Raw genomic sequence first — 144,179 nt, 5'->3', positions numbered from 1 at the left:
AATGGATGGAAAGGTTAGAGCTTCCCTAGTGGAGTCACCATTTTGTTGTCTAGGTAAATCCTCTCTGTAGATAGAGACGATCCCTCTAGCGCAAAGAGTGGGTCTAGCAACAAACGAACAATCTACAAGATACTTTCCTAAATTACAATCAATATGAGAAAAGAGGAAGGAGACCTACCTAGTTCTAATGCTATAATGCACTCCTTTGTTGAATATCTTGATCACTTGCTCTTTAGACCCAGTCCTTGTTGCTCACAACGTTTGAATACCCACACAAGAGGCTGAAGACACAACAAAGCATACAAGTGCAAGAAGCATAATCAAATGTAATCCACTTAACAGATCAAGGAGCATTAAGATAAATGAAGCATTGACACAAGAATTTATGGAAAGTGAACCAATAGTTGTATATATTAATGAATAAAAGAGGAAGCATACAACCTAGGCCTTGATGTTAGTAAGCCCTCCTTGAGTGAATTTCCAAGTCCAAGCTCAAGCTCTCTAAGCACTCCTTCTCCAAGCCAAAGTGAATAGCATGTAGGCACTATCTCAGCATAAGGGTGCAAATAATCAAAGACCAACCATTTGGGAATGGGAGAGGATGAATATATAGGTAGGGAGAGAGAGTTAGGATCTCACCAAAGATAGGGGAAGGTCCTCATCTCAAGGAGGAAGCTCATAGGGATAAGATCAAAGGGAAATATTAGGAGAATTCAACCACATCCACAACGAACAACCTCTAGCTCATCATTCTGGAAGCCTCTAGATCATGAAGCTTCTTGTCCTCTTTGGGAAAACTTGCCTTTTAGGGATTAGCGCGAGTATCCAGGTAAAAAACAATGCTGCCAATGCAAAGCTGGTATAGTGAAACCCAGCATCAACATGAGTAGGCAGTGTCACAATCACGCTGACCCTGAAATTAGGGTTTTGAGCTCATCTCCTCAAGGAAGGCTTAAGGTATGTTTTCATCAGTTCTTCCGGGAGGACCTGTACTGCATATCAGGATGGGTACACTACATAATTATCAAGTTTTGGGCACTTCGAGGTATGACACAGGGAAGTGCAGGAGGTGTGACAAAATACTGTGTAAAAAACCCAATTTAAATCATTTTGAAAAACATTAATCCCATAAGTCACAATCATTTTCCAAACCACATGAGAGGAACCCAATTGTAGATCATAAGCCTATGTCTAAGAAAATCATGAGATGAATTTTATACACCACAACAATGCATAACCGCTTTTTTATGATTGACTTTTAATCAAATGATGTGTTAAAAAAACAAATGTCAAAAGTAAATAGGTGGCTAAAGAGCATGAACCTATGTTAATAGTTGTAATTGTAAATTATGATGCAACTCCATCGACTGGATGCAAATAGGAAAACCTAAACATACAGGGGGATATGATTCCAAGTAAGGGAGAAAAAGAGTTTCTAAAAGAAAACTTGTGATACTTTGATTAAGTTAATGCAACAAATTTATTCAAGAAATAATTCCATTTTCACTCACATATAGATTGACATTCATTACAAGAGAGAGAATTTGGTGAGTGAGCTTATATGAAATCATTTGTTGGTACACAACCCGACTTATGGGTGATGGAGGTATCTACTTAGCCACAAGAGTTAGGATAGACACATCAATCTCATGGGAAAGTTATAAATGTAATGATAAAAAATTCATAAAGAACAACCTGCTACTAAACATTAATTTCAAGTATTTTCAATCGCTAATCACCAAAATCACACATATTGAAAACTTGTAAGGATCATAAAAAGAGGAAGTAAAGATACAAACAAAAAATCCAATTACATTGATGGATGAGTCATGCTCCATAAGGTGCTCCCTCTGCCATTTTGGAAATCAACTAAGCAATGTTGAGAAAGGAGCCATGACCAATCTATTTGAGTTCATGGTTAATAATCTGCTCCAAGTGACTTTAGGGGAAACACACCATGTGAATTCCCTTTAGAGGCATGGATATGAGAAGAATAGCAGACATGTGAGAATTGAGAGAATATAAAGTTGCATCTTCCCACTAGAATTCTTTTATTATCATTGTGAATGGAGGCATCGATAAATGAATGGTTTTGCACTCGTGTTTTTTAAGAAGGGACTCCATAGCAAGAAACCCAGACAACCCAATTTAAATCATTGTGAAAAACATTAATCAAATAAGTCACAATCATTTTCCAAACCACATGAGAGGAAACCTAATTGTAGAGCATAATCCTATGTCTAAGCAAATCATGAGATGAATTTTATACACCACGACAGTGCAGAGCCACTTTTATTGATGATTAGTTATTAATCAAATAATGCGTTAAAAAAACAAATGTAAAAAGTAAATAGGTGGCTAAAGAGCATGGACCTATGTTAATAGTTATAATTATAAATTATGATGCAACTTCATCAACTAACTGCAAAATAGGAAAACCTAAATATATAGGGGGATATGATTCCAAGTAAGGGAGATAAGAGGTCCTTTGGGTTATTTTCCCTTTATATAAGATAGTCAGAATTCATGTTCTTGCAATTCTAGCGGCAAGTATTTGACAGGGTTGGGTCCTTCGCCAAGGCAATAACTGGTTGCTGGTCATTAAGGTCTCACCAAAGCTTTATGACCAAAAGGGAAGGAGACAAAGACTTTCAATGATCGATCGTTGGTATGACTAGTTAGCACAAGCATATAATTAAATGGCTCATAAATTATTAAACAACCCATAAAGGTTGATAGCTATCAAAAAACTTATTTGTTATTTAATTTATGTGATTCTGGGAATTTATAATGCCATGGCAGGGTGAGGTAGCAAAGACATATCAACTCAAGATTCAATAGAAACATAAATTGAATATTACCTGGCTAAACAAAAAGATTGAAACACAATTTTTGAACCTTTGCAGCAACAAAAATAAGTGAAACATCGTTGAAGCCAAAGAAATATTCATAACCAAAATTGCAAAACTGAAAGGTGGTTCCATCGGAAGACAAAACAATGACAACCAACATTGCATAATTAGGGGATAAAGTATAGACCACTTCGAAGTTAAGGACCATTCAAAAATTAATGCACTAAAAAATATAGTTTCTACTTCAACTGAAAAGTTTTCTGATACTTCCTTGCGTAGCAATTGGTTCTGGTTTTTCACGTGTTAACTAGATGTCAGACCTTTCTCACAGTAGTGTCATTCCTGCAAACAACGTAGAATTGAAAGCATATATTGTATGACATGATTGTCTTCCAAACACATTAATAGAGGGAAAATAAATACATATCACAAAGACCAAAGGTGAGAGTGCCAGGGTGTGAAAGTGACATCGAACATAAAACCTTAAGGATCCAAACCTTACATAAAAGTGTGGTGTTCAATAATCTCCTCCTAAATATTTGGTGGGTTCATAAGCATATTGATAAGAAGTTTATGAAGATAGGTTCCTCCTTCTTCCCTATATTCAACTAAGGGTGGATTTCCCAAGAAGAAGAAGAAACAAGATAGGGTCCCCTTAATGTAATCCTAAAACTGAGGCCCTGTTAGAACCCATATGAAGGCACCGGATTGGGGGCAGGCACTAGGTTGGTTTGTTCCAGTCGATCCAAAAACCTTTGGAAAACATGCATTTTCATAAGAAAATATTTGTCAGGAAAGAACACACTAGACTGGATTGACAAAGAAGGAAATTGAAGAGAGTTGGTTGAACACAAAGGCTGGTCAAGAACCTATTGCCTGAGAATGGCTGAGACGATGGCTAGATAGATGTGGGTATGTGGCTAGAGAAGAGTTTCCTATCATGTTACGACAAGGAAAAGGAAATGGATGGAAATGGAGATAAGAAACAAAAAACAATCATTCTTAACAAAGCACTTCGAACAATCCACCGTCGAGGGCAATAGAACAATGGCAAATGCATCACTAAGCCTTTGCAACAACACAAATAAGTGAAACATCATTAAAGGTAAAGAAATTTTCACAACCAAAATTGCAAAAGTGAAAGGTGGATCCATCAAAGGAGAAAACAATGACAACACAAATTACATAACCAAGGGTTAAAGTTTATTTGCAAAAGATTCAACCATACACCACTTTAAAATTAAGGATCATTAAAAAACAAATGCACTCAAAAACCTAGTTTCTACTTCAACCGATAAATTTTCCTATAAAAAACAAGATTGCATGTGAGATAATCCATGCACCGAGCATCAATATCAGGGAGTGTGCATATTTTAATTGCAAGTTCAAAAACAAGCCGAGGTCCTGGGTAGTTGCTCTGATGTGGCGTGTACCCAACCTATTATGCAAAGACGTGAAGACGCGGAAACCCCTGGAGCTCAATAAGTGCAACTTCTGAGACTCATGAAATTTGATAAAATATCAACCACAAGCAAAAAGTTGGTATGAAACCTATATTACAATTAAAATAGAGATTCCCAGTAGCATACATTTGCAGATATTTGCTCAACTGGAATTAGGATTCCAGGACAATGACCATCGACAGGATTATTCACGCGCGGAGGTTAAATGATCGTGGAGACTTCCTTAATTGGCATATGTTCAAGGTTTTTGCTGATAGTTAGCATTACAAAGGGTGAGTAACATGTAATAACATGGGCCACTATTTGCATATTCAAAGATCGAAAGAAGAGAGAATTCATGTAAAAAAGAAGCGTGAACAGATGGAAATTTGTGTAATAGATTCTTTGTTGAGCACCACGCAATAGCTGGTTAACAAATTCTTTGTTGAGGACCATCCAACAGCTGGTTAACAAATTCTTTTCTAAGCACCACGTAATAGTTGGGTAACGAATTTTTTTGCTGAGCACCACGCAATAGCTGGGTAACAGATTTTTTTGCTGAGCACCACGCATCAACTGGTTGGCATGGCAGACAATCTAGAGAAGTTTCTCAATGGTAAGAGTCGAGGACAAAAGGGGAGGTGAAATAGAGTTGAGGAAAAAATAAATGGTATGATTCCGAGAAGAATGCATGGAACTTGGATCGACTGCATCAACTCTATGCCGATCAATGGATTAAAGTCGCTGGGGACATACCTACACTGGCTCATTACTCCCAGGGTGAAAGTGCAAGAAAGAAAACAATCAATTCTTCAAATTGGCGACTGCCTCCTCAGCATGGGGGTATGGAAACTAGGGACTAATAAACTATTGGGGATGGTGTATAAAGATCAATTCACGTCGAACTGGGCATGGTGGGTCACAACTTGTAACACCTCCTGGGGCAGGGTCATGGGTAGAGAGTTGCAGGGCATTGAGAGGGGTAACATCTATTTACATTGCTTGACATCGCAAAGAGGAATGGGAGGTTAAAACTGTTGAGATTGCAACAAGATGATGGAGCTTAGTGAAAAGAGTCGCCTTCACTAAGTGGGCCCACAGGCTATTTTTGGCGCAAGTCTATTTTTAGACTATGTCTATTTTTAGACATATGGATCATGTCTATGGATTGCAGGTTGCTGTTTATGGATGATTGGTCAAGTTGGGAAAAATAGATGGACTTCTATTTTTAGATCACAGCAGAGTGACTGCTCAGTCTAAATATAGAACAGTCAAATATTATTGTCTCATAATAATATTTGGACTATAAACTTAATCTTATTCTCTTGGAGCACTTAAGGATGAGCTACGGATGTGGTACATACAGATCCCAGAAGCAAATACGTGGTTACCTATGGGATGATTGATCTTTACATGTAGGACTTCAGTTAGAACTCAAGTGAGTTGAGTTTAGTGGACTGGAGGTGGAGTTGATGGAGTTGTGTTCAATTTAGCTTTGTTAAACTGGTTGTATTTAGTCTAACTGGCAAATAGACTAGAGATGAGTTGGGTGAATTAGTTATTAATTAATTCACAAGTTATTAACTCATAATGTAACTATAGAATACATCAGTTAACTCAGTTGCATGTCAGTGCATGTTCAGTTCAGCAGGGACAGGTGTTAGAGGATCAGATTGCTATCAGTTGTGACTATAGTTGTGCATGATGATTTGCACAATCAAAGGGATTGAGTATGCCAATGAATTGGCCAATACCAAGTAATTGTAGCCTGTGCTCACGTCTTACATAGTGTGAGTGATTCTTTGCAGGTAAAATACGAGTTTGGTAAACCATTCTCATCAATTCTTGAGCAGGTATTGAGCTGTGGAGGCAGGCAAGCAGTGGAATAGATTTGGAGATCAGATCTGAGCTATATTGTGTGTAATAGGTGGAGATGGTACTGGATTGTTTGTGATAAGCATTGTACTTTGTAATGTTACATGTTCTCAATCATAAATATATAGATAGTGTGGGGTTTTTAGCAAGATGCTTTCCCCGGGTTACATACTGTGTTAATGTGTGAATGCTCTTGATGTTTTATTGTTATTGATGTTGTTATATTGATGATCAACGTAGAGGAGCTTATGTATTGTGTATGTATTCCGCAATAGTACATGATCAGGATAATCTCTGTTGAATATGTGTTTATTATTCAAAATTTCTACATGGTATCAGAGCTGTTGATCATCTGATCTACTATTTAGGAAGTGTTTACATTCTATTTCTTCAGGCAGAGTCTGTAATCGGGCCAGGTAGCCTCTGGATTTATCCTTCTTTTGGAAGGTGAAATATCTGGTGAATGCCCATACAGTCGATCTCTATATGAGAAATACTTTGTTCTCACGAATTCTAGATCAGAAGTGGTTGAGTTGGTGCTGGTGGAATTCGAATTTGCAGTAGTGTTGTTGAAATGTCTTTCAATGAATTGCGAATGTTATTCCAAAGCAAGAGCGACCTGGTGCTCAAGGATAAACTCAGAAACAATAAGGATGAGAATGGATCTTCATCAAAAGTATCTGATGAAGAGAATTGCGCTTTGGCTGCCAAAGCAAAGAAGGGGAAGAACGAGAAAGCTTCTCATTCTGGTGCGAAATGCAAGAAGCAGGACATGTCTAAGGTGAAGTGTTTTCATTGTCACCAGCACGGACACTATGCCACTAATTGTCCGCAGAATAAGAAGAACAAGCAGACTGCTGGATCTTCAGCAGGAGAGGCTCTAGCCTTGCAGCTTGAGCTTGATTTTTCATTGATCGCATGCTTGGTTTCAAGTGTGATGGGATCGGTGTGGTTCTTGGATAGTGGTGCGTCTTTTCACATGACGGGAGACAGAGATTTGTTTTCTGATCTGGAGGACAAAGATCTTGGAGTGCACATCGAGATTGGCGATGATGGTAGATACAGTGCGACCAGTATCGATACCATTTCCTTTGAGAGGGAGTCTGGTAAACCCTACGTATTGAAGGAAGTCATGCATGTTCCAGGATTGAAGAAGAATCTCATCTCTGCGGTGATGTTAGAAGACAAGGGGTATGATGTTGTTTTCAGCGAGGGAAAATCTTTCCTGCGCAACAAGACAACTGGTGAGACCCGGAAGATAGGGGTTCGAGTAAGGAACCTTTATCAGTTGCATGTAGATGGATGCGTAGCAATGGCAGGCAAGGCAGAATGATTGGTGAGCCGGGATGGTGGCGAGTTGTGGCACAGGAGATTGGGTCACCTTCACCATGGAGCCTTGAATATACTGCAGCAGATCACTACAGGGCTTCCTAAAGGCACTCTTGCGCAGTCAGATCAATGCAAGGGGTGTACTTTGGGGAAGTTTGTGAAAGTCACCTTTCACGAGAAGGATAATCGCGCCACGACGATCCTTGAGAGAATTCACACAGATGTGTGTGGACCTTTCTCAGTTGCTTCGACAACAAAACACAGGTATTATGTGATTTTTGTTGATAATTTCTCTCGTAAGTGTTGGATCTTCTTCATGCAGAAGAAGAGCGAAACATATTCAAAGTTCTGTGAATTCAAAGCACTGGTCGAGAAGGAGTCGGGGAAGAAGGTGAAGGCTCTTAGGAGCGATAACGATGGTGAATACATCTCAGACGAGTTCAAGGATTTCTGCAAGGCAGAAGGGATTCGTAGAGAGCTCATAGCTCCCCATAACCCACAGCAGAACGGGGTAGCTGAGCGGAAGAACAGAACGATCGTGGGTGCTGCACGGGCGATGTTGCATGATCAGGGCCTACCCCTTCACTTGTGGGTGGAAGCATGCAATACAGCAGTTTATGTGCAGAACCGTTGTCCTCATAGGATACTTGGCATGAGTACACCCGAGGAGGCTTATTCTGGTAAGAAGCCTGATCTTTCTCATTTGAGGATTTTTGGTGCTAATGTTTACATGCATGTGACGAAGGATGCCAGGAAGAAGTTGGAGCCGACCGCAGAGGTTGGGATATTTGTGGGGTACACTGATACACCCCACAACTATCGTGTGTATTTGCCAGATAGTGGTAAAACAATTGTGCGACGGGATATAAAATTTCAGGAGGAGAAAGCCATGAAGTGTTCGCTTGAGAGGGAGCTACACTTGCATGCAGATGAGGAGCTATTAGTTCCTAAGGATGAGCTTCAGGACGTGGATCAGCCACAGGATGAGGTTCATGGAGTGGAAGAGACCACTCATGCAGCGCCAACCATCGGAGGGCGAAAGCGCTTGACAGAAGTTGAGCGTCTGGCTCAAGATGCAGAGAAAGTTGTAGGACCACCTACAGCGCAATGCAGGCAGAGACAGTCACCTGATCAGTACACTGGATACATGGCTCTTACGAGCAAGTGTGTTGTGACTGAGCCATCCTCTTTCGAGGAAGCTGTGGAGGATCCCGCATGGCTAGACGCCATGGTGGAAGAGTATGATTCTATTGTCAGAAATAGTACATGGGAGATTGTTCCTAGACCGGAATGGAAATCAGTGGTGGATTCGAGATGGATCTACAAAGTTAAGCAGGCAGCTGACGGGAGTGTGGAGAAGTACAAGGCAAGATTTGTTGCCCGAGGCTTTTCACAGATAGAGGGAATCGATTATGAGGAGACCTTTGCACCTGTCGCAAGGTATTCTTCCATACGGACGATTCTTGCTCTCTCAGCGCAGATGGGATGGCACATTCATCAGATGGATGTGAAGACTGCGTTCCTCAACAGAGTCATTGAGGAGGAGGTGTACATTGAGTAGCCCAAAGGCTTTGAGGTCTTCAGCAACGAGTTGCATGTGTGCAGGCTCAAGAGAGTGTTGTATGGGTTGAAGCAAGCACCACGTGCTTGGTACACACGGATAGACAGCTATTTCACAGGACTTGGATTCTCCAAGAGCGAGGCGGATCCTAACCTATACCAGATTGTGGTGGAGGGTAAGTTGCTTATCATTGTACTGTATGTTGATGATTTGATTCTAACGGGTGATGAGTTGTTGATACTGTCATGCAAGAAGGATCTTGCTACAGAGTTTGAGATGAAGGACTTGGGCCTCCTTCACTATTTCCTAGGATTGGAAATATGGCAGCGCAGTGGTGGACTGTTTGTTTCTCAGGGCAAGTATGCTCGAGAGATACTAGAGAAGTTCAACATGCATGGCTGCAAGCCTGTTGATACTCCTCTTCCTGGAGGTTGGAGGAAGGAGGATGCCACTTCGGGAGAAGAAGTGGATGCCACTGTTTATCGACAATTGGTGGGGTTACTGATGTATTTGGTCAATACACGACCCTATATATGCTATGCAGTTAACCAGCTTTCACAAGCTATGGTTAAGCCTACCAAGCTCTTCTGGAAGGCGGGCAAGCATGTATTGCGCTACTTGAGAGGCACATCGGGATATGGATCTTGGTACAGACTGGAGGATGCAGATTGGGCAAGGAGCTTAAGAGGCCAAGTATATGGCAGCAAGGACTTCAGGTACCATCATATCAGAGATTATGTGCAGCGGAGGATCATGTTACTTTCATACATTCCAACGGAGGATCAGGATGTTGATATTCTGACGAAGGCTCTCACCAGGAGCAAATTCGAATACCACCGAGGCAGGCTAGGGGTTGCTGATAATCCATATCTTGTCGAGAGGGAGTGTTGAGATTGCAACAAGATGATGGAGCTTAGTGCAAAGAGTCGCCTTCACTAAGTGGGCCCGCAGGCTATTTTGGCACAAGTCTATTTTTAGACATATGGATCATGTCTATGGATTGCAGGTTGCTGTTTATGGATGATTGGTCAAGTTGGGAAAGATAGATGGACTTCTATTTTTAGATCACAGCGGAGTGACTGCTCAGTCTAAATATAGAAGAGTCAAATATTATTGTCTCATAATAATATTTGGACTATAAACTTAATCTTATTCTCTTGGAGCACTTCAGGATGAGCTATGAAGGTGGTACATGTAGATCCCAGAAGGAAATACGTGGTTACCTATGGGATGACTGATCTTTACATGCAAGACTTCAGTTAGAACTCAAGTGAGTTGAGTTTAGTGGACTGGAGGTGGAGTTGATGGAGTTGTGTTCAGTTTAGCTTTGTTAAACTGGTTGTATTTAGTCTAACTGGCAAATAGACTAGAGATGAGTTGGGTGAATTAGTTATTAATTAATTCACAAGTTATTAACTCATAATGTAACTATAGAATACATCAGTTAACTCAGTTGCATGTTAGTGCATGTTCAGTTCAGCAGGGGCAGGTGTTAGAGGATCAGATTGCTATCAGTTGTGACTATGGTTGTGCATGATGATTTGCACAATCAAAGGGATTGAGTATGCCAATGAATTGGCCAATACCAAGTAATTTTAGCCTGTGCTCACGTCCTACATAGTGTGAGTGATTCTTTGTAGGTAAAATACGAGTTTGGTAAACCATTCTCATCAATTCTTGAGCAGGTATTGAGCTGTGGAGGCAGGCAAGCAGTGGAATAGATTTGGAGATCAGATCTGAGCTGTATTGTGTGTAACAGGTGGAGCTGGTACTAGATTGCTTGTGATAGGCATTGTACTTTGTAATGTTACATGTTCTCAATCATTAATATATAGATAGTGTGGGGTTTTTAGCGAGATGCTTTCCCCGGGTTACATATTGTGTTAATGTGTGAATGCTCTTGATGTTTTATTGTTATTGATGCTGCTATATTGATGATCAATGTAGAGGAGCTTATGTATTGTGTATGTATTCCGCAATAGTACATGATCAGGATAATCTCTGTTGAATATGTGTTTATTATTCAAAATTTCTACAAAAACGAGCCAAGTTCCAAAAAAATGTGTTTCAGTTGAAAGGAAATGCGCCTTGTGATAGGAGATTTACTTTCAAGGTGTTACAAATGTAGGTAATTTTTATGGGACTGAGGGCTCCTATGTGGGATATATGTGGTCAGCTTCTATTGTAAAATTGGAAAGTTTTGGAATTTTTTTACATAGATGTATCTAAAGATAAAATTGAAAACACATTTTGGTAGAGGCATAGAGAAAGACAAGATTGAAAATGGATTTTGGCACATGCATAGACAAGTTACCTATTGATTTCGAAAGCAAATCCTTCAGGTCTTTTAGGGTCGATGCAGTTGGATGTTCTTAAGCTTCGATGATTTTCCTGAAACAACAACAGATAATAATGCACCCCACTCCTATTTAGTATATACTCGCACCCGCAAACCACACTGCAGGGAAAATTGAATGACGAAACTGAACAAAGGCCATGATTCCATGCCTATTCAATGCAATTTAATACAGGAATAGACATGCTGGGAGCCTAGAAATAAATGAACTGAGGTGATGAGCATGATGAGCATGGGCAAAATACTGCGTAGGAATGGGTGGTCATTTCAGATACAGGGAACGACCATAAGAAAAATGGATGACTTAGTTCAATCACATAAGTTAACAACACTATAAATGGGCATGGATTAAGTACCAGGACCGGAGCAAGGGCCATAGGCTATAAATGGGCATGGAGAAAGTATATAGTGCAAGTACCAAGATCTGAAAGCAATAGTCCATCCTGAACCTCATCTTCAGCCGAGTGGGTAGCCTCCAATATTTAGTCTCTTCATAAAAATGGGATGCCACGGTCTATTTAACGCAAGTAAGCAAGGCACGCTGTCACGAAGTCCTAGATGCGAACTATGCAAAGGATAAGGGGTAAGCATAAAATTTTGAAAGATAAACTCCTTCGCCCTTACCACGCACAACTGTCCAACCTTAACAGAGAGCTTCCCCAACTCATTAGGGCTGACCATGCACCTTCAGTTCATCTGAACATCATCTACATTGCTGCAATGATGAAGGAGGTCAATGATAACTCATGACAAGGTGTTGATAGTCCATGGAAGTCGACAACGTACGCGACAGTTCCATATGGAAAATTATTGTTGGGCCGAGGACGATGAAAACAAATGTCTCTAATTGGCTCGGGTGAACAGGGTTTGCCCACCCCAAGCCCACAGTGGAAGACGTCTATCAACATAATTATAAAGACAATTTTAAAATACCGGGTATCCAAATGTTATCTAACATACACTTGATATGACATGTTTCACAGAGAAGGAAAAGTCAAGTAAACAAAAAAGCCAACATTTAACCTCACAAAAGGCCAACTATTTAAACCCAAAAAAAAACTTAATTTTTCTAGGCATTAGAACCCTTCAAATTTATTATGAGTTTAACATCAAAATATGTCAAGACTCTAAGAGTATACAATTGTCAACGGAGAAGTCTAAACATTTTAAGGTTCATACTTTTAAGATATTCATCACTAAATTTTATTAATAAAGAAAAGTTAGAATTATAAATTTTCGTTATTATTTTTGCATTTTTATTATAGAATTAGATTTAATGCTTCCAATAACCCTTATCTTATTATGAAGGTGTAATGTCAAAAAATTAATATTCATGATATTACATATTTTTTTCATTATGTTTACAGACATGTTTATTTTAGAATAAGACTTCTAGAATTTTAATTAATTATCAATAATTATTAGTTAGATGGTAAAGATTTAACCTTTACAAAATATTCTAGTATATTTTAAATAATATTCACATTTATCTCCAAAGTAGTTATGCATTTTTTTATCCTATTAACAAGCACAACCATATAAATTAAATCATTGGTAAATGTTGATAGCATGATACGTATTAAAACACTTCATGATATGTAATTAAAAAAATCATAAAAACTAACTAAATTATAACTTTATTTTAAATTATTATTATTATTATTATTATTATTAAAAAAAATTAATATGTAAGTTTAACATATATACATTTAAAAAAACATGGAACAAGATTGTTAACCAAGGAAATTTATCCCCACTTTAGCATGGAGATTCTTAATTTGTAAACACAATTTGTTACAATACTATGTGCTAATAGCATGGCTTATCAATACCCCATGCCCAAAATACCATAATTCACTTGATGTGACACTTGTTCATATGATATTCTTTTTGCACCAAGAGGCATTCTACAACACAATATATGGGAGATGTGTAGATGTAGTCTAAGAAAATATGTAAACATTTTTGCATGTCAGCTTAATATGTTGAATTTATATTAATATTTCAATTTATAAGACGTAAAAGATTTGTAAACATTTACATGTCAACTCAATTAAAATAACAATAAAAGGTTTAAAGTAATATAGAGCCCAGTATAAGGAAATATTGTAGGGTCTATAAAAGTTTACAAGTAATCAAATAATAAAATTCAATTTGTTATATTGTAATTTTGTTTTTATTAATAAAACTATGAATAACTAATATACATATCACATTAAAATATATAACATATAAGTAGCTAAGTTAAGAACCATTTTACAATATTGTTCAGTGTAAGGGAGATGTGTGTAATGTAAGTAAGTTTGTTAACATTTATTAGATGTGGGGAAAAATATATATAGGAAAAAAAATTAAGTGTTGCTTCATATTAAAACATATATAAATGTAAATTGTATGTAAAAGGTAAAAAGCAAAATGTAAAATATAATGCAAAATGTAAAACATAAAATCTATATAAATTAAAATAATGATTTCATAACCATATTTAAATTTAATTAATAAGCACATAAAAACTTAGTACTTATAATAAATTTACAAGATAGCAAGATTTTTAACCATGAAAATTCACGTCCACTTTACCATCGATATTATTAACTTGTAAATAGACTTTGTTACAATACCATGGGCCAATACTATGGCTTATCAATATTAGATGCCCAAAACCATAATTAAATTAAATTAACAAGCACATAAAAACTTAATACTTACAATAAACTTACAATATAACAAGATTTTTAACCATAGATATTCATCCCCACTTTACCAAGGATATTATTAACTTGTAAATAGGCTTGGTTACAATACCATGGGCCAATACCATGGCGTATTAATACCAGATGCCCAGAAATCATAACTCATTTCACAATCAAAATAATTTAATTTTATAACATTTTTTTAATTAAATCTAGAATAAAAAAGTTTATAATTACTTTTGAGATATGTTTAAACCTCTATCCTCACCACTACTAAAAATATTTCCTAGATATTCAAGAGAGGAGAGAGGAAGGGAGAGAGAGATGCAGTGGAAGGGGGAAAGAGGGGGAAGGAGAGAGAGACTCACCACTACTAAAAAATTTCCTAGATATTCCAGAGGGAAGGAGAGAGGGAGGGGGAGAGAGATTCACTTGAAGGGGGAGTAAGAGGGAAGGAAAAACAAAGATATAAAGGTGGAGAGAGGAGTGACAAGAGGGGGGATGAAGAGAGAGAGAGATCGGGGTGTGGTGGGGAGAGAGAGAGGGAGGTGGGAGAGAAAGAGAGAGATAGGACTTGAGAGAGAGAAGGAAAGAGAGTGAGGGAGAGAGGGAAAAGAGGGGAGAAAAATACATAGATAGATAGAATTGGGGAGAGAAAGGGATTGTCAAGGGAGAGATGGAGAGAGAGTGAGGGAGAGAGGACATAGGATAAGAGAGGGAGAGAGGACAGAGGATAAGAGAGGGAGAGAAGGAGAAGGGAGGGAGAGAGAGAGAAGTGGAAGATAAAGAGAGATGGGTTGGGCAGAGACACAAGGAGGTAGCAGAGAAAGGGAGAGAGGACTTGAAAGAGAGGAGAGAGAAAAATAGTAGAGAGAGTAAGGGGGAGAGGAGAGCCATAGGGAAGAGAGAGATGTTACTTTTAGATGTAAAAGATATAATTTTTTTGAACCTTAATCTAAGCCTCAAGTGAAGTGACATGATTACCACTAGCAAGAGCTGTACAAAGACTACATGGACACATTATAATGTTCACTCACATGTATAGAGGATATACACGTGGAAAATTAGGTTTATGATGCTACGTAATCATGCAATGAGTGCACAATAGTATATATGATGAATGACTTAGTGGTAAATTATAAGTGACTTCAAAGTTGGAATATGATGAATGGTTTAGTACTAAATTATAAGCAACTTCAAAGTTGGAATAAATAACATTTAACTTGGTTATATTTTTTTAATGTGTTTGTTTATTTATGATAAAACTAAAAATTTTATTTGTTTATATAAACCAACCTAGATCCTTCTTAACTCCCATCTACCAAGGGTACAGAGCGATCAAATCTCTTGAAGTGCAAACCCCTTTTAGAGTGCAAAAATACCACATCAATACCACATGCACAAAAAATAATCTCTTATTATTAATAATTAAACAAACCTAGATCCATCTCCATCTTAACTCTGGATCTATTAGCGTAATTAAATTGTTGTTTAAACAGTAATGAGTACATAAATGTCAAAGAGACAACATGGGGTCTAGAGGGATCAAATCTCTTGAGGTGCAAACATCTTTTAGAGTGAAAAAAACACCACATCAATACCACATGACCAAAAATAATCTCTTATTATTAATAATTAAACCAACCTAGATCCATCTCCATCTTAACTCTAGATCTATTTAAATTATTTTTTTAACAGTAATGAGTACATAAATGAATGTCAAAGAGAATGGTTGCCACTATATTCCAAATGAGTACATAAATTCATTTCAAAGAGAACATTTGCCACTATATTCCACTTGGTAGAACTAATATTTCATAAATGTAAAAAAGACAACATGTTTTCTAAGACTTGAACCTGAGACACAAATCATGAACCATACTACTTTATTTAGATTCTTTTGGCCTAAAAGTAATTGAGTATGGTACTGTAAAGTACCACATATCCTCTATCATTTTCTCTCTACAACTATTCGAAGTCATGACATCTTTTTAAATGGTCAGATACAAAACCACCTATATGGTAAAAAACAACTTCATATATTAATTATTTTTATCATAAATGAAATGAAATGATATTTTAAGGTCCACGAGACTAAAAATAGTCTATGAGACCATTAGTTCCCTATTTTTTTCTTTTTGCAATTCAATCATTTTCTGATTCAAATTGATGATGAACTGGTCCATCCTTCCAACAATCCCCTTGCTAAAAAGACAATGCCAAGAAACTGATGCTAACATGTTCTCATAACTTTCTCTGATATCTTTGAATGCATCACATTCCAAAATGAAATGTTTTTCTGATTCCACAACCCCAGACGTGCAAAATGTACACACCTGTTCTTCCCAAGATTATTTAGTCCTTTTCCACTGTCCTATTTCACACCAAAGTTGATGTGAGTTGGTCCTTAATTGAGCAATAAGAACCTTTGCCCTCCACGAAATGCTAGCTCCAATGAAGTTTTTTTTGTTGTAGATCACACGTAGGGTTGAATTCCTCAATGTAATATTTCTTCTTTCTATCCAACTCTTTTCCCCATGCCTTTTTACGAAACTTCTTCATAACAAAATCCTTTAGCTCCTTGCTATTCATGGGACAGACATTGAGGTAGATATTCCATTTTTGCATCCATGTGTAGTTTTGTTTCATCCATGTTTTATTTCTTTCACTCATGCCTTCATTAAAGATACCATTAGGCCATCTACCTACTCTCATTTGCTCAATTCTTTTTAGATATCTTATGAGCCCCACCATAGCAATTGCTTCAATGGGAGTTGCTCTTGTTTCACTCAACATTATCTCATAAGGTACTGAACTTTTTATTTTGAACTTGCTCATGATCAGGGGTTTTTGGATTTTCTAAATTTGTTTCCATTTTGAGATGGCAGTGCTACTAGCCCACAATTCACACCCATATAGCATCACTGGACAAAATAGGAGTCCAAAAAGCACTTTAATCGTTTTCCAATCCCATAACTCTACCTCTCTACATATGTTTTGAAGAGCATATAATGCTTTCCACCCTCCTAAAATTCTCTTCTTTCTGTAGTCCTCCCAATTGAGTTTGTTGTTGAAATCAATCCCAAGGTAATTGTACTCATTTACTTCTTCAAGAATGTTGTCTTCAAGGAAGAAAGTATGTTGGCTCTGCTTCCTTTTATTAGAAAAAGTCATTATTTTGGTCTTTCTAGTATTGACTTGCATCCCCACTGCTCTACAAAAATGCTTAAGGGCATATAAGTGCATTTGCAATCCATGGGATGATTTAGAAATCGATACAATATCATCAGTATATAAAAGAAGCTTTATCACAAACTCCCCCAACCGAACACCATCTCCACTTTGCAAATTTAGCCACTCTTCCAATTTATCAATATATAGACCAAAAAGAGTAGGGGATAGAGGGCAACCTTGCTTGACTCCAATGTCACTTCTAAAGCTTTCTAAAATACCCGTTGAGGTTCTAAATTTGACTTTTGCTGGGCATGGAATCCCCCCAAGGCATGTTTTGGGGCTCATAGCCCAAGTTTTGACCGAATCTTGTTGTAAAGCTCCGCGAATTGCGGGCGCAGAGCGCGAAGTCATAATAGAGTCACAGAGTTGTCCACCCTAGTTTTGTAATGTAATGTCGGCTGGATAGACCTACCCATGGTCCGCAGACCATGGGATTATATAAATAGAGTGAGGCTCTAAGTGTATAAGATAACCAAGAGAGAATAGAAGATAAGAAGTGGGAGTGATTGAGTCAAGTGTAGAGTGTGTCTGTGGGTAGTAGAGTAGGAGAAGGCTCTGCAGCTAAGTGCGCAGAGGCCTAGTAGTCCACAACTGAGTGCGCAGACCCTTGCAATTGAGTGCACAGGGCGAGTCGAGTCTGTAACCATGGAAAGAATCAATAAAGAGAAGATTGGTTATAATTGTGCGCATATGTTCTTGGGTTAATGCATGATTGATATAGCTTGCAAATATACTGTTTATTTACTGCGCGCACCTGTATGAATGTTTTATGTTATTAATTATAACTCAAAGCACTCAAGTAGGCAAAGATAATTAAATAGCATTGGAATATAAGCAAGGTCTTGGGTAATAGTGCAAAACACGACACAACCCCTGGATAGGGTTGCGCGAAGGAAGTGTATCAGGTCGCGAGGAACGGGAAGGTGCATGAAGCAACTTGCGCACAAGGAGAAACCGTGGATGACTCGAACTCATCAGACATCTCCAGGGGGCGGAAACATGGTTCTAACACCCTCCCATACTACTTCGGGTGAGATCTCAGTCCGCGCTCCACGGACTATTGCCGAAAGGGTCAATAGTACTGGAATTTGTTTGGCTAACTAACTTTGAACCTGGGTCAGGCCCCAACAAGCCAACAAATGGTTCCATTGTCAGGACTGAGATATGCATAAAGATGTCTGATGTCATACCACTGGAATTCGACAAAGAAAGGAATTGAGGAGTGGTTGGACAGAAAGATTCACAAGTTCGCGGCGCAGGAAAACACGAATCCGCAATTATCAAAGGAAGAGTGGTTATATTGCTACTTGCATATGGAGATCCACGAAATTTTCTTTGCATCCTTCCCCACTGAGTTGTACGAGTGGATCTCGAAGCTAGCATATAGCCAAGGAAGGTGTAAACTTGACAAACCTATTGTGTGGACTCCAGAATTGGTGGGCAGACTGGAAGCATCGGAAGATAGGATCGTGTGCGTTGTCGATCACTGGCTAGATCGAATCATTGGAGGATTCATCACTGAATTCGCGGTAGATACTTTGGTCAGTTATAACGAGGTAGAATGATGCTTCCTCAAGGGACAGTGAGGTAAGTGCGTTAAATCTTTGAACACCTGGATTAAAATGCTACTGTGTGAAAAGTGGGTTATGCGAATAAATTGATGTTTGGGGCTACGCAAAGTGGGAGGATCTACAGAAATGAAGGTAGCACAAAAATAGAAACTAGCCCCTTGATTTCAACTCTGCGCAGAGGCGAAGAAGAACTCGCGAAGGTTTCACCAAGAAGTATGATCAATCTGATAAAGCAGAGAATTTTGCGCATACCACCCCCACCCACACCACCACCAATTTCACCATCTTCACCCCTGACTTCGCCCATACCACCTCCGCCACCACCGCGAAGCAGTATGGCCAACGCGATAAAGCTACCAGTGTTCAAGGGAGTAGGGAATGAAGATCCGGACCAATTTTGGTTCATGGTAAAAGCGGTATGGGAAGCAGAAGGTGTCACGAATGACAATATAAAGAAGGCAACGTTGGTCAGTGCTTTGTAGGATCGCGCGCTGACTTGGTACATTAAGCATTCCAATGACAATTCGAATGCAGGGATAACAGATATCCAGGCTACGCTAAATAAGGAATTTAGCAGACCAAAATCAAAGGCACGTCGATCATTGGATTCAAGGAAATCACAACGCTACCAGGCAAAACCACGTGGGAGCTAGATCAAAGACTGAAGTGCACAAATCGCGAAGCGAACATGACCTTAACAGATGGGCAACACCACGAATGGTTTGTAGCCTCATTAACACCACATCTATGGAATGCGTTGTCGCAACAAAGGCTAACAATTCAGGCTGAAGCTTTGGAGGTCACGATGAGATTACACGAGACTCTGATACAATATCCAAACCTGGGAGTCCAACAGATTCACGCGCAATTGAAAAACTTGTGCCTTGAGATGTAGAGTTTGAAACAAGATAGGACGGTTCGTCCATAAGTGTGCAACGAGGTATGGTGCGTAAAGTGGAAGGGCCAGGGGCACGACAAGGACCACTGCCCGGTGTTTGCAAATTACCTCGCGGGAGGAGGACCAATTCCATTAAGACAAGAGGCACAATTAGGGACCAGCATGGCGCCTGCATTATGGTGCGCGATTTGTCAGATATGAGGGAAGCATGCCACATATAACTGCCATCTATTACAAAAGTATACGCAGAATTCCCAACAGTTTTCTGTAATTTCTGCAGGTCAGTAGGCCATGATGAGTGCACTTGTAGAAGTTATGAACTGATGATGGATCAAACTCTTACCTATAGGGTTCAAGCCGAAACATGGTCCCTCGATCAAAACACAGGGATGGTGCGCACAGGATTTTAGGGGTGCAGACAAGGCCGAGGAGGAATGGGACCAGGAAGAGGTCGTGACCAACTGATATGTTACAATTGCGGAGGGCCAGGACATTATGCCCGCACCTGTATGAATCCAACGCGACCATCATGCTTATATTGTACATTGTTCGATCATGAGACAAATGACTGTCCCACGCTGATAGCGAGGCTGCGCGATAGAGGAGCACTCCAACCTCCCCCGACTCAGAGCCTGCAAATGATGCGATCTGAGTCACGCGAGGAAGACCGGAATGTAAATATTGTGCTTCGGAGTGGTATTATGACAGGGAATGACAAAGACAAGCAACACGAAGAAATTACCTAGGTTCGCAAAGCACCAGCAAAGGAACCAGAATTTGATTTGGAGCACGCTAAGGAGACATTCATGGAAGCTAAGAAGAGCTTCATAGATGCCTCCACTTTAGGAAGTAAGGACAGACTGGAGCCAGAAATGGACCCATCGATGCTCACTACATTCTTGGAGACAAGCATGAAGCTTTTGGGCGACAGCAAGGCTGCGAAGGGACTGCAAGAACTCATAACTAGATGTGCTGGGACCACGCCAGGAGAACCGCGCGTAGTTCGGAAGCTCGGGAAGCATGCGATGTGAACAGGAAGAGAGATGAGATTGATCGCGCAGATTGGGGAATATTAAATGGATAAAGTGATTTTGGATCTAGGATCGGACGCGAACGTCCTACCAAAGCAGACATGGGAGCGCATGGGCAAGCCTACGCTACAATGGTCTCCTATCCAACTGTGAATGGCGAACTAGCAAAAGATCCTACCTATGGGAAGATTGAAGGGAATAATAGTAGATATCGAAGGTGCGAGCACACTAGCAGATTTTGAAGTGATAGAGATTGTTGATGACAACAATCCCTATCTCGCGCTTCTGGGAATAGATTGGGCCACTAACATGAATGGAGTGATAAATCTAAAGAAGTGCAAGATGTTTTTTGAGAAAAAAGTCACCCCACATAGTGGTACCTTTAGACCCTGTGGAAGGATTGCACTACACAGAGCCAGTGCGCGATTACGATAACAACGACAATCTAGACTGCATTTACAAGATAACCGCGTGGGAGCAAGATTGGGTAAATCCAACAGCAGTTGGCCGAATATCTTGGGGGCATGAAAGCTCCTCCACATCAGATTCTGACGAAGAAATAGAACGATGGCAGAACCAGTGACACGAGGTAACCACGCTCAACTGTAACATGATGACAAGGTCACTACGCTGCATAGCAACAGAGGTAAGGCATCTGCCTACGTATGATGGATTAGGTGAAGTCAAGGAGTTCGTGAACAAATTTGAAAAAGAAGTGCCGGAACAATAGCGTTTTGACGCTCTAAAATGGGTACTGCGTGCTGCGCCCTCAAGGTGGTGGGGTACGCACCAACAGAGTTTTGAGGATTGGCGCGAATGCAGAAGGATCATGTGCCTACGATTTGAGAAGCCTCAGATGCGGATAAAATCCTAGTATTATGGATGAAATGGCCCGTGTGCCCACCTTTTCCGATGGATACAGCCATATGCTGCGCAACCTACCCAAAGGCACACCGTCGTCGAGGTAGGAATCACGATCGGTAAGTAAGAGCAGGCAAGACAATAGCGCGAACAACCCCTCTGTTTGGGACCAGGGGGTATGGTAAGACTAAGTGCGTAGAAGGTTAACCATGTGGAAGCCTTTGACAGAGTGTGCGAAATACTGAACAGGGTCCACAATGTGAAACAAACTGACTGGGACCTGCACGTACCAACGGTTCTATGGGCGTATAGGACCATGTGCAAGAACTTGACCATGCAGGCACCGCCAAGGCTGGGATATGAGACGAATGCTGTAAGCCAGCTAGTTTGAAAAGCCTAATCCAGCACTGGTAGGGACAACGGTTCATGAAACCTTGGAAGCAGAAATACAACATGGAAACCTTAGACTCCAAGAACTTGAAGAAGAAAGGGTACGGTTAAGGAAGAAAAGCACTATGGTGAACGCGGAAGTCAAGAAGCTGGAGGACGAGATTAAGGAAGATTTTCTCGCCAGAAAAACTAGGATGGTAAGACAAGGCGCTTACGACCAGGGTAGCGCGTTGCAAATGGTGAAGTGCACGATGCCGACCATAACAATAAAAGGTGGGGATTCTTCGGGAACCATGATGGAGGATAGGATGGAACTTTACACGAGTGGTGCAGCCACCTAACTAGCCAAAGGAAATGCAGTCTTAGTGCTCCAAGCAGTTGAAAGGAAGCATAGGACTATAAACTACTCAGCCCGAAAGCTGCGCGAGGTTGGATCTGCGCGTAGAAACCAAAAGTCACAGGGTCCGCGACTGCGCATGGGGGGCTGCCGTGCCACGCGGGTTGGCTAGAAAGTGACTGTTGAAGTCACTATTCATGATGGGATGCTCGACTTGAGGCCAAATGGAGTCGGTGGCAGGCATTTAAGACGTGATTTATGGGCAAGATTTGGGAAAATCTGCCGCTAAGAAAGCATTAATGAATCGAAATTGGGGGGAACGGTCGAATTTGAATTCAAAAAGCACTATAGAACACAAAGGGTTTCCCAGCAAACAACACTTGGTCACTTGTGAATTGAGTGATTGAGCAGAACCCTGAGTGTTGTGAGCCAAGCGTTGATTAAGCCCCTGAGTTCGCGAGTGCTAAATTTCTGGATGAGTACGATGGCAACTGCTTAGGATGTCATGGAAATAACAGAAATGACCGCTGAGGAGGCCACACATGCCCTGACTATGGGGGATGTTCCAGAAGGTGCTAAGATTGTGGCAGAAATCCCGAAATCACTGCGCACGCCAAGACCCAAGAAGGACAAACAAGCAATGGTCCTCATACGTGTGTCCCCATGGAACCCGTTGTGCAACAAACTGTCAATGGAGTATAAGGGGAAAGTCATCGCCATAGAGACGGATGAGGAAGATTTGGAGGATCTTATCATCGCATAGGAGGAGGATGAAGGCATGGAGGAGGACACTCAGCCTGCATGCTCTGCAAAAAAATTGCCTGCCTATGTCTCCCCATGAAAAGGGAAGGAGAAAGTGCCCAAGGACTTGGACGAGACCAAGAGCTTGCTCTAGACCTCGCTCCTCCCAGATAACATTATGTTTGAGGGCACGCACCTAGGATGCGTGCCGAGCCTGAAATTTGAAGATTGGGACCTCCCTAACCATGAGAAGTTCCCTCACCTTAAGACCAGGAACCTTATGAAGCCCAAGCAAAACACTACGGTGGGGTTTACAGAACTTGAGCCGCGAAAGTGGTTGTGCGGAGTAGAAAAGGCTAGATTACTGAATCTGCTCTGGGTGCCGCACTACCATTACACCCAAATAAGCATTTTCGTCATCAAGCAGCTACTCTGCCTGGTGCATGATGGGTGTTTGTGGCTAGAGGAGCCCATCCCCGTCAGGTAGAACTGATTCACCGCATTTCCCAACTTCCATGCAAAGGAGAGGACCCTGCGGGCATATCAGAAGGGAAGGGCAGTGACTTGGCCATTGCGGTGGCCATGAAGAAAAAGTACAAGTTGGAAAAGAAAAAAAGGGGCTACGCCATCTCCAACATCAAGGAGAAAGTCGTGCGCGTAGCAACCCAAATCCTGGCAGGAAAGGTCATGCGCAAGTGCCGCGTGGACGAAGTCCCCACGCCAGTGGTAGCACTAGTTGAGCAGTGCGCGGAGGGGGTCCAATTTAACTGGTCCGAGTTCCTCTGCAAGGAATTTTTAGAAAATTGCCGCGAAGCCCAGGAACAAGGAAAAACGTTCCACTATGCATGGTTGTTGCTGTCCATAGTGCTCGTGGTTGGGGAGTTGCCGGAGGATAGTCAATTCCCCATAATTGACAAGGACCTGCAAGAGGCCACGAAGTATGCTTCACTTTGGGCCACGAAGGATGCTAAGCGATACGTAATAGCAAAATCTTCTGGGTGTTCATGGAAATGAACCTCAGAATGGGGATCAACCATAAGCCATGGTTGTCACCCACTATTTACAACAGTCTGCAGGGTTTTGCAGAATTTAAAGCGAACATGCATAACATCTATATTAGGGCACGCAAGGACTCGACTAAACAGTGGACCAAGCTACCCTTCGTAACCATTGACGACGTTACTTTCAATGTGCTGGAGGCATGGGCGCCGGAGTGGCATGCCCCGGACATCGCAGAAATCGAGAAGTCAGCGGCACAACAAAAGAAGGACGAAGCCAAGCTACGCATCGCATAAGTGTGGGCACCGCAGGACGCGGCACAGAAAACAACTGAGCAAGAAAAGGTCGCAGTAGCAGCAGCAGCACAGGAGGCAGCCACAACGGCGGGCGAGGGCCAAAAAATGCCTTCGCAGGGGCAGGAAGTAGAGGAAGCAGAAACAGAAGAAGGAGGCGCAGACCCATAAACCGCATCAACACAGCTGAAACACTAGCACCCAGCCGAGTGGGTAGGGTCACGGAAGAAGGTAAAGGCCTTGAAATTGTCCATTAACGCGATCACCCTAACCAAGGGTCATCTGCACGACATCAGCGAAGCGGTGCGCGATGTCACCAATGAGGCTCTCCAAGATTTCATGCAGGAGAACCAGATTATGTTGGGGACCCTCAAAGCACAGTTGCAGGAATTACAGGTACGCCCCCCTCAAGTTGGTACAGTCGGATCCTTGGCAACAGAGCAGATGTTGCATGTGTGGATAACGAACACCATAGTGCTATGGGAAGGAGCACTAGTGGCATCAAATGAGGTTGACCGGCCTTCGGCTAGCGCGTTGAAAGGTCTCGGTATCAATCTAGCTGCACTCCCGCGTGAGACCTTATATGTCTTGCAAGATGGGATAACTGCAGAGCTATGAGCTAGGAAGAGCCATGCGCTCCAAGTCCTCAGTGAGAAGAAAATAAATATGCAACAACTAAGCTTGTAGCATGACGAATTGGTGTCGTAGAATCAACAGCTGGTACAGGTGATAGACGACGCTTGCCAAAGCGTCCCAAAGCTGGCCATCTCAGCAGAGGTGCGAATCCACAGATTAACAGCAGGGGTCTGCAAGGCGAGGGAAGAAACGACAAAGTTTCAACTGGAGCTGAACCTTCAGATTGCCGAGCTGCGGTTAAAGGCATAGCAATCCACTCCCCTGGAAGTTAGAGAACAGCGCGCTAGCGCTATCACAGTGGGATTGGAGGAAATTGGTAGTGCAGTGCAAAACTGCACCAGCATGTTGGAAGAATCATTTGAGGTCCTCACAAATCTGCTGGAGGACCCCAACATCGAGCTCTTGGAGACAGAGGCACGTGAACTCCAACAGCAGTAAGATAACATTAAAGGAACTGCGTAGACGGTGGCCCTCACTCAGAGGCTCACACGGATGCAGCAGGCTAAATTGCTGAAGGAGCAGGTGGACACGACACGACATAAGGAAGCAGTCCTAAAGGCACGTGTCCAACCTTGGATCGACGAGGCCTTCATCATCATGGAAGAAATTGAAGGCAAGCTCGCACACATGTAGGGGATACACACATTGATGCAGAGAAGCACTCCCGATACAGAAGTTTCAGAGCAACGTATGCAACAAATCTAGCAAGCAATAGCTCAGTGTGCTGCTGATCTCTGAGAGTTCGAGAACAGTTGGAGGGACTCCGCACCAAGATCGTTGCACCGATAGAGTGACTCAAGGGCGAGTCACGATGTTTGTGTTGGGGGCCTGTTGAGAATGGAATCCCCCCAAGGCATGTTTTGGGGCTCAAAGCCCAAGTTTTAACCGAATCTTGTCGTAAAGCTTCGGGAATTGCAGGCGCGGAGCAGGAAGTCATAATAGAGTCACAGGGTTGTCCGCCCTAGTTTTGTAATGTAATGTCGGTTGGATAGACCTACCCATGGTCTGTAGACCATGGGATTGTATAAATAGAGCAAGGCTCTAAGTGTATAAGATAACCAAGAGAGAATAGAAGATAAGAAGTGGGAATGATTGAGTCAAGTGTAGAGTGTGTCTGTGGGTCGTAGAGTAGGAGAAGGCTCTGCAGCTGAGTGCGATGTAAGGACCTGCAGTCCTTGACACGCGCTCCTGGCTTGAAGTGCGACTTGAGCGACGAGTTATGGAAGCTCTACGACCAGCGCGTGAGGAGACATAAGATAAAATGCGTAGATGGGTTGAGCGACCATGTTTATATGATGAACAACGTGGGGTGTTCATGCTATGAAGCCGACAGTTGGAAGTAATGGTTGAGGGCGTTGGTCGACGAGCCGACCAAGCGCAAGCATGAACAGAAACGTTGGTTGGTGAATTGAATAGGTCGGCCAAGGGAATGGCATAACCGTTGGACAACGTATATATTGTGCGTGAGTTGGAGTCATTTGCATCATTAGATCTTCACTCATCCAACAAGGAGAAGTGCGTAGACAAGGAATAGCCGCAGCAATAAAGGGAAGATGCAGCACGGTGATGCGCCCAACCTTGGGTGAGGCTACACGAGGGAAACACATTGTCTTGGTTTGGGTGAGGGCGCGGGTAGAGGAGCGCCCGTTGGTCGAAGAGTAGGGCATGCACGGGTGTGGGCGCCCGGTTGTTCAAAGGAGCGCCCGACGGTTGAACAAAGGCGTGGGCGCCCGGTTTGTGTGACGACTTGGCACGGGTTCTTGGGTAGCTCAGGGTGAGCACCCACTCGTCGTGAAAGGGTGCACGGTGAGACATTCGGTGAAGCCGGTTGTGTGAAGAGGGTGCCTTGGTGACTTGGTGGAGTCACCCGCCCATCGTGCACGAAGACAAGGTTCGGTTGTGAAGTGCGGAAGGCAGCTCATGTAAGGGTGCGCCCACCCGCCTTGGGCAAGGAAATCTTGGTTGTAAAACGGAGGTGTGACAAGATTGTAAATTTGGCTAAGTATGAAACTTGGTGTTTCCCAAGTATACTTGTAAAGCTTTGTAACATTGAAGATTGTATAATATATTATTTGGGCAGACTCATTGTTTAGGGAGTTGCCCCTCCCTTTATGATGTGCAATTGTGTTCTCGTTTATAATTGCTGATGTTAATGAATGTGTATGGGTGTTCATTGGTATAAAGGAAACATTAATAATACTTGGTTGCGAAACACAAACTAAGTAGGATAAGTGGTTAAGCGTAGTCCACGAACATAAGTATTGGTGAAAAGAAAGTGTTCGGTGGTGCCGCACCTCGCCAAGCGCGGTTGAAAGACTACCGCCGGCTTGGGGGCGTGACAGTTGGTATCAGAGCTAGTCTGAAGACTTGGAGGAGTCTTGCAGGAAGCTGGGTGAAGCAGGTGTGTAAACACTTGACAGTTGGTGACAGGTGAACAAGCACTTGCAGGTGAAGGAAGCTAATTTCACATACAAGTGGAACAAGAGCTGGTTCATGTCTTGCAGGGAACTTGGAGAAGACTGAAAGGCAAAGATAGTGGATGAACCTCTGACAGGTGAATCTAGCCATAATGCAGGTGAAGTCTTCCGGTACAAAGTGTTGGAACAGATGGGTCGTTGGAGTTTTAACTGGGTTTCGATGAAGGCCGAGAACATGAGGATTCGGGAAAGCTATTCGGAACTAAGGAGGGAACTCGAAGAACTCAAAAGCCAATGCGGAAGTACGACAAATGTTGAAATCAAGGAACTTGATTAGGAGATCCGACAAAGTGGTCTTGGTCTTCAAGAGCTCTTGGATGAAAGAGCACGGTTAAGGAAGAAAAGTGCCATGGTGGAAGCCGAAATCAAGCAAATTGAGGAAGAGATAAAGAAGAAGCTTCTTGGTAAGAAGATCGTTGTAATTGAGCAGGAAGAGCTCGACTACATTGACAGGCTAGGAACTCACTACCGAGACAATCTAGAGGATGTTCAGAAACTTAGTTCTATGGAAGTAGTCAATGGACACTTGGTTGGTGCACTTGAGCAGAATGCGATGGAGGACAAGCTTGAAGGGAATCAAGCTAGACCCAGATCGAGTTGCTTGAAAGAGCCAAGCAAGGAAGTGAAGTACCTTAGGAGGAATGTCAAGTTGGAGCACAAGCCAATTGACACTTCTGAGGCTGAATTCTTGAAGAAGGTTGCTGATGTGAGACACAAGATAAAGTCGACAGAAGGAGGTGATGCCTTGAAGCTGAGTTTTGTGCAGGTGACCGTGAAAGGCAAGAGATTTGCAGCTTTGGTGGATTCGAGGGCTACTCATAGCTTCTTAAGCAGGAAAGCAGCAAAGTCTTTTGGGAAGAAAGCGAAGATGGAGAGGGAATGGAGTGCTTTCAAAGTAGTCAACTCTACCATGAAAGCTATTATTGGTGTGATGGAAAACACTTAGGTGAGAGTGGGATCGTGGTTTGGAAAGTTGGACTTGAGGATCGTGGACCTGAATGATCATTCTATGGTGTTGGGCAAGATTTCATGAGACTTGCACAAGCCATACCAATGGCGGACCGAGACATTCTCTTGATCACAGCTGAGGGAAGAACCATGATGGTTCTGATGAATAGAAGGAGTTGCTTGGGGTATAGACCGAGGATGAATTCTATGACTTTGTATCCCAAAGATCCTAATGTGAAGCATGAGGATGTGGAGCAAAGAGGACTTGGGAGTATGACTCAAACAACGAAGGAAGGGAAGTTGATTGACTTTGTTGCAAGAGCGAGGAAGAATGAAGTAAGTGAGAGGGCAATCTCACAAACCTTGGAGCACTTGACAGAGACATCTTCTACTAATGATCTTCACAATGGAGTTGTGAAAGAAGGGAGTCTGAGTACTACTTCAGAAGTAGTGGTTGATGAGGATTATGAAGGTAGAGATCCGGCTAGTATAGTGGATTTTTGTAGGTATGCTATGGGCATATATGACTTTCAGTTGACGAAGGACAATCTTGGAGAGCTTGGGTATACATGTGAGGAGATTGAGGCTGTGCACAGATACTTGAGGACACAACATCAATCAGATACATGGGTGGATGAGAGTTAGGGAGGAAACTTCCTGGCCCTCCTTTCTCTATAGACAACCTTGGAGATGGGTTGGTGCACGGACCTTGTTTGGAAGGGGTTGCATCAACTTAGCAAGGGGCCTTGGGAGGAGGCTTCTTTATGACAGATTGCAGACTTGGATGCAGATGACTAGATGTTGGGATGGAGTCTACATGGGTTGGACATCATGGACAACTAGAGTCATGGACATCAGGTTGGAGACATGGAGCATGACAGTTATGCAGGGACATTATGTAGAAGCATGTGTAGAGGTGTCATTCATGGAAATTCTATGGGGAATGTCGAAGCAAAGGATGTTGTGCAGATGTTGTTGTGACATGGAGATGTATGAGCCAATGGAGAGGTTGTACACTCTTATGCAACAAGGCCATGGGTTGAACATGTTGCAGATGGGATGGAGCTTCCATGGACCTGAACATGGGGATTGGATAGATTCTTGATGAGTCCGAGATGTAGCAGAAGTCAGGGAAAGACTGATGGGGACATAAGGATGTGCATTCTTATGATTTGAGCATGACAGTTGGACTGATCACCCGACTAGTTCGAGTCATGAGGGGTACCAATGTGCAGAGGTGTGTTCATATCAGACTGGGCTGAGGTGATGGTTGGCAGAGGGATGTGACTATCAGGCCTACACTTGACGAGGGACATGCAAAGATGTGTTGTGATGAAAGACTACAGGATGAGGACGAGACATGATGGAGACAGTGGTTCTACATATGTTGCAGGAATGTTTGCAGTATGTGGAGGAGTTGATATCATGGATAAGACTATTTAGATATGGAAATTTTGATCTTGGTGGAGGGCTACCAGGATGGTATTTTGTCGAGGACAACAACGAATTTAGGTGGAGGAGGATGTAAGGACCTGCAGTCCTTGACACGCGCTCCCGGCTTGAAGTGCGACTTGAGCGACGAGTTATGGAAGCTCTACGACCAGCACACGAGGAGACATAAGATAAAATGTGTAGATGGGTTGAGTGACCATGTTTATATGATGAACAACGTGGGGCGTTCATGCTATGAAGCCGACGGTTGGAAGTAATGGTTGAGGGCGTTGGTCGACGGGCCAACCAAGCCGCAAGCTTGAACAGAAACGTTGGTTGGTGAATTGAACGGGTTGACCAAGGGAATGGCATAACTGTTGGACAACGTATATATTGTGCGCGAGTTGGAGTCATTTGCATCATTGGATCTTCACTCATCCAACAAGGAGAAGTGCGTAGACAAGGAATAGTCGCAGCAATAAAGGGAAGACGTAGCATGGTGATGCGCCAAACCTTGGGCGAGGCTACATGAGGGAAACTCATTGTCTTGGTTTGGGTGAGGGCGCGGGTAGAGGAGCACCCGTTGGTCGAAGAGTAGGGCATGCACGGGTGTGGGCGCCCGGTTGTGCAAAGGAGCGCCCGACAGTTGAACAAAGGCGTGGGTGCCCAGTTTGTGTGACGAATTGGCACGGGTTCTTGGGTAGCTCAGGGTGAGCGCCCACCCGTCGTGCAAGGGTGCATGGTGAGACATTTGGTGAATCCGGTTATGCGAAGAGGGTGTTTTGGTGACTTGGTGGAGTCACCAGCCCGTTGTGCACGAAGACAAGGTTCGGTTGTGAAGTGCGGAAGGCAACTCGTGTAAGGGCGCACCCGCCCGCCTTGGGCAAGGAAATCTTGGTTATCGCATGGACGTGGGACAAGATTGTAAATTTGGCTAAGCATGAAACTTGGTGTTTCCCAAGTATACTTGTAAAGCTTTGTAACATTGAAGGTTGTATAATATATTATTCAGGCAGACTCATTGTTCAGGGAGTTGCCTCTCCCTTTATGCTGTGCAATTGTGTTCTCGTTTGTAATTGCTGATGTTAATGAATGTGTATGGGTGTTCATTGGTATAAAGGAAACATTAATAATACTTGGTTGCGAAACACAAACTAAGTAGGATAAGTGGTTAGGCGTAGTCCACGAACATAAGTATTGGTGAAAAGAAAGTGTTCGGTGGTGCTGCACCTCGCCAAGTGTGGTTGAAAGACTACCGCTGGCCTGGGGTGTGACAGCAGAGGCCTAGTAGTCTGCAGCTGAGTGTGCAGACCCCTGCAGCTGAGTGCGCAGGGCGAGTCGAGTCTGTAATCGTGGAAAGAATCAATAAAGAGAAGTTTGGTTATAATTATGTGCATATGTTCTTGGGTTAATGCATGATTGATATAACTTGCAAATATACTGTTTATTTATTGCGCGCACTTGTATGAATGTTTTATGTTGTTAAGTATAACTAAAAGCACTCAAGTAGGCAAAGATAATTAACTAACATTGGAATATAAGCAAGGTCTTGGGTAATAGTGCAAAATGCGGCACAACCCCTGGATAGGGCTGCGCAAAGGCAGTGTATCAGGTCGCGAGGAACGAGAAGGTGCGCGAAGCAACCTGCATGCAAGGAGAAACCACAGACCAGTCGAACTCATCAGACATCTCCAGGGTGCGGAAACCTGGTTCTAGCACCCTCCCATACTACTTCGGGTGAGACCTTAGTCCTCGCTCTGCGGATTGTTGCCGAAAGGGCCAGTAGTACCGAGATTTGTTTAGCTAACTAACTCTGAACTTGGGTCAGGCCCCAACAAGCCAACAACTTTCACTTCTTCATAAAGTCTATGGACAACGACTTTATAATGCACATGAATTTCAATTTCTTCCATTCTACGCCACAACTTGTCCCTAGGGATTATGTCAAATGCTTTTTTGATGTCAATAAAGCAGCAAAATACTTCTTCTTTGTCCTCCCAAACCTTTTCAACAATGTGTCTCAATGTGATACCATGATCCACTGTAGAATGTTTTGACCTAAAACTTGCTTGTCCTCTTACCCTCTTTTTTTTACTTAATTCTATCTTCTACCATGATGCTGAAAAGCTTTGCAAACAAAGGATTGATCATAATTGTTCTATAGTTGGATGGATTATTAATGTCTCCACTTTTAAAAGGGGTATTTCTAGGCTAGTTGTCCAGTCTCTTGGGAATCCTTGCTGAATGATGTTGTTGAATATTTCCATGATGTGCAGTGCAAGAGCATTCATTCCCCATTTTAGATACTCTCCTTGAAGTTCAACCAAGTCCTTTTCCTTTCCTGTTTTCAACTTCTTAATTCCATTCTCCACCTCCTGTAATGTGAAGAGATTTGAATTTGTGTTGATCCTAGGGGGGACTTCGCCTCAAATTCTTGCTCATAGATTTGCCTTGCATATTCAAACCATTGATTGGCTGTAATATTATTTTCAATTTGCTTCTTCCTTGGTTAGTTCCTACCAGAAAAGCTTTGGATTATTTTTGCTTAAATACATTAACTCTTCTCTCGTTGTTTGCATGAACTCATCTTTTTTCCTTTTTAGTATCTGCTTATATAACTTTACATTCATCTTCTCCTTTCCTGCCCTTTTCAAGGTTCTCCTTGCCATTTTGCATTCGTCATCAAACCAAGCATTTACAGGAAAACAATTTGATTTTGATTTCATATTTTTTGCTTTTTTGCACTTCCCAAGTGCACTTTGAATTATATTTGTTAACTCATGATTGTTGAAGATTTTGAAACTAGTTTTCTCCTTCCGAATTAATCTCTCTAACATTGTCTTGAAGACAATACAATTTTCTTGTGTTAGAAGAATTTTGCCCCTTGATAGTGATTGTCGAGAGCATTGGATTTTCCTCCTATGTTGTCTTTCTTATAACCATGATAACCATATATAAATTGGGTTATGGTCTGATTTTAAGTCCCAAATATGCTCTCCAATACTAACTTCATCTATCTTTTCTATCAAGCTTTGTGAACACATCACATAGTCAACGACACTTGCCCCATTGTATGTGTTGCAAGTGAAGTTCCCAGACCTTTTCCATCTATCTAGACCATTGCAAATAATTAAGTTGAAAGCCCCACACAGTGTAAGCAACTCCTCTCCAAAATGATTGCTAACTTTGTCATCTTCTGAACACCTCACCCATTGGGGATTCACCTCTTCAGCGAGCCAAATAGTATTGTTATCCTATTTGCAACAGAGAATGCTAGCTTGATTATTTGATGTTCTAGCATTGAAATCTCCCACTAAAAGAACTTCTCCCTGCTGAGAGTACACGACAATATCTTGTTTTAAAGTTGCATATGGATCCTTGCTGTCAAGCCCCTTATTTTTGTAAGTTTTTGAGACTTGAGGGGCAAAATAGCATGTTGCAATTCTTATGTGATTATCATTCTCTGATATTTTCAACCATAAATATTGTTTATTTGCATCTTCTTTAATTAACTGAATGTGACGACCTTCTTTTTCTTTCACTAAAACTAGTATTCCCCCATATCCTTTGCCATTTTCTGCTACCTTGTTCCAAACTACCAACTTCAAATAACTGTCAAACACAGGAGTTTTGCAACCATCATGCTCATGAGTTTCTGTGAGACAAATTATGTCTCTACCTTCCACAATAGGCCCTAACCCAGGTCCCCTCCTCTAAGGGTAACCTCTACAATTCCAACAAACTAAACTTAGGTAGACCTGGGTAGGATTTGACTGCTACGCAATTTGGCACATAAGACTCAAATTTGAGTCGTCACCCCTTTTTGTCCATGCCACTTATTGTTTTTGTCCCTATAATTGAATTCTTTGTTTTTTCTTTACTGCCAGCTTGCTGCCTTGTTTTTCCCGAAGTCCCAAACACTGCAATAACGACTTTACCCTTGTACAACCATGCCCTTTTCCCTTCATTTCTTGCTGTTCTAATTTTCTCCACTTCATCCCTTCTCTCCTCTTGTTGTTTTTTGGTTAAATCTTCAACAAGGAAGAAGTGTGAGCCTTTCAAGAGTTTATTTTTGCCCAAAAGCTGGTGTTTGTCTTGTACGCTTGCCATGGTGAATTTTATGGGTCGAGGTCTCTCTTCACATATCCTCCCAACCCTTCTTGCTTGACAAATTTTCCATTTCCAATGTAGTTTCTCTTTCAGAAAATCTCTTGTCAAATTAAGAGTACTTTCATTCTTCCCATAATCACTTATTCCCCTAATAATAAAGTTTGTTTTCCTGTCCTGTCTTTCTTTGTGTTCTTTTTCTTGTGCTCTACGAGCACTTGTATCTTCTTCTTCCTCTATCCTTATGTAACCATTAGCGTCTTAAGCTCTAGCTTTGATTTCTTTTGGACTATCTTTCCCAATGTTCCTTTTTGCCTTCTTTTTGGAAATATCTATTTAGTGAGATACTTGTACCTCTTCCTGAATTTGTTTGGAAATTATCACATCCTTATTTAATAATAATAATAATAATAACAAATTTTCAATAGGGAAGTTTCTAAAAGTTTTAATTAAAAGATTTGATTAGGAGAGTACAATTTCAAACCAAACTATTTAATTGCAACGTCCCTCATCTTCATCGTTCTCATCCTCTGGTTACGGTTTGATAATAGATTTGGGGTTTAGGGTTTTAGTCATGGCGAAGAATGCGTTGCGCCCCTCCTTACCAGTATCCCCTGTTTCTGCTTCTGATTCAGCTCCTGCTTCTACTTCCACTACTAAAAAAAGCAAGAAGCCCGACCCAGCGGAGCTGTTAGCTCTGTACGAGGCTAAGGGTTTGAACCCCACCGAGGCATCCCACCAGGCCATCAAGGACTTGCAGAACGTCATCTCAAATCTTTTGTATAGCCGCGCACGCTCCTCGGAACGAGACCAATCCTCTCAGCAGGGCATCTCTTCAAAGATCGACTATATCAGCACCCGTCTCTCCTTGCTGGAAATGAAGGTCGATACTAAGCCCGGCATAGCCCAGACCTTGGTTCTCAGAGTTTCAGCCAGTGCGCTTGTACAGGCCACGCCTCACTTTTTTAGGGCTGCCTGCAACATATGGTCCGGCTTTCGAAACTCCATGAAGGGAAATCCATAGCGCCGTGATTCTTGATTGAGGGTTAGTTCGCTACTCTAACCTGATGATTTTTTAATCAATTTTTTGCATAGCTTATTTTTAGGGTCATGTCTTGTTTCATTACTTCTCAGTGTTTTAGGTTTGTTAAATATAGTTATATGGAATGCATATTCCATTTACATTTGGATTACCATGCCACAAAATTAATTTGTTTCGAAGGAATGACAGACAGAGTAGCTTTGTGTGTTTTGAAAAGAGCTTTCCATGGGCTCACATCACTTGTAAAACATTAATCACTTCCACACATATGCTACCCAACTTTTAAGGACATTGCTGGATTTAACTGGTTTGAGGAATTTGGATTTCCTTAATCGTGGCTTTGAGTAATGAAAAAATCTATTTACCTCAAAAATAAATAAATAATAATAATATATATATTACATTAATTAATTTGCATCTTAATACTAATTTTTATATTATTGAAGTTTTGATATTAATGATGTTTTATATGTTGTTTTCATTTTATAATTATTATAAATATAAAAATATTCACAATATATTAATCACAAGACCTTGAACAATATGAAAACTATGATTTAAATTTTCAGATAAATATTTAACTCACGTTTAAATAAAATCCCTTTATAAATATTGTATAAATTATTTATTTTAAATTATAATGATCTTGTAATAAAAAATAAATTAAACAAGAAGTTTCGATGTTATTTATATATAATATATAACAGTTACCATTTCAAATTAAATGGGCAACGATAAACTAATTACCACTTAAAGGGGTGAGAATAAAAGCATTCATGTGACCTTCAAGCTTTGTACTATCTAGTGTTTGGTTATATGTTTTACGTGTACATGTGGCATCACCTTATGAATACTATGTTTCATAATTTTGAATATTATATCTGGGTTTGGGTTGTGAAACTCGATTGCATTATATAGGATTGTTGTGTTATTAGGAGAGTACAATTTCAAACCAAACTATTTAATTGCAACTTCCCTCATCTTCATCGTTCTCATCGTGTGGATGCGGTTTGATAATAGATTTGGGGTTTAGGGTTTTAGTCATGGCAAGAATGCGTTGCGCCCCTCCTTACCAAACTATTTAATTGCAACGTCCCTCATCTTCATCGTTCTCATCCTCTGGTTGCGGTTTGATAATAGATTTGGGGTTTAGGGTTTTAGTCATGGCGAAGAATGCGTTGCGCCCCTCCTTACCAGTATCCCCTTTTTCTGCTTCTGATTCAGCTCTTGCTTCTACTTCCACTACTAAAAAAAGCAAGAAGCCCGACCCAGCGGAGCTGTTAGCTCTGTACGAGGCTAAGGGTTTGAACCCCACCGAGGCATCCCACCAGGCCATCAAGGACTTGCAGAACGTCATCTCAAATCTTTTGTATAGCCGCGCACGCTCCTCGGAACGAGACCAATCCTCTCAGCAGGGCATCTCTTCAAAGATCGACTATATCAGCACCCGTCTCTCCTTGCTGGAAATGAAGGTCGATACTAAGCCCGGCATAGCCCAAACCTTGGTTCTCGGAGTTTCAGCCAGTGCGCTTGTACAGGCCACGCCTCACTTTTTTAGGGCTGCCTGCAACATATGGTCCGGCTTTCGAAACTCCATGAAGGGAAATCCATAGCGCCGTGATTCTTGATTGAGGGTTAGTTCGCTACTATAACCTGATGATTTTTTAATCAATTTTTTGCAGAGATTATTTTCAGGGTCATGTCTTGTTTCATTACTTCTCAGTGTTTTAGGTCTATTAAATATATTTATATGGAATGCATATTCCATTTACATTTGGATTACCATGCCACAAAATTAATTTGTTTCGAAGGAATGACAGGCAGAGTAGCTTTGTGTGTTTTGAAAAGAGCTTTCCATGGGCTCACATCACTTGTAAAACATTAATCACTCCCACACATATGCTACCCAACTTTTAACGACATTGCTGGATTTAGCTGGTTTGAGGAATTTGGACTTCCTTAATCGTGGCTTCAGAAGGCTATTATGATGTCAAACATGAGCTATTTATTTCAATTTCTAATTTGAAGGTATCTATGTTGGAAACTGGAGGAGTAGAAAAAAAATGTGCCACTTCCTCAGCTCAGGGAGCAGAACTGTTTATGTGGGAATGAAAGAAAAGCCCTAATTTTGGTTAATTCGGGGAAGGGGTGAGTTCTTGTTGACTTCCTTGTGCTTTACTCTGCCTTGGCATATTCAGAAAACTCTACTGATATTATTTGCAATGTAAATAAATCCTATAAAGAAAATAATAATTGCTCGAAAGTGTGAGGAGTATCGACCACCCAACTGTCTATTAATGGGAATTGCTGAGCATTAAGTTCAGTACTCACCCAGGGTCATGCTGGGGAGTCATGCCAGTTATACTCACTACCATTTAATCTCGGATTTGATATGTCATATTTTGGATGGGTTGGCTATCTCTGCGGATGACGGAATCTTGAGTTTCACAACGTTCAATGCACTCGACTTATTACATAGCTTGATGGTACTGGGTTACGCCCAACATAAATTAGGGCATAGATCATCCCACCTTATCCAGATAGTAGAATGTACTTAAACTTTTTCATTCCAAACAGATGGATATATATTTCTTAATAAATTATTTTTTCTGTTACTGGCTTTTGCAAGTATATCTATATAACTGGCTATGTGTTATGAGCAATTTTGAGCTTTGGGATAGAGAAACATTATCTCATACTTTCTTAACAGATTTGAGTTTTGGGATAGAGAAACATTATCCCATATTTTCTTAACAGCTGAGAGTTAGAGTAATTATCTAAAAGTTTGAGAGGTCAAGATTTGGGGGGAGGAAACCAAATCTTTATGGGAATTAGAGGTATTGGATTCTGTAAATTTTCCTTTTTGGATGGGTTTTATTTTCAGCAACCATCATCAGGATGAGTTTTATTTTCAGCAACCATCATCAAGGAGGAAAGTTTGTTTGATATTTATGTTTTTGTGGATTTATTTTTATTTAATACCTTTTCAACATTTTTGGATAACAATATTCTTTCTTTTTCTTTGGATGGCTGATTGGCATATTTTTAATCCACGCATTTAGATTCTTTGGATGGCTGATTGGCATATTTTTAATCCACGCATTTAGATTCTTTGGATGGCTGATTGGCATATTTTTAATCCACTTATTTAGATAAAGTTACTTGTATACTTTTTAGCTTTTTAGTTAAGGTTAATGAGCTTTGTTTGTTTGGGGTAGTTCAATTGGCAGTGGCAGTGGAAATGAAGTCTTACCGTCTAACCACCGTCTAACCCAATTGGAACTCTTAGTTTCAAAAATCTTGTCCTATCCTCCATCGGGGTGAGAAGTTGAGAAGTTGAACATGATAAAGATGTAGTCTTACCAAACTTACAAATAATGAACTTTGTTTGTTTGTATGTATTTTTCTGTGTAGTCATATGTATAAGAACGAATATCCTATACATGCCCTAGTCATTGGTGGAATCAATATAATAAAAAATGGAATTTTCAGATTTGGAATCCATTTTTTTTCATGAAAAATCATTTTTTTTTCTGATAAATTTTGATTTATATTAATTTTAACAGATATTTTGATAATATTAAAAGAATTAGTTTAATTTATCTGAAATCGGTCATGCACGGACTAATTTAATTTCAACACATATTTTGATAATATTAAAAAAATTATTTTAATCTATCTGAAATATATTATACAGGGATTATTTGAATACTAAAATCTATAGAAATGTATATATATTCTATATTTTTTTGGATTCAAATTAATGATCTTTTGGGAAAAATACATATTTTTAATTATTAAATCTATTTAATTAAAAGTCAGTATGTAAATCTTAACAAACAAATTAAAAGAATTTGTCTCGAAAAAATTGAAAAAAATACCTAGTTGTTGTATAACCTGTAAAGTTGCTGGTCCAAAATGCAAATTGACTCTGTCCTTACTATTCCCTTGTTCATGACATGCGAATAACCCAAGTTAATAACATGCAAATGAGAGACTTGTTCACTTTATTGCGCTGAGAGGCACATTTCTACAATGTAGTATGAGGGTGATGTGTGATTTTGTCCATGTTCAACGTGGAGTTGACATGCATCCCTTCATCCCTTTTCTCCACTTCATCCCTTCTCTCCTCTTGTTGTTTTTTGGTTAAATCTTCAACGAGGAAGAAGTGTGAGCCTTTCAAGAGTTTATTTTTGCCCAAACGCTGGTGTTTGTCTTGTACGCTTGCCATGGTGAATTTTATGGGTCGAGGTCTCTCTTCACATATCCTCCCAACCCTTCTTGCTTGACAAATTTGCCATTTCCAATGTAGTTTCTCTTTCAAAAAATCTCTTGTCAAATTAAGAGTACTTTCATTCTTCCCATAATCACTTATTCCCTTGATAATAAAGTTTGTTTTCTTGTCCTGTCTTTCTTTGTGTTCTTTTTCCTGTGCTCTACGAGCACTTGTATCTTCTTCTTCCTCTATCCTTATGTAACCATTAGCGTCTTAAGCTCTAGCTTTGATTTCTTTTGGACTATCTTTCCCAATGTTCCTTTTTGCCTTCTTTTTGGAAATATCTATTTAGTGAGATACTTGTACCTCTTCCTGAATTCGTTTGGAAATTATCACATCCTTATTTAATAATAATAATAATAACTTTTCGATAGGGAAGTTTCTAAAGGTTTTAATTAAAAGATTTGATTAGGAGAGTACAATTTCAAACCAAACTATTTAATTGCAACGTCCCTCATCTTCATCGTTCTCATCCTCTGGATGCGGTTTGATAATAGATTTGGGGTTTAGGGTTTTAGTCATGGCGAAGAATGCGTTGCGCCCCTCCTTACCAAACTATTTAATTGCAACGTCCCTCATCTTCATTGTTCTTATCCTTTGGATGCGGTTTGATAATAGATTTGGGGTTTAGGGTTTTAGTCATGGCGAAGAATGTGTTGCGCCCCTCCTTACCAGTATCCCCTGTTTCTGCTTCTGATTTAGCTCCTGCTTCTACTTCCACTACTAAAAAAAGCAAGAAGCCCGACCCAGCGGAGCTGTTAGCTCTGTACGAGGCTAAGGGTTTGAACCCCACCGAGGCATCCCACCAGGCCATCAAATCATTTTGTATAGCCGCGCACGCTCCTCGAAACGAGACCAATCCTCTCAACAGGGCATCTCTTCAAAGATCGACTATATCAGCACCCGTCTCTCCTTGCTGGAAATGAAGGTCGATACTAAGCCTGACATAGCCCAGACCTTGGTTTTCGGAGTTTCAGCCAGTGCGCTTGTACAGGCCACGCCTCACTTTTTTAGGGCTGCCTGCAACATATGGTCCGGCTTTCGAAACTCAATGAAGGGAAATCCATAGTGCCGTGATTCTCGATTGAGGGTTAGTTCGCTACTCTAACCTGATGATTTTTTAATCAATTTTTTGCAGAGCTTATTTTCAGGGTCATGTCTTGTTTCATTACTTCTCAGTGTTTTAGGTCTGTTAAATATAGTTATATGGAATGCATATTCCATTTACATTTGGATTACCATGCCACAAAATTAATTTGTTCCGAAGGAATGACAGGCAGAGTAGCTTTGTGTGTTTTGAAAAGGGCTTTCTGTGGGCTCACATCACTTGTAAAACATTAATCACTTCCACACATATGCTACCCAACTTCTAACGACATTGCTGGATTTAGCTGGTTTGAGGAATTTGGACTTCCTTAATCGTGGCTTCGGAAGACTATTATGATGTCAAACATGAGCTATTTATTTCAATTTCTAATTTGAAGGTAACTATGTTGGAAACTGGAGGAGTAGAAAAAAAATGTGCCACTTGCTTAGCTCAGGGAGGAGAAGTGTTTATGTGGGAATGAAAGAAAAGCCCTAATTTTGGTTAACCCGGGGAAGGGGTGAGTTCTTGTTGACTTCCTTGTGCTTTACTCTGCCTTGGCATATTCAGAAAACTCTACTGATATTATTTGCAATGTAAATAAATCCTATAAAGGAAATAATAATTGCTCGAAAGTGTGAGGAGTATCGACCACCCAACTGTCTATTAATGGGAATTGCTGAGCATTAAGTTCAGTACTCACCCAGGGTCATGCTGGGGAGTCATGCCAGTTATACTCACTACCATTTAATCTCGGATTTGATGTCATATTTTGGATGGGTTGGCTATCTTTGCGGATGACGGAATCTTGAGTTTCACAACGTTCAATGCACTCGACTTATTACATAGCTTGATGGTACTGGGTTAGACACAACATAAATTAGGTCATAGATCATCCCACCTTATCCAGATAGTAGAATGTACTTAAACTTTTTCATTCCAAACAGATGGATATATATTTCTTAATAAATTAGTTTTTCTGTTACTGGCTTTTGCAAGTATATCTATATAACTGGCTATGTGTTATGAGCAATTTTGAGCTTTGGGATAGAGAAACATTATCCCATATTTTCTTAACAGATTTGAGTTTTGGGATAGAGAAACATTATCCCATATTTTCTTAACAGCTGAGAGTTAGAGTAATTATCTAAAAGTTTGAGAGGTCAAGATTTGGGGGAGGAAACCAAATCTTTATGGCAGTTAGAGGTATTGGATTCTGTAAATTTTCCTTTTTGGATGGGTTTTATTTTCAGCAACCATCATCAGGATGAGTTTTATTTTCAGCAACCATCATCAAGGAGGAAAGTTTGTTTGATATTTATGTTTTTTGGATTTATTTTTATTTAATACCTTTTCAACATTTTTGGATCAACAATATTCTTTCTTTTTCTTTGGATGGCTGATTGGCATATTTTTAATCCACACATTTAGATGCTTTGAAAGGCTGATTGGCATATTTTTAATCCACTTATTTAGATAAAGTTACTTGTATACTTTTTAGCTTTTTAGTTAAGGTTAATGAGCTTTGTTTGTTTGGGGTAGTTCAATTGGCAATGGCAGTGGAAATGAAGTCTTACCGTCTAACCCAATCGGAAGTCTTAGTTTCAAAAATCTTGTCCTATCCTCGATCGGGGTGAGAAGTTGAACATGATAAAGATGTAGTCTTACCAAACTTACAAATAATGAACTTTGTTTTTTTATATGCATTTTTCTATGTATTCATATGTATAAGAACGAATATCCTATACATGCCCTAGTCATTGGTGGAATCAATATAATAAAAAATGGAATTTTCAGATTTGGAATCCATTTTTTTTCATGAAAATCCATTTTTTTCTGATAAATTTTGATTTATATTAATTTTAACAGATATTTTGATAATATTAAAAGAATTAGTTTAATTTATCTGAAATCGGTCATGCACGGACTAATTTAATTTCAACACATATTTTGATAATATTAAAAAAATTATTTTAATCTATTTGAAATATATTATACATGGATTATTTGAATGCTAAAATCTATAGAAATGTATATATTCTATATTTTTTTGGATTCAAATTAATGATCTTTTTGGGAAAAATACATATTTTTAATCATTAAATCTATTTAATTAAAAAGTATATATAACAAACAAATTAAAAACAAAAAATTGAAAAAAATACCTACTCTTCTTAAAAAAAATGTTATATATAAATAATTTTAATCAATAAATGCAAATTTATTGAAATAAATAAATCCACTATTGTTATTTTTTGCAAAGCTATAATTCTATATCCATAATAATGAAAGTGTTAGTGACTCGATCATCTTTTTGGGAGAATGAGCAAAATGACATTAATACTTCCAAGTCTATTAAGTTGATGGTTACTATTACAAAAGTTTCCAAATCGTCATAAAAATGTTCGACAAAGCATAATGTTTACATTTATGATCACAAAATATGATTGAGGTTGTATTTGTGTTTACGTCTATGTAGTATAATATTAAATGTGGCAAAGCAAAAAACATAAAGCAAGTAGTATTAAATGTGGGAAAGCAAAAAACATAAAGCAAGTAGTAGATATTATTTATATAAGTAAATAATTCTTTTTAAATTAAAAATAATTATATATATAATTAAGATTTCAAAAAAAAATTCATGAATACGATTTTTATGACACTGTCATGTTGTTTATTATATATATATATATATATTGGTAAATATTTTTTTTATTAATTAAAAATAATTATATATGGTTAGGATTTTTGAAAAAATAAATAAATACCGGTAGTTTTTTTTTGATATTTAGGCAGATAGGCCTTCCTTTGAAAGAGACTTTCGTCGTCCTTTTGTTTCTAACGCTGACACTTGTTGTCCACATTCAGCGAGCATAAAGCCCCTAGGATTCGATCGCCTCTTCTCGCTCCATTGTTTCAATTCCCTCTGCAACGCCTTCGTTCGCATAAGCAGCATGAATTCCCGTAATTTTTCCGATGTTTTCGTTGTGGCTAAGGGGAGTGGGCGGCGGTGGACAGTGGAAAGGGATATGGCACAGCTAGAACAATGCAATACCCCTGAAAGCGATCGACATACCGTTATTAAATTGGAGGGTAAACACCCTTTTCTTTGGCACGACCATTGGCCTGTTCTTGATTATGCCAGAGTCTTTGAATGCCTGGTTCTTGTTGATAATTTGTCCGCTGAAGTCTCCAGAGTCGTATCCAAGCTAAAGAGCTTAAGCTCTCGAACTGGAATTGATCAGGATAAAATTAGAATGAGCCCATTCATATTTCAACCCAAATATGTGGCGGTTCATATGAGAATTGAGAAAGACTAGATGATCCATTGCAAGAAGCTTGAGATGAGGTCCAGAGCTAGAAATGGAAAGGACTTGAAAATTTGCAGTAGTAAGGAGGAAATAATGAAGAGGGTTGCTCACATTCCTGGACTGGAGAAGCCCTCTGTTGTTTATCTCGCTGTTGCCGACGATCTTTTAGAGGACAGGGTGCTGTTAGAGGGATGGAGTGACTTCTTAGCCCCTTACGAAAAGAAGAAACTGGGTGTGTTGGATATCTACTCAAAGTGTCCCTATCTCATTCAATGTGCAATTGATTATGAAGTATGCCTGCAGGCTGATACATTTGAGGGGAATAACTTTTCTACATTTTCGAGTCTCATAGTGTTGCAGAGGACCATGAGAATGGATAGCGCAGAGGATTGTGAAGGTTCAACTGTGGCTTCTTATGCTTACAACATTGAAGGCCCTGCAGGAGGACTTGAAAGATGGGCAACCAACATGTCGGATTTGAGCCTTGCTGCTATTAGCTATGGATCTAATGAGGTCTCTTGCCAGTGAAAGACTAGAACCAGATTGTTCAATTTTAAGCAGATTCAGGTTTGAATCTCAACAAGGTGATTTTCTGTAACATTATTTTGTAAGCTGTATGCTACAAAGAAATTTCCTGGTCAATACCTCTTGCAGAAGCTACAGTTTATGTGCATTTTGTATGATTCTTCCTCACGATCATGCTCTTCAAATATGATCTAATAGCTTTTTAACAGAGAATGGGAGATTAATGGTGACTAAATACCAATTGGTGTTGTTCAAAACAAATTGTTATATACTATTGTTAAATTGGGTCTATATTTATTTCAGAATTAATGAAGTTTGTTCTTGAAGATGTTTATTCTAAGCGACTATTTTGGATATTTGGCAATTGCATATACAAAATTAGATGGTTTGACTCTAAAACTATAACGAACGAGGACCCTAGCCTGTCTTTGCAATGCATCTGGCTATTTCTGGTTGTAGTAGAAAGGGATTGATTTTCCTGTCATCAAAATAGTTGAGCAGAGACTATAAGTGAATCTTTTTTCCCTGTAAAAGCGGCCGAAGACAAGTTCCTGGAGAAAAGTTTAAACAGCGCTGTCATTAACTGTGTTGTAGAGCAGATAAGACTGTATTTTTTATTATAAATGCCGAACAACTTCAAGGTTCTCAGCTTCAGAGTGGACAAGTCCTGAATTTGCCATTTGCCAGTATTGTTGGTGCTCCTGGTTCAGGGCAATTAAACCGTATGCCAATGCCAGCATATGGCCTGGGTGCAACTGAATCTAATGTACCAGAAGGAATTGGACGGATGTCAACTGTAGACTATAAGAGCCAGAATGTGCACATTCTCCAAGGAAATGATTATTCCATTTCCAGTACTGTTTGTTTATCTTCCCCTTTAACAACATCTGATTTTGAAGGTGGAATGAACATTTCAAGAATTAAAGCAAGCACTATTTAGTATTGAGTAGTTAGGTATACTCTGTAGTTGGGCCCCAAAATTTTTTAGGAGATGGAAATGCATCACAATGTGATGTTGAATTCTTGTCTGTGAAAAGAATATGTATACATAGTTTTTAGAATAAACTTACTCGAGAACTATACCCTAATTTTATGATGAACCATTTTAGTTTATATTTGTATTAATCATAATACCTCTGTCGTAGCTTGTGTCAAACCGTTATACTTGTTTCCAATGATCCATAACAAAATACAAATTACAGATCCTAAAAAAAGATATTCAATTGGTACAAATGATGTGCAGGCATTGCAAAGTTCCATCTTCAAAATGGCTGTTTGATTATTTTTCCACACAAAAATATCTTATGCACTGCAGTGTCCACCTTCTTAAGAGCAGATAAATAATTCCAATTTGCAATCACAAAGGATGATCCAGTTTTATGTTGCCTTCCCATGTCATGATTGGTTGCTTCATCATCCCCAAGAATTTTTAGCAGATGGCAATGCATCTCAATGTGTTCTGGAAATCTTGTCTGTGGAACGAATATGCATGCAGTTTTTAGACTAGATCAAGAACCTACTACAGAACAATACCCTACTTTTACGTTGAATCATTTTAGTTTACACATGCATTAATCATAATAACTATGGTGTAGCTTGTGTCAAACTCTTATACTTGTTTCCATCTTCCAAATGCCTATTTGATTATTTAATTCCAAACAAAAGTATCTTATCAACTGCAATGTCCATCTTCACAAAAGCACATACAGTAAATCATAGCTGTAGGTTATGATATCTTTACTGTGTGCATATGGATGCCTAAGTATTTTCAGTTGAAAAGCAAAGCTACATACTAATTCTCCATGGCTTAACAAAGATGTTTCTTCAAATGTATCTAGCTTAGAGAAACCTAGTATTTGAAAACTACTTAACTAAAATCTTTCCCTCGCCTCTGGTGAAACTGTCGTTGAAATTCGCTGTTCAATACTGGAAAACTAAGAGGCATTTCTTGGTTATTTAAACCACAAGGGGAACTGACACATATGGTGGAAATGCGGATCAAAGTGGAAGAATGATACACTGCCTTGCAAATGCTTTCAGCATTAACTACTTGTGTGCTGATTAATTCTTTAAAGTTTCTTCAGTTTTTCAGCTCAGAGTTCATGTTTGCTCAGTTTTACCAATTTTTTTAGCTTTGGGCTTTTGAAAAGTTGCACCTCAGGATCTATGTTTGCTCATTACCAATCCGTTAGCTTTGTTACTAATTTCTGTAAGGAGATGCTAACTTTTGTCACCTGTTACAACTGAGATCTACCTCTAAGCTACAGGCCAAGTGGCCCATCATTTTTTTTTCTACGTTAATATAAACTGGGTTTTTGATGATTGTAATAACTTTTGTTTCTCTTCTGTGGGAAATTTTGTGCAGGAGTTCAAACGGTGTATATAAATAGAAAGATGCAGAAAGTGACAATCACGGGATATGTGAAGCTGAACAAGGTACTGAAGAAAGTGAAAGGCACTGGGAAGCGTGCAAAACTGTGGCCATACATGCCATACAGCTCGGTTACCCAGCCTTTCTCTACTCAGAATTATGACAAGAAAGCCCCTGTTGGGTTTGTGAGGAAAGAGAGCTTCAACACCAGTTCTGTCTCCAACCGCCAAGATGATCAGTACACTACTAACATGTTTAGTGAAGAATTTCTGCTATTCTCTTGTAATCTATAGGCCCCCAAAGCTCCTCATAGATGAGAATATTTGCAGGATGTTAATATTGTTGTAAGTTTGTAGTAGATGTGGAATGACTAACTTTTGTGCTGCTTCTCATCTTCAACAACAAGAGTTTCTGTGGTGAATGAAGGGCTTACATCCTGAAAGCAGAATCCATGTCCCGCCTTGTGAAGCAGCTTTCCACTGTGATAGCGATCTTTATAATGTCTCTGGTAAATCCTTTAGACTGCTATTTCATTTTGTAATATGATGGGATTCACTCTACGAGATTAGGGGATTCACTCTACAGAGTCCATGTCATGGCTTGTGAATCAGCGCTCCACTTATGTTTATTTTCTCTGTAATGACCCTAATAAATCCTATAGAATGAGATTTCATTTTGTAATATGATGGGATTTCACTCTACAAGATTGGTTTCAGTTTTACTTGTATTGTGGTATATGAAATTTCTCAGTTTTACTTGTAATAGGATGGGATTTCATTCTGTAATATGATGGGATTTCCCTTTGCAATATTAGCTACTAAATTTTACTTGTATGGAAAGATTACTACTTTCTTTGTTCAATATTTTATTTTAATTGTATTCATTTCTGTCTATTATATTATATTTTATTATAATTTTGTTCATTTCAGTCTATGATATTTTATTCAATTCTATCACATTGTTTTTCGAAATTATAAAATTAAAGGCAGCTTCCTGTTTTTTGAAATTAGAAATTATAAAAGCAAGGCAGCTTCTGTTTTCTGTCATTAAAGCTATCTTTTGATGCAGATTAAATATACCATTTTTAAATATTTAAAATTCAAAAATATTATTTAAATGCTCGATTATCACCAAGCTTCTTGACTTTAAACTTTTATATCGCCACTAGTGTCATCCAGCTCATGGATCCACATTAATAAAGTGGATATAGTTAAGACAGGTATATGGTATATGATTTCATATTGATAAAGTATTTCCAATGAATAGAGGAGTATAATTTGAATTTAAAGTGGGTGTTTTTCCATTTTCAAATAGGTATGTAGATACAGAACAATAGGCATTGAGATACAACGTTCTTTTATAATAAAGTAAATTTAATTGGAACAACTTTTACTTTGGGATTTTATATTTTTTAATCTTTTATCACATAATATCATAATTATAAAAATTCAACAATTCCAATTTAATAATCCTATCGGCCTTGCTTTGTACCTTTGGGACAATCGCTAGTTCTATGTTGCTTATACATTATATATATATATATATATATATATTGCTAAATAAGTTTTTTTATTAATTAAAAATAATTATATATAGTTAGGATTTTTGAAAAAATAAATAAATATTAGGAGTGTTTTTTAGGCTCACATATTGTTTTTGAAAAAAATATTTGGTGTTTTTTGAGACTAGTAAGTGGTTTGCCAATTAAAAAACTAGCTACAATCATGATTATATAGAAAACTTTTTAAAGATTCAAGATTTCAAGGAGGGAAATGCCTTTTACATTGACATGATTTTCTTTGAGTTGATATATTGTTCACTGGATTCTTGGATCAATGCCTTATTGCTTGTGGCCTCACTTTTTGGATTCTGTCTTGTGTGAAGACCACTTTGAAATCATTCATGTGAACCTTAAAACTAGATTGTGAAGAACTCAAGCTTAGTTGGTTTTTTTCCTTGCTTCAAAGATAAACATTGTACAAAATATTAGCTTGATGAGTTGGTATATTTTTCATATATTTTCCATGCCATTCTTCTGCAAGAAAAGTTGGTCATGGATAATCCAGATCATGTTTCTTTTGGTAGGGCTTTTGCTTCAACTTCTTTTGATAGGGAGCTAGCCATTTTCTGTGGTAATGGATTTATTGGTGCTATTTAAGAGACTTTTGCATGGGTTTTGTAGGATTTAGTGGGGGTTTATGGGATTTTCCTTCTGTTGATTGCATGCTTGATTCACTGTTGTCTTACTCTGGAGACACCTTTGGAGAGGAGAGAGGCTTGAACCTATTCCTAAATGTATGGATTTGGTAAGGATTGTGAGGTACCTTGATTACTCAAATTTCTTTTTCTTTATGAAACTTTCCCAAATCATTTTCGCTATTTTTGGGAAGGGTGTTCTTTAGACAATTCCTTGGTATTCATTGGACAATCCCTAATAAGACACTCTTATCCATGATAATGTGTGCATCTAAAACGAACATGCTCATAATCTAGGGATTGCTTACAAGCATTATCTTAATAATAAATGTCTATGGAGGTTGGAAGAGGATGAAAGATATTCATATAAATGTAGGTCCAAGTATACGATGTGTACCTCCTCTCTTAGTAGCCTTTGATACTTTGACAAAGTTATCGATAACCTCAAGGGTTTTCTCCTCCCAATATTCCTTAGTAAGAGAAGAATTGTACCCAAACTAGGGTAGAAAGTAAATCTTCTTTCTCTGGATTATATTGCTCATTCCAAAATTGCATGAGGACTTTACATTGTTAAAAAAATACAACCCTCCAAAACACCTTGATTTGTCTTCCAAATTAGAGAAAATCACTCTGAAGAATCTTTCTGCCCCTGTATTCAATTCTGTTTGATCATGCAGAGTCCATTTGTTTTAGATCCACCTAATTAAAGACTTTTTAGAAAGCCATACTTCAATGAATTTGCAGATCAAAGTGTGATCTTGTGTATATTGGATATATTCTTCAATCTTGCTAGATTTAACTTCATATTTTGGATTTTGCATTGCTTTTGTTAGACAATGCCCTGGATTTCTGGCTTGCCAATGGAGGTTTTGTTGTGGAACTAAAAACCCCATTTTGCCCACTTGCTCTATGAAAAGGATGTTAAAGATGAGATTGAATAAAAATACCAATATATCCAAAAACATTATGAATTTTTGAAACAATCCAGCTAAAGGAGGGGATCAGAGCTTCCTCTTACAGAATCAAGATTGGACGACAATGTACAAGAAACCTTGACATTGCAAAGTGTAAAATGAGCCATCCATGCTTAGCTCTGAGATAAGGGGCTGTGCCGCTTCCTTTAGCCACATTATTTCAAGAGTTCACAACAATTTTGGATCTATTGGTATTCCCCTTCAATCTCCTAATCTTCAACATTCTTTTCATAGTAGAGCAGCTGGGCGAAGTGGGGTTTATGGTTTCATAGCAAAAAGTCCAATGGGTGCACTCGACAAACTAGAATTCCAGGGTGTTGTCTGCTAAAAGTAGCGTAAGATCTAAAATATGAGGTTAAATCTAGAAGGATTGGAAAAATTATCTAGTATATGCAGCATCACACTCTAATCTACAAATTCATTGGATTATGGCCCTTTGGAAAGTCTCTGATTGGGTGGATCTGAAATACATGGAACTTCCATAGTCAAATAGAATTGGAGCTAGGGGCAAAATGATTATTTAGTCATTTTCTCCTGCTTGTAAGATAGATTAAAGATTTTTGAAGGAGGGCTGTATTTTTTTAGAAATGTAAGGCTTTTCATGAGATTTTGGAAGGAGCAGTTTAATTTGGAGAAGGAAGACTTCTTTGCTTCTTCGGTGTGGGTACAACTCTTTTCTCTTCCCAAGGAACATTGGGAGGAGGAAACTCTTGAAGGCATTAGCAATACTATCGACAACTTTGTCAAAGTATCAGAGGCTACTAAGAGAGGGAAGTATACATCATATGCTCAGATCTGTGTTTTTATGAATATCTCTTAGTCTCTTCCACCCTCCATAGATATTTATTATCAAGTTAGTGTTTGGAAGAAGTCTATAGATTATGAACATGTCCCCTTTAGATGTAGACAATGTCATGAATACAAGCATCTTATTAGGGATTGTTTGATGAATACCAAGGAATTGCCTGAAAAACACCCTTCTTAAATAGAGTAAGATGATTTGGGAGAAATGCTTCAAAGTAGAAGAAATTTGAGTCCTCAAGGTACCTCAAATCTTGACTAGATCTATAGATTTGGAAATAAGTCTGAGCCTCTCTCTTTTTTGAAGGAGTCTCGAAAGCAAGATAACATTCAATAAGTGTGCAATTAACAGAAGGAAATCTCATAAACCCTTATTGAATATTATAGAGCCCATGCAAAAGTCTCTTGAAGAGCGCCAGGAAAATCCATTACCACAGGGAATGGTCAGCTTCATATCGGAAGCTGAAGCAAACACCTTACCATAAGATATGGATTTAGATGATCTACGATTGATTGACTTTGGAGAAGAACGACATGGAAAAGATTTGAAGGACATACCAACTCATCAAGTTAGGATTTTGTACAATGCTTATCTTTGAAGCAAGGAAAAAGACCAACTATGTTTGAGTTCTTCACAGTTGAGCCTTTGGGTTCACACGAAGGATTTGAAGGTGGTCTCCAGGTAGGTCAAAGAAGCCAAAAAACGAAGTTGCAAGAGCAATACGACATTGATCTAAGAAGACAGTGAACAATTAGTCAATTAAGGGAAAATCATGTCAATGCTAGAGGTGTTTCCCCATTTGAAATCTTGAAACTTCCATGGAATTTTTTTTATGTAGTCATGATTGTCATAGTTAGTTTATGATTGCCTATTACTGGTAGGTAACTTGCTAGTCTTAAGAATCTCCTAGATTTTAGTTCTCTTTTGGAAATCCAAACTATATGTAACTCTTTTTGAGTCAGGAAAAGATCTATTTACCTCAAAAATAAATAAATAATAATAATATATATATTACATTAATTAATTTGCATCTTAATACCAATTTTTATATTATTGAAGTCTTTGATATTAATGATGTTTTATATGTTGTTTTCATTTTATAATTATTATACATATAAAAATATTCACAATATATTAATCACAAGACCTTGAACAATATGAAAACTATGATTTAAATTTTCAGATAAATATTTAACTCACGTTTAAAATAAAATCCCTTTATAAATATTGTATAAATTATTATTAATTATTTATTTTAAATTATAATGTAATAATAACGATCTTGTAATAAAAAATAAATTAGACAACAAGTTTCGATGTTATTAGTCCCTGCCATCTGGCAATGGCCAGGGACTATAGTAATCCAAAAGCGTTGCTATAGCATTAGTTTCAATCCGTTCAACTCTGTTATACGGTGATTAGACCAAAGTTTTCAAATGCGCTGTGTTTGCTATTGCCGGGATAACCAAAGTTTTCGAAGTTAATCTGGTTTGCTATCTTATTTGGCCTCTTCCCGAGGCGGAAGAGGCTGGAGCATAGCCTATTTTGCTTTACCCTGTTTATTATTACTGACCGTCAACGGTTTCATATTAATGTTGACATTAGTTTGAATTATTAGCACAATGGTTTGCAGGTTGGCTATTTGAGCATGTTAGCAGGTCTGAGCATATTGGCAGGTGTTGTGCAGCAGGTGCTGCAGGTGTCCATGCATGGCGGAGGTGTCATGTTTTGCTGGCCTCCCTTTCTTGTTTCCCCTTTCGGCTGGCGTGCCTTTGTTTCGTCCCCATTTCACAGCTTTGGGTAGGCAGGTAGGCTGGATCGAGGGTAATACTCTGGCGGGAGTGTTTAATTCGGCTAGTTTCTGGGCTTTCTGGAGTCCCATGCGGGGAGCACTCTGCGCTTTCGTCCCGAAACTCCCCTGTCTCTTAAACACCTTCTGACAGGCATACCCTCAATTCTTGCCTTACTTGTTGCAGATCAGCATAGTCGTGGATCTCCATCATGTGGATCTTCTGGTCGAGGCCATCTCCCCTAAAAAACAGCTCTCTGATACCCGATTCTTCTGTGGCTGCAAAGAGGTCCCGGCTGCTCTGACATGATTGGAAATTTCTACGAATTAGGGCCCTGGAGAGTCAGTGACAGCCCAGATCTCGGCTTGAATCAGAATCCTGCGCCTTGGAATCGTGTGTTTGGGCTACTGTTCTTGGACAATCCTATTGGAAGCGGCTTCAGCATTGCCCCTTCCAAAGAAGACATTCCTACGAACCAGGACGAGGTTGCCAAGGACTTGTATGCTGCCCTACAGGCGTTCTTCGACCTGAATCCCCCGTTTCGCAAACGCCCATTTTATGTAACGGGCGAGAGCTATGGAGGAAAGTATGTTCCTTCCCTGAGCTTGTACATGCTCAACCAGCTGGACAATAATGGGGTATTGCCATTGCGGCTGGATGGACTGACCATCGGCAATGGATTGGTCCACCCCGTCGTGCAGGTGCAATCTCACGCCTCTGTTGCATACGCCGTGGGGCTCATCAATGCTCAAGAAAAGCTCCACCTCGTAACTGTAATCAATGAGGCCACCTGGGGTCACATCTGAAAGTAACTGCATCGTAGGGCCTATTTCGGAAGTAGATGGCCACAAGAACGCCGGTGTCACGACTGGTGCAGCCAAATACGCAGAACTCTCCTTTGGGTGTGGGACATGGTAGTCGACTTTATATGAAGGATCTTGTAGCTCCTGCTGAGATATCTTCTTCCTTCTGGGTTTAAGCTTCTGTCTACCGAAGGATATCATATTGATCTCTGGTAAGTCATCCCCTTCCTTCAACTGCACACGAACCTTAGTCCCTGGAGGGGTGATAAGCTGAGACGGATCAAAGCTTGTGCCCATGACGGCTAGAAAGGAGAAAGAAAGGACCTTGATCAATCATAGTGGACCGTTGACACAGCGAGTACTGATGCTGCGGGTTTAGGGACTTAATCCTACAGGGGATGTAACTTAGCGGGCTGACAGTCAGGGAGGTTAGACTGTTAAACAACCAACAGGGGATGTAGCTTTGCCGGTTAAACAACAGGGCATGGAGCTTAGACGGCCAAACAGCTTATAGGGTTAAACAGCCAAGAGTTTGAACATTTAAGCCAGCAGCTAAGGTAGCAAAAGTAGCAATGGCCTCGACATCGGTTTGGAGAGCGCTGCCATCTGTTTGGGAAGCTAAGACATTTGTGCTAGTTAACCTGCGACGCTGATTTGGTCATTTGTACGTGTTAGCTGCTAATTATTCATTGTGTACACATTTCATTCTATTCAGCATTTTGCATGCAGCGTCCGCTACGTGTAACTTACTTTTGTTGCTATATAATAAAGTTAGGAATGATTTTGTGGTTACCTCGCATCGACTTCAACTGTCCTCGAAACTTTACATCACATCGCTGTTGCAAATTCTTGGTAAGATGCCTGCATCTTCGATGTCATATCTTTTTTCTTTTCTGGCTGGAAAATGTAAGTGGTGGCAAATGTTGTGATCAGTATCTAGGTTTCTTAGGGTTGAATGCAAGTCATTTTTTACATGACTTTATGAGCCTTGTCCATGTAATGTCCACAAGCAATGTGACCCTGTGGGTCGACATTCTTCCTGGTTGCTCCTCTTGTCTTGGATGATGTAGTATGGGCGCATGTTTACAGACTTCAAATATGGATACTCATAGTTCTCTTTCCCTTTTTGGTTGCTTAATTTCAGGAACTCAGTATGTCATATTCAGCTCCTCATTATTATTACAGAGGTCCTTATATGACATTTAGGTCCTTGCAGGAATGAGTGCCCAGGTCCTTGCAGGAATGAGTGCCCGTTTTTCCACTGTGTGCAGGATGGTAGCAATGACTTGATTGCTGCATTGTTGAGATAGATATCATGGTGTGAGGATTCCAGGTGTCTAGGTTTGTTCTCGAGGGAGGTATTAGATCCTAGGGGCAATAGATGGCAAAGTCTTAAAATAATAAAAACAGAGTTTCCTTGCTTTGAATCATACCATTGGTGTATTTCTCTCCTTTTTTACACTGAAATTTGTGAATAGTTGCCTCAACATAAGACCTGTTAGCTTTTATGCTCTAGCTTCTGGATCATAACATTGATGAGAAATATAGAAGGCTGGCCATGACTGTGCACAGGAATTTAGTAGCATTAGGATAGACCATTCAATGATTACGTGATTAGGCAAAGAAAAATAAAAGGTGCCCCATGCTCAACTTCAGAAAATATGTGTTCCCTCAAATTCCAACCAGTGTGAATTTTAAGGGATGCAAATGAAGATTGAACTTTGCAGACATTTCTGTAATCAGTTAGACAATCAGTTTGTAAGAGTCTACCCCTTGTAGGCAAGAGTTTAGAAAAAAGTGTAGAGATGTAAACGAAAGCACTGGAAATTTCTCTCCCTACACTTTGATGGGAGGCTGAAAGTCTTCCAAGTGCCAATCAGTTCTTGGAATTTTGTACTAATATGCTGTCTGGTTCAGCTGTAGCCTATTTTAATTTAACATCTAACAATCCACTGTCCCTAGTAATTTTATGAAGACTTCCTTTACACAGGGACACTAAATCTACATTGAACAGAGAAAGGAGACTGATTTTGGAGGAAAATCTCATGCTATATAAAGCCTGCATACTTCTAATCCATTTGCATTCATCATCTTCAAGATTCCAGTAGCTTTTAAGTTTAGTTTCGAAAGAAGATCTGGGGATCATCATCTTGTACAATTCCCCTGTTTTGTATATTGAAAAAGGGACACCATATCTCCAACTCCAGTCACTGCCATTCTGAGAAAGTGGAACAACTAGTCCGATCTTAGATTTAATTTCTTTTCAAGTTCAAAATAGGCTTCACAAATATTTAAAAGGCGACTTTGTCACTCTCTGGTAGCACCGTAGCTGTTTGCATTTGAGTCACAGTCCTTTGAAGCTATGATCAACATATTCATATGTTTCAAATATCGTATAATGCTTTATCTTTTCAAATCTGTTGACATATATATTTGAAAATTTCTACCAATCACTGATTCCAATATTCAGTAAAACCAAAGCACCCAGTCCACAACTGAACTCTCATTTTTGGTAATATGCAAATAGCATGAAGAACACGAGAACATTTCTATAATTTTACACAACTACTTTCTGTTATTCTAAAGAAACTGGGACATGGATCAACAAGCCAAACATAGTATAATGCTTTACCTCTCATTTTTGTGTATATATGATATATAGCTAATGTAATAAAATCTGCCAAACAATCTTGCTTTTTAAATTGAAAATCATTGAAATTTGTGAATTGCCATGGCCTTCCTGCAATAATTTAGAAGGTTTAAACCCTTAACTTACCATTTGTGTTTTCAGTCTAGTCTACTGTACTCGGTTCTTTACCTTTTTCCTATGTCTGCATAATTTCTATTATGTAACATGACTTTTATATGTCTTCACAAGTCACTGTGATATTATTTTCCACAAGGTTGGGGTCATAAGCTTCCCTTTCTATTCATTCATCATTGCTTGTGCTCCCTCTTTAATCGATACTAATTGACTCTATGATGTTTGCCTCTAAAGTATCCTGAGGAAATTTTAAATTGTTATTCCATTTCTTCTAGGCTATTGTATATAGAGGGATATGAACATTTGTGAATGAATTTTGTGCTTGTAAGTTGTTATTCCATTTCCTCTAGGTTATCTTAAGTAGATGAATAGGAACATTTTAAAATAAATTTTAGATGAGAAGACAGGATGGCTTAATCTCGATTGCACATTTATAAATATTTGGTTCATGACACAGCAAAGATTTCAAGTTTTCAGAAAGTTTTCATTAGTCTTTTGAAGTTGTAGTGATTTAAATCAGGTCAATTTTTACATGACTTTATGAGCCTTGTCCATGTAATATCCACAAGCAATGTGACCCTGTGGTAAGTACTAAGTAGTTCATCGACATAATCCTTAAGGCTTAGATACCATTAGCTCCACAACCTATTTAGTATTTTTTGAACACATGGGCATAAAGTAGAGCACAAAATATGCAAAATGGAGATGTCATTCTGTCTACACGGGTGGGTCACATGACCGATTGCACGTTTATAAATATTTGGTTCATGACACAACAAAGATTTCAAGTTTTCAGAAAGTTTTCATTGGTCTTTTGAAGTTGTAGTGATTTAAATCAAGTCATTTTTTACATGACTTTATGAGCCTTGTCCATGTAATGTCCACAAGCAATGTGACCCTGTGGTAAGTACTAAGTAGTTCATCGACATAATCCTTAAGGCTTAGATACCATTAGCTCCACAACTTATTTAGTATTTTCTGAACACATGGGCATAAAGTAGAGCACAAAATATGCAAAATGGAGATGTCATTCATATCCACTCAAGGAAACATGAGACATTCGACCGCTCACATCAGAATGAATCAAATCAAGTATCCCAGTCGTTCTGCTGTCACTGCTGGGAAAAGGGGATTTGGCAAACTTGCCCATCGCACAACCTCTGCAAGTATCAAAGTGATCAGTACTGAAATCTGGCACACCTGTAGTGATTTCCCGCAATGTCCTCAAGGCTCCATGATACATATGTCCCATGCTGCGGTGCCAAATCTCACACAGCTCAGAACTGCTAGCTTTGCTGTCGGTACTACTGCTCAATGCCAAAAGGGGCTGGAATGCAAACTTGTACACCTTTGCATGGCATACACCTATCACTCTAGCTGAATCAGCTGGAGTGCCCCTGGGATACATCAACACCTGTCCTCCCCTTAACAGTACCTCATATCCTCTGTCCTCCAAAGCTGAGACGGATATGGGGTTCTTCCTCATCCCTGGCACATAAAGAACATCTGACACTTTCAAGGGAGATTTGGACTCCCTCTGAAATGTCAGTGTCCCCACCCCGACTGGTCTAACAACTCTGTCATCACCGAGTACTACCTCTATATCAGTGCCACTCTCTGAAAGCTCTGAGAAGTACTCACGGACTCCTGTCATGTGACGTGAAGCCCCACTGTCCACATACCAGATACCTGAAGATGCTCCGCTAATCGAGGGAAAAGCATGCTCCCTCTGAACTTGTGTGGCAGGTGATCCTGCACTAGAGGACTCACACGTAGTGAACGCAAACTCCCGGTCAAAACGACCTGCAAAGTCCTCAATCTCTACTGAAGCTGCCACGTCCTGGTTCTTCCCCTTCTTCTTCTTCTTCTCCGGACAAACAACTGCATAGTGTCCCATCTTTTGACAATTCCAACACTTCACCTTGGAATAGTCCTTCTGTGTGTTCCCCTGTTTACCTTTACCTTTGCCTTTGCCCCCACCACTACTTGTGGAAGCCTGCTTCTTCCCTTTGCCTTTCTTGCCTCCTGCCATCAGTGCTACATCCTCATCCTGCTCAACTCGCTTGGCTGCCCCAAGCTGACCTTTCCTGATCTCTGTCTGAATGCAATCATCCCAAAACCTTTCCCATGTGGGAAGGGTCTCACGTGCACAAACCCCATCAGCAAAGTTCAATCATGAACGGGGGAAGCCATTCACTGCAATCCACACCAACTCAGTGGGTGGAATGGCCTCTCCAATCGCTGCCAACTCATCTCTCACATTAGTAATCTTTGTGAGATATCCAGCCGCACTATCATTACCCATCTTAATGTTCTTCAGCTTCTCCTTCAGGACCATCTTCTGGTTCTCATTGGTACTCTGGTAGAGATTGGACAATGCTGTCCACATCTCATGGGCATTGCTCTTTCCTCTCACATGAGGAATGCAAAGGTCTTTGATTCCGACTAGAATCAGAGTCTTACCCTTGTTGTTCTTTTTATTATAAGCTGTCAATTGAGTAGCATCAAAGGCACAACAACAGGGTTTTGTGTGGTATGCACCATGATATCCCACACTTCTGCCTCCTCAAAGATACTCTGCATTCTCTCATTCCAAACGCTGTAATTTGTATGCCCATCCAACCTATCCTCCACCCTCAAACCCAATGACATCCTGCTGTCCTAAAACTGAAAAATAGCACTGCTGTAGTAAAGATAAAACTGTTGTTTATGAAAAATCAGCTTGCTGGAATTTTTTGAGTGAAAAATCAGCAGCTGTAATTTTTCCTTTTGCTGTCCCAAACTGTCCTTCAACACTCAATCTATGATATCATGTAGAAATTTCTTATTTCCCACTCCGGTTTTCAGTTTCTCCTTATTTCTCCCATATTGTTAAATGCCCTTTCCCATAACCATACATTTAACAAGCTGGAAAAAATAAATTTGCTCAAAACACAAATTCTGGAAATTTTACAGAATGTTGGAAATTGCAGAAATGAAAATCAGCAGCAACAAACAGCCATTAAAACACATTTAAACACTGAGATTTTTGGTCAATGTGACCCTGGAAAAACCCCCTACAACTCTTGGGGAAAACCAGTTCGAGAGCTCTTCTTTATTTCTGAAAAATTGCCTTTTTATAGTGAGAAATATTCAGCAAAAAATCAGCAAACAAATTTACAACTTATCTCTTTTCCCGTGCCTCACAGCAATCTGGAAATTACAGCAAACAGGACAGCAATAAATGCTGTACATTGTGTACACATTTCATTCTATTCAGCATTTTGCATGCAGCGTCCGCTACGTGTAACTTACTTTTGTTGCTATATAATAAAGTTAGGAATGATTTCGTGGTTACCTCGCCTCGACTTCAACTGTCCTCGAAACTTTACATCACATCGCTGTTGCAAATTCTCGGTAAGATGCCTGCATCTTCGATGTCATATCTTTTTTCTTTTCTGGCTGGAAAATGTAAGTGGTGGAAAATGCTGTGATCAGTATCTAGGTTTCTTACGGTTGAATGCAAGTCATTTTTTACATGACTTTATGAGCCTTGTCCATGTAATGTCCACAAGCAATGTGACCCTGTGGGTCGACATTCTTCCTGGTTGCTCCTCTTGTCTTGGATGACGTAGTATGGGCGCATGTTTACAGACTTCAAATATGGATACTCATAGTTCTCTTTCCCTTTTTGGTTGCTTAATTTCAGGAACTCAGTATGTCATATTCAGCTCCTCATTATTATTACAGAGGTCGTTATATGACATTTAGGTCCTTGCAGGAATGAGTGCCCAGGGCCTTGCAGGAATGGGTGCCCGTTTTTCCACTGTGTGCAGGATGGTAGCAATGACTTGATTGCTGCATTGTTGAGATAGATACCACGGTGTGAGGATTCCAGGTGTCTAGGTTTGTTCTCGAGGGAGGTATTAGATCCTAGGGGCAATAGATGGCAAACTCTTAAGATAATAAAAACAGAGTTTCCTTGCTCTGAATCATACCATTGGTGTATTTCTCTCCTTTTTTACACTGAAATTTGTGAATAGTTGCCTCAACATAAGACCTGTTAGCTTTTATGCTCTAGCTTCTGTATCATAACATTGATGAGAAATATAGAAGGCTGGCCATGACTGTGCACAGGAATTTAGTAGCATTAGGATAGACCATTCAATGATTGCGTGATTAGGCAAAGAAAAATAAAAGGTGCCCCATGCTCAACCTCAGAAAATATGTGTTCCCTCAAATTCCAACCAGTGTGAATTTTAAGAGATGCAAATGAAAATTGAACTTTGCAGACATTTTTGTAATCAGTTAGACAATCAGTTTGTAAGAGTCTACCCCTTGTAGGCAAGAGTTTAGAAAAAAGTGTAGAGATGTAAACGAAAGCACTGGAAATTTCTCTCCCTGCACCTTTATGGGAGGCTGAAAGTCTTCCAAGTGCCAATCAGTTCTTGGAATTTTGTACTAATATGCTGTCTGGTTCAGCTGTAGCCTATTTTAATTTAACATCTAACAATCCACTGTCCCTAGTAATTTTATGAAGACTTCCTTTACATAGGGACACTAAATCTACGTTGAACAGAGAAAGGAGACTGATTTTGGAGGAAAATCTCATGCTATATAAAGCCTGCATACTTCTAATCCATTTGCATTCATCATCTTCAAGATTCCAGTAGCTTTTAAGTTTAGTTTCGAAAGAAGATCTGGGGATCATCGTCTTGTACAATTCTCCTGTTTTGTATATTGAAAAAGGGACACCATATCTCCAACTCCAGTCACTGCCATTCTGAGAAAGGGGAACAACTAGTCCGATATTAGATTTAATTTCTTTTCAAGTTCAAAATAGGCTTCATAAATATTCAAAAGGCGACTTTGTCACTCTCTGGTAGCACCGTAGCTGTTTGCATTTGAGTCACAGTCCTTTGAAGCTATGATCAACATATTCATATGTTTCAAATATCGTATAATGCTTTATCTTTTCAAATTTGTTGACATATATATTTGAAAATTTCTACCAATCACTGATTCCTGGTTGCTCCTCTTGTCTTGGATGACGTAGTATGGGCGCATGTTTACAGACTTCAAATATGGATACTCATAGTTCTCTTTCCCTTTTTGGTTGCTTAATTTCAGGAACTCAGTATGTCATATTCAGCTCCTCATTATTATTACAGAGGTCCTTATATGACATTTAGGTCCTTGCAGGAATGAGTGCCCAGGTCCTTGCAGGAATGAGTGCCCGTTTTTCCACTGTGTGCAGGATGGTAGCAATGACTTGATTGCTGCATTGTTGAGATAGATATCATGGTGTGAGGATTCCAGGTGTCTAGGTTTGTTCTCGAGGGAGGTATTAGATCCTAGGGGCAATAGATGGCAAACTCTTAAAATAATAAAAACAGAGTTTCCTTGCTCTGAATCATACCATTGGTGTATTTCTCTCCTTTTTTACACTGAAATTTGTGAATAGTTGCCTCAACATAAGACCTGTTAGCTTTTATGCTCTAGCTTCTGTATCATAACATTGATGAGAAATATAGAAGGCTGGCCATGACTGTGCACAGGAATTTAGCAGCATTAGGATAGACCATTCAATGATTGCGTGATTAGGCAAAGAAAAATAAAAGGTGCCCCATGCTCAATCTCAGAAAATATGTGTTCCCTCAAATTCCAACCAGTGTGAATTTCAAGGGATGGAAATGAAGATTGAACTTTGCAGACATTTCTGTAATCAGTTAGACAATCAGTTTGTAAGAGTCTACCCCTTGTAGGCAAGAGTTTAGAAAAAAGTGTAGAGATGTAAACGAAAGCACTGGAAATTTCTCTCCCTGCACTTTGATGGGAGGCTGAAAGTCTTCCAAGTGCCAATCAGTTCTTGGAATTTTGTACTAATATGCTGTCTGGTTCAGCTGTAGCCTATTTTAATTTAACATCTAAGAATCCACTGTCCCTAGTAATTTTATGAAGACTTCCTTTACATAGGGACACTAAATCTACGTTGAACAGAGAAAGGAGACTGATTTTGCAGGAAAATCTCATGCTATATAAAGCCTGCATACTTCTAATCCATTTGCATTCATCATCTTCAAGATTCCAGTAGCTTTTAAGTTTAGTTTCGAAAGAAGATCTGGGGATCATCATCTTGTACAATGCTCCTGTTTTGTATATTGAAAAAGGGACACCATATCTCCAACTCCAGTCACTGCCATTCTGAGAAAGGGGAACAGCTAGTCCAATCTTAGATTTAATTTCTTTTCAAGTTCAAAATAGGGTTCACAAATATTCAAAAGGCGACTTTGTCACTCTCTGGTAGCACCATAGCTGTTTGCATTTGAGTCACAGTCCTTTGAAGCTATGATCAACATATTCATAACTCAATGCCTAAGGGAGGGAACGTACTCCAACCTCGTTGAAAATATTGTTCTGTTTCTGTAATCAGTTAGACAATCAGTTTGTAAGAGTCTACCCGTTGTAGGCAAGAGTTTAGAAAAAAGTGTAGAGATGTAAACGAAAGCACTGGAAATTTCTCTCCCTGCACTTAGATGGGAGGCTGAAAGTCTTCCAGGTGCCAATCAGTTCTTGGAATTTTGTACTAATATGCTGTCTGGTTCAGCTGTAGCCTATTTTAATTTAACATCTAACAATCCACTGTCCCTAGTAATTTTATGAAGACTTCCTTTACACAGGGACACTAAATCTACGTTGAACAGAGAAAGGAGACTGATTTTGGAGGAAAATCTCATGCTATATAAGCCTGCATACTTCTAATCTATTTGCATTCATCATCTTCAAGATTCCAGTAGCTTTTAAGTTTAGTTTCGAAAGAAGATCTGGGGATCATCATCTTGTACAATTCTCCTGTCTTGTATATTGAAAAAGGGACGCCATATCTCCAACTCCAGTCACTGCCATTCTGAGAAAGGGGAACAGCTAGTCCGATCTTAGATTTAATTTCTTTTCAAGTTCAAAATAGGCTTCACAAATATTCAAAAGGCAACTTTGTCACTCTCTGGTAGCACCGTAGCTGTTTGCATTTGAGTCACAGTCCTTTGAAGCTATGATCAACATATTCATATGTTTCAAATATCGTATAATGCTTTATCTTTCAAATTTGTTGACATATATATTTGAAAATTTCTACCAATCACTGATTCCAATATTCAGTAAAACCAAAGCACCCAATCCACAACTGAACTCTCATTTTTGGTATTATGCAAATAGCATGAAGAACACGAGAACATTTCTATAATTTTACACAACTACTTTCTGTTATTCTAAAGAAACTGATACATGGATCAACAAGCCAAACATAGTATAATGCTTTACCTCTCATTTTTGTGTATATATGATATATAGCTAATGTAATAAAATCTGCCAAACAATCCTGCTTTTTAAATTGAAAATCACTGAAATTTGTGAATTGCCATGGCCTTCCTGCAATAATTTAGAAGGTTTAAACCCTTAACTTACCATTTGTGTTTTCAGTCTAGTCTACTGTACTCTGTTCTTTACCTTTTTCCTATGTCTGCATAATTTCTATTATGTAACTTGACTTTTATATGTCTTCACAAGTCACTGTGATATTATTTTCCACAAGGTTGGGGTCATAAGCTTCCCTTTCTATTCATTCATCATTGCTTGTGCTCCCTCTTTAATCGATACTAATTGACTCTATGATGTTTGCCTCTAAAGTATCCTGAGGAAATTTTAAATTGTTATTCAGAAAACTCTACTGAGATATCTTCTTCCTTCTGGGTTTAAGCTTTTGTCTACTGAAGGATATCATATTGATCTCTGGTAAGTCATCCCCTTCCTTCAACTGCACACGAACCTTAGTCCCTGGAGGGGTGATAAGCTGAGACGGATCAAAGCTTGTGCCCATGACGGCTAGAAAGGAGAAAGAAAGGAACTTGATCAATCATAGTGGGCCGTTGACACATCGAGTACTGATGCTGCGGGTTTAGGGACTTAATCCTACAGGGGATGTAACTTAGCGGGCTGACAGTCAGGGAGGTTAGACTGTTAAACAGCCAACAGGGGATGTAGCTTTGCCGGTTAAACAGCAGGGCATGGAGCTTAGATGGTCAAACAACTTATAGGGTTAAACAGCCAAGAGTTTGAACATTTAAGCCAGCAGCTAAGGTAGCAAAAGTAGCAATGGCCCCGACATCGGTTTGGAGAGCGCTGCCATCTGTTTGGGAAGCTAAGACATTTGTGCTAGTTAACCTGCGACGCTGATTTGGTCATTTGTACGTGTTAGCTGCTAATTATTCATTGTGTACACATTTCATTCTATTCAGCATTTTGCATGCAGCGTCCGCTACGTGTAACTTACTTTTGTTGCTATATAATAAAGTTAGGAATGATTTCGTGGTTACCTCGCATCGACTTCAACTGTCCTCGAAACTTTACATCACATCGCTATTGCAAATTCTCGGTAAGATGCCTGCATCTTCGATGTCATATCTTTTTTCTTTTCTGGCTGGAAAATGTAAGTGGTGGCAAACGCTGTGATCAGTATCTAGGTTTCTTACGGTTGAATGCAAGTCATTTTTTACATGACTTTATGAGCCTTGTCCATGTAATGTCCACAAGCAATGTGACCCTGTGGGTCGACATTCTTCCTGGTTGCTCCTCTTGTCTTGGATGACGTAGTATGGGCGCATGTTTACAGACTTCAAATATGGATACTCATAGTTCTCTTTCCCTTTTTGGTTGCTTAATTTCAGGAACTCAGTATGTCATATTCAGCTCCTCATTATTATTACAGAGGTCCTTATATGACATTTAGGTCCTTGCAGGAATGAGTGCCCAGGTCCTTGCAGCAATGAGTGCCCGTTTTTCCACTGTGTGCAGGATGGTAGCAATGACTTGATTGCTGCATTGTTGAGATAGATACCACGGTGTGAGGATTCCAGGTGTCTAGGTTTGTTCTCGAGGGAGGTATTAGATCCTAGGGGCAATAGATGGCAAACTCTTAAAATAATAAAAACAGAGTTTCCTTGCTCTGAATCATACCATTGGTGTATTTCTCTCCTTTTTTACACTGAAATTTGTGAATAGTTGCCTCAACATAAGACCTGTTAGCTTTTATGCCCTAGCTTCTGTATCATAACATTGATGAGAAATATAGAAGGCTGGCCATGACTGTGCACAGGAATTTAGCAGCATTAGGATAGACCATTCAATGATTGCGTGATTAGGCAAAGAAAAATAAAAGGTGCCCCATGCTCAACCTCAGAAAATATGTGTTCCCCCAAATTCCAACCAGTGTGAATTTTAAGAGATGCAAATGAAGATTGAACTTTGCAGACATTTCTGTAATCAGTTAGACAATCAGTTTGTAAGAGTCTACCCCTTGTAGGCAAGAGTTTAGAAAAAAGTGTAGAGATGTAAACGAAAGCACTGGAAATTTCTCTCCCTGCACCTTGATGGGAGGTTGAAAGTCTTCCAAGTGCCAATCAGTTCTTGGAATTTTGTACTAATATGCTGTCAGGTTCAGCTGTAGCCTATTTTAATTTAACATCTAACAATCCACTGTCCCTAGTAATTTTATGAAGACTTCCTTTACATAGGGACACTAAATCTACGTTGAACAGAGAAAGGAGACTGATTTTGGAGGAAAATCTCATGCTATATAAAGCCTGCAAACTTCTAATCCATTTGCATTCATCATCTTCAAGATTCCAGTAGCTTTTAAGTTTAGTTTCGAAAGAAGATCTGGGGATCATCGTCTTGTACAATTCTCCTGTTTTGTATATTGAAAAAGGGACACCATATCTCCAACTCCAGTCACTGCCATTCTGAGAAAGGGGAACAGCTAGTCCGATCTTAGATTTAATTTCTTTTCAAGTTCAAAATAGGCTTCACAAATATTCAAAAGGCGACTTTGTCACTCTCTGGTAGCACCGTAGCTGTTTGCATTTGAGTCACAGTCCTTTGAAGCTATGATCAACATATTCATATGTTTCAAATATCGTATAATGCTTTATCTTTTGAAATTTGTTGACATATATATTTGAAAATTTATACCAATCATTGATTCCTGGTTGCTCCTCTTATCTTGGATGACGTAGTATGGGCGCATGTTTACAGACTTCAAATATGGATACTCATAGTTCTCTTTCCCTTTTTGGTTGCTTAATTTCAGGAACTCAGTATGTCATATTCAGCTCCTCATTATTATTACAGAGGTCCTTATATGACATTTAGGTCCTTGCAGGAATGAGTGCCCAGGTCCTTGCAGGAATGAGTGCCCGTTTTTCCACTGTGTGCAGGATGGTAGCAATGACTTGATTGCTGCATTGTTGAGATAGATATCATGGTGTGAGGATTCCAGGTGTCTAGGTTTGTTCTCGTGGGAGGTATTAGATCCTAGGGGCAATAGATGGCAAACTCTTAAAATAATAAAAACAGAGTTTCCTTGCTCTGAATCATACCATTGGTGTATTTCTCTCCTTTTTTACACTGAAATTTGTGAATAGTTGCCTCAACATAAGACCTGTTAGCTTTTATGCTCTAGCTTCTGTATCATAACATTGATGAGAAATATAGAAGGCTGGCCATGAATGTGCACAGGAATTTAGCAGCATTAGGATAGACCATTCAATGATTGCGTGATTAGGCAAAGAAAAATAAAAGGTGCCCCATGCTCAATCTCAGAAAATATGTGTTCCCTCAAATTCCAACTAGTGTGAATTTTAAGGGATGCAAATGAAGATTGAACTTTGCAGACATTTCTGTAATCAGTTAGACAATCAGTTTGTAAGAGTCTACCCCTTGTAGGCAAGAGTTTAGAAAAAAGTGTAGAGATGTAAATGAAAGCACTGGAAATCTCTCCCTGCACTTTGATGGGAGGCTGAAAGTCTTCCAAGTGCCAATCAGTTCTTGGAATTTTGTACTAATATGCTGTCTGGTTCAGCTGTAGCCTATTTTAATTTAACATCTAAGAATCCACTGTCCCTAGTAATTTTATGAAGACTTCCTTTACATAGGGACACTAAATCTACGTTGAACAGAGAAAGGAGACTGATTTTGGAGGAAAATCTCATGCTATATAAAGCCTGCATACTTCTAATCCATTTGCATTCATCATCTTCAAGATTCCAGTAGCTTTTAAGTTTAGTTTCGAAAGAAGATCTGGGTATCATCATCTTGTACAATTCTCCTGTTTTGTATATTGAAAAAGGGACACCATATCTCCAACTCCAGTCACTGCCATTCTGAGAAAGGGGAACAGCTAGTCCAATCTTAGATTTAATTTCTTTTCAAGTTCAAAATAGGCTTCACAAATATTCAAAAGGCGACTTTGTCACTCTCTGGTAGCACCGTAGCTTTTTGCATTTGAGTCACAGTCCTTTGAAGCTATGATCAACATATTCATAACTCAATGCCTAAGGGAGGGAACATACTCCAACCTCGTTGAAAATATTGTTCTGTTTCTGTAATCAGTTAGACAATCAGTTTGTAAGAGTCTACCCCTTGTAGGCAAGAGTTTAGAAAAAAGTGTAGAGATGTAAACGAAAGCGCTGGAAATTTCTCTCCCTGCACTTTGATGGGAGGCTGAAAGTCTTCCAGGTGCCAATCAGTTCTTGGAATTTTGTACTAATATGCTGTCTGGTTCAGCTGTAGCCTATTTTAATTTAACATCTAACAATCCACTGTCCCTAGTAATTATATGAAGACTTCCTTTACACAGGGACACTAAATCTACGTTGAACAGAGAAAGGAGACTGATTTTGGAGGAAAATCTCATGCTATATAAGCCTGCATACTTCTAATCTATTTGCATTCATCATCTTCAAGATTCCAGTAGCTTTTAAGTTTAGTTTCGAAAGAAGATCTGGGGATCATCATCTTGTACAATTCTCCTGTTTTGTATATTGAAAAAGGGACACCATATCTCCAACTCTAGTCACTGCCATTCTGAGAATGGGGAACAGCTAGTCCGATCTTAGATTTAATTTCTTTTCAAGTTCAAAATAGGCTTCACAAATATTCAAAAGGCGACTTGGTCACTCTCTGGTAGCACCGTAGCTGTTTGCATTTGAGTCACAGTCCTTTGAAGCTATGATCAACATATTCATATGTTTCAAATATCGTATAATGCTTTATCTTTCAAATTTGTTGACATATATATTTGAAAATTTCTACCAATCACTGTTTCCAATATTCAGTAAAACCAAAGCATGCAATCCACAACTGAACTCTCATTTTTGGTAATATGCAAATAGCATGAAGAACACGAGAACATTTCTATAATTTTACACAACTACTTTCTGTTATTCTAAAGAAACTGATACATGGATCAACAAGCCAAACATAGTATAATGCTTTACCTCTCATTTTTGTGTATATATGATATATAGCTAATGTAATAAAATCTGCCAAACAATCCTGCTTTTTAAATTGAAAATCACTGAAATTTGTGAATTGCCATGGCCTTCCTGCAATAATTTAGAAGGTTTAAACCCTTAACTTACCATTTGTGTTTTCAGTCTAGTCTACTGTACTCGGTTCTTTACCTTTTTCCAATGTCTGCATAATTTCTATTATGTAACATGACTTTTGTATGTCTTCACAAGTCACTGTGATATTATTTTCCACAAGGTTGGGGTCATAAGCTTCCCTTTCTATTCATTCATCATTGCTTGTGCTCCCTCTTTAATCGATACTAATTGACTCTATGATGTTTGCCTCTAAAGTATCCTGAGGAAATTTTAAATTGTTATTCCATTTCTTCTAGGCTATTGTATATAGAGGGATATGAACATTTGTGAATGAATTTTGTGCTTGTAAGTTGTTATTCCATTTCCTCTAGGTTATCTTAAGTAGATGAATAGGAACATTTTAAAATAAATTTTAGATGAGAAGACAAGATGGCTTAATCTCGATTGCACGTTTATAAATATTTGGTTCATGACACAGCAAAGATTTAAAGTTTTCAGAAAGTTTTCATTGGTCTTATTGAAGTTGTAGTGATTTAAATCAGGTCAATTTTTACATGACTTTATGAGCCTTGTCCATGTAATGTCCACAAGCAATGTGACCCTGTGGTAAGTACTAAGTAGTTCATCGACATAATCCTTAAGGCTTAGATACCATTAGCTCCACAACCTATTTAGTATTTTCTGAACACATGGGCATAAAGTAGAGCACAAAATATGCAAAATGGAGATGTCATTCTGTCTATACGGGTGGGTCACATGACCGATTGCACGTTTATAAATATTTGGTTCATGACACTGCAAAGATTTCAAGTTTTCAGAAAGTTTTCATTGGTCTTTTGAAGTTGTATTGATTTAAATCAAGTCATTTTTTACATGACTTTATGAGCCTTGTCCATGTAATGTCCACAAGCAATATGACCCTGTGGTAAGTACTAAGTAATTCATCGACATAATCCTTAAGGCTTAGATACCATTAGCTCCACAACTTATTTAGTATTTTCTGAACACATGGGCATAAAGTAGAGCACAAAATATGCAAAATGGAGATGTCATTCTGTCTACACGGGTGGGTCACATGACCAGTCTTCACACTTTACCTCTCATTTTTGTGTATTTTTGAAGTTGTAGTGATTTAAATCAGGTCATTTTTTACATGACTTTATGAATACGCTTCTTTTGCTAAAGCTTTAAAGAAAGTTCCCCATTCTTCCCCTCTCTCACACAAGTGGAAGAAAATCAAATAGGTAAAGAAAATAGAAAGAGATGGTAGCAAATCTTTCTCTAGGATATCTCTTTTAACTCAATGTTTAAAGGAGGGAACATACTCCAACCTCGTTGAAAATATTGTTCTGTTTCTCTAATCAGTTACGCAATCAGTTTGTAAGAGTCTACTCCTTGTAGGCAAGAGTTTAGAAAAAAGTGTAGAGATGTAAACGAAAGCACTGGAAATTTCTCTCCCTGCACTTTGATGGGAGGCTGAAAGTCTTCCAAGTGCCAATCAGTTCTTGGAATTTTGTACTAATATGCTGTCTGGTTCCGCTGTAGCCTATTTTAATTTAACATCTAACAATCCACTGTCCCTAGTAATTTTATGTCACTACATGTACTCAATTGAATGCATGGTTTGTACATTTAGTATAACCTGCAATTTGCTCTATTGCAGTGCTTTATTTAACATGCACACAGAAGCTTCAGCCAATGACCCACTGCAGGATTTAAATACTGCTCCTTGGGTCCATCAATTCCTTAAACTTGTTTAATCTGTAGGTAGTTAACTCCACAAATCATGTTTCCTGAAGCATAAACTCTCCCTTTAATCCGTAGCTCACTACATGTACTCAATTGAATGCATGGTTTGTACATTTAGTATAACCTGCAATTTGCTCTATTGCAGTGCTTTATTCATAAACATGGGTGCCATCCATTAAGGTTACTGATCCTACCCAGGAGTGTAAAGTGCCTAGGCACAGTCTGTTCTTGGTGTGGACCCACGAGCTGGTCCATAAGTATCTGTGATCTACTATGCCCTGACAGATGCTTGATGTTAGCACTAAATGCAGGTTAGAATGCCATCTTAAATTAGAAGTGCACCTAACAGTCTGCAATTATTCAAATGTACGGTCTACCAGAAGAAGAAAAAAAACAAATATGTGCAACAATCCCTCCCTCTCTCACTGATGTCAAATGCTATGAATTGGCCCCTGCATCATTTTTCTTGCTTTTTGTGGCAGACTGTTGAGCAAATAGTGGCATTGATTGAGAGGAAGCATTATTTTCTAGTTTGTAGGTAGGAGGGAAATTCTGGAATCTGTTTCCATCATATGTGCTTGAACTCTGATTCCTTCAGCTTTTGCAAACAGAGATGATATTAAATGCACAATCATTATAATCAAGTAGTACATTTCATGAGCATCACCAATAATACATAACAGGATACTGATTTAAAAATCTGTTACACCAGCTGTACACTGTGCAACTTGTGTAATGAACTGTGTATATTCAATACTTTAATGTCATATCAACGCTGCAATGACATCTTCATGTTTATGCAATTTATGTGTAACTGTTTTAGTCATGTATCCTAAACTTCTCATGACATTGAATCTATTCCTGAACTTTGATGGACCACTACTAACTTGTGGGTGGCTAAGATTCTCCATCATTTTCAGTGGCTTCCTCATGCTGAACATCTAGTTGATTTGTTTGAGGTTCTCAAGTTGTCATGCGAAACGGCTCATCCTGTTCATTATGTTCCCATCATATGGGAGCATGGTTTGTACATTTAGTATAACCTGCAATAGAGCATGGGAGCATGGTTTGTACATTTAGTATAACCTGCAATTTGCTCTATTGCAGTGCTTTATTCATAAACATGGGTGCCATCCATTAAGGTTACTGATCCTACCCAGGAGTGTAAAGTTATGGAATCTGTTTCCATCATATGTGCTTGAAGTAGTAGATTTCATGAACATCACCAATAATAGATAACAGGATACTGATTTAAAAATCTGTTACACCTGCTGTACACTGTACAGTACTCATACGTTTATAAACAGTAGCTTTTGACACCAGTTAATCCTATCAGCAAACTGTGCATTTGGCCAATTCAACTTACAAGATCATCTGTTTCCTTCCTGCCTCAGCAAACACCCTAACAATGCCCTTCAATTCTCAGATTACACCTTGCTGTTTAGCCAGAGGTGCCCTAATAGGCCTTGCTGCCCAGATCAGACTTCAGAAAGGATTTCGCTGCCACATTTGACCCTCAGAAGGATCTGCTGCCAAGATTGATACCTTAGCAAGGGTATGCTGCCCAATTTGACCTTCAGAAGGGATCCACTGCTACAAATAACACTGCAGGGGTAGTCCGTGGTTGACAACAGAGCTTCAATGGGAGCCCATGCTGTCACTATTGTATGATATCTGTCAATAGTCAACCTTTGTGTAACTTCTGCCTGTACACAATTTGAATTGTCAGCGCTTTCCTGCTCAAGGCAGGGACTTGCTGCCATGCAGCACCCCTTGTTTATATATAATATATAACAATTACCATTTCAAATTAAATGGGCAACGATAAACTAATTACCACTTAAAGGGGTGAGAATAAAAGCATTCATGTGACCTTCAAGCTTTATACTATCTAGTGTTTGGTTATATGTTTTACGTGTACATGTGGCATCACCTTATGAATACTATGTTTTATAATTTTGAATATTATATCTGGATTTGGGTTGTGAAACTCGATTGCATTATATAGGATTGTTGTGTTATATGATGTTTGCTAGCATTGTGTGTATCATTATATTTAAATTTCATGCATTTTTTCACATGTGATGTTGTTTTATCTTTCCATTTTTTGGGTTAATTAGAATAGGGAGAAATTGTATTAAGATTGTTGAAGTAGAGTTATAAGCAAGCATGTAAAAAGAGGTGATGTAATAATAAAATAAATTTTGTAACTTTTACATACCATATATATAAAAGTTTACCATTATTAATATTATATAATTAATTTATGTGGGTATGTTGTTTAAGGAAGATTTTAAATGAAAATAATTTTTAAAAACATATAATCTAATTAAAATATTTTAGCTAGCAATTTCCTATTATCTTTCAATAAAGTGAAGAGAGGTTTGTTCACCTACTTCTATGACTTTGCAATGATGAATAATCTCTTTTTCTTTGGGGTGACCTTTAGCTATGTTCATGGATATTTGATGATTTAAAACATTTGATAGTGGTCATAAGCTAGTAGCCAAATTACATAGCATGCTACATTCTCCATTACCCACATTCATTTTTTGCTTTTGTTGAACAAGGAGGTTCATGAAATTTACATTAAGTGGCACAATGGTATCCATTATCATGAGTATTGATGGAAATTAAATGAGGAGCTATATTGTTACCTTGGAGAGTTTCCTCATGTTCACAAAGGATCTTTTTGATCTCTGGAATTCATATGGGTTGAACCTTTCATTATTGTGCTTGCAAATAACACAACAGAGATAAGGAAAAATCATCTACAGTGGGTTGAGAGAAGATAGAATTGACCAAAGCATTGGATGAGACTTTAAATCTTGCTATTAATGAATTTGACCCAAAACTTGCTAGAACATGAACTGAAAGGCTTAAAGAAGCATGCATTTATGTAGGCTGGAAATTTCACCCATTTTTTTTTTCTTTAAACTTAGCTTAAATAATTGACATAATTTAATAAATCACAACATAAATAGACCCTTTTTATTGTTTTTCAAATACATCCATCTATAGACATGTCCTCTTTTTCTCACATGAACATTCTTACAATGTTATTAATAAATGCCTCAATATCAAAAGAACTTTCAGAAGTGATAACGCTAATATTCAATGTACATTTTCCCTAAAATTTTTCTGAAACAATTTACAATAAAGGCAATGTTCAACCAAATGAGTGTAGAATCTTCAATGTAAGCTGGTCGTGGTCCTCGTACTTAGCTTGAAGTAGCTCTAGTGACCAAATTTTCCATAGATCCTAACACACTAGATTGAAGTTGATGATCCCCACTTGATTGTCCACCCTACAATGCAAAGGTACTCTTCTCCCTGTTGGCCCCTTGAGTTGCGGTGGGGTTGTAGGAAGGAGAAGAGACCCAACTAGATGATAGGAATTCAACTGTTGTCTTGATCTTCTTAGATCAACCTATTCCTATTCACCACACTATTGAACAACTACTCAAGATCACAATTCATGGCCATCAAGGACTTGCAGAACGTCATCTCAAAGCTTTTGTATAGCCGCGCACGCTCCTCAGAACGAGACCAATCCTCTCAGCAGGGCATCTCTTCAAAGATCGACTATATCAGCACCTGTCTCTCCTTGCTGGAAATGAAGGTCGGTAATAAGCCTGGCATAGCCCAGACCTTGGTTCGCGGAGTTTCAGCCAGTGCGCTTGTACAGGCCACGCCTCACTTTTTTAGGGCTGCCTGCAACATATGGTCCGGCTTTCGAAACTCCATGAAGGGAAATCCATATCGCCGTGATTCTTGATTGAGGGTTAGTTCGCTACTCTAACCTGATGATTTTTTAATCAATTTTTTGCAGAGCTTATTTTCAGGGTCATGTCTTGTTTCATTACTTCTCAGTGTTTTAGGTCTGTTGAATATAGTTATATGGGATGCATATTCCATTTACATTTGGATTACCATGCCACAAAATTAATTTGTTCTGAAGGAATGACAGGCAGAGTAGCTTTGTGTGTTTTGAAAAGAGCTTTCTGTGGGCTCTCATCACTTGTAAAACATTAATCACTTCCACACATATGCTACCCTACTTTTAACGACATTGCTGGATTTAGCTGGTTTGAGGAATTTGGACTTCCTTAATCGTGGCTTCAGAAGGCTATTATGATGTCAAACATAAGCTATTTATTTCAATTTCTAATTTGAAGGTATCTATGTTGGAAACTGGAGGAGTAGAAAAAAAATGTGCTACTTGCTCAGCTTAGGGAGGAGAAGTGTTTATGTGGGAATGAAAGAAAAGCCCTAATTTAGGTTAACTCGGGGAAGGGGTGAGTTCTTGTTGACTTCCTTGTGCTTTACTCTGCCTTGGCATATTCAGAAAACTCTACTTATATTATTTGCAATGTAAATAAATCCTATAAAGGAAATAATAATTGCTCGAAAGTGTGAGGAGTATCGACCACCCAACTGTCTATTAATGGGAATCGCTGAGCATTAAGTTCAGTACTCACCCAGGGTCATGCTGGGGAGTCATGCCAGTTATACTCACTACCATTTAATCTCGGATTTGATATGTCATATTTTGGATGGGTTGGCTATCTCTGCGGATGACAGAATCTTTAGTTTCACAACGTTCAATGCACTCGACTTATTACATACCTTGATGGTACTGGGTTACACACGACATAAATTAGGTCATAGATCATCCCACCTTATCCAGATAGTAGAATGTACTTAAACTTTTTCATTCCAAACAGATGGATATATATTTCTTAATAAATTAGTTTTTCTGTTACTGGCTTTTGCAAGTATATCTATATAACTGGCTATGTGTTATGAGCAACTTTGAGCATTGGGATAGAGAAACATTATCCCATATTTTCTTAACAGATTTGAGTTTTGGGATAGAGAAACATTATCCCATATTTTCTTAACAGCTGAGAGTTAGAGTAATTATCTAAAAGTTTGAGAGGTCAAGATTTGGGGGAGGAAACCAAATCTTTATGGGAATTAGAGGTATTTGATTGTGTAAATTTTCCTTTTTGGATGAGTTTTATTTTCAGCAACCATCATCAAGGAGGAAAGTTTGTTTGATATTTATGTTTTTGTGGATTTATTTTTATTTAATATCTTTTCAACATTTTTGGATCAACAATATTCTTTCATTTTCTTTGGATGGCTGATTGGCATATTTTTAATCCACACATTTAGATTCTTTGGATGGCTGATTGGCATATTTTTAATCCACTTATTTAGATAAAGTTACTTGTATAATTTTTAGCTTTTTAGTTAAGGTTAATGAGCTTTGTTTGTTTGGGGTAGTTCAATTGGCAATGGCAGTGGAAATGAAGTCTTACCGTCTAACCCAATCGGAAGTCTTAGTTTCAAAAATCTTGTCCTATTCTCGATCGGGGTGAGAAGTTGAACATGATAAAGATGTAGTCTTACCAAACTTACAAATAATGAACTTTGTTTGTTTGTATGTATTTTTCTGTGTATTCATATGTATAAGAACGAATATCCTATACATGCCCTAGTCATTGGTGGAATCAATATAATAAAAAATGGAATTTTCAGATTTGGAATCAATTTTTTTCATGAAAAATCAATTATTTTATTTATTTATTATTATTATTATTTTTTTTTTCTCTAATAAATTTTGATTTATATTAATTTTAACAGATATTTCGATAATATTAAAAGAATTAGTTTAATTTATCTAAAATCGGTCATGCACGGACTAATTTAATTTCAACACATATTTTGATAATATTAAAAAAATGATTTTAATCTATCTGAAATATATTATACAGGGATTATTTGAATACTAAAATCTATAGAAATGTATATATTCTATATTTCTTTGGATTCAAATTAATGATCTTTTTGGGAAAAATACATATTTTTAATCATTAAATCTATTTAATTAAAAAGTATATATAACAAACAAATTAAAAACAAAAATTGAAAAAAATACCTACTCTTCTTAAAAAATGTTATATATAAATAATTTTAATCAATAAATACAAATTTATTGAAATAAATAAATCCACTATTGTTATTTTTTGCAAATCTATAATTCTATATCCATAATAATGAAAGTGTTAGTGACTCGATCATCTTTTTGGGAAAATGAGTAGCAAACCTATAATTCTATATCCATAATAATGAAAGTGTTAGTGACTCGATCATCTTTTTGGGAAAATGAGCAAAATGACATTGATACTTCCAAGTCTATTAAGTTGATGGCTACTATTACAAAAGGTTCCAAATCGTTATAAAAATGTTCGACAGAGCATAATGTTTACATTTATGATCACAAAATATGAGTGAGGTTGTATTTGTGTTTACATCTATGTAGTACTACATATTAAATGTGGCAAAGCAAAAAGCATAAAGCAAGTAGTATTAAATGTGGGAAAGCAAAAAACATAAAGTAAGTAGTAGATATGATTTATATTTACTTATATAAGTAAATAATTCTTTTTAAATTAGAAATAATTATATATATAATTAAGAGTTCAAAAAAAAATCCATGAATACGATTTTTATGACACTGTCATGTTGTTTATTATATATATATATATATATTTTGGTAAATAATTTTTTTTTATTAATTAAAAATAATTATATATGGTGAGGATTTTTTTAAAAATAAATAAATATTAGTAGTTTTTTTTTGATATTTAGGCCGATAGGCCTTCCTTTGAAAGAGACTTTCGTCGTCTTTTTGTTTCTAACACTGACACCTGGTGTCCACATTCAGCGGGCATAAAGCCCCTAGGATTCGATCCCCTCTTCTCGCTCCATCGTTTCAATTCCCTTTGCAACGGCTTCGTTCGCATAAGCAGCATGAATTCCCGTAATTTTTTCGATGTTTTCGTTATGGCTAAGGGGAGTAGGCGGCGGTGGACAGTGGAAAGGGATATGGCACAGCGGGAACAATGCAATACCCCTGAAAGCGATAGGCATACCATTATTAAATTGGAGGGTAAACACCCTTTTCTTTGGCACGACCATTGGCCTGTTCTTGATTATGCCAGAGTCTTTGAATGCCTGGTTCTTGTTGATAATTTGTCCGCCGAAGTGTCCAGAGTTGTATCCAAGCTAAAGAGCTTAAGCTCTCGAACTGGAATTGATCAGAATAAAATCAGAATGAGCCCATTCATATCTCAACCCAAATATGTGGTGGTTCATATGAGAATTGAGAAAGACTGGATGATCCATTGCAAGAAGCTTGAGATGAGGTCCAGAGCTAGAAATGGCAAGGACTGAAAATTTGCAGTAGTAAGGAGGAAATAATGAAGAGGGTTGCTCACATTCCTGGACTGGAGAAGCCCTCTGTTGTTTATCTGGCTGTTGCCGACGATCTTTTAGAAGACAGGGCGCTGTTAGAGGGATGGAGTGACTTCTTAGCCCCTTACGAAAAGAAGAAACTGGGTGTGTTGGATATCTACTCAAAGTATCCCTATCTCATTCAATCTGCAATTGACTATGAAGTATCCCTGCAGGCTTATACATTTGAGGGGAATAGCTTTTCTACATTTTCGAGTCTCATAGTGTTGCAGAGGACCTTGAGAATGGATAGGGCAGAGGATTGTGAAGGTTCAACTGTGGCTTCTTATGCTTACAACATTGAAGGCCCTGCAGGAGGACCTAAAAGATGGGCAACCAACATGTCGGATTTGAGCCTTGCTGCTATTAGCTATGGATCTAATGAGGTCTCTTGCCAGTGAAAGACTAGAACCAGATTGTTCAATTTTAAGCAGATTCAGGCTTGAATCTCAACAAGGTGATTTTCTGTAACATTATTTTGTGAGCTGTATGCTACAAAGAATTTGCTTGGTCAATACCTCTTGTAGAGGCTACAGTTTATGTGCATCTTGTATGATTCTTCCTCACGATCATGCTCTTCAAATATGATCTAATAGCTTTTTAACAGAGAATGGGAGATTAATGGTGCCTCAATACCAATTGGTGTTGTTCAAAACAAATTGTTATATACTATTGTTAAATTGGGTCTATATTTATTTCAGAATTAATGAAGTTTGTTCTTGAAGATGTTTATTCTAAGAGACTATTTTGGATATTTGGCAATTGCATATACAAAATTAGATGGTTTGACTCTAAAACTATAACGAACGAGGACGCTAGCCTGTCTTTCCAATGCATCTGGCTATTTCTGGTTGTAATAGAAAGGGATTGATTTTCCTGTCATCACAGAGTTGAGCAGAGACTATAAGTGAATCTTTTTTTCCTGTAAAAGCGGCCGAAAACAAGTTCATGGAGAAAAGTTTAAACAACGCTGTCATTAACTGTGTTGTAGAGCAGATCACACTGTATTTTTTTATTATAAATGCCGGACAACCTCAAGGTTCTCAGCTTCAGAGTGGACAAGTCCTGAAGCCCCAAAATTTTTTAGGAGATGGAAATGCATCACAATGTGATGTTGAATTCTTGTCTGTGAAAAGAATATGTATACATAGTTTTTAGAATAAACTTACTCGAGAACTATACCCTACTTTTATGTTGAACCATTTTAGTTTATATTTGTATTAATCATAATACCTCTAGCGTAGCATGTGTCAAACCGTTATACTTGTTTCCAATGATCCATAACAAAATAGAAATTACAGATCCTAAACAAAGATATTCAATTGGTACAAATGATGTGCAGGCATTGCAAAGTTCCATCTTCCAAATGGCTGTTTGATTATTTTTCCAAACAAAAGTATCTTATGCACTGCAGTGTCCACCTTCTTAAGAGCAGATAAATAATTCCAATTTGCAATCACAAAGGATGATCCATTTTTATGTTGCCTTCCCATGTCATGACTGGCTGCTTCATCATCCCCAAGAATTTTTAGTAGATGGCAATGCATCTCAATGTGCTCTGGAAATCTCTTCTGTGGAACGAATATGCATACAGTTTTTAGACTAGATCAAGACCCTACTACAGAACAATACCCTACTTTTACGTTGAATCATTTTAGTTTACACACGCATTAATCATAATAACTATGGTGTAGCTTGTGTCAAACTCTTATACTTGTTTCCATCTTCCAAATGCCTATTTGATTATTTAATTCCAAACAAAAGTATCTTATGAACTGCAATGTCCATCTTCACAAAGGCACATACAGCAAATCATAGCTGTAGGTTATGATATCTTTACTGTGTGCATATGGATGCCTAAGTATTTTCAGTTGAAAAGCAAAGCTACATACTAATTCTCCATGGCTTAACAAAGATGTTTCTTCAAATGTATCTAGCTTAGAAAAACCTAGTATTTGAAAACTACTTAACTAAAATCTTTCCCTCGCCTCTGGTGAAACTGTCATTGAAATTTGCTGTTCAATACTGGAAAACTAAGAGCATTTCTTGGTTATTTAAACCACAAGGGGAACTGACACATATGGTGGAAATGCGGATCAAAGTGGAAGAATGATACATTGCCTTGCAAATGCTTTCAGCATTAACTACTTGTGTGCTGATTAATTCTTTAAAGTTTCTTCAGTTTTTCAGCTTAGAGTTCATGTTTGCTCTGTTTTACCAATTTTTTTAGCTTTGGGCTTTTGAAAAGTTGCACCTCAGGATCTATGTTTGCTCATTACCAATCCGTTAGCTTTGTTACTGATTTCTGTAAGGAGATGCTAACTTTTGTCACCTGTTACAACTGAGATCTACCTCTAAGCTACAGGCCAAGTGGCCCATCATTTTTTTTTCTATGTTAATATAAGCTGGGTTTTTGATGATTGTAATAACTTTTGTTTCTCTTCTGTGGGAAACTTTGTGCAGGAGTTCAAACGGTGTATATAAATAGAAAGATGCAGAAAGTGACAGTCACGGGATATTTGAAGCCGAACAAGGTACTGAAAAATGTGAAAGGCACTGGGAAGCGTGCAGAACTGTGGCCATACATGCCATACAGCTCGGTTACCCAACCTTTCTCTACTCAGAATTATGACAAGAAAGCCCCTGCTGGGTTTGTGAGGAAAGAGAGCTTCAACACCAGTTCTGTCTCCAACCGCCAAGATGATCAGTACACTACTAACATGTTTAGTGAAGAATTTCTGCTATTCTCTTGTAATCTATAGGCCCCCAAAGCTCCTCGTAGAGGAGAATATTTGCAGGATGTTAATATTGTTGTAAGTTTGTAGTAGATGTGGAATGACTAACTTTTGTGTTGCTTCTCATCTTCAACAACAAGAGTTTCTGTGGTGAATGAAGGGCTTACATCCTGTAAGCAAAATCCATGTCTTGCCTTGTGAAGCAGCGCTCCTTTCGTCGTCCTTTTGTTTCTAACGCTGACACCTGGTGTCCACATTCAGCGGGCATAGAGCCCCTAGGATTCGATCGCCTCTTCTCGCTCCATCGTTTCAATTCCCTCTGCAACGGCTTCGTTCGCATAAGCAGCATGAATTCCCGTAATTTTTCCGATGTTTTCGTTGTGGCTAAGTGGAGTGGGCGGCGGTGGATAGCGGAAAGGGATATGGCACAGCTGGAACAATGCAATACCCCTGAAAGCGATCGTCATACCGTTATTAAATTGGAGGTTAAACACCCTTTTCTTTGGCACGACCATTGGCCTGTTCTTGATTATGCCAGAGTCTTTGAATGCTTGGTTCTTGTTGATAATTTGTCCGCCGAAGTCTCCAGAGTTGTATCCAAGCTAAAGAGCTTAAGCTCTCGAACTGGAATTGATCAGAATAAAATCAAAATGATCCCAGTCATATTTCAACCCAAATATGTGGCGGTTCATATGAGAATTGTGAAAGACTGGATGATCCATTGCAAGAAGCTTGAGATGAGGTCCAGAGCTAGAAATGGCAAGGACTTGAAAATTTGCAGTAGTAAGGAGGAAATAATGAAGAGGGTTGCTCACATTCCTGGACTGGGGAAGCCCTCTGTTGTTTATCTGGCTGTTGCTGACGATCTTTTAGAGGACAGGGTGCTGTTAGAGGGATGGAGTGACTTCTTAGCCCCTTACGAAAAGTAGAAACTGGGTGTGCTGGATATCTACTCAAAGTATCCCTATCTCATTCAATCTGCAATTGATTATGAAGTATGCCTGCAAGCTTATACATTTGAGGGGAATAGCTTTTCTACATTTTCGAGTCTCATAGTGTTGCAGAGGACCATGAGAATGGATAGGGTGCAGGATTGTGAATGTTCAACTGTGGCTTCTTATGCTTACAACATTGAAGGCCCAGCAGGAGGACCTAAAAGATGGGCAACCAACATGTCGGATTTGAGCCTTGCTGCTATTAGCTATGGATCTAATGAAGTCTCTTGCCAGTGAAAGACTAGAACCAGATTGTTCAATTTTAAGTAGATTCAGGCTTGAATCTCAACAAAGTGATTTTCTGTAACATTATTTTGTAAGCTGTATGCTACAAAGAAATTGCCTGGTCAATACCTCTTGCAGAAGCTACAATTTATGTGCATTTTGTATGATTCTTCCTCACGATCATGCTCTTCAAATATGATCTAATAGCTTTTTAACAGAGAATGGGAGATTAATGGTGCCTCAATACCAATTGGTGTTGTTCAAAACAAATTGTTATATACTATTGTTATATTGGGTCTATATTTATTTCAGAATTAATGAAGTTTGTTCTTGAAGATGTTTATTCTAAGTGACTATTTTGGATATTTGGCAATTGCATATACAAAATTAGAAGGTTTGACTCTAAAACTATAACGAACGAGGACCCTAGCCTGTCTTTCCAATGCATCTGGCTATTTCTGGTTGTAATAGAAAGGGATTGATTTTCCTGTCATCACAGAGTTGAGCAGAGACTATAAGTGAATCTTTTTTTCCTGTAAAAGCGACCGAACACAAGTTCCTGGAGAAAAGTTTAAACAGTGCTGTCATTAACTGTGTTGTAGAGCAGATCAGACTGTATTTTTTTATTATAAATGCCGAACAACTTCAAGGTTCTCAACTTCAGAGTGGACAAGTCCTGAATTTGCCATCTGCCAATATTATTGGTGCTCCTGGTTGAGGGTAATTAAACCGTATGCCAATGCCAGCATATGGCCTGGGTGCAACTGAATCTAATGTACCAGAAGGAATTGGACGGATGTCAACTGTAGACTATAAGAGCCAAAATGTGCACATTCTCCAAGGAAATGATTATTCCATTTCCAGTACTATTTGTTTATCTTCCCCTTTAACAACCTCTGATTTTGAAGGTGGAATGAACATTTCAGGAATTAAAGCAAGCACTATTTAGTATTGAGTAGTTAGGTATACTCTATAGTTGGGCCCCAAAATTTTTTAGGAGATGGAAATGCATCACAATGTGATGTTGAATTCTTGTCTGTAAAAAGACTATGTATACATAGTTTTTAAAATAAACTTATTCGAGAACTATACCCTACTTTTATGTTGAACCATTTTAGTTTATATTTGCATTAATCATAATACCTCTGGCGTAGCTTGTGTCAAACCGTTATACTTGTTTCCAATGATCCATAACAAAATAGAAATTACAGATGCTAAACAAAGATATTCAGTTGGTACAAATGATGTGCAGGCATTGCAAAGTTCCATCTTCCAAATGGCTGTTTGATTATTTTTCCAAACAAAAATATCTTATGCACTGCAGTGTCCACCTTCTTAAGAGCAGATAAATAATTCCAATTTGCAATCACAAAGGATGATCCAGTTTTATGTTGCCTTCCCATGTCATGACTGGCTGCTTCATCATCCCCAAGAATTTTTAGCAGATGGCAATGCATCTCAATGTGCTCTGGAAATCTTGTCTGTGGAACGAATATGCATACATAGTTTTTAGACTAGATCAAGAACCTACTACAGAACAATACCCTACTTTTACGTTGAATCATTTTAGTTTACACACGCATTAATCATAATAACTATGGTGTAGCTTGTGTCAAACTCTTATACTTGTTTCCATCTTCCAAATGGCTATTTGATTATTTAATTCCAAACAAAAGTATCTTATGAACTGCAATGTCCATCTTCACAAAAGCACATACAGCAAATCATAGCTATAGGTTATGATATCTTTACTGTGTGCATATGGATGCCTAAGTATTTTCAGTTGAAAAGCAAAGCTACATACTAATTGTCCATGGCTTAACAAAGATGTTTCTTCAAATGTATCTAGCTTAGAGAAACCTAGTATTTGAAAACTACTTAACTAAAATCTTTCCCTTGCCTCTGGTGAAACTGTCATTGAAATTTGCTGTTCAATACTGGAAAACTAAGAGGCATTTCTTGGTTATTTAGACCACAAGGGGAACTGACACATATGGTGGAAATGCGGATCAAAGTGGAAGAATGATACATTGCCTTGCAAATGCTTTCAGCATTAACTACTTGTGTGCTGATTAATTCTTTAAAGTTTCTTCAGTTTTCAGCTCAAAGTTCATGTTTGCTCTGTTTTACCAATTTTTTTAGCTTTGGGCTTTTGAAAAGTTGCACCTCAGGATCTATGTTTGCTCATTACCAATCCGTTAGCTTTGTTACTGATTTCTGTAAGGAGATGCTAACTTTTGTCACCTGTTACAACTGAGATCTACCTCTAAGCTACAGGCCAAGTGGCCCATCATTTTTTTTCTATGTTAATATAAGCTGGGTTTTTGATGATTGTAATAACTTTTGTTTCTCTTCTATGGGAAATTTTGTGCAGGAGTTCAAACGGTGTATATAAATAGAAAGATGCAGAAAGTGACAATCACGGGATATGTGAAGCCGAAAAAGGTACTGAAGAAAGTGGAAGGCACTGGGAAGCGTGCAGAACTTGGCCATACATGCCATACAGCTCGGTTACCCAGCCTTTCTCTACTCAGAATTATGACAAGAAAGCCCCTGCTGGGTTTGTGAGGAAAGAGAGCTTCAACACCAGTGCTGTCTCCAATCGCCAAGATGATTAGTACACTACTAACATGTTTAGTGAAGAATTTATGCTATTCTCTTGTAATCTATAGGCCCCCAAAGATCCTCATAGATGAGAATATTTGCAGGATGTTAATATTGTTGTAAGTTTGTAGTAGATGTGGAATGACTAACTTTTGTGTTGCTTCTCATCTTCAACAAGAAGATTTTCTGTGGTGAATGAAGGGCTTACATCCTGTAAGCAGAATCCATGTCCTGCCTTGTGAAGCAGCTCTCCACTGTGATAGCGATCTTTGTAATGTCTCTGGTAAATCCTTTAGACTGCTATTTCATTCTGTAATATGATGGCATTCACTCTACGAGATTAGGGGATTCACTATACCGAGTCCATGTCATGCCTTGTGAATCAGCGCTCCACTTATGTTTATTTTCTTTGTAATGACCCTAATAAATCCTATAGAATGAGATTTCATTTTGTAATATGATGGGATTTCACTCTACAAGATTGGTTTCAGTTTTACTTGTATTGTGGTATATGAAATTTCTCAGTTTTACTTGTAATAGGATGGGATTTCATTCTGTAATATGATGGGATTTCCCTCTGCAATATTAGCTACTAAATTTTACTTGTATGAAAAGATTACTACTTTCTTTGTTCAATATTTTATTTTAATTTTATTCATTTCAGTGTATTATATTATATTTTATTATAATTTTGTTCTTTTCAGTGTATGGCATCGTGTTTTTTGAAGTTAGAAATTATAAAAGCAAGGCAGCTTCCGTTTTCTGTCATTAAAGCTATCTTTTGATGCAGATTAAATATACCATTTTTAAATATTTAAAATTCAAAAATATTATTTAAATGCTCGATTATCACCAAGCTTCTTGACTTTAAACTTTTATATCGCCACTAGTGTCATCCAGCTCATGGATCCACATTAATAAAGTGGATATAGTTAAGACATGTATATGGTATATGATTTCATATTGATAAAGTATTTCCAGTGAATAGAGGAGTATAATTTGAATTTAAAGTGGGTGTTTTTCCATTTTCAAATAGGTATGTAGATACAGAACAATATGCATTGAGATACAACGTTCTTTTATAATAAAGTAAATTTAATTGGAACAACTTTTACTTTGGGATTTTATATTTTTTAATCCTTTATCACATAATATCATAATTATAAAAATTCAACAATTCCAATTTAATAATCCTATCGGCCTTTCTTTGTACCTTTTGGGACAATTGGTAGTTCTATGTTGCTTATACATTATATATATATATATTTTGGTAAATAAGTTTTTTTATTAATTAAAAATAATTATATATATTTAGGATTTTTTAAAAAATAAATAAATATTAGGAGTGTTTTTTATGCTGACATATTGTTTTTGAAAAAAATATTTCGTGTTTTTTGAGACTAGTAAGTGGTTTGCCAATAAAAAAACTAGCTACAATCATGATTATATAGAAAACTTTTTAAAGATTCAAGATTTCAAGGAGGGAAATACCTTTTACATTAACATGATTTTCTTTGAGTTGATAGATTGTTTACTGGATTCTTGGATCAATGCCTTATTGCTTGTGGCCTCACTTTTTGGATTCTTTGTCTTGTGTGAAGACCACTTTGAAATCATTCATGTGAATCTTAAAACTAGATTGTGAAGAACTCAAGCTTAGTTGGTCTTTTTCCTTGCTTCAAAGATAAACATTGTACAAAATATTAGCTTGATGAGTTGGTATATTTTTCATATATTTTCCATGCCATTCTTCTGAAAGAAAAGTTGGTCATGGATAATACAGATCATGTTTCTTTTGGTAGGGCTTTTGTTTCAACTTGTTTTGATAGGGAGCTAGCCATTTTCGGTAGTAATGGATTTTATTGGTGCTATTTAAGAGACTTTTGCATGGGTTTTGTAGGATTTAGTGGGGGTTTATGGGATTTTCCTTCTGTTGATTGCATGCTTGATTCACCGTTGTCTTACTCTGGAGACACCTTTAGAGAGGAGAGAGGCTTGAACCTATTCCTAAATGTAGGGATTTGGTAAGGATTGTGAGGTACCTTGATTACTCAAATTTCTTTTTCTTTATGAAACTTTCCCAAATCAATTTTGCTCTTTTTGAGAAGGGTGTTCTTTAGACAATTCCTTGGTATTCATTGGACAATATCTAATAAGACACTCTTATCCATGACAATGTGTGCATCTAAAACGAACATGCTCATAATATAGGGATTGTTTCCAAGCACTATCCTAACAATAAATGTCTATAGAGGTTGGAAGAAGATGAAAGATATTCATATAAACGTGGGTCCAAGTATACGATGTGTACCTTCCTCTCTTAGTAGCCTTTGATACTTTGACAAAGTTATCGATAACCTCAAGGGTTTTCTCCTCCCAATACTCCTTGGTAAGAGAAGAATTGTACCCAAACTGGGGTAGAAAGTAAGTCTTATTTCTCTGGATTATATTGCTCATTCCAAAATTAGAGAAAATCACTCTGAAGAATCTTTCTGCCCCTGTATTCAATTCTGTTTGACTATGCAAATTCCATTTGTTTTAGATCCACCTAATTAAAGACTTTTTAGAAGGCCATACTCCAACGAATTTGCAGATCAAAGTGTGATCTTGTGTATATTGGATATATTCTTCAATCTTGCTAGATTTAATTTCATATTTTGGATCTTGCATCGCTTTTGGTAGACAATGCCCTAGATTTCTGGCTCGCCAATGGAGGTTTCGTTGTGGAACTAAAAACCCCATTTTGCCCACTTGCTTTATGAAAAAGGATGTCAAAAATAAGATTGAATAAAAATACCAATATATCCAAAAACATTATGAATTTTTGAAACAATCCAGGTAAAGGAGGGGATCAGAGCTTCCTCTTATAGGATCAAGATTGGACGACAATGTACAAGAAACCTTGACATTGCAAAGTGTAAAATGAGCCATCCATGCTTAGCTCTGAGATAAGGGGCTGTGCCCCTTCTTTTAGCCACATTCTTTTCATAGTAGAGCAGCTGGGTGAAGTGGGGTTTATGGTTTCATAGCAAAAAGTCCAATGGGTGCACTCGACAAGCTATAATTCCAGGGTGTTGTCTGCTAAAAGTAGCGTAAGATCTAAAATATGAGGTTAAATCTAGAAAGATTGGAAAAATTATCTAGTATATGCAACATCACACTCTAATATACAAATTCATTGGATTATGGCCCTTTGGAAAGTCTCTGATTGGGTGGATCTGAAATACATGGAACTTCCATGGTCAAATAGAATTGGAGCTAGGGGCAAAATGATTATTTAGTCATTTTCTCCTGCTTGTAAGATAGATTAAAGATTTTTGAAGGAGGGCTGTATTTTTTTAGAAATGCAAGGCTTTTCATGGGATTTTGGAAGGAGCAGTTTAATTTGGAGAATGAAGACTTCTTTGCTTCTTCGGTGTGGGTACAACTCTTTTCTCTTTCCAAGGAACATTGGGAGGAGGAAACTCTTAAAGGCATTAGCAATACTATCGACAACTTTGTCAAAGTATTAGAGGCTACTAAGAGAGGGAAGTACACATCATATGCTCAGATCTGTGTTTTTATGAATATCTCTTACTCTCTTCCACCCTCCATAGATATTTATTATTAAGTTAGTGTTTGGAAGAAGTCTATAGATTATGAACATGTCCTCTTTAGATGTAGACAATGTCATGAATACAAGCATCTTATCAGGGATTGTTTGATAAATACCAAAGAATTGCCTGAAAAACACCCTTCTTAAATAGGGCAAGATGATTTGGGAGAAATGCTTCAAAGTAGAAGAAATTTGAGTCCTCAAGGTACCTCAAATCTTGACTAGATCCATAGATTTGGAAATAGGTCTGAGTCTCTCTCTTTTCTGAAGGAGTCTCGAAAGCAAGATAACATTCAATCAAGTGTGCAATTAACAGAAGGAAATCTCATAAACCCTTATTGAATCTTATAGAGCCCATGCAAAAGTCTCTTGAAGAGCGCCAGGAAAATCCATTACCACAGGGAATGGTCAACTTCATATCGGAAGAAGCTGAAGCAAACACCTTACCATAAGATATGGATTTGGATGATCCACGATTGATTGACTTTGTAGAAGAATGACATGGAAAAGATTTGAAGGACATACCAACTCATCAAGTTAGGATTTTGTACAATGCTTATCTTTGAAGCAAGGAAAAAGACCAACTAGGTTTGAGTTCTTCACAGTTGAGCCTTGTGGTTTACACGAAGGATTTGAAGGTGGTCTCCAGGTAGGTCAAAGAAGCCAAAAAACGAGGTTGCAAGAGCAATACGACATTGATCTAAGAAGACAGTGAACAATTAGTCAATTAAGGGAAAATCATGCCAATGCTAGAGGTGTTTCCCCATTTGAAATCTTGAAACTTCTAAGGATTTTTTTTTATGTAGTCATGATTGTCATAGTTAGTTTATGATTGTCTATTACTGGTAGGTAACTTGCTAGTCTTAAGAATCTCCGAGATTTTAGTTCTCTTTTGGAAATCCAAACTATATGTAACTCTTTTTGAGTAATGAAAAGATCTATTTACCTCAAAAATAAATAAATAATAATAATATATATATTACATTAATTACTTTGCATCTTAATACTAATTTTTATATTATTGAAGTCTTTGATATTAATGATGTTTTATATGTTGTTTTCATTTTATAATTATTATACATATAAAAATATTCACAATATATTAATCACAAGACCTTGAACAATATGAAAACTATGATTTAAATTTTCAGATAAATATTTAACTCATGTTTAAAATAAAATCCCTTTATAAATATTGTATAAATTATTATTAATTAATTATTTTAAATTATAATGTAATAATAATGATTCTGTAATAAAAAATAAATTAGACAACAAGTTTCGATGTTATTAGCCCCTGCGATTTGGCAATGGCCAGGGACTATAATAATCCAAAAGCGTTGTTATAGCATTAGTTTCAATCCGTTCAACTCTGTTATACGGTGATTAGACCAAAGTTTTCAAATGCGTTGTGTTTGCTATTGCCGGGATAACCAAAGTCTTCGAAGTTAATCTGGTTTGCTATCTTATTTGGCCTCTTCCCGAGGCGGAAGAGGCTGGAGCATAGCCTATTTTGCTTTACCCTGTTTATTATTATTGACCGTCAACAATTTCATATTAATGTTGACATTAGTTTGAATTATTAGCACAATGGTTTGCAGGTTGGCTATTTGAGCATGTTAGCAAGTCCCTGCATATTTGCAGGTCCCTAAATACATGTCTCATCAAAATACAAAAAATGTTTGGATCATCATAATGATGTCCTCAAAGAATAATGTACAAGTCCAATGATGTCTCAAAGTCAGGATAGTGTAAATCTTAGGTCGGTTAGAGCAGAACAATACATACATCTCCTCTTAAATCTAGAATTTGTCCCGAAGCCTCAAAACAAGAAAGGAAAATAATGATACATCTCTTTGTCATCCTCGCAAGTGGCCAAACTTGGACTATAACTACCCCATTAGACCTTTACTTGGTCTACTAGTTGTTGTATAACCTGTAAAGTTGCTGGTCCAAAATGCAAATTGACTTTGTCCTTACTATTCCCTTGTTCATGACATGTGAATAACCCAAGTTAATAACATGCAAATGAGAGACTTGTTCACTTTATTGCGCTGAGAGGCACAATTCTACAATGTAGTATGAGGGTGATGTGTGATTTTGTCCATGTTCAACGTGGAGTTGACATGCATCCCTTCATCCCTTTTCTCCACTTCATCCCTTCTCTCCTCTTGTTGTTTTTTGGTTAAATCTTCAACGAGGAAGAAGTGTGAGCCTTTCAAGAGTTTATTTTTGCCCAAACGCTGGTGTTTGTCTTGTACGCTTGCCATGGTGAATTTTATGGGTCGAGGTCTCTCTTCACATATCCTCCCAACCCTTCTTGCTTGACAAATTTGCCATTTCCAATGTAGTTTCTCTTTCAGAAAATCTCTTGTCAAATTAAGAGTACTTTCATTCTTCCCATAATCACTTATTCCCTTGATAATAAAGTTTGTTTTCCTGTCATGTCTTTCTTTGTGTTCTTTTTCCTGTGCTCTACGAGCAGTTGTATCTTCTTCTTCCTCTATCCTTATGTAACCATTAGCGTCTTAAGCTCTAGCTTTGATTTCTTTTGGACTATCTTTCCCAATGTTCCTTTTTGCCTTCTTTTTGGAAATATCTATTTAGTGAGATACTTGTACCTCTTCCTGAATTTGTTTGGAAATTATCACATCCTTATTTAATAATAATAATAATAATAACAACTTTTCGATAGGGAAGTTTCTAAAGGTTTTAATTAAAAGATTTGATTAGGAGAGTACAATTTCAAACCAAACTATTTAATTGCAACGTCCCTCATCTTCATCGTTCTCATCCTCTGGATGCGGTTTGATAATAGATTTGGGGTTTAGGGTTTTAGTCATGGCGAAGAATGCGTTGCGCCCCTCCTTACTAAACTATTTAATTGCAACGTCCCTCATCTTCATTGTTCTTATCCTTTGGATGCGGTTTGATAATAGATTTGGGGTTTAGGGTTTTAGTCATGGCGAAGAATGTGTTGCGCCCCTCCTTACCAGTATCCCCTGTTTCTGCTTCTGATTCAGCTCCTGCTTCTACTTCCACCACTAAAAAAGGCAAGAAGCCCGACCCAGTGGAGCTGTTAGCTCTGTACGAGGCTAAGGGTTTGAACCCCACCGAGGCATCCCACCAGGCCATCAAGGACTTGCAGAACGTCATCTCAAATCTTTTGTATAGCCGCGCACGCTCCTCGGAACGAGACCAATCCTCTCAGCAGGGCATCTCTTCAAAGATCGACTATATCAGCACCCGTCTCTCCTTGCTGGAAATGAAGGTCGATACTAAGCCCGACATAGCCCAGAGCTTGGTTCTCGGAGTTTAAGCCAGTGCGCTTGTACAGGCCACGCCTCACTTTTTTAGGGCTGCCTGCAACATATGGTCCGACTTTCGAAACTCAATGAATGGAAATCCATAGTGCCGTGATTCTCGATTGAGGGTTAGTTCGCTACTCTAACCTGATGATTTTTTAATCAATTTTTTGCAGAGCTTATTTTCAGGGTCATGTCTTGTTTCATTACTTCTCAGTGTTTTAGGTCTGTTAAATATAGTTATATGGAATGCATATTCCATTTACATTTGGATTACCATGCCACAAAATTAATTTGTTCCGAAGGAATGACAGGCAGAGTAGCTTTGTGTGTTTTGAAAAGGGCTTTCTGTGGGCTCACATCACTTGTAAAACATTAATCACTTCCACACATATGCTACCCAACTTCTAACGACATTGCTGGATTTAGCTGGTTTGAGGAATTTGGACTTCCTTAATCGTGGCTTCGGAAGGCTATTATTATGTCAAACATGAGCGCTATTTATTTCAATTTCTAATTTGAAGGTAACTATGTTGGAAACTGGAGGAGTAGAAAAAAAATGTGCCACTTGCTCAGCTCAGGGAGGAGAAGTGTTTATGTGGGAATGAAAGAAAAGCCCTAATTTTGGTTAACCCGGGGAAGGGGTGAGTTCTTGTTGACTTCCTTGTGCTTTACTCTGCCTTGGCATATTCAGAAAACTCTACTGATATTATTTGCAATGTAAATAAATCCTATAAAGGAAATAATAATTGCTCGAAAGTGTGAGGAGTATCGACCACCCAACTGTCTATTAATGGGAATTGCTGAGCATTAAGTTCAGTACTCACCCAGGGTCATGCTGGGGAGTCATGCCAGTTATACTCACTACCATTTAATCTCGGATTTGATATGTCATATTTTGGATGGGTTGGCTATCTTTGCGGATGACGGAATCTTGAGTTTCACAATGTTCAATGCACTCGACTTATTACATAGCTTGATGGTACTGGTTTAGACACAACATAAATTAGGTCATAGATCATCCCACCTTATCCAGATAGTAGAATGTACTTAAACTTTTTCATTCCAAACAGATGGATATATATTTCTTAATAAATTAGTTTTTCTGTTTCTGGCTTTTGCAAGTATATCTATATAACTGGCTATGTGTTATGAGCAATTTTGAGCTTTGGGATAGAGAAACATTATCCCATATTTTCTTAACAGATTTGAGTTTTGGGATAGAGAAACATTATCCCATATTTTCTTAGCAGCTGAGAGTTAGAGTAATTATCTAAAAGTTTGAGAGGTCAAGATTTGGGGGAGGAAACCAAATCTTTAAGGGAGTTAGAGGTATTGGATTATGTAAATTTTCCTTTTTGGATGGGTTTTCCATCATGAGGATGAGTTTAATTTTCAGCAACCATCATCAAGGAGGAAAGTTTTTTTGATATTTATGTTTTTGTGGATTTATTTTTATTTAATACCTTTTCAACATTTTTGGATCAAAAATATTCTTTCTTTTTCTTTGGATGGCTGATTGGCATATTTTTAATCCACACATTTAGATGCTTTGAAAGGCTGATTGGCATATTTTTAATCCACTTATTTAGATAAAGTTACTTGTATACTTTTTAGTTTTTTAGTTAAGGTTAATGAGCTTTGTTTGTTTGGGGTAGTTCAATTGGCAATGGCAGTGGAAATGAAGTCTTACCGTCTAACCCAATTGGAAGTCTTAGTTTCAAAAATCTTGTCCTATCCTCGATCGGGGTGAGAAGTTGAACATGATAAAGATGTAGTCTTACCAAACTTACAAATAATGAACTTTGTTTTTTTATATGTATTTTTCTGTGTATTCATATGTATAAGAACGAATATCCTATACATGCCCTAGTCATTGGTGGAATCAATATAATAAAAAATGGAATTTTCAGATTTGGAATCCATTTTTTTCATGAAAAATCATTTTTTTCTGATAAATTTTGATTTATATTAATTTTAACAGATATTTTGATAATATTAAAAGAATTAGTTTAATTTATCTGAAATCGGTCATGCACGGACTAATTTAATTTCAACACATATTTTGATAATATTAAAAAAATTATTTTAATCTATCTGAAATATATTATACAGGGATTATTTGAATGCTAAAATCTATAGAAATGTATATATTCTATATTTTTTTGGATTCAAATTAATGATCTTTTTGGGAAAAATACATATTTTTAATCATTAAATCTATTTAATTAAAAAGTATATATAACAAACAAATTAAAAACAAAAAATTGAAAAAAATACCTACTCTTCTTAAAAAAAATGTTATATATAAATAATTTTAATCAATAAATACAAATTTATTGAAATAAATAAATCCACTATTGTTATTTTTTGCAAAGCTATAATTCTATATCCATAATAATGAAAGTGTTAGTGACTCGATCATCTTTTTGGGAGAATGAGCAAAATGACATTAATACTTCCAAGTCTATTAAGTTGATGGTTACTATTACAAAAGTTTCCAAATGGTCATAAAAATGTTCGACAAAGCATAATGTTTACATTTATGATCACAAAATATGATTGAGGTTGTATTTGTGTTTACATCCATGTAGTATAATATTAAATGTGGCAAAGCAAAAAACATAAAGCAAGTAGTATTAAATGTGGGAAAGCAAAAAACATAAAGCAAGTAGTAGATATTATTTATATTTATTTATATAAGTAAATAATTCTTTTTAAATTAAAAATAATTATATATATAATTAAGATTTCAAAAAAAAATCCATGAATACGATTTTTATGACACTGTCATGTTGTTTATTATATATATATATTTTGGTAAATATTTTTTTTTATTAATTAAAAATAATTATATATGGTTAGGATTTTTGAAAAAATAAATAAATACTGGTAGTTTTTTTTGATATTTAGGCCGATAGGCCTTCCTTTGAAAGAGACTTTCGTCGTCCTTTTGTTTCTAACGCTGACTTCTGGTGTCCACATTCAGCGAGCATAAAGCCCCTAGGATTCGATCGCCTCTTCTCGCTCCATCGTTTCAATTCCCTCTGCAACGGCTTCGTTCGCATAAGCAACATGAATTCCCGTAATTTTTCCGATGTTTTCGTTGTGGCTAAGGGGAGTGGGCGGCGGTGGACAGTGGAAAGGGATATGGCACAGCTGGAACAATGCAATACCCCTGAAAGCGATCGACATACCGTTATTAAATTGGAGGGTAAACACCCTTTTCTTTGGCACGACCATTGGCCTGTTCTTGATTATGCCAGAGTCTTTGAATGCCTGGTTCTTGTTGATAATTTGTCCGCCAAAGTCTCCAGAGTCGTATCCAAGCTAAAGAGCTTAAGCTCTCGAACTGGAATTGATCAGGATAAAATTAGAATGAGCCCATTCATATTTCAACCCAAATATGTGGCGGTTCATATGAGAATTGAGAAAGACTAGATGATCCATTGCAAGAAGCTTGAGATGAGGTCCAGAGCTAGAAATGGAAAGGACTTGAAAATTTGCAGTAGTAAGGAGGAAATAATGAAGAGGGTTGCTCACATTCTTGGACTGGAGAAGCCCTCTGTTGTTTATCTCGCTGTTGCCGACGATCTTTTAGAGGACAGGGTGCTGTTAGAGGGATGGAGTGACTTCTTAGCCCCTTACGAAAAGAAGAAACTGGGTGTGCTGGATATCTACTCAAAGTGTCCCTATCTCATTCAATGTGCAATTGATTATGAAGTATGCTTGCAGGCTGATACATTTGAGGGGAATAGCTTTTCTACATTTTCGAGTCTCATAGTGTTGCAGAGGACCATGAGAATGGATAGGGCAGAGGATTGTGAAGGTTCAACTGTGGCTTCTTATGCTTACAACATTGAAGGACCTGCAGGAGGACCTGAAAGATGGGCAACCAACATGTCGGATTTGAGCCTTGCTGCTATTAGCTATGGATCTAATGAGGTCTCTTGCCAGTGAAAGACTAGAATCAGATTGTTCAATTTTAAGCAGATTCAGGCTTGAATCTCAACAAGGTGATTTTCTGTAACATTATTTTGTAAGATGTATGCTACAAAGAAATTGCCTGGTCAATACCTCTTGCAGAAGCTACAGTTTATGTGCATTTTGTATGATTCTTCCTCACGATCATGCTCTTCAAATATGATCTAATAGCTTTTTAACAGAGAATGGGAGATTAATGGTGCCTCAATACCAATTGGTGTTGTTCAAAACAAATTGTTATATACTATTGTTAAATTGGGTCCATATTTATTTCAGAATTAATGAAGTTTGTTCTTGAAGATGTTTATTCTAAGCGACTATTTTGGATATTTGACAATTGCATATACAAAATTAAATGGTTTGACTCTAAAACTATAACGATCGAGGACCCTAGCCTGTCTTTCCAATGTATCTGGCTATTTCTGGTTGTAATAGAAAGGGATTGATTTTCCTGTCATCACAGAGTTGAGCAGAGACTATAAGTGAATCTTTTTTTCCTGTAAAAGCGGTCGAACACAAGTTCCTGGAGAAAAGTTTAAACAACGCTGTCATTAACTGTGTTGTAGAGCAGATCAGACTGTATTTTTTTATTATAAATGCCGGACAACTTCAAGGTTCTCAGCTTCAGAGTGGACAAGTCCTGAATTTGGCATCTGCCAGTATTATTGGTGCTCCTGGTTCAGGGCAATTAAACCGTATGCCAATGCCAGCATATGGCCTGGGTGCAACTGAATCTAATGTACCAGAAGGAATTGGACGGATGTCAACTGTAGACTATAAGAGCTAGAATGTGCACATTCTCCAAGGAAATGATTATTCCATTTCCAGTACTGTTTGTTTATCTTCCCCTTCAACAACCTCTGATTTTTAAGGTGGAATGAACATTTCAGGAATTAAAGCAAGCACTATTTAGTATTGAGTAGTTAGGTATACTCTATAGTTGGGCCCCAAAATTTTTTAGGAGATGGAAATGCATCACAATGTGATGTTGAATTCTTGTCTGTGAAAAGAATATGTATACATAGTTTTTAGAATAAACTTACTCGAGAACTATACCCTACTTTTATGTTGAACCATTTTAGTTTATATTTGTATTAATCATAATACCTTTGGCGTAGCTTGTGTCAAACCGTTATACTTGTTTCCAATGATCCATAACAAAATAGAAATTACAGATCCTAAACAAAGATATTCAATTGGTACAAATGATGGGCAGGCATTGCAAAGTTCCATCTTCCAAATGGCTGTTTGATTATTTTTCCAAACAAAAGTATCTTATGCATTGCAGTGTCCACCTTCTTAAGAGCAGATAAATAATTCCAATTTGCAATCACAAAGGATGATCCAGTTTTATGTTGCCTTCCCATGTCATGATTGGCTGCTTCATCATCCTCAAGAATTTTTAGCAGATGGCAATGCATCTCAATGTGCTCTGGAAATCTTGTCTGTGGAACGAATATGCATACAGTTTTTAGACTAGATCAAGAACCTACTACAGAACAATACCCTACTTTTACGTTGAATCATTTTAGTTTACACACGCATTAATCATAATAACTATGGTGTAGCTTGTGTCAAACTCTTATACTTGTTTCCATCTTCCAAATGCTTATTTGATTATTTAATTCCAAACAAAAGTATCTTATGAACTGCAATGTCTATCTTCACAAAAGCACATACAACAAATCATAGCTGTAGGTTATGATATCTTTACTGTGTAGAGCATAATTATCGGTCATTGATGCCCCGAGGAAAGAAAATGCAAACACCCAGTAAGCAACCTGAAAGCTCTAGCATGACTCATGAAGAAGAGGAAGAAATGCTACATGATATATCAAAATTACAAAAACAAGTGCAACAAATGTGCTCACAAAAGCTAACAGAAGCTAAGATAAATGGCGTGGAATCTGAGATAAATGGCGTGGAATCTAAGATAAAGGGCATGGAAGCTAAGATGGATGATTCAAAGACGATTTGAAGAGAGACATGGCAGATTTGAAGACAGATTTGAAGACAGACATGGTAGATTTGAAGACAGATTTGACAAATTTTCTACAAGAAATACTTACTAATGGTGAAAAGGTTGTAAAGGAAACTCATGATGTGAACAAAAGTAATGTTAATCATGATTCCATAGACTCTAATGTTGGATCGAAGACCCACCATATTCCAAAAATCGATATGAGGAAGTTTGATGGCAAGGATCCCGCCACATGGATATTACAGATGGAGCAGTTCTTCGATCTCAATAATGTGCAAAACACACAAAAGGTACGTATGGCAATTGTATATTTGGAACCAAATCAGTTTGTATGGTATCAATGGCTTTGCTCTCGTAAAAAAATTATCACTTGGGCAATTTTTACGGAAGAATTGATAGCACATTATGAAGATACAAAAAGCAACACTTTTTTTAGCCAATTGATAAGTCTCAAACAAAAGGGTTCAGTAATGGAGCACATTGAGGAGTTCAAAAAATTGAACATAAGGGTAAAAGATATTCCAGAGGAGCATAGGATTTATGTGTTCATAGGGTCTTTAAAGGATAATATCCAACATGATGTTCGCCTTTGGGAATCTGATTCATTAGAGAAGGCATTCAGGTTAGCAAGAAAAATGGAAAGCAAAATTATGGCAACCAGGAAGCATACCACTCACAACTATAAAGACGGAAGTGTTGTTGCCCCTAGTCTTCCACAACCTATAAGGTTGACACCACAACAATTGGAAGAAAAAAGAGCAAAAGGGCTTTGTTACAGTTGTGATAGCAAATACACTAAAGGTCATAAGTGTGCTGAGAAGAAATTATTCTACATAGATTATGAAGAAGAAGAAAAGGAGCAAGAAAGGTCAAAAGAAAAAGATATACTCCAGGAACAAAGCCTAGATGAAGAAAAAATAAATCCGACCATATCTTGTAATGCATTGGCGGGAATTACCACTCCTCAAACCATCAAGATAGAAGGACAAATCAAGAAGAAAAAGGTAATAGTGTTGATTGATTTAGGAAGCACCCACAATTTTATTCATTGTAGGGTAGCAAAAGAATTGAATTGCTTCCTATATCCAGCACCAGAGTGTCAAGTGATGATTGCAAATGGAGGAACAATAAATTGCTCTGGAAGGTGCCATAATATCAAGCTATCCATGGGAGAATATGTATTGACTAGCCCAATGCTTTCCATTCCAATGGGAGGTGCTGATGTTGTACTAGGAGTCCAATGGCTACAATCCTTGGGTACAATAGCTTTTAATTTTCAAGAACTTTTCATCAAATTTTCTGTGGAAGGAAAGGAAGTTGAATTAAGGGGTATTGCAGGGAAACCAGGAAAGATAATCAGCTCTAATGGTATGACAAAGCTTCTAAAAAAGGAGCAAAGAGGTGTAATTGCACAATTATGTTCGCTAGATGTTTCCACATTGGAATCATCTATTTCTCCAGATCTCCAAAAAGTCCTGGACAATCATTCCAAGGTATTTGAGACTCCCAAAGGTCTCCCACCTATGCGTGATCATGATCATGCTATTCATCTGATTCCAGGAAGTGTTCCTCCAAACATCAGGCCGTACAGATATCCCTATGTCCAAAAAAGTGAAATTGAACGTATGGTTGCAGAAATGCTAGAGGCTGGTATAATTCAACCAAGTCAAAGTTCTTTCTCTGCTCCAGTAGTATTGGTGCACAAGAAGGATGGATCATGGCGCATGTGTCCAGATTATAGGGAGCTCAACAAGCTCACTATTAAAGATAAGTTCCCCATTCCTGTCATTGATGAATTACTGGATGAATTGCATGGATCAATTTACTTCACCAAGTTGGATCTTCGTTCGGGATATCATCAAATCAGAATGAAGATTGAAGACATTCCGAAAACGGCATTTAGAACTCATGAGGGTCATTATGAATTTTTGGTCATGCCTTTTGGCCTTACCAATGCACCTTCAACATTTCAAGGTTTGATGAATTCAATTTTCAAACCATTCCTTAGAAAATTTGTGTTAGTATTTTTTGATGATATACTAATCTACAGCAAGTCTTGGAAGGATCATGTTGAACATGTTGACAAGGTGCTACAACTATTGGAGGAGAAACAATTATATGCAAAAAGATCCAAATGTTTCTTTGGAGTCCAGGAGGTGGAATATTTGGGTCATATTGTATCTCATGAAGGAGTTAAGGTAGACCCTAGCAAAATTAAAGCCATTAAGGAATGGAAAATCCCCACATCCATAAAGCATCTGCGAGGATTTCTTGGGTTGACAGGGTATTATCGCAAGTTTGTTAAGAATTATGGGAGAATAGCAGCACCTCTAACAACATTATTGAAGAAAGATGCATTTTCATGGACTCCGGAAGCAACAAAGGCCTTTGAACATCTTAAAGAGGCAATGTGCCAAGCACCGGTCTTAGCTACACCGGACTTCACAAAAACCTTTATTGTGGAATGTGATGCTTCAGGAAATGGAATTGGTGCTGTTCTAATGCAAGATGAAAGACCCATTGCTTTTGAAAGTCGTCCAATCAAGGGAAAGTTTTTAAGCAAAGCTATTTATGAGAAGGAAATGTTGGCAATACTCCATGCACTTAAGAAATGGCGACCCTACCTAATGGGAAGACACTTCAAGGTAAAAACGGATCATGATAGCCTTAAATACTTTTTAGAACAAAGATTATCCTCTGAAGAGCAACAAAAGTGGGTCACAAAGATGTTGGGTTATGACTTTGAAATCATCTACAAAAAAGGGAAGCAAAATGTGGTGGCAGATGCACTCTCAAGAAAGGATGAGGATGTGGAAGCATTGTTGTGCGCCATTTCTATTATCCAACCAGATTGGATAAACGAAGCAAGGGAGGAATGGAAGAATGATGAAGAAGTGTGGGCACTTATTCGAAAGCTACAACAAGATTCCAGTATGTCTGATACATTTAGCTGGCAAAATGATTCGTTATGGTACAAAGATCGCTTATACCTCTGTAAGAATTCCCAGCTAAAACAAAAGATTCTTATGGAATTGCACACTTCTCCCTTAGGAGGGCACTCAGGATTTTTAAAAACTTACCACAGGGTTAAGAAGGAATTTTTTTGGGATGGCCTTAAATCAGATATTCAAAAGTTTTTGGCGGAATGTTTGGTTTGCCAACAAAATAAAGTTGAAACAATTAAGACACCGGGTCTATTACAACCTTTATCCATTCTAAGCCAACGTTGGGAGGAGGTTTCAATGGATTTTATCACAGGTTTACCCAAGTCTGAGGGAAAGAGTGTAATCATGGTGGTAGTTGACAGACTTACCAAGTATGCACACTTTTGTGCATTATCACATCCATTTAAAGCCAGTACAGTTTCTACTGCATTTATGGAAACAATTCAAAAGCTACATGAAAACCCAAAGATTATTGTAAGTGACAGAGATCCCATTTTCACTGGAAATTTTTGGACAGAATTATTTTCTTGTCTTGGTACTTAGTTAGCTCATAGCTCATCTTATCATCCTCAATCTGATGGGCAAACTGAGATAGTAAACAAATGTTTGGAAGGATATCTTCGTTGCTTTGTATCTGATAAACAGACACAATGGGTCAAATGGTTGCCTCTGGCTGAATGGTGGTATAACACTTCCTTCCATACAGCAACAAAAATGACCCCATTTATGGCACTTTATGGGTATCAACCACCATCCATCACATCATATTTAAGAGAAAATTCCAAGGTTCAGGCAGTGGAACATCACATCGAACATCAACAACAAGTCCTCCAACTCTTAAAGGATAACCTCGTGTTGGCACAAAATAGAATGAAACAACAGGCAGATCAACATCGCAGTGAAAGAAGTTTTGATGTAGGTGATTGGGTATTCCTACGGCTACAACCATATAAGCAAATGTCCCTAAAGCAAGCTAAGAAGGATAATAAATTATCACCAAAGTATTATGGTCCGTACAAGGTGTTGCAAAAGATTGGTACTATGGCATACAAATTGGAGCTTCCTGCAGCTTCTCGATTGCACCCAGTTTTCCATGTTTCATGTTTAAAGAAGGTTATAGGCGACAAGCTCCCAGTTCAAACAATATTGCCAGAACTTGACGAGGAAGGAAAAATTATATTGGAACCGGAAGCAGTCACAGAAACAAGAACTCGACAGCTACGAAATCGATCAATTTCAGAGTATCTTATCAAGTGGAAGAACTTATCCATTGAAGATTCCACATGGGAGGATGAGAATTTTATGCAGAAGTATCCAGAACTACTCAAGCATTGAGGACAACACTTTTTTGAAGGAGAGGGGCATGTTGGGTCCCTATAATACTAGTGATTACCCCATTACTATTGTAGTTATACCCCTTATTTATATTGTTGTGCTCCTATTACCTCCATGATGTTATTTCTGTGCCCCATAGAATCCCTCTATTGTTATTTTTGTGGCTTTATATTATTATTGTTAGGTCGGCTGAATTATATTGTGATTCCTTAGACTCCTATATATAGAAAGGAGGTTTTGTCATTTGAATTATCCAAGAATTGTTGATTTATGTAATGTAAAGGAGGTTGCCCCCTCGAAGAGGCTGAATTCTAAGGCGTTGATCTATCTTTTCTATCTTTTCTTGAGCTGGTTTCATAACACTGTTCTCCTTCACCTACAACCCCACTACACATATGTTGGTTGTCTGGTCAGCACTTACCAATGCCTACAAAACTGTAAGAACATTTATCAATATAATCCATATCAGCTTACCTACTATTTGCATCAATATAAAATATCAAAACATAAACATAAATCACATTGTAACTCAAACCGTCATGATATGGGTTGTGTCCATAATCCTCTTTTCCTACCACACTTACGAAATAGTCAGTAAACACTGATAAACATGATATAACTATCATATAGTGGGCATCTTAAATGATCACATGTAAATGCCATAATCAACAACATTATCATTATAATGAAACTAAATATCATAATATCATGAAATACATGTCTCATCAAAATACAAAAAATGTTTGGATCATCATAATGATTTCCTCAAAGAATAATGTACAAGTCCAATGATGTCTCAAAGTCAGGATAGTGTAAATCTTAGGTCGGTTAGAGCAGAACAATACATACATCTCCTCTTAAATCTAGAATTTGTCCCGAAGCCTCAAAACAAGAAAGGAAAATAATGATACATCTCTTTGTCATCCTCGCAAGTGGCCAAACTTGGACTATAACTACCCCACTAGACCTTTACTTGGTTTACTAGTTGTCGTATAACCTGTAAAGTTGCTGGTCCAAAATGCAAATTGACTTTGTCCTTACTATTCCCTTGTTCATGACATGCGAATAACCCAAGTTAATAACATGCAAATGAGAGACTTATTCACTTTATTGCGCTGAGAGGCACATTTCTACAATGTAGTATGAGGGTGATGTGTGATTTTGTCCATGTTCAACGTGGAGTTGACATGCATCCCTTCATCCCTTTTCTCCACTTCATCCCTTCTCTCGTCTTGTTGTTTTTTGGTTAAATCTTCAATGAGGAAGAAGTTTGAGCCTTTCAAGAGTTTATTTTTGCCCAAACGCTGGTGTTTGTCTTGTACGCTTGCCATGGTGAATTTTATGGGTCGAGGTCTCTCTTCACATATCCTCCCAACCCTTCTTGCTTGACAAATTTGCCATTTCCAATGTAGTTTCTCTTTCAGAAAATCTCTTGTCAAATTAAGAGTACTTTCATTCTTCCCATAATCACTTATTCTCTTGATAATAAAGTTTGTTTTCCTATCCTGTCTTTCTTTGTGTTCTTTTTCCTGTGCTCTACGAGCACTTGTATCTTCTTCTTCCTCTATCCTTATGTAACCATTAGCGTCTTAAGCTCTAGCTTTGATTTCTTTTGGACTATCTTTCCCAATGTTCCTTTTTGCCTTCTTTTTGGAAATATCTATTTAGTGAGATACTTGTACCTCTTCCTGAATTTGTTTGGAAATTATCACATCCTTATTTAATAATAATAATAACAACTTTTCGATAGGGAAGTTTCTAAAGGTTTTAATTAAAAGATTTGATTAGGAGAGTACAATTTCAAACCAAACTATTTAATTGCAACTTCCCTCATCTTCATCGTTCTCATCCTCTAGATGCGGTTTGATAATAGATTTGGGGTTTAGGGTTTTAGTCATGGTGAAGAATGCGTTGCGCCCCTCCTTACCAAACTATTTAATTGCAACGTCCCTCATCTTCATTGTTCTCATCCTCTGGATGCGGTTTAATAATAGATTTGGGGTTTAGGGTTTTAGTCATGGCGAACAATGCATTGCGCCCCTCCTTACCAGTATCCCTTGTTTCTGCTTCTGATTCAGCTCCTGCTTCTATTTCCACTACTAAAAAAAGCAAGAAGCCCGACCCAGCGGAGCTGTTAGCTCTGTACGAGGCTAAGGGTTTGAACCCCACCGAGGCATCCCACCAGGCCATCAAGGACTTGCAGAACGTCATCTCAAATCTTTTGTATAGCTGCGCACGCTCCTCGGAACGAGACCAATCCTCTCAGCAGGGCATCTCTTCAAAGATCGACTATATCAGCACCCGTCTCTCCTTGCTGGAAATGAAGGTCGATACTAAGCCCGGCATAGCCCAGACCTTGGTTCTCGGAGTTTCAGCCAGTGCGCTTGTACAGGCCACACCTCACTTTTTTAGGGCTGCCTGCAACATATGGTCCGGCTTTCGAAACTCCATGAAGGGAAATCCATAGCGCCGTGATTCTTGATTGAGGGTTAGTTCGCTACTATAACCTGGTGATTTTTTAATCAATTTTTTGCAGAGCTTATTTTCAGGGTCATGTCTTGTTTCATTACTTCTCAGTGTTTTAGGTCTGTTAAATATAGTTGTATGGAATGCATATTCCATTTACATTTGGATTACCATGCCACAAAATTAATTTGTTCCGAAGGAATGACAGGCAGAGTAGCTTTGTGTGTTTTGAAAAGAGCTTTCCGTGGGCTCACATCACTTGCAAAACATTAATCACTTCCACACATATGCTACCCAACTTTTAACGACATTGCTAGATTTAGCTGGTTTGAGGAAATTTGGACTTCCTTAATCGTGGCTTCAGAAGGCTATTATGATGTCAAACATGAGCTATTTATTTCAATTTCTAATTTGAAGGTATCTATGTTGGAAACTGGAGGAGTAGAAAAAAAGTGTGCCACTTGCTCAGCTCAGGGAGCAGAAGTGTTTATGTGGGAATGAAAGAAAAGCCCTAATTTTGGTTAACCGGGGAAGGGGTGAGTTCTTGTTGACTTCCTTGTGCTTTACTCTGCCTTGGCATATTCAGAAAACTCTACTGATATTATCTGCAATGTAAATAAATCCTATAAAGGAAATAATAATTGCTCGAAAGTGTGAGGAGTATCGACCACCCAACTGTGTATTAATGGGAATTGCTGAGCATTAAGTTCATTACTCACCCAAGGTCATGCTGGGGAGTCATGCCAGTTATACTCTCTACCATTTAATCTCGGATTTGATATGTCATATTTTGGATGGGTTGGCTATCTCTGCGGATGACGGAATCTTGAGTTTCACAACGTTCAATGCACTCGACTTATTACATAGCTTGATGGTACTGGGTTAGACACAACATAAATTAGGTCATAGATCATCCCACCTTATCCAGATAGTAGAATGTACTTAAACTTTTTCATTCCAAACAGATGGATATATATTTCTTAATAAATTAGTTTTTCTGTTACTGGCTTTTGCAAGTATATCTATATAACTGGCTATGTGTTATGAGCAATTTTGAGCTTTGGGATAGAGAAACATTATCCCATCTTTTCTTAACATATTTGAGTTTTGGGATAGAGAAACATTATCCCATATTTTCTTAACAGCTGAGAGTTAGAGTAATTATCTAAAAGTTTGAGAGGTCAAGATTTGGGGGAGGAAACCAAATCTTTATGGGAATTAGAGGTATTGGATTCTGTAAATTTTCCTTTTTGGATGGGTTTTATTTTCAGCAACCATCATCAGGATGAGTTTTATTTTCAACAACCATCATCAAGGAGGAAAGTTTGTTTGATATTTATGTTTTTGTGGATTTATTTTTATTTAATACCTTTTCAACATTTTTGGATCAACAATATTCTTTCTTTTTCTTTGGATGGCTGATTGGCATATTTTTAATCCACGCATGTAGATTCTTTGGATGGCTGATTGGCATATTTTTAATCCACTTATTTAGATAAAGTTACTTGTATACTTTTTAGCTTTTTAGTTAAGGTTAATGAGCTTTGTTTGTTTGGGGTAGTTCAATTGGCAATGGCAGTGGAAATGAAGTCTTACTGTCTAACCCAATCGGAAGTCTTAGTTTCAAAAGTCTTGTCCTATCCTCGATCGGGGTGAGAAGTTGAACATGATAAAGATGTAGTCTTACCAAACTTACAAATAATGAACTTTGTTTGTTTGTATGTATTTTTCTGTGTATTCATATGTATAAGAACGAATATCCTATACATGCCCTAGTCATTGGTGGAATCAATATAATAAAAAATGGAATTTTCAGATTTGGAATCCATTTTTTTCTTGAAAAATCTCTCTTTTTTTTTTTTCTTGATAAATTTTGATTTATATTAATTTTAACAGATATTTTGATAATATTAAAAGAATTAGTTTAATTTATCTGAAATCGGTCATGCAGGGACTAATTTAATTTCAACACATATTTTGATAATATTAAAAAAATTATTTTAATCTATCTGAAACATATTATACCGGGATTATTTGAATACTAAAATCTATAGAAATGTATATATTCTATATTTTTTTTGGATTCAAATTAATGATCTTTTTGGGAAAAATACATATTTTTAATCATTAAATCTATTTAATTAAAAAGTATATATAACAAACAAATTAAAAACAAAAAATTGAAAAAAATACCTACTCTTCTTAAAAAAAAATGTTATATATAAATAATTTTAATCAATAAATACAAATTTATTGAAATAAATAAATCCACTATTGTTATTTTTTGCAAAGCTATAATTCTATATCCATAATAATGAAAGTGTTAGTGACTCGATCATCTTTTTGGGAAAATGAGCAAAGTGACATTAATACTTCCAAGTCTATTAAGTTGATGGTTACTATTACAAAAGGTTCCAAATTGTTATAAAAATGTTCGACAAAACATAATGTTTACATTTATGATCACAAAATATGATTGAGGTTGTATTTGTGTTTACATCTATGTAGTATAATATTAAATGTGGCAAAGCAAAAAACATAAAGCAAGTAGTATTAAATGTGGGAAAGCAAAAAACATAAAGCAAGTAGTAGATATTATTTATATTTATTTATATAAGTAAATAATTCTTTTTAAATTAAAAATAATTATATATATAATTAAGATTTCAAAAAAAGAATCCATGAATACGATTTTTATGACATTGTCATGTTGTTTATTATATATATATATATATATATTGGTAAATAATTTTTTTTATTAATTAAAAATAATTATATATGGTTAGGATTTTTGAAAAAATTAATAAATATTAGTAGTTTTTTTTTGATATTTCTATGTTGCTTATACATTATATATATATATATATATATATGTTGGTAAATAAGTTTTTTTATTAATTAAAAATAATTATATAGAGTTAGGATTTTTGAAAAAATAAATAAATATTAGGAGTGTTTTTTAGGCTGACATATTGTTTTTGAAAAAAATATTTGGTGTTTTTTGAGACTAGTAAGTGGTTTGCCAATAAAAAACTAGCTACAATCATGATTATATAGAAAACTTTTTAAAGATTCAAGATTTCAAGGAGGGAAATGCCTTTTACATTGACATGATTTTCTTTGAGTTGATATATTGTTCACTGGATTCCTGGATCAATGCCTTATTGCTTGTGGCCTCACTTTTTGGATTCTTTGTTTTGTGTGAAGACCACTTTGAAATCATTCATGTAAATCTTAAAACTAGATTGTGAAGAACTCAAGCTTAGTTGGTCTTTTTCCTTGCTTCAAAGATAAACATTGTACAAAATATTAGCTTGATGAGTTGGTATATTTCTCATATATTTTCCATGCCATTCTTCTGCAGAAAAGTTGGTCATGGATAATCCAGATCATGTTTCTTTTGGTAGGGCTTTTGCTTCAACTTCTTTTGATAGAGAGCTAGCCATTTTCTATGGTAATGGATTTTATTGGTGCTATTTAAGAGACTTTTGCATGGGTTTTGTAGGATTTAGTGGGGGTTTATGGGATTTTCCTTCTGTTGATTGCATGCTTGATTCATCGTTGTCTTATGCTGGAGACACCTTTGGAGAGGAGGGAGGCTTGAACCTATTCCTAAATGTAGGAATTTGGTAAGGATTGTGAGGTACCTTGATTACTCAAATTTCTTTTTCTTTATGAAACTTTCCCAAATCATTTTTGCTCTTTTTAAGAAGGGTGTTTTTTAGACAATTCTTTGGTATTCATTGGACAATCCCTAATAAGACACTCTTATCCATGACAATGTGTGCATCTAAAACGAACATGCTCATAATCTAGGGATTGCTTCCAAGCACTATCATAATAATAAATGTCTATGGAGGTTGGAAGAGGATGAAAGATATTCATATAAACGTAGGTCCAAGTATACGATGTGTACCTCCCTCTCTTAGTAGCCTTTGATACTTTGACAAAGTTATTGATAACCTCAAGGGTTTTCTCCTCCCAATACTCCTTGGTAAGAGAAGAATTGTACCCAAACTGGGGTAGAAAGTAAGTCTTCTTTCTCTGGATTATATTGCTCATTCCAAAATTGCATGAAGACTTTACATTGTTAAAAAAATACGACCCTCCAAAACACCTTGATTTGTCTTCCAAATTAGAGAAAATCACTCTGAAGAATCTTTCTGCCCCTGTATTCAATTCTGTTTGACCATGCAGATTCCATTTGTTTTAGATCCACCTAATTAAAGACTTTTTAGAAGGCCATACTCCAATGAATTTGCAGATCAAAGTGTGATCTTGTGTATATTGGATATATTCTTCAATCTTGCTAGATTTAACTTCATATTTTGGATCTTGCATCGCTTTTGGTAGACAATGCCTTGGATTTCTGGCTTGCCAATGGAGGTTTCGTTGTGGAACTAAAAACCCCATTTTGCCCACTTGCTCTATGAAAAAGGATGTCAAAGATGAGATTGAATAAAAATACTAATATATCCAAAAACATTATGAATTTTTGAAACAATCTAACTAAAGGAGGGGATCAGAGCTTTCTCTTACAGGATCAAGATTGGATGACAATGTACAAGAAACCTTGACATTGCAAAGTGTAAAATGAGCCATCCATGCTTAGCTCTGAGATAAGGGGCTGTGCCCCTTTCTTTAGCCACATTATTTCAAGAGTTCTCAACAATTTTGGATCTATTGGTATTCCCCTTCAATCTCCTCATCTTCAACATTCTTTTCATAGTAGAGCAGCTGGGCGAAGTGGGGTTTATGGTTTCATAGCAAAAAGTCCAATGGGTGCACTCGACAAGCTAGAATTCCAGGGTGTTGTCTACTAAAAGTAGCGTAAGATCTAAAATATGAGGTTAAATATAGAAAGATTGGAAAAATTATCTAGTATATGCAGCATCGCACTCTAATCTACAAATTCATTGGATTATGGCCCTTTGGAAAGTCTCTGATTGGGTGGATCTGAAATACATGGAACTTCCATGGTCAAATAGAATTGGAGCTAGGGGCAAAATGATTATTTAGTCATTTTCTCCTGCTTGTAAGATAGATTAAAGATTTTTGAAGGAGGGCTGTATTTTTTTAGAAATGTAAGGCTTTTCATGGGATTTTGGAAGGAGCAGTTTAATTTGGAGAAGGAAGACTTCTTTGTTTCTTCGGTGTGGGTACAACTCTTTTCTCTTCCCAAGGAACATTGGGAGGAGGAAACCCTTGAAGGCATTAGTGTTAGGATATTCCGACACATAGGATATAGTTAAGTTCAACTTGGTCTAGTTTAGAGTTAGGTAAAGTGTGTTTCTTTACCGTTGTACATTTTGTAACTTACAATCCGACGGTCACGATATGTAGTGATCTGACGGTTCACTCTCACCTCGGTATTACCGACACTTGATCCGTGGCTTGACACCCGATTGGTCCATGAGTTCTATTTAAAGCGCATGGAGGGTCATTGTTCGGGTAATCCGTGCATGAGAAAAGCTTATGTAAATTTTCATTCTTTGATTAATAAATTGCCTGTAGTACCCACGTTGGGACAGGCCGTGGACTGTTTCCCTCCTTGCACTCTGAGGGTTTTAACCACGTCAAAAATACTGGTGTATTGATTTGAGATCTGGTTGTGAGCGGTGTCCTTTTGGTATTCTTTCTGTGGAACTTATCCTGTAAATTCCTACATGGGATCAGAGCCATGCCCCGAAGTTAGCCAAGTGGATGAATCCTCGGAATGTTGAACGAAGGTGGTGGGCCCCGGTAATATCATGATGGGATCCGTGGATGAGCTCGGTTAGACAGGCGGTGTGCTCCGGATTCTTCATGGACGTGTCCTGGCCCCAACACGGTGAAGAGGAGTTGACCTGGGATAGAGCAAGCTCTCGAGGTAGGTGGTGCTCCATGTAAGGCGTGTGCTTCCAACGCATTGGAGCAGAGAACCCTGGTTGGTAGAGAGTGGACGGATGGATAATCGTTTGAGGGGAGGCTCGATGGTCCTTTGTTCGAGGGGAGGATTGTTGGGTATATGACCAAATAGTCCCACATTGACTAGAAGTGGGGAGGTCCTTATATGACATTTTGGTCCTTGCAAGAATGAGTGCCTAGGTCCTTGCATGAATGAGTGCCCGTTTTTCCACTGTATGCAGGATGGTAGCAATGACTTGATTGTTGCATTGTTGAGATAGATATCATGGTGTGAGGATTCTAGGTGTCTAGGTTTGTTCTCGAGGGAGGTATTAGACCCTAGGGGCAATAGATGGCAAACTCTTAAAATAATAAAAACAGAGTTTCCTTGCTCTGAATCATACCATTGGTGTATTTCTCTCCTTTTTTACACTGAAATTTGTGAATAGTTGCCTCAACATAAGACCTGTTAGCTTTTATGCTCTAGCTTCTGTATCGTAACATTGATGAGAAATATAGAAGGCTGGCCATGACTGTGCACAGGAATTTAGCAGCATTAGGATAGACCATTCAATGATTGCATGATTAGGCAAAGAAAAATAAAAGGTGCCCCATGCTCAACCTCAGAAAATATGTGTTCCCTCAAATTCCAACCAGTGTGAATTTTAAGGGATGCAAATGAAGATTGAACTTTGCAGACATTTCTGTAATCAGTTAGACAATCAGTTTGTAAGAGTCTACCCCTTGTAGGCAAGAGTTTAGAAAAAAGTGTAGAGATGTAAATGAAAGCACTGGAAATTTCTCTCCCTGCACTTTGATGGGAGGCTGAAAGTCTTCCAAGTACCAATCAGTTCTTGGAATTTTGTACTAATATGCTGTCTGGTTCAGCTGTAGCCTATTTTAATTTAACATCTAACAATCCACTGTCCCTAGTAATTTTATGAATACTTCCTTTACATAGGGACACTAAATCTACGTTGAACAGAGAAAGGAGACTGATTTTGGAGGAAAATCTCATGCTATATAAAGCCTGCATACTTCTAATCCATTTGCATTCATCATCTTCAAGATTCCAGTAGCTTTTAAGTTTAGTTTAGAAAGAAGATCTGGGGATCATCATCTTGTACAATTCTCTTGTTTTGTATATTGAAAAAGGGACACCATATCTCCAACTCCAGTCACTGCCATTCTGAGAAAGGGGAACAGCTAGTCCAATCTTAGATTTAATTTCTTTTCAAGTTCAAAATAGGCTTCACAAATATTCAAAAGGCGACTTTGTCACTCTCTGGTAGCACCGTAGCTGTTTGCATTTGAGTCATAGTCCTTTGCAGCTATGATCAACATATTCATAACTGAATGCCTAAGGGAGGGAACATACTCCAACCTCGTTGAAAATATTGTTCTGTTTCTGTAATCAGTTAGACAATCAGTTTGTAAGAGTCTACCCCTTGTAGGCAAGAGTTTAGAAAAAAGTGTAGAGATGTAAACGAAAGCACTGGAAATTTCTCTCCCTGCACTTTTATGGGAGGCTGAAAGTCTTCCAGGTGCCAATCAGTTCTTGGAATTTTGTACTAATATGCTGTCTGGTTCAGCTGTAGCCTATTTTAATTTAACATCTAACAATCCACTGTCCCTAGTAATTTTATGAAGACTTCCTTTACATAGGGACACTAAATCTACGTTGAACAGAGAAAGGAGACTGATTTTGGAGGAAAATCTCACGCTATATAAGCCTGCATACTTCTAATTTATTTGCATTCATCATCTTCAAGATTCCAGTAGCTTTTAAGTTTAGTTTCGAAAGAAGATCTGGGGATCATCATCTTGTACAATTCTCCTGTTTTGTATATTGAAAAAGGGACACCATATCTCCAACTCCAGTCACTGCCATTCTGAGAAAGGGGAACAACTAGTCCGATCTTAGATTTAATTTCTTTTCAAGTTCAAAATAGGCTTCACAAATATTCAAAAGGCGACTTTGTCACTCTCTGGTAGCACCGTCGCTGTTTGCATTTGAGTCACAATCCTTTGAAGCTATGATCAACATATTCATATGTTTCAAATATCGTATAATGCTTTATCTTTTCAAATTTGTTGACATATATATTTGAAAATTTCTACCAATCACTGATTCCAATGTTCAGTAAAACCAAAGCACCCAATCCACAACTGAACTCTCATTTTTGGTAATATGCAAATAGCATGAAGAACACGAGAACATTTCTATAATTTTACACAACTACTTTATGCTTCTCTAAAGAAACTGATACATGGATCAACAAGCCAAACATAGTATAATGCTTTACCTCTCATTTTTGTGTATATATGATATATAGCTAATGTAATAAAATCTGTGAAACAGTCCTGCTTTTTAAATTGAAAATCACTGAAATTTGTGAATTGCCATGGCCTTCCTGCAATAATTTAGAAGGTTTAAACCCTTAACTTACCATTTGTGTTTTCAGTCTAGTCTACTGTACTCAGTTCTTTACCTTTTTCCTATGTCTGCATAATTTCTATTATGTAACATGACTTTTATATGTCTTCACAAGTCACTGTGATATTATTTTCCACAAGGTTGGGGTCATAAGCTTCCCTTTCTATTCATTCATCATTGCTTGTGCTCCCTCTTTAATCGATACTAATTGACTCTATGATGTTTGCCTCTAAAGTATCCTGAGGAAATTTTAAATTGTTATTCCATTTCTTCTAGGCTATTGTATATAGAGGGATATGAACATTTGTGAATGAATTTTGTGCTTGTAAGTTGTTATTCCATTTCCTCTAGGTTATCTTAAGTAGATGAATAGGAACATTTTAAAATAAATTTTAGATGAGAAGACAAGATGGCTTAATCTCGATTGCACGTTTATAAATATTTGGTTCATGACACAACAAAGGTTTCAAGTTTTCAGAAAGTTTTCATTGGTCTTTTGAAGTTGTAGTGATTTAAATCAGGTCAATTTTTACATGACTTTATGAGCCTTGTCCATGTAATGTCCACAAGCAATGTGACCCTGTGGTAAGTACTAAGTAGTTCATCGACATAATCCTTAAGGCTTAGATACCACTAGCTCCACAACCTATTTAGTATTTTCTGAACACATGGGCATAAAGTAGAGCACAAAATATGCAAAATGGAGATGTCATTCTGTCTACACGGGTGGGTCACATGACCGATTGCACGTTTATAAATATTTGGTTCATGACACAACAAAGATTTCAAGTTTTCAGAAAGTTTTCATTGGTCTTTTGAAGTTGTAGTGATTTAAATCAAGTCATTTTTTACATGACTTTATGAGCCTTGTCCGTGTAATGTCCACAAGCAATGTGACCCTGTGGTAAGTACTAAGTAGTTCATCGACATAATCCTTAAGGCTTAGATACCATTAGCTCCACAACTTATTTAGTATTTTCTGAACACATGGGCATAAAGTAGAGCACAAAATATGCAAAATGGAGATGTCATTCTGTCTACACGGGTGGGTCACATGACCAGTCTTCACACTTTACATCTCATTTTTGTGTATTTTTGAAGCTGTAGTGATTTAAATCAGGTCATTTTTTACATGACTTTATGAATACGCTTCTTTTGCTAAAGCTTTAAAGAAAGTTCCCCATTCTTCCCCTCTCTCCCACAAGTGGAAGAAAATCAAATAGGTAAAGAAAATAGAAAGAGATGGTAGCAAATCTTTCTCTAGGATATCTCTTTTAACTCAATGTTTAAGGGAGGGAACATACTCCAACCTCGTTGAAAATATTGTTCTGTTTCTCTAATCAGTTATGCAATCAGTTTGTAAGAGTCTACCCCTTGTAGGCAAGAGTTTAGAAAAAAGTGTAGAGATGTAAACAAAAGCACTGGAAATTTCTCTCCCTCCACTTTGATGGGAGGCTGAAAGTCTTCCAAGTGCCAATCAGTTCTTGGAATTTTGTACTAATATGCTGTCTGGTTCAGCTGTAGCCTATTTTAATTTAACATCTAACAATCCACTGTCCCTAGTAATTTTATGTCACTACATGTACTCAATTGAATGCATGGTTTGTACATTTAGTATACCCTCCAATTTGCTCTATTGCAGTGCTTTATTTAACATGCACACAGAAGCTTCAGCCAATGACCCACTGCAGGATTTAAATTGCTCCTTGGGTCCATCAATTCCTTAAACTTGTTTAATCTGTAGGTAGTTAACTCCACAAATCATGTTTCCTGAAGCATAAACTCTCCCTTTAATCTGTAGCTCACTACATGTACTCAGTTGAATGCATGGTTTGTACATTTAGTATAACCTGCAATTTGCTCTATTGCAATGCTTTATTCATAAACATGGGTGCCATCCATTAAGGTTACTGATCCTACCCAGGAGTGTAAAGTGCCTAGGCACAGTCTGTTCTTGGTGTGGACCCACGAGCTGGTCCATAAGTATCTGTGATCTACTATGCCCTGACAGATGCTTGATGTTAGCACTAAATTCATGTTAGAATGCCATCTTAAATTAGAAGTGCACCTAGCAGTCTGCAATTATTCAAATGTACGGTCTACCAGAAGAAGAAAAAAAAACAAATATGTGCAACAATCCCTCCCTCTCACTGATGTCAAATGCTATGAATTGGCCCCTGCATCATTTTTCTTGCTTTTTGTGGCAGACTGTTGAGAAAATAGTGGCATTGATTGAGAGGAAGCATTATTTTCTAGTTTGTAGGTAGGAGGGAAATTCTGGAATCTATTTCCATCATATGTGCTTGAACTTTGATTCCTTCAGCTTTTGCAAATAGAGATGATATTAAATGCACAATCATTATAATCAAGTAGTATATTTCATGAGCATCACCAATAATACATAACAGGATATTGATTTAAAAATCTGTTACACCAGCTGTACACTGTGCAACTTGTGTAATGAACTGTGTATATTCAATACTTTAATGTCATATCAACGTTGCAATGACATCTTCATGTTTATGCAATTTATGTGTAACTGTTTTAGTCATGTATCCTAAACTTCTCATGACATTGAATCTATTCCTGAACTTTGATGGGCCACTACTAACTTGTGGGTGGCTAAGATTCTCCATCATTTTCAGTGGCTTCCTCATGCTGAACATCTAGTTGATTTGTTTGAGGTTCTCAAGTTGTCATGCGAAACGACTCATCCTGTTCATTATGTTCCCATCATATGGGTGCATGGTTTGTACATTTAGTATAACCTGCAATTTGCTCTATTGCAGTGCTTTATTCATAAACATGGGTGCCATCCATTAAGGTTACTGATCCTACCCAGGAGTGTAAAGTTCTGGAATCTGTTTCCATCATATGTGCTTGAAGTAGTAGATTTCATGAGCATCACCAATAATACATAACAGGATACTGATTTAAAAATCTGTTACACCAGCTGTACACTGTACAGTACTCATACGTTTATAAACAGTAGCTTATGACACCAGTTAATCCTATCAGCAAACTGTGCATTTGGCCAATTCAACTTACAAGATCATCTGTTTCCTTCCTGCCTCAGCAAACACCCTAACAATGCCCTTCAATTCTCAGATTACACCTTGCTGTTTAGCCAGAGGTGCCCTAATAGGCCTTGCTGCCCAGATCAGACTTCAGAAAGGATTTCGCTGCCACATTTGACCCTCAGAAGGATCTGCTGCCAAGATTGATACCTTAGCAAGGGTTTGCTGCCCAATTTGACCTTCAGAAGGGATCCACTGCTACAAATAACACTACAGGGGTAGTCCGTGGTTAACAACAGAGCTTCAATGGGAGCCCATGTTGTCACTATTGTATGATATATGTCAATAGTCAACCTTTGTGTAACTTCTGCCTGTACACAATTTGAATTATCAGCACTTTCCAGCTCAAGGCAGGGACTTGCTGCCATGCAGCACCCCTTGTTTATATATAATATATAACAGTTACCATTTCAAATTAAATGGGCAACGATAAACTAATTACCACTTAAAGGGGTGAGAATAAAATCATTCATGTGACCTTCAAGCTTTGTACTATCTAGTGTTTGGTTATATGTTTTACGTGTACATGTGGCATCACCTTATGAATACTATGTTCTATAATTTTGAATATTATATCTGGATTTGGGTTGTGAAACGCGATTGCATTATATAGGATTGTTGTGTTATATGATGTTTGCTAGCATTGTTTGTATCATTATATTTAAATTTCATGCAATTTTTCACATGTGATGATCTTTTATCTTTCCATTTTTTGGGTTAATTAGAATAGGGAGAAATTGTATTAACATTGTTGAAGTAGAGTTATAAGCAAGCATGTAAAAAGAGGTGATGTAATAATAAAATAAATTTTGTAACTTTTACATACCATATATATAAAAGTTTACCATTATTAATATTATATAATTAATTTATGTGGGTATGTTATTTAAGGAAGATTTTAAATGCAAATAATTTTAAAAACATATAATCTAATTAAAATATTTTAGCTAGCAATTTCCTATTATCTTTCAATAAAGTGAAGAGAAGTGAAAAGAGGTTTGTTCACCTACTTCTCTGACTTTACAATGATGAATAATCTCTTTTTCTTTGGGGTCACCTTTAGCTATGTTCATGGATATTTGATGATTTAAAACATTTGATAGTGGTCATAAGTTAGTAGCCAAATTACATAGCATGCTACATTCTCCATTAAGCACATTCATTTTTTGCTTTTGTTGAACAAGGAGGTTCATGAAATTTACATTAAGTGGCACAATGATATCCATTATCATGAGTATTGATGGAAATTAAATGAGGAGCTATATTATTACCATGGAGAGTTTCCTCATGTTCACAAAGGATCTTTTTGATCTCTGGAATTCATATGGGTTGAACCTTTCACTATTGTGCTTGCAAATAACACAGCAGAGATAAGGAAAATCATCTACAGTGGGTTGAGAGAAGATAGAATTGACCAAAGCATTGGATGAGACTTTAAATCTTGCCATTAATGAATTTGACCCAAAACTTGCTAGAACATGAACTCAAAGGCATAAAGAAGCATGCATTTATGTAGGCCGGAAATTTCACCCATTTTTTTCTTTAAACTTAGCTTAAATAACCGACATAATTTAATAAATCACAACATAAATAGACCTTTTTTATTGTTTTTCAAATACATCCATCTATAGACATGTCCTCTTTTTCTCACATGAACATTCTTACAATGTTATTAATAAATGCCTCAATATCAAAAGAACTTTCAGAAGTGATAACGCTAATATTCAATGTACATTTTCCCTAAATTTTTTCTGAAACAATTTACAATAAAGGCAATGTTCAACCAAATGAGTGTAGAATCTTCAATGTAAGCTGGTCGTGGTCCTCGTACTTAGCTTGAAGTAGCTCTAGTGACCAAATTTTCCATAGATCCTAACACACTAGATTGAAGTTGATGATCCCCACTTGATTGTCCACCCTACAATGCAAAGGTACTCTTCTCCCTGTTGGCCCCTTGAGTTGCGGTGGGGTTGTAGGAAGGGGAAGAGACCCAACTAGATGATATGAATTCAACTGTTGTCTTGATCTTCTTAGATCAACCTATTCCTATTCACCACACTATTGAACAACTACTCAAGATCACAATTCCACAATCCCAATATAAAAATATCATAAGTTCTCACAAGAATACATAGAATGTCTACAACCCCCATACAATGTTAGGGAACTAAAAAGATGACCCCCCTTACATAAGAATGTGTTCCTTTTATGGTGTTTTTTTAGGTGAGAATTAGATGTGACACTTGTTTTCACATGCATGAATGATTAATTATTTAATTCCATAAATTTGATTATTCACCAAGACACATGTCCTATCCACAAATTGGATCTCATGTATTTTTACTATTTTATTTAAAATATTTTTTTTTTCTTGCCCTATAGTTTCTAAATTTACTCATAGTTGTTCCCTGGGGTGTTTTTTTTCCCTCTTTTTTTTTGAACTTCTGCAAATCATCTCATTGTTATCTGCCATGAGTCCAAGTTAGTTTTAGTTACTTCGTTAAACTTATCTCTTTCAAAATTAATTGTATTTCTAGGATTCTCTCAACTAAGTGAGGTTCTTTTGATATTAATTTCTTTGAATTATTTATTTAAATAATTCAATTCTTGCACATGTCTATTTAGATTTTTGTTGACATAAGCTTACATCTATTTAACTTTAACTCCTTTTTTAAACATGATAATTAAAATTCACACATATATATACTTGCTTAGTTCTAACTTACACAAAACCCCCCTTTTAAGAATTAGTTTACTAACATTAACCAAACCATTTCTTTCAATTATTATGTTTTCATATGAAGCTTAGTTTTCAAAGGTAACACTAATTAAACTTCAGATTAACTTGGAACTCAATAACTTTCTAAGTTTTTCCCTTTAATCATACATAATATATCAATCCTCAATACTTATTAATTAACCACAATTACAAATTTCCTTATCCTCCATTCGGTGCCAAGAGTGCCAACCCTCTTTCTCTTCAAGAACCTCACATTCCAAGGGTGCCATTGGTTGTCCTTCAAATTCTTGTGATCCAAGATTTCCTTAGCCTCCATATAATACTAAGTGTGCCAACTCTCGTGCCTTTAAAGAGTCTCACATTTCGAGGGTTCCACAGGTTGCCCTTCAAACACTTATGATTTGAGTAGAGGAAAGAAATACTGGTGGAATGGAAACTTAATAGCTTCCTCGACGACCTTGTCGATAGTTTTGTGGTACTTAAAGATCAAACCTCCCCTTGATGCGCACCCCTCAATAGTTCCTTATGAGTAATCATATCCATGCTCCAACCTTCACGACATGGTACAACTTCAAGGATAAGAATCCTCTGCAATTCATTCTAAGCCAATATTGAAGTACTAGTAAGTATGGTCAAGGACATTGAAGATACCCCTCTAAAGATGTCTGTTCTCCTTCACCTACAACCCCACTACACATATGTCGGTTGTCTGGTCAACACTTACCAATGCCTACAAAACTGTAAGAACATTTATCAATATAATCCATATAAGCTTACCTACTATTTGCATCAATATAAAATATCAAAACATAAACATAAATCACATTGTAACTCAAACCGTCATGATATGGGTTGTGTCCATAATCCTCTTTTCCTACCACACTTACGAAATAGTTAGTAAACATTGATAAACATGATATAACTATCATATAGTGGGCATCTTAAATGATCACATGTAAATGCCATAGTCAACAACATTATCATTATAATGAAACTAAATATCATAATATCATGAAATACATGTCTCATCAAAATACAAAAAATGTTTGGATCATCATAATGATGTCCTCAAAGAATAATGTACAAGTCCAATGATGTCTCAAAGTCAGGATAGTGTAAATCTTAGGTCGGTTAGAGCAGAACAATACATACATCTCCTCTTAAATCTAGAATTTGTCCCGAAGCCTCAAAACAAGAAAGAAAAATAATGATACATCTCTTTGTCATCCTCGCAAGTGGCCAAACTTGGACTATAACTACCCCACTAGACCTTTACTTGGTCTACTAGTTGTCGTATAACCTGTAAAGTTGCTGGTCCAAAATGCAAATTGACTTTGTCCTTACTATTCCCTTGTTCATGACATGCGAATAACCCAAGTTAATAACATGCAAATGAGAGACTTATTCACTTTATTGCGCTGAGAGGCACATTTCTACAATGTAGTATGAGGGTGATGTGTGATTTTGTCCATGTTCAACGTGGATTTGACATGCATCCCTTCATCCCTTTTCTCCACTTCATCCCTTCTCTCCTCTTGTTGTTTTTTGGTTAAATCTTCAACGAGGAAGAAGTGTGAGCCTTTCAAGAGTTTATTTTTGCCCAAACGTTGGTGTTTGTCTTGTACGCTTGCCATGGTGAATTTTATGGGTCGAGGTCTCTCTTCACATATCCTCCCAACCCTTATTGCTTGACAAATTTGCCATTTCCAATGTAGTTTCCCTTTCAGAAAATCTCTTGTCAAATTAAGAGTACTTTCATTCTTCCCATAATCACTTATTCCCCTGATAATAAAGTTTGTTTTCCTGTCCTGTATTTCTTTGTGTTCTTTTTCCTGTGCTCTACGAGCATTTGTATCTTCTTCTTCCTCTATCCTTATGTAACCATTAGCGTCTTAAGCTCTAGCTTTGATTTTTTTTGGACTATCTTTCCAAATGTTCCTTTTTGCCTTCTTTTTGGAAATATCTATTTAGTGATATACTTGTACCTCTTCCTGAATTTGTTTGGAAATTATCACATCCTTATTTTTTAATAATAATAATAATAACAACTTTTCGATAGGGAAGTTTCTAAAGGTTTTAATTAAAAGATTTTATTAGGAGAGTACAATTTCAAACCAAACTATTTAATTGCAACTTCCCTCATCTTCATCGTTCTCATTCTCTAGATGCGGTTTGATAATAGATTTGGGGTTTAGGGTTTTAGTCATGGCGAAGAATGCGTTGCGCCCCTCCTTACCAAACTATTTAATTGCAACGTCCCTCATCTTCATTGTTCTCATCCTCTGGATGCGGTTTAATAATAGATTTGGGGTTTAGGGTTTTAGTCATGGCGAACAATGCATTGCGCCCCTCCTTACCAGTATCCCCTGTTTCTGCTTCTGATTCAGCTCCTGCTTCTATTTCCACTACTAAAAAAAGCAAGAAGCCCGACCCAGCGGAGCTGTTAGCTCTGTACGAGGCTAAGGGTTTGAACCCCACCGAGGCATCCCACCAGGCCATCAAGGACTTGCAGAACGTCATCTCAAATCTTTTGTATATCCGCGCACGCTCCTCGGAACGAGACCAATCCTCTCAGCAGGGCATCTCTTCAAAGATCGACTATATCAGCACCCGTCTCTCCTTGCTGGAAATGAAGGTCGATACCAAGCCCGACATAGCCCAGACCTTGGTTCTCGGAGTTTCAGCCAGTGCGCTTGTACATGCCACGCTTCACTTTTTTAGGGCTGCCTGCAACATATGGTCCGACTTTCGAAACTCCATGAAGGGAAATCCATATAGCCCAGACCTTGGTTCTCGGAGTTTCAGCCAGTGCGCTTGTACATGCCACGCTTCACTTTTTTAGGGCTGCCTGCAACATATGGTTCGACTTTCGAAACACCATGAAGGGAAATCCATAGCGCCGTGATTCTTGATTGAGGGTTAGTTCGCTACTCTAACCTGATGATTTTTTAATCAATTTTTTGCAGAGCTTATTTTCAGGGTCATGTCTTGTTTCATTACTTCTCAGTGTTTTAGTTCTGTTAAATATAGTTATATGGAATGCATATTCCATTTACATTTGGATTACCATGCCACAAAATTAATCTGTTTCGAAGGAATGACAGGCAGAGTAGCTTTGTGTGTTTTGAAAAGAGCTTTCCGTGGGCTCACATCACTTGTAAAACATTAATCACTTCCACACATATGCTACCCAACTTTTAACGACATTGCTGGATTTAGCTGGTTTGAGGAATTTGGACTTCCTTAATCGTGGCTTCAGAAGGCTATTATGATGTCAAACATGAGCTATTTATTTCAATTTCTAATTTGAAGGTATCTATGTTGGAAACTGGAGGAGTAGAAAAAAAATGTGCCACTTGCTCAGCTCAGGGAGCAGAAGTGTTTATGTGGGAATGAAAGAAAAGCCCTAATTTTGGTTAACCCGGGGAAGGGGTGAGTTCTTGTTGACTTCCTTGTGCTTTACTCTGCCTTGGCATATTCAGAAAACTCTACTGATATTATTTGCAATGTAAATAAATCCTATAAAGGAAATAATAATTGCTCGAAAGTGTGAGGAGTATCGACCACCCAACTGTCTATTAATGGGAATTGCTGAGCATTAAGTTCAGTACTCACCCAGGGTCATGCTGGGGAGTCATGCCAGTTATACTCACTACCATTTAATCTCGGATTTGATATGTCATATTTTGGATGGGTTGGCTATCTCTGCGGATGACAGAATCTTGAGTTTCACAACATTCAATGTACTCGACTTATTACATAGCTTGATGGTACTGGGTTACACACAACATAAATTAGGTCATGGATCATCCTACCTTATCCAGATAGTAGAATGTACTTAAACTTTTTCATTGCAAACAGATGGATATATATTTCTTAATAAATTAGTTTTTCTGTTACTGGCTTTTGCAAGTATATCTATATAACTGGCTATGTGTTATGAGCAATTTTGAGCTTTGGGATAGAGAAACATTATCCCATATTTTCTTAACAGATTTGAGTTTTGGGATAGAGAAACATTATTCCATATTTTCTTAACAGCTGAGAGTTAGAGTAATTATCTAAAAGTTTGAGAGGTCAAGATTTGGGGGAGGAAACCAAATCTTTATGGGAATTAGAGGTATTGGATTCTGTAAATTTTCCTTTTTGGATGGGTTTTATTTTCAGCAACCATCATCAGGATGAGTTTTATTTTCAGCAACCATCATCAAGGAAGAAAGTTTGTTTGATATTTTATGTTTTTGTGGATTTATTTTTATTTAATACCTTTTCAACATTTTTGGATCAACAATATTCTTTCTTTTTCTTTGGATGGCTGATTGGCATATTTTTAATCCACGCATTTAGATTCTTTGGTGGCTGATTGGCATATTTTTAATCCACTTATTTAGATAAAGTTACTTGTATACTTTTTAGCTTTTTAGTTAAAGTTAATGAGCTTTGTTTGTTTGGGGTAGTTCAATTGGCAATGACAATGGAAATGAAGTCTTACCGTCTAACCCAATCGGAATTCTTAGTTTCAAAAATCTTGTCCTATCCTCGATCGGGGTGAGAAGTTGAACATGATAAAGATGTAGTCTTACCAAACTTACAAATAATGAACTTTGTTTGTTTGTATGTATTTTTCTGTGTATTCATATGTATAAGAACGAATATCCTATACATGCCCTAGTCATTGGTGGAATCAATATAATAAAAAATGGAATTTTCAGATTTGGAATCCATTTTTTTCATGAAAAATCATTTATTATTATTATTATTATTATTTTTTATTTTATTTTATTTTATTTTATTTTTTATTTTATTTAATTAATTAATTAATTTATTTTATTTTATTCTGATAAATTTTGATTTATATTAATTTTAACATATATTTTGATAATATTAAAAGAATTAGTTTAATTTATCCGAAATCGGTCATGCAGGAACTAATTTAATTTCAACACATATTTTGATAATATTAAAAAATTTATTTTAATCTATCTGAAATATATTATACAGGGATTATTTGAATACTAAAATCTATAGAAATGTATATATTCTATATTTTTTTTGGATTCAAATTAATGATCTTTTTGGGAAAAATACATATTTTTAATCATTAAATCTATTTAATTAAAAAGTATATTTAACAAACAAATTAAAAACAAAAAATTGAAAAAAATACCTACTCTTTTAAAAAAAATGTTATATATAAATAATTTTAATCAATAAATACAAATTTATTGAAATAAATAAATCCACTATTGTTATTTTTTGCAAAGCTATAATTCTATATCCATAATAATGAAAGTTTTAGTGACTCGATCATCTTTTTGGGAAAATGAGCAAAATGACATTAATACTTCCAAGTCTATTAAGTTGATGGTTACTATTACAAAAGGTTCCAAATCGTTATAAAAATGTTCGACAAAGCATAATGTTTACATTTATGATCACAAAATATGATTGAGGTTGTATTTGTGTTTACATCTATGTAGTATAATATTAAATGTGGCAAAGCAAAAAACATAAAGTAAGTAGTATTAAATGTGGGAAAGCAAAAAACATAAAGCAAGTAGTAGATATTATTTATATTGATTTATTTAAGTAAATAATTCTTTTTAAATTAAAAATAATTATATATATAATTAAGATTTCAAAAAAAAATCCATGAATACGATTTTTATGACACTGTCATGTTGTTTATTATATATATATATATATTTATTTTGGTAAATAATTTTTTTATTAATTAAAAATAATTATATATGGTTAGGATTTTTGAAAAAATAAATGAATATTAGTAGCCTTTTTTGATATTTCTATGTTGCTTATACATTAATTATATCTATCTATCTATCTATCTATATATATATATATATATATATATATATATTTGGTAAATAAGTTTTTTTATTAATTAAAAATAATTATATGTAGTTAGGATTTTTGAAAAAGTAGATAAATATTAGGAGTGTTTTTTAGGCTGACATATTGTTTTTGAAAAAAATATTTTGTGTTTTTTGAGACTAGTAAGTGGTGTGCCAATAAAAAAACTAGCTACAATCATGATTATATAGAAAACTTTTTAAAGATTCAAGATTTCAAGGAGGGAAATGCCTTCTACATTGACATGATTTTCTTTGAGTTGATAGATTGTTCACTGGATTCTTGGATCAATGCCTTATTGCTTGTGGCCTCACTTTTTGGATTCTTTGTCTTGTGTGAAGACCACTTTGAAATCATTCATGTGAACCTTAAAACTAGATTGTGAAGAACTCAAGCTTAGTTGGTCTTTTTTCTTGCTTCAAACATAAACATTGTACAAAATATTAGCTCGATGAGTTGGTATATTTTTCATATATTTTCCATGCCATTCTTCTGCAAGAAAAGTTGGTCATGGATAATTCAGATCATGTTTCTTTTGGTAGGGCTTTTGCTTCAACTTCTTTTGATAGGGAGCTAGCCATTTTTTGTGGTAATGGATTTTATTGGTGCTATTTAAGAGACTTTTGCATAGGTTTTGTAGGATTTAGTGGGGGTTTATGGGATTTTCCTTCTGTTGATTGCATGCTTGATTCACCGTTGTCTTACTTTGGAGACACCTTTGGAGAGGAGAGAGGCTTGAACTTATTCCTAAATGTAGGGATTTGGTAAGGATTGTGAGGTACCTTGATTACTCAAATTTCTTTTTCTTTATGAAACTTTCCCAAATCATTTTTGCTCTTTTTGAGAAGGGTGTTCTTTAGACAATTCCTTGGTATTCATTGGACAATCCCTAATAAGACACTCTTATCCATGACAATGTGTGCATCTAAAACGAACATACTCATAATCTAGGGATTGCTTCCACTACAACAAAACCAGCGATTAGCGTCCCTTTTTACTTCTTTTTTTGCATCTAGAGCCCATTTTTGGTGCTATTTGCATCCATTTATCAAATATGGTGCAAAACTTGACACAAAATTTGCATCAAGTTTTGCACCAAATCTTACACCAAGTTTAGCACCAGGTATTGCAATAGGTTTTGCACCAAATTTTATGCCAAGTTTTGTGTCATCCTTTACACCAAGTTTTGTTCCAGGTTTTGCATCAAGTTTGGCACCTAATTTTGTTTGACATACTTTTGCATCCTCATTTGCATCCTTTTTGCACCTACACTTGCATCAACTTTTGCATCCTTTTTTGCATCTTTTTTTAAATCATTTTTTGCATCCATTTTTTCATCCATTTGTGCATCCCTTTTGCGCCAAGTTTTACATCGTGTTTTGTGTCTAGTTTTGCATAAAATTTTGCATCTACTTTTGTTGCATCCACTTTTCCCTCTTGTTTGGCATCCATATTTACATCCTCTTTTGCATCTATTATTGTACCCACTATTGCATCTAATATTTTTGTGCCACAATTAGCGCCTAGTTTGGCACCTCCTTTTGCACCCACTTTTGATTATAATTTTGCATCCACGTTTGCATCCTCATTTGCATCTAGGTTTTCATCAACTACTACATCTATTTTTGCATCCCTTTTTGTATCCAATTTTGGACCGGGATTTGCATCGGGTTTTGTGTCTCGTTTTGCATCTACTTTTGCATCAACTTCTATTGCATCCACTTTTGCACACAATTTTGCATCCACTGTTGCACCCATTTTAAATTTCACTTTTTGCATCCCTTTTTACATCTTCATTTGCATCATACTTTGATTCTTTTTTTGCATCTATCATTACATCCACTTTTGTTATGCCACAATTTGCACCATGTTTTGCACTCGTTGTTGTATCCACGTTTGCTTCCAATTTTGCATCCATGTTCACATCCTCTTTTGCATCAAATATTGCATCTATTTTTGCATCCACTTTTATGTCAGGTTTATGCATTGGGTTTTGCATCTCGTTTTGTATCTACTTTTGCATCTACTTACATTATATCCATTTTTTGCATCCAATTTTGTTTTGCCTGTTGCATCAATGTTTGCTTCCACTTTTACATCCATTTTTGCATCTTATTTTGCATAATTTTTGTCTATTGTTACATCCACTTTTGTTGCACCATATCTTGCACCTACCATTGCAACCACATTTGCTTCCACGTTTGCATCCCCTATTGCATCCACTTTTGTTTCATCCATTTTTGCATATACTTTTGTTTCCGTTGTTGCATCCACATTTGTTTCACCACAATTTGTGCCAAGTTTTACACCTACCATTGGACCCATGTTTGCTTCCACTTTTGCCTTCATGTTTGCATCCAAGTTTGCATTGACAACTGCATCTACTTTTGCATCCACTTTTGTGTCAGGTTTTTCATGTTGTTGTGCATCTACTTATGTTGTATCCACTTTTCGTCCAATTTTATTTCTATTGTTGCCCCCATTTCTATGTTCGCTTTTGCATCCCTTTTCCAACACTCATCATATTTTCTGCATTGATGATATTCCTTATGGCATTGACAATTATGAACAATTCATGACAATGTCAATAATATTGACAATGATGAAAATGAAGATGATGGCGATGACATGAATTGTGATTATGATGATAAAGACGATAGTGGTTACAATGACAATGATGATGATGGCAATGATTATGATGATTACGATGCTAATGACGTTGGCGAATCTTCCCAATTTTAGATGTTGTCATTGTCATAATCATAAGCATTATCTTTGGTGTCATGATCATCATTTTCATCTAGGTCATCATCAAAAACAATAATGGCATGAATGATGATGATGCATGATTACAACAATGTCGATAGAAATTACAGTAATGATGATGATGGGGATGATAAAAATGACAATGACGATGATAATGGTGGTGATGATGATCATCATCGATCATCTGTCAAAAATAGAGTTGTTATTTCTCTCACGTATATCAATGTGTCCTAAACAACCCTTTTCTAGCACTGATCACATTTTTTGGGTTGATGATATTTCTTACAACATCTACAATTATGAACAATTGCAAACAATGTCCATAATGATGATGATGATGGCATGAATGGTGATTATGATGATAATGTAATGATGGCAATAACAATGACAAGGATGATGGTGATGATGATGACAATGATTATGATAATGAGAATGACCTTACAATCTTATGGATTCATGAACAATTACTAGTTTCAATACCATCTTTTGGATACGTATTACTATCATACTTTTTAAATTTTCTGTCTCTCTTGAGGTATCTTACTATAATGGTGTTGTCAACACTAGAAAGATATCTTGTTGTAATGGTGGTTCTAATGTTAGCACTAGCAAAGTTTAGTAGGGAGGATGCTACTACAAGAGGAATTCCTTCTAAGTGACTATGGCATTCAAAATGAGGCTTTATGGGCTGCTTTTTAACACATGTTCTCATGCTCATATAAAATTAATGTGAAAAGTTGCTTTAATTGGTTCCCATGCATAATTGATATTGATAATGGGGTGGTATAAAATTGTAATGGGCATATCCGTTAGTTAGTTATGATGGGTCAACAACATTGAAACCATCCAAGTGACATTTCACCTTGGAACAATCGTCGCTCGTGCGAAAACACGAAGTTTATGTAAATGAAAGTTGTGATTGTAGTGGAATTAAAACCATCGAGAAATATCAAAGAAGACGCTGCCTACCAGTTTTGAAAGACAACTAAGGCATTGAACAACTATTTGCGTTAGGATGTAGTGAGGGAATCGAAGGAAATTTGGTAGCCCTAAGTTGCCATTACTATTGCCAATCACACATTCAATAGTAACCATAAAAGGTAGCCACATATAAATAGAACCTCGAGGTGTTGACAGTCAGAATCTATTGTAATAGCTTTGACGTATATATAGTTTTGTGTTTAGATGAGAATGAAGTGGGCTTCATCCAGGGTTCGGCTCAATCCTCGTCCATTCCATGCAGTGGTGTTTAATTCGCCAAGCAAGAGAATATTACGTGAGTGTTCAGAGTTAAATCAACAGAAATCAAGGACGTGTGATTGTCAAATTATTGCTCCTCCCTTATGATTGAGCGCTTGATGTGATGGTCATTATCCTTGGGTGATACTTTTATTCCCCATTTTCTATTGAAAAAGTAGCGTTTTTCTGTTCGATTATGATAGGATTGGATGAACGTCGGTTTGGGTGGATGTAGGCCCATGTTTTTTTGTGGTGATCTTCAAATGTCTTGAGGATAAGAAAAAAAAATCCTTGACCAAGGTCCATGGTTTTGGGGATGAGTTGGTCTTCTAGTGAAGCCATGGTTTCCCAACTTCAATCCTCTCACTATGTTGCCGATGACTACTCTAGTATGGGTAAGATTCCCAGTTTTCCCATTCACTTTACCCATCTAGATCTCTTAGAAAAAGTGGGCAATTTTATTGGAAGATTCGTCAAAGTAGACAGGGAAATACTTTTGAAAGGCATTTTCACCTACGTTTGCATATGTGTTTAGGTAGATCCCAATGAAGTTTTGCGAGATAAAATTGAGCTCAAGTGGATGGGAATTGTGTATTCTGGTTCAGTTATTCTGAGCTTTCAATGGAAAATTTTGACTCTATTTTGGCTTACAGGCAAGATTTCATAAACTAATGCTCTCTATAAATGGACTAGACAAGGTTGTGCTCAAAATTTTGTTTAAAAAATGGCAGAGTTTGGGAAGAAGTTATTTAAGTTAATGGATCATCATTCAGATGCATTTCGAGTGGTTTTATTGAATGATTTCTGTCTCAGTTCCGCACATTTAAAAGTTTTGGAGAATGGGAATTGATCATTCTGGTATTTGATGGTGTTCTATTCAAATTACACAGAAGAAGATAGAAAGCTAGGGCTCACAACCCCTACCTAAGAAATTCTGGTATTTGATAGTGTTCCCCCGACCAACCAATTGTTAGGCTCACAACCCGGCTAGGCAAGGTCAAGTTTAGGAACAACCTAGCTAGGCGAAGTTAGAGAGTACCGTAGTTAAGCGCTGCAGGGTCAAAGAGAGAAGGTGAAGGGTTGGATGCCTCACCGATCAATGGGCTAAAGTAGGGGTTGGGTGCTTTGTCAAGCCCCCCCCCCGCTTCTTATTCACCAGTGTCGTGTCGAGAGCAAGGAACATTCTGGAAAATTCAATATTAAGCATCAATCTGCGATGAAACAGGGGATTCCTCTATAATCGGCTATGGGCTTATCTAGAAGGGCACCTCCTGGCCTTATGACTGGCATCTACACCTCCTTCCTTCCATATGCTAAGGTCAATGGTGAAGTGGGTCTAATCTCTTGCTATGGAACTTCATGCATGGACAAGGAATCAATATCTACCTACTATGCCAAGGGGACTATTAGAAGGGTACTAAATAGGACTAAAGACTATTGGCTATTGGAATGGCTAAGTTATACTAGATCTAGATCTTTATCTCGGTAGAGAAGAGAGTAAAGAAGTGAAACGTAGAGATGCGAGTATCATATGTCTAGACGAGTATAATATGTATAGAGCTCGAAGAGAATGAAATTCTCTGAGAGCTAGCCATGGCTCAAAGAGCCTCTTTTTAGTTGTTGAATTTAATGTCGACTGCTTTCTCCTTTCCCTTATTTCCTCTCTCTTATTCTTTTTTCTTTTCTCCTTTCTCTTATTCCCCTGTCCTTTCCCCCCTCTCCCTACCCGTACCCCACCCTCGCTCGGACGGCCCTCAAGCGTGCCTTCCCCTATCCTCGCCCTATGATCGCTTACCGCTTATCTTTTTTCTTGAACTCGTACCTTTGATGGTTCCTCCGGAGAGCGTTCCATTCTCCTGCGGTGCCGCCCCTTACCTCTTTCAGAGTAAGATAGACTTCTTTCTTCAAACAAGTAACAGTTGTTCGAAAAAAAAGAACAACCAACAACACCCAAAGTACTCATACCGACTTTCTCTCCTACCGAACCGAAGCAAAGCGTAGGTAACCGACTTTCTTTCTCTCGATACGGCAACCGAAGCGAAGCGTAGGTAACCGACTTTCTTTCTCTCCTACCGAAGGTAACTACCAAAGGTAGGCATTCATCTACCGAAGGGAGGAGGACAGGTAACTGACTTTCTTTCTCTCGATACGACAACACAACTACCAAAGGTAGGAATTCTTTCCGGCATCTTTCCAACTCTTGCTCTTACCTCTCTTTCCAAAGGAAGGAAGGGGGGTGTGGGCGGAAGGAAGGATCAGCTTCCTTCCCACCGCCAATGAAGGAAGGGGGTTGTAAGGAAAATATTATTAGTGCCAAATGAAAATTTATGTTAGGGATGCTTTCACATAGTTAGTTTTGTAATTATTATAAACATCACATACATAACAACCACAAATAAAAAAAGTATGTAATATATAAGAACAAAACTAATGAAGTTGTTAGTACTAAAATGAGGCATATACTATCACATATAATCTTAGATATACTTAGTGTGAAACACCATGACATCAATGTCTGAGCAATTTGTAAATGTGCAACAAGGGCTCAATAGGGGGCTAATATTTATTTGATAGTCACGTTCTTGGCTTTGTTGCTTCATTTGAAGGAAGGAGGACACTATTGAATTATTTCAATTACATGGTTCACACCTTCCAAGTATTAGTTAACTTGCCTAAAAAGGTTCCTAACACAAGTGATCAATGCAAATATCACCCATAGGTTACTTTTGTTCACAAAACTTAACTCTCCCACTTTATTTTTGTAAAGACCCACTAATTCAAGTGTAGCCATGGTAGTTGATGCACAACCTCATGTGCACCAAAAAACATCCCATAACCAACCTCCTCGAACCAAGCTTACCCTTCCACTCCTAACACCAAAATGTGCAACACTTATCATAGGGTCCAAGGGGTATTGTCCTTGGTGACCTCTCATCACTATTGATAACTAGGGTTGAAATGTCACACCCCATGCTTGTGAAACATCTACATCATTTGGCACATTGAATTCCATCCATGCGCACCAAGTTCTAATATGCATGCATGCTTATCCTATATCTGCTTATATTTAGGAATGCCAACCATGACATAACCATTACAATATCTTTCTTCTTATTCTTCTTCTTCTTATTACTATAGAAAAAAAGGACCCTTTTGTTATTCACGAGGAAGAAAAAAAGCACAAACATTGACAAAAAGATTGTAACTTCTGTCATTACAATGGGTTGCCAGAAGACAAGGCATCACGACCCAGAAGAAGAGAAAAAGAAGTTGTTGTAAAACCAGGGTTTTACAATTTTTTTTTCTTCTGCAAATTATAAGACTGACTAGAAATGACAATAGCATGCAACCAAAAATTGTAGAAAGTGTATTATACAACCACGAAGAGGGCCCTACTATGAGAAAAACGAAGACAGTGACTAGAATGACATTAGCCTGTAACAAAAAATTCCCGAAAGTGTATTATACAACCATGAAGAGGCCCCTGTCAAGAGAAAAAGAAAGACATTGTATTTGAGGCTAATTGAAAGCTGAATGTAGACTCACTTGAAATTTATAGTAAGCTAGTTGATAGCTAATTGAAAATTTGACTTAAAGCTGATCCATATTGGTATATGGGCATCGAATGAGAACTTTGAACTGGGTTGCCAACTAATTCATAATAATATATGTAACCTGTCTCCAGACAAATAATTCTTTTTTAGAGAGAATCTACAGTTGTATTTAGCTCCCTATGGATGTGATGGAAATTGATTTCCTAGAAGTGGTTCTTTAACTCCACAATTTTGCTTTTCCAGGAGGATAAACTTATAACTTCCAACTATGCTTTACTGTCATTTTTTTTGGCTCCATTACAATATTTGTATGTCAACAACATGGCACACTACAACCAAGAAGATGAACAATTACATCATTAAGAGTTACAAAACCATCTTGCCATCGAATAACCAACATTAATTAAACAACCATTTAACAACATAATAGCAATTACACTATATATATATATATATATATATATATATATATATATATATATATATATATATAGATCACATTACACGTATAAATACCGCATTTCAATAGAAGTTAGATGAATTGCGCTAGTCCCAAAGTTTTGCTTTGACTTGAAATTAAACTCTTCTTCACTTTGTGATTTTTGTGTTATCCACTAGCATAGACCCATCTTAAATATAGATATAATATGAGCGGAGAGGGATCCAATTTCTTCATTGGCAATTATTTTTTATGAGCAAACATTATTTAAATGTTTTGTATTTTTTTTTTTTAATTTTTTTTTTTTAATTTATTTTGGCGGACACTAGCAAAATTTCAAATTTGATGATGGACAAACATCGCTGTAACCATACTAGGCTGTAGAGTGAGCTTGGCATATTCATATTATTTTCATCCTCAACATTGAGGATTGTGTAAAGCTCAGTGGAAGATGCCCCTTGGAATGATGGACAAACATGGCTGTAACCATACTAGGCTGTAGAGTGAGCTTGGCATATTCATATTATTTTCATCCTCAACATCGAGGATTGTGTAAAGCTCAGTGAAAGATGCCCCTTAGAATAGTTTTGATGCCCCCAAAATGACTTCCATTCTCAACCCCTCCCCATGACATTTGAACTTAAGACCTCGTAACAACTAAACCCCATACAAACCAACTACCCTACAACTTATCATGGATCAACCACAACAATACTTATTATAATAATTTAAAACCAATATTTCTAATTACTTTTCCATATTTATCTCATTTACAAACCCCTCAACCCCATCCCATTATTATTACAATAAACACAATAATATATCACCGAGGAAAGAGTTCAAAATTGCGAAAACAAAAAACGCACAACAACCTCTGGTCCCAACATGACAACATGAATGAAGTAGGCCTCTCATGTTGGAGATGATTTAGGGGTTATTCCATGGCCTTCTCTCCCTTTGAAACCCCCCAACCATCCCTGTAATAATTTATTATATTATCTTTAACGATGCTACTTTTACTCTCAATCTTTAACAGCTACCGGCCTTCCCTCTTCAAAACCCTTATATAGAGTGTTTTCTCTCCATCGACCTCAAAAACCCTTATATGAGTGTTTTCTCTCTGTCGACCTCTTTGCCCTTTGCCTTCGAAGCATTTTTGCACAGTTAAATCCTTTGTCCAAAATCCTCGGGGTTTCACATTCGTGTCTGATATTGGGCGAGTTTCTGGCATATTTTGGATCCATCGATTTCATTCGAGCCCTCCCTCTGTGCACTATCTGGTATTGGGATGGCTGGAACTCAGGAGGATCCTGTTCTTACACGGGCAGTAGATGACGATTCGAGAGAGAACGAGGATGATGCTGGAAAGGAAGAGGACACTGGAGCTCAGGTTTCACCCATTGTTAAGCTTGAGGAGGTTACTGTCACCACGGGTGAAGAAGAGGAGGATGTCCTTCTTGACATGTAAATTTCTTAATCCATGGCTATTTCATGATTTTGTTTTCTCAGTTGAAAGTTGTTTTCATGGCCTCTTCGGTGGCCCTTTTCCTGTGCACATAAATGGGACCTTGACTATAAGGAAGATGCATTTGGGCAGTTATTTACTTCTAATTTTTCTCCTTTTTAGTAAGATCTATTTTTATCGGGTTCTCGATGTTTTGTTTGCCTGTTGATGATGATCGGATTTGTCATTTCAATGGGGTGCTGAAGAAACTCTATGGTAGATGCATTTAGCGGGCTATGGTTTGTTTTATTGGGTAATTAGGGTTTTGCTTTTCTGTGTATTTTGTGAGTTTCTTGTTGTTTTGATGTCCCATTGATATTTTGATCAGCATTTTTTGATCTCATTATGGCCTGTAATAATTGTTTTCCTATGTTGATAGGCTGCCGATGAAGATTTTTTCGGGGATGCATTTGATGGTTTATTTGTTATCATTGGGGGTTTTGTATTTTGACGAGTCTTTTTATATTTTGTTGAACTATAGGCCATCCTTTTTTCAATGTCTTTGAAGAATCTATGATGGTTTCTCTGTTATTCTGGTTTAGTGGGGGGTGTGGTGGTCATTTGTTATTGTTAAGCATACGGGGTTTCGTATTTTTTGGTTTTTGGATTAGCCATTGAATACTGAATTGGGCCTATTTGATAATCTGTCTTTTGGTTATTGGCATTAGGGTGACTTGTCTTTTTATGTTGTCAGGTGGTATGAGTCAGGCATATGTCTGTTTTGGTCTTCTGTCAACTGTTTTCGTTGAATTTCTATGATGTTTTGAACAGGCTGTTGATCATTTCTGTACTTTATGGGGATGTATGGGATGAGCATTCTTTTGTTATTAAATAGTTGATGATTTGTATTCTTACATGTTTGATGTTATTATTGAGATTTTTTGTGGGATCCTTTTCGGTAATGTTAAGGAATATCTCCTGTGTTTTTAATAGGTCGTTGGTAATTTATCTTTGAATGCATTTGATATGGTGGGATATTGCGGACGTTACTTCTGATGGATGCCATGGGCTCTTAAAATGATCCTAATGCAGTTTCATTGTTTATTAATATTCCCATTATTTTTTATATGTTTGACCCTGCAGGAAGGCGAAGCTGTACAGGTTTGACAAGGATGGGAATCAATGGAAGGAGCGTGGTGTAGGAACAGTAAAGTTTCTTAAGCACAAGGATACTACAAAGGTTCGGCTGGTCATGAGGCAATCCAAGACATTGAAAATATGTGCAAACCATTTAAGTATGTAAATTTGTTTGTTTGTTTTTTTTTTTTGTGTAATTTCCCCCTTGAGATTGTAATAGCTTATCTTACGTCCAAGTTTTAAGAGGCTTTCTGTGCCGAGAATTTGTGTTGATCCTTATTATCTGGATTATATTGTTTTTTTTTTTTTTTGCCTTGCAGTTCATTCCCCAATGTCACTTCAGGAGCACACAGGTAGTGATAAAACTTGGGTCTGGCATGCAACTGATTTCTCAGATGGGGAACTGAAGGAAGAACTCTTCTGCATTCGTCTTGGCTCTGTAGACAGTGAGCACTAATTGTGCAGTTTACAATATTCTCATGAACGCCTTTGGGAAGGTAGGGGATGTAGATGAAGCTTGTCAGCTTTTCGAGAGAATGGTAGCAGAGGGCATAAAACCTGATGTAAAATCATACACTATTCTCATAGGCAGTCTTTGTATGGTTGATAGGGTAGATGAGGCTTTTCATTTCTTTGTAGAACTGAAGTCTAGTGGCTTGAAGCCTGATACAATCGTGTATAATATCATCATTGATGGACTGGGCACAACTGAAAAGTTGGAGGAAGCATTTAAAGTTTTTGAGGAAATGAAGAACAATGGTTCTATCCCAAACTTGTTTGCTTACAATTCCTTGATAGGTCACCTTGGAAAGGTTGGTATGATGGAGGAAGCAGGTGAGGTATATGCAGAACTCCTTTCTAGGGGTTATGAACCAAATGTTGCTACCTACAATGCACTAATTCGCACGTTTAGCATAGCAGGCAGAGTGGATCGTGCATATGCAATCTTTGAAGAGATGATGGCCAGCGGTTGTGAGCCAAATCCATTAACATATTCTAATCTACCAAATGAGTTTTGAAAGGTGACGAGGATGTTTTTATTTTTTCTCACTTTGATGCATTCTGGGTTTCCATCTATAGAGAACAATATATGATTATCCTTAAGATTATTGGTCTTTTCTTCTACTGTGAAACAATTACATACCAAAATTGATTCTCAAAAGACTGGATCCTTTTATTTCTGGATCTCTCTGCTGTTTGCTGTTTTAACAGTTTCTTTCCTTGTTATCAAATTTCAGTGTTGGTGATGGTTTAACAGGATTATGATGTTTTGTGGTGAATACCACTCCACTTTGGTGCAGGCAATTCACTTGTGATCTGAGATGATTATGGAACAACACACAAGGTAATAGTGAATGGCGTTAGTTCTTTGGGAATCTGGGTTTCCTTTGTTGTTATGGTTATTGACGCTAAAGCTGACATAATTTCTTGCAGTTTTAATACATCAATGCATAAGAGATTCTTCTTGCAGTCATGATATTTTCTTTTCCTTTATCAATTTTGAACTTATCTTCTTTGTTGCAATCTTTGCCACTGAAAAAACTATCTTCTGTTCATTATTAATACTGCTTTCTCATTCCTAGAATTTCCTACTTGCTGCAAAGTTCCCGCTTATAATTTGCTGAAAGTTCTTCTGTCGTAAAGTACTAATGTTCAGGATTAACTAGTTTGAGCTTGTCTTTTCTAGATGTGTGCAGAAGTGCATAACAAATGCTCAAAGCTACAATCACATAGTTGAAGATTGATGGTGGCATAATAGCCTTGACACGAAATTTATTGAAGACAAACGAGGAGATACTGTGGCAGAAACAAATTGGGAGGTTTTTAAAAAAATTATCGGATTAATGGGTGTAGTGCCCTGAAGGGCCAGACTTGTCCTCAAATTGAAAAGGAAATGTAAGCTTCATAAACTACAAGAATATCTTGAGCTACGTGGGAGCTGTGAAAATCTTCCATATAAATAGACAAAATCACTGTAACAGAATATAAATTTGCTATTGAAAAAATTAGGAGGGCTTCATTTATAGGCAAGGCAACAGAAGATGAGATTTGAAAGACTATTTGTGAAAAAGATAATTAAGATTTGCTGCAAAGTTCTCGCTTATAATTTACTGAAAGATCTGCTGTCATAAAATACTAATGTTCAGGATTAACATAGTTCAAGGCTTCAAGCTGGTCTCTTCTGGATGTGTGCAGAAGCACATAACAAATGTTCAAAGCTATAACCTCATAGCTGAAGATTAATGGTGGCATGATAGCCTTCACAAGAATTTTATTGAAGACAAATGAGGAGATACTGTGGCAGAAACAGAGAGGAAGGTTTTGAATATTTTATCAGATTAATGGGTGATGTAGTGCGCTGAAGGGTCAGACTTGTTCTTGAATTAAAAAGGAAATTTAAGCTTCATAAACTACAATAATATCTGCACCTATTCAGAGAATACAGGACAAGCTATATATGCTAAGATTCAAGATGGGCATGGGGGCTGTGAAATTTCTTATGTGGAATTAGGCAAAATCCCTTTAGCAGAACATAAAATTGCTATTGGAGAAATTAGGAGGGCTTCAATTATAGCCAAGGTTCGAGACTAGAAAGACTATGCATGACAGACATAGATGAGTTCAGTACATGGGACTCCTGGATGTCTCGGAAAACTTTCAGATTCAGAGTTCTAAGGAAGATAATATAAGTAACATATGAAGTAGGTTCAGATGTTAGCAAAGATGAAGCTGGACGTGAAAACATTTTATGGTGAATTTGAGTCTGGCAGCATTGGAAGTACAGGACTTGTACATTAACTTTGTAAAATTATCTCCAAGTACAGATACAAGTCAATCTACAATTACTACCTCCAGAATCAAACAGTGGAAATATTATAAATTATCTCAAGATTCAGAAAAAGAAATTTGAAATTAGCATGGATGTGAGGCCAGCTGGATTAAATAATGCTCAGAATTTATGGTGTTTAACTTTTCGCATGGCTGTACAAGAAATACAAGATGAGATTTGTAGGAGAGTATTATGCACACTTTTTCTTGTCAGTGGACCAGGTGATAGAATTATCAGTATGACTATCGTAAAAATGTTGGCAAATAGAGAAGGTTAAAGCCTTTCAAATAGTGTGGTGATGCAGCATGTATACTCCCTTGAAGAAGGGTAAGTGTATGCTTGATCAATGTATTCGTTCAGATGGGCTGGTAATCATTTTCCTCAAATCTAGACCAAGAGACATTCCTTCCCATACTGTTTACTGTTGCTAAACTCTCATTGCCATTAGAGATTATAGAGACACTACTGTTAATGTGACAGAAAATTGACCTCCAGATTTTTTTGTTGTTGGAGAATTGCTTCACATATTATTACACAGAACAAAGAGTTACAACATGCAAATATGGTTTATCTTTTTTCAGGTAATATGGACGGTAATAAACAAAAGGCTCTACCTTTTGAGATTGAATTTCATATAAATTTTGACTGGTAAATGTTATAATTTTGGCTTAGATTTACTTTTCTGACAGTGCAAAACTTGAAACATCACAAAGGGAAGTTAACAGTTCCATGTTCTCATAGTTGGAAACGCTGCATTAGGTGGTTGGAACTTTGCCATATTAAGTCATGTCAAGAATGCTGTCACAGTCCTATGTAAACCTGCAGGAAGCTTATTTCCATGAAGCCATCTAGTATAGTTGCTAACCTCATTGAAGAGCGGAGGACTCTGGGGCATGTGATACGTTGGAAAGGGTGTAGATAGAGGGCTCTTCATAATTTGCTAGTGTGACGAACATAAAATTGCTATTGGAGAAATTAGGAGGGCTTCAATTATAGCGAAGGTTCGAGACTAGAAAGACTATGCATGACATACATAGATGAGTTCAGTACATGGTACTCCTGGATGTCTCGGAAAACTTTCAGATTCAGAGTTCTAAGGAAGATAATATAAGTAACATATGAAGTAGGTTCAGATGTTAGCAAAGATGAAGCTGGACGTGAAAACATTTTATGGTGAATTTGAGTCTGGCAGCATTGGAAGTACAAGACTTGTACATTAACTTTGTAAAATTATCTCCAAGTACAGATACAAGTCAATCTACAATTACTACCTCCAGAATCAAACAGTGGAAATATTATAAATTATCTCAAGATTCAGAAAAAGAAATTTGAAATTAGCATGGATGTGAGGCCAGCTGGATTAAATAATGCTCAGAATTTATGGTGTTTAACTTTTCGCATGGCTGTACAAGAAATACAAGATGAGATTTGTAGGAGAGTATTATGCACACTTTTTCCTGTCAGTGGACCAGGTGATAGAATTATCAGTATGACTATCGTAAAAATGTTGGCAAATAGAGAAGGTTAAAGCCTTTCAAATAGTGTGGTGATGCAGCATGTATACTCCCTTGAAGAAGGGTAAGTGTATGCTTGATCAATGTATTCATTCAGATGGGCTGGTAATCATTTTCCTCAAATCTAGACCAAGAGACATTCCTCCCATACTGTTTACTGTTGCTAAACTCTCATTGCCATTAAAGATTATAGAGACACTACTGTTAATGTGACAGAAAATTGACCTCCAGATTTTTTTGTTGTAAAGAAAAATATACTCTATATAAAAAGTCAAATGCGGATGTAACCATGGATGCAAAATTGAAAGTAAAATTGGATGTTAAACTAGGAATTAATACAAAATGCAAACAATTGACATACAAAGTGTTTTAAATTAGAAGTGAAAAATTGTGCAATAGTTGACACAAAGAAGGGAACAAAACATGGCATACAAAAGGATATCAAATTGGGCAAAAACAAGGACACATAAATGGGCACCAAATTAGATGCAAAAAAAGACAACAACTAGATGTAAAATAAGATGCAAAGTTGAGCGTTAAAAAGAAGCAAAAAACGTTACAAATTAATATGCCAAATGATGATGCAAATAATGGTGTAAATTTGGGATGCAAACTTGGGTGCAAAAAAGGAAAAAAAAAAGATGTAAGAAAAGACATAAAACAAGATGCAAAATGGGGCTGAAAAAAGGTGAAACCAAGGATGCCATAATGGATGTAAAAAATGATTTCTAATCACATGCAAATTTAGGCTCGAACTCAGACACAAAATTATATGCAAATGTGGACACAAAATGAGGCAAAAAAAGATGCAAATTTGGATGGTGAAAACGATGTAAAACTAGACACCAAAAAATGCAAAATTGGATGAAAAAGTCGGTGTAAATAATGGTGCAACATTCGACACAAGTAGACACAAAAAAATGATGCAAAAAAGGGCATAAAATAGCTTAAAATTGGATGCAAAACTTGGTGCAAAAACAAATACAAAAGTAGACGTAAAAAATGGCTCTAAATTGAATGTACCATTAGACACAAAATAAGATGCAAAGGTGGACACAACACATGACTCAACATAAGATGCAAATATAAATGCAAATTTGGATGCTCAAAATGATGTAACATTAGATGCAAGAGATGGTGTTAAAAATGATGCAAAATTGGATGAAACAAATGACGCAAAATATGGTGCAAAATGAGATGGGAAAAATGGAGACAAATCAAACGTAAATGTGGATGTAAAAAATGGTCCAAAAAAAGATGCAAAAATGGGCACAAAAATGGATGCAAAATTTGGTGCTAAATCAAATTCAAAACATGGTGCAAAGATAGGCACCAAAGCTGGTGCAAAAATAGAAGCAAAAACTAGTGTAAGACTAGATACAAAACCTGGCGTAAGACTAGATGCAAAAACTGACACAAAATGGATGCATAAAAAGACGTTAAATTGGATTCAAAATACAGTGTAAACTTGATGCAAATGATGGTGCAAAAATGGAAGCAAAGAATGACAAAAAATAGGAAGCAAAAGAGAATGAAAAATAGATGCAAAAAATGACACAAAACTAGAAGCAAAACCTGTCATAAAATAAGATGCAAATCTTGGTTCAAAATTTGACGCAAAAAATGATGCATAGTTTGGTGTAAAAAATGATGCAAAATCTAGCGTGAAAAAGGATGCAAAATCAGGTGCAAAAAAGGACGCTTTAAAAATTGTACAATAGAGCCAGATTTAGCGCCAGGTTGCTCATCACAATTACAAAAAAAATGCACTAAAATCTGGCGCAAATCTGGCGCAAATCGCTGGTTTTGTTGTAGTGTTCCAAGCACTATCATAATAATAAATGTATATGGAGGTTGGAAGATGATGAAAGATATTCATATAAACGTAGGTCCAAGTATACGATGTGTATCTCCCTCTCTTAGTAGCCTTTGATACTTTGACAAAGTTATCGATAACCTCAAACTGGTTTTCTCCTCCCAATACTCCTTGGTAAGACAAGAATTGTACCCAAACTGGGGTAGAAAGTAAGTCTTCTTTCTCTGGATTATATTACCATTCCAAAATTGCAGGAAGACTTTACATTGTTAAAAAAATACGACTCTCCAAAACACCTTGATTTGTCTTCCAAATTAGAGAAAATCACTTTAAAGAATCTTTCTGCCCCTGTATTCAATTCTGTTTGACCGTACAGATTCCATTTGTTTTAGATCTACCTAATTAAAGACTTTTTAGAAGGCCATACTCTAATGAATTTACAGATCAAAGTGTGATCTTGTGTATATTGGATATATTCTTCAATCTTGCTAGATTTAACTTCATATTTTGGATCTTGCATCGCTTTTGGTAGACAATGCTCTGGATTTCTGGCTTGCCAATGGAGGTTTCGTTGTGGAACTAAAAACCCCATTTTTCCCACTTGCTCTATGAAAAAGGATGTCAAAGATGAGATTGAATAAAAATACCAATATATCCAAAAACATTATGAATTTTTGAAACAATCTAGCTAAAGGAGGGGATCAGAGCTTCCTCTTACAGGATCAAGATTGGATGACAATGTACAAGAAACCTTGACATTGCAAAGTGTAAAATGAGCCATCCATGCTTAGCTCTGAGATAAGGGGCTGTGCCCCTTCCTTTAGCCACATTATTTCAAGAGTTCACAACAATTTTGGATCTATTGGTATTCCCCTTCAATCTCCTCATCTTCAACATTCTTTTCATAGTAGAGCAGCTGGGCGAAGTGGGGTTTATGGTTTCATAGCAAAAAGTCCAATGGGTGCATTCGACAAGCTAGAATTCCAAGGTGTTGTCTGCTAAAAGTAGCGTAAGATCTAAAATATGAGGTTAAATATAGAAAGATTGGAAAAATTATCTAGTATATGCAGCATCACACTCTAATCTACAAATTCATTGGATTATGGCCCTTTGGAAAGTCTCTGATTGGGTGGATCTGAAATACATGGAACTTCCATGGTCAAATAGAATTGGAGCTAGGGGCAAAATGATTATTTAGTCATTTTCTCCTGCTTGTAAGATAGATTAAAGATTTTTGAAGGAGGGCTGTATTTTTTTAGAAATGCAAGGTTTTTCATGGGATTTTGGAAGGAGCAGTTTAATTTGGAGAAGGAAGAATTCTTTGCTTCTTCGGTGTGGGTACAACTCTTTTATCTTCCCAAGGAACATTGGGAGGAGGAAACCCTTGAAGGCATTAGCAATACTATCGACAACTTTGTCAAAGTATTAGAGGCTACTAAGAGAGGGAAGTACACATCATATGCTCAGATCTGTGTTTTTATGAATATCTCTTAGTCTTTTCCACCCTCCATAGATATTTATTATCAAGTTAGTGTTTGGAAAAGTCTATAGATTATGAACATGTCCCCTTTAGATGTAGACAATGTCATGAATACAAACATCTTATTAGGGATTGTTTGATGAATACCATGGAATTGCCTGAAAAACACCCTTCTTAAATAGAGCAAGATGATTTGGGAGAAATGCTTCAAAGTAGAAGAAATTTGAGTCCTCAAGGTACCTCAAATCTTGACTAGATCCATAGATTTGGAAATAGGTCTGAGTCTCTCTCCTTTCTGAAGGAGTCTCGAAAGCAAGATAACATTCAATCAAGTGTGCAATTAACAGAAGGAAATCTCATAAACCCTTATTGAATCTTATAGAGCCCATGCAAAAGTCTCTTGAAGAGCGTCAGGAAAATCCATTACCACAGGGAATGGTCAGCTTCATATCGGAAGAAGCTGAAGCAAACACCTTAACATAAGATATGGATTTGGATGATCCACAATTGATTGACTTTGTAGAAGTATGACATGGAAAAGATTTGAAGGACATACCAACTCATCAAGTTAGGATTTTGTACAATGCTTATCTTTGAAGCAAGGAAAAAGACCAACTAGGTTTGAGTTCTTCACAGTTGAGCCTTGGGGTTCACATGAAGGATTTGAAGGTGGTCTCCCGGTAGGTCAAAGAAGCCAAAAAACGAGGTTGCAAGAGCAATACGACATTGATCTAAGAAGACAGTGAACAATTACTCAATTAAGGGAAAATCATGCCAATGCTAGAGGTGTTTCCCCATTTGAAATCCTGAAACTTCAAGGAATTTTTTTATGTAGTCATGATTGTCATAGTTAGTTTATTGTTGCCTATTACTGGTAGGTAACTTGCTAGTCTTAAGAATTTCCTAGATTTTAGTTCTCTTTTGGAAATCCAAACTATATGTAACTCTTTTTGAGTAATGAAAAGATCTATTTACCTCAAAAATAAATAAATAATAATAATATATATATTAGCATCTTAATACTAAATTTTATATTATTGAAATCTTTGATATTAATGATGTTTTATATGTTGTTTTCATTTTATAATTATTATAAATATAAAAATATTCACAATATATTAATCACAAGACTTTGAACAACATGAAAACTATGATTTAAATTTTCAGATAAATATTTAACTCACGTTTAAAATAAAATCCCTTTATAAATATTGTATAAATTATTATTAATTATTTATTTTAAATTATAATGTAATAATAATGATCTTGTAATAAAAAATAAATTAGACAAGAAGTTTCGATGTTATTTATATATAATATATAACAGTTACCATTTCAAATTAAATGGGCAACGATAAACTAATTACCACTTAAAGGGGTGAGAATAAAAGCATTCATGTGACCTTCAAACTTTGTACTATCTAGTGTTTGGTTATATGTTTTACGTGTACATGTGGCATCACCTTATGAATACAATGTTTTATAATTTTGAATATTATATCTGGGTTTGGGTTGTGAAACTCGATTGCATTATATAGGATTGTTGTGTTATATGATGTTTGTTAGAATTGTTTGTATCGTTATATTTAAATTTCATGCAATTTTTCACATGTGATGATCTTTTATCTTTCCATTTTTTGGGTTAATTAGAATAGGGAGAAATTGTATCAACATTGTTGAAGTAGAGTTATAAGCAAGCATGTAAAAAGAGGGGATGTAATAATAAAATAAATTTTGTAACTTTTACATACCATATATATAAAAGTTTATCATTATTAATATTATATAATTAATTTATGTGGGTATGTTGTTTAAGGAAGATTTTAAATGCAAATAATTTTAAAAAACATATAATCTAATTAAAATATTTTAGCTAGCAATTTCCTATTATCTTTCAATAAAGTGAAGAGAGGTTTGTTCACCTACTTCTCTGACTTTGCAATGATGAATAATCTCTTTTTCTTTGGGGTCACCTTTAGCTATGTTCATGGATATTTGATGATTTAAAACATTTGATAGTGGTCATAAGTTAGTAGCCAAATTACATAGCATGCTACATTCTCCATTAAGCACATTCATTTTTTGCTTTTGTTGAACAAGGAGGTTCATGAAATTTACATTAAGTGGCACAATGGTATCCATTATCATGAGTATTGATGGAAATTAAATGAGGAGCTATATTATTACCTTGGAGAGTTTCCTCATGTTCACAAAGGATCTTTTTGATCTCTGGAATTCATATGGGTTGAACCTTTCACTATTGTGCTTGCAAATAACACAGCAGATATAGGGAAAAATCATCT

General features: G+C 37.3%; 5 protein-coding genes and 6 pseudogenes across 8 annotated transcripts; all 11 read left to right on the top strand.

The window, feature by feature from the left end:
- Positions 1 to 34,550: 34,550 nt before the first annotated feature.
- LOC149174778 (uncharacterized) lies at positions 34,551 to 47,191 on the top strand. The gene is made up of 2 exons (XM_089419415.1): positions 34,551 to 35,107; positions 46,666 to 47,191. Exon 1 carries the CDS (start codon positions 34,637 to 34,639, stop codon positions 35,084 to 35,086), a length of 450 nt encoding a protein of 149 aa, XP_089275541.1. The 5' UTR covers positions 34,551 to 34,636; the 3' UTR covers positions 35,087 to 35,107; positions 46,666 to 47,191.
- On the top strand, positions 36,087 to 37,386 carry LOC149174781 (uncharacterized). Its single transcript, XM_089419414.1, has one exon. It carries the CDS (start codon positions 36,268 to 36,270, stop codon positions 36,715 to 36,717), a length of 450 nt encoding a protein of 149 aa, XP_089275540.1. The 5' UTR covers positions 36,087 to 36,267; the 3' UTR covers positions 36,718 to 37,386.
- LOC149174780 (uncharacterized) lies at positions 39,805 to 41,215 on the top strand (annotated as a pseudogene).
- LOC149174779 (O-fucosyltransferase 23 pseudogene) lies at positions 41,658 to 46,658 on the top strand (annotated as a pseudogene).
- Positions 47,192 to 72,858: 25,667 nt separating the features above from the next.
- Positions 72,859 to 81,670, top strand: LOC149174776 (O-fucosyltransferase 23 pseudogene; annotated as a pseudogene). Its single transcript, XR_016257944.1, has 2 exons — positions 72,859 to 73,955; positions 79,940 to 81,670. The product of XR_016257944.1 is annotated as an O-fucosyltransferase 23 pseudogene (transcript).
- Positions 73,650 to 78,208, top strand: LOC149174777 (O-fucosyltransferase 23 pseudogene; annotated as a pseudogene).
- A 7,648-nt stretch (positions 81,671 to 89,318) lies between the features above and the next one.
- On the top strand, positions 89,319 to 91,416 carry LOC149174775 (uncharacterized; annotated as a pseudogene).
- Positions 91,417 to 93,578: 2,162 nt separating this feature from the next.
- LOC149174774 (O-fucosyltransferase 23 pseudogene) lies at positions 93,579 to 95,112 on the top strand (annotated as a pseudogene).
- A 7,942-nt stretch (positions 95,113 to 103,054) lies between these two features.
- Positions 103,055 to 115,579, top strand: LOC149174773 (uncharacterized). 3 transcript variants are annotated; one of them, XM_089419413.1, is made up of 2 exons: positions 103,055 to 103,668; positions 115,078 to 115,579. In XM_089419413.1, the coding sequence occupies exon 1, from the start codon at positions 103,198 to 103,200 to the stop codon at positions 103,645 to 103,647; it is 450 nt and encodes a 149-aa protein (XP_089275539.1). In that variant the 5' UTR covers positions 103,055 to 103,197; the 3' UTR covers positions 103,648 to 103,668; positions 115,078 to 115,579. The 3 variants fall into 3 exon arrangements, with proteins under 3 accessions (XP_089275539.1, XP_089275538.1, XP_089275536.1); XM_089419412.1 differs by having other exon boundaries at positions 114,759 to 115,579; XM_089419410.1 differs by having other exon boundaries at positions 110,494 to 115,579.
- A 4,533-nt stretch (positions 115,580 to 120,112) lies between these two features.
- On the top strand, positions 120,113 to 120,628 carry LOC149174772 (uncharacterized). The gene has a single exon (XM_089420957.1). The coding sequence runs from the start codon at positions 120,113 to 120,115 to the stop codon at positions 120,626 to 120,628; it is 516 nt and encodes a 171-aa protein (XP_089277083.1).
- A 12,106-nt stretch (positions 120,629 to 132,734) lies between these two features.
- LOC149174771 (ran-binding protein 1 homolog c-like) lies at positions 132,735 to 137,705 on the top strand. Its single transcript, XM_089419409.1, has 5 exons — positions 132,735 to 133,119; positions 134,243 to 134,394; positions 134,557 to 135,258; positions 135,475 to 135,581; positions 135,924 to 137,705. Exons 1-3 carry the CDS (start codon positions 132,944 to 132,946, stop codon positions 134,691 to 134,693), a joined length of 465 nt encoding a protein of 154 aa, XP_089275535.1. The 5' UTR covers positions 132,735 to 132,943; the 3' UTR covers positions 134,694 to 135,258; positions 135,475 to 135,581; positions 135,924 to 137,705.
- Positions 137,706 to 144,179: the final 6,474 nt, after the last annotated feature.

The sequence above is a fragment of the Pinus tabuliformis genome, chromosome 4_1 (assembly GCF_031772625.1).
Source record: "Pinus tabuliformis cultivar Carrire ecotype Pingquan chromosome 4_1, CPIR1, whole genome shotgun sequence".
Classification (NCBI taxonomy): Eukaryota; Viridiplantae; Streptophyta; class Pinopsida; order Pinales; family Pinaceae; genus Pinus; species Pinus tabuliformis.
The sequence above is the reverse complement of the archived record's forward strand: the minus strand, read 5'-3'. Positions and strand labels throughout refer to the sequence as shown.

What these genes read in the sequence shown, in the direction of transcription:
- LOC149174781 (XM_089419414.1), top strand. Translation starts at nt 36,268, where the DNA reads ATGGCGAAGAATGCGTTGCGCCCCTCCTTACCAGTATCCCCTTTTTCT.
- LOC149174771 (XM_089419409.1), top strand. Translation starts at nt 132,944, where the DNA reads ATGGCTGGAACTCAGGAGGATCCTGTTCTTACACGGGCAGTAGATGAC. An exon ending in GAGGATGTCCTTCTTGACAT is followed by an intron (nt 133,120 to 134,242) that starts GTAAATTTCTTA and finishes TTGACCCTGCAG; the next exon opens with GAAGGCGAAGCTGTACAGGT. An exon ending in AATATGTGCAAACCATTTAA is followed by an intron (nt 134,395 to 134,556) that starts GTATGTAAATTT and finishes TTTGCCTTGCAG; the next exon opens with TTCATTCCCCAATGTCACTT.
- LOC149174773 (XM_089419413.1), top strand. Translation starts at nt 103,198, where the DNA reads ATGGCGAACAATGCATTGCGCCCCTCCTTACCAGTATCCCTTGTTTCT.
- LOC149174778 (XM_089419415.1), top strand. Translation starts at nt 34,637, where the DNA reads ATGGCGAAGAATGCGTTGCGCCCCTCCTTACCAGTATCCCCTGTTTCT.
- LOC149174772 (XM_089420957.1), top strand. Translation starts at nt 120,113, where the DNA reads ATGGCGAACAATGCATTGCGCCCCTCCTTACCAGTATCCCCTGTTTCT.